The sequence below is a fragment of the Rhamphochromis sp. 'chilingali' genome (assembly GCF_963969265.1).
Source record: "Rhamphochromis sp. 'chilingali' genome assembly, chromosome: 18".
NCBI classification, from domain to species: Eukaryota; Metazoa; Chordata; class Actinopteri; order Cichliformes; family Cichlidae; genus Rhamphochromis; species Rhamphochromis sp. 'chilingali'.
The window spans coordinates 21,342,181-21,464,076 of NC_137945.1; the positions used below are offsets into that span (position 1 = coordinate 21,342,181).

General features: G+C 40.8%; 7 protein-coding genes across 12 annotated transcripts; 4 read left to right on the top strand and 3 right to left on the bottom strand.

Moving 5' to 3' along the window:
- Positions 1-22,459: 22,459 nt before the first annotated feature.
- LOC308385716 (beta-1,4-galactosyltransferase 1-like) lies at positions 22,460-27,097 on the top strand. The gene is made up of 2 exons (XM_080864831.1): positions 22,460-22,949; positions 23,713-27,097. The coding sequence occupies exons 1-2, from the start codon at positions 22,536-22,538 to the stop codon at positions 24,376-24,378; spliced, it is 1,080 nt and encodes a 359-aa protein (XP_080720957.1). The 5' UTR covers positions 22,460-22,535; the 3' UTR covers positions 24,379-27,097.
- A 2,974-nt stretch (positions 27,098-30,071) lies between these two features.
- Positions 30,072-35,000, bottom strand: amer2 (APC membrane recruitment protein 2). Its single transcript, XM_080864975.1, has one exon. The coding sequence runs from the start codon at positions 34,798-34,800 to the stop codon at positions 32,725-32,727; it is 2,076 nt and encodes a 691-aa protein (XP_080721101.1). The 5' UTR covers positions 34,801-35,000; the 3' UTR covers positions 30,072-32,724.
- Positions 35,001-42,814: 7,814 nt separating this feature from the next.
- mtmr6 (myotubularin related protein 6) lies at positions 42,815-55,352 on the bottom strand. The gene is made up of 15 exons (XM_080865410.1): positions 55,137-55,352; positions 52,849-52,980; positions 49,561-49,723; positions 49,264-49,421; positions 46,868-46,996; positions 45,798-45,932; positions 45,487-45,619; positions 45,254-45,363; positions 45,013-45,138; positions 44,877-44,926; positions 44,689-44,782; positions 44,496-44,602; positions 44,047-44,181; positions 43,827-43,953; positions 42,815-43,639 (listed from the first exon to the last, which is right to left on the bottom strand). The coding sequence occupies exons 1-15, from the start codon at positions 55,158-55,160 to the stop codon at positions 43,283-43,285; spliced, it is 1,980 nt and encodes a 659-aa protein (XP_080721536.1). The 5' UTR covers positions 55,161-55,352; the 3' UTR covers positions 42,815-43,282.
- A 2,272-nt stretch (positions 55,353-57,624) lies between these two features.
- Positions 57,625-70,002, top strand: nup58 (nucleoporin 58). 5 transcript variants are annotated; one of them, XM_080865892.1, is made up of 14 exons: positions 57,625-58,040; positions 58,593-58,753; positions 58,842-58,874; positions 58,989-59,267; positions 59,412-59,580; positions 59,712-59,777; positions 60,041-60,215; positions 60,584-60,663; positions 60,915-61,033; positions 61,258-61,340; positions 61,506-61,707; positions 67,057-67,140; positions 67,884-67,982; positions 68,415-70,002. In XM_080865892.1, exons 1-14 carry the CDS (start codon positions 57,961-57,963, stop codon positions 68,582-68,584), a joined length of 1,800 nt encoding a protein of 599 aa, XP_080722018.1. In that variant the 5' UTR covers positions 57,625-57,960; the 3' UTR covers positions 68,585-70,002. The 5 variants fall into 5 exon arrangements, with proteins under 5 accessions (XP_080722018.1, XP_080722020.1, XP_080722019.1 ...); XM_080865894.1 differs by lacking the exon at positions 67,884-67,982; XM_080865893.1 differs by lacking the exon at positions 67,057-67,140 and having other exon boundaries at positions 57,626-58,040.
- Positions 70,003-71,156: 1,154 nt separating this feature from the next.
- On the top strand, positions 71,157-79,467 carry ropn1l (rhophilin associated tail protein 1-like). 2 transcript variants are annotated; one of them, XM_080865309.1, is made up of 6 exons: positions 71,157-71,281; positions 71,660-71,792; positions 72,509-72,632; positions 73,440-73,601; positions 74,200-74,375; positions 77,832-79,467. In XM_080865309.1, the coding sequence occupies exons 2-6, from the start codon at positions 71,662-71,664 to the stop codon at positions 77,899-77,901; spliced, it is 663 nt and encodes a 220-aa protein (XP_080721435.1). In that variant the 5' UTR covers positions 71,157-71,281; positions 71,660-71,661; the 3' UTR covers positions 77,902-79,467. The 2 variants fall into 2 exon arrangements, with proteins under 2 accessions (XP_080721435.1, XP_080721436.1); XM_080865310.1 differs by lacking the exon at positions 77,832-79,467 and adding an exon at positions 74,809-77,825.
- Positions 79,468-88,169: 8,702 nt separating this feature from the next.
- On the top strand, positions 88,170-104,927 carry ankrd33ba (ankyrin repeat domain 33ba). The gene is made up of 6 exons (XM_080865469.1): positions 88,170-89,013; positions 98,574-98,703; positions 100,150-100,290; positions 100,746-100,887; positions 101,358-101,556; positions 102,168-104,927. The coding sequence occupies exons 1-6, from the start codon at positions 88,567-88,569 to the stop codon at positions 102,711-102,713; spliced, it is 1,605 nt and encodes a 534-aa protein (XP_080721595.1). The 5' UTR covers positions 88,170-88,566; the 3' UTR covers positions 102,714-104,927.
- A 4,771-nt stretch (positions 104,928-109,698) lies between these two features.
- dap (death-associated protein) lies at positions 109,699-121,689 on the bottom strand. The gene is made up of 4 exons (XM_080864767.1): positions 121,482-121,689; positions 120,500-120,596; positions 114,677-114,719; positions 109,699-111,593 (listed from the first exon to the last, which is right to left on the bottom strand). The coding sequence occupies exons 1-4, from the start codon at positions 121,534-121,536 to the stop codon at positions 111,474-111,476; spliced, it is 315 nt and encodes a 104-aa protein (XP_080720893.1). The 5' UTR covers positions 121,537-121,689; the 3' UTR covers positions 109,699-111,473.
- Positions 121,690-121,896: the final 207 nt, after the last annotated feature.

Below are 121,896 nucleotides of genomic sequence, written 5' to 3' on the forward strand. Positions count from 1 at the left end.
GGTGTGTGTTTGTGTGCGTGGTATTCAAGCCAATGATTTGCATTCGTGTGTGTGTGTGTGTGTGTGTGTGTATCTTAGCTGGACATCCTGCAAAAACAATCAAGAACTGAATGAAAAAAAATTTAAATGACACCCGGGCATCAGCGAAAGAACAACATCTGTGCGTTTATTTCTGCATGAACTGCCAAAGACAAGGAAGGAATATTTGTTCCAATCAAATGCAACATATGAGTCATGAGCAGGATGACACATCTCACATCAGCAGTTATCCGCACTACCATGTGGTCTTAGGACAGATCAAAATCCCTAGCAGCTATCTACAGTAAAAGTTAATAATGTATTAACTGGACATAATTTATTAATGATAAATAATTTAGCATAATATTAACTGTTAAAGGTGATGAAATACTAAACTTTAAATAAATGCTACTGGAAACTATCTATACATCAATACAAATGCAATCAACCCAAAGATAACACCAACGCTAACAGCAGCTACAGCTAACAAGCAACCATGTCCCGTTCCAGACAATTCTGGCGAATAAGCGGTATGAATGTTGTCACATGGTTTGTAATAATGCATTTTTGGTTTGCTTGGAGTTCACTTGGAGTCTTCTCTGTGTGAAAAGAAACCAAAGCATGAGTATAAGCTACAGGTTGATAAACTCATTAGCTGATTTGGAGCAGAGTAAACGAACTGTAGGTGTAAAACGCCCTTAGGGAAAATGACACCAGTTGTTCAGTTTTTGTGGTTCAGTTGAGCCTCTAATTGCGCATTAAAATAAACATAGCCTCATTAGTGTCCACAGCAAGCTGTTATATGTAGGCTATCACTGTGGAACGGCTTGTCACAACTGAAAATGAGAGGACAATTGAGGAGTCCAGGAACACTGAGTGTAATTCTACTACTTGGATTCCCAAGTTTAAGCCTATCACAAAGTTCATGCATGACTGTCCTAAGAATTATGTAAACTGTGCAACCAAACTTGTGGAAAAGACTGAAAATTCATAAAAACAGACATAAAAGAAAAAGATGGAACACAGAATTGCGAGTTGTTGATACCAAATTACTCGCCCTATTCATTCGTGTGTCTCGAATCTGACTGAAATGAAGCGGATGCAAGGACTATGATCTCTCCCTTTTCTCTGGTCATTTGCAAGCTTCACTTATCTTCCCCTGAGTGATTTCATTTGGCTTTGAGTGGCTTTGAGAGGAGAATAGCACCAGATGAGGCCGACTTAAAAACCAGGTTTCTCAAAATTTCCTTTCCCTCTTATGGATATTAAGTGCCGTGATCTCAAACAAGCGAGGCTCTCCCAAGTCACTGCAAATGGTGAAAAGCCGGAGCTTATATTTCTGTTTTACGCAAAGAAAGAAGAAAAGAAAGCGCTAGAGACAGGGAGAGCAGGAGATCCAGTATAAAAAACAATAAGCTCTTTCCTTTCAATCTGAGCTTTTCTGGTAATTAGGTTTGCCTAAAAGATGGGGAAACTGAATGGAAGATGATGGAGAGAGGAAAAGAACAGGCCTTTATTTTTAAGGGAGGGCGGTACAGCAGCTCAAGAATAACAGCCCGCCGTTTTCTCCTTAAGTGCTCTCTTGTTTGATTACCCCCTCCTCCACTTCTCTTCCTGGCTACAAGCAGGGTGTGCATTCCTGTAGCTTTTTGGTTTCGACAGAGGGTCTGAGCCACGGGGGGCAACGTGCATGCATCTGCGTACCTACAACCCAGAGTATATGCACACACTCATGCCTGTGCATGCTTACCCAAAAACGTGACCGTACGTCCATAAAGTTTTCTGTTTTCACCCATGCGGCCAAGTTACAGACTATATTCCATCTTCAAAACACACAGTGGCACCATCAAATGAGTCACCCCTTTCATCTGCTTCTACTGCTCTCAGTTACTACAGCTTCCGCCTTGCCTAATGGATTTTCAAATGCAGGTACACGATTTCTTTCAAGACTTGACAGGCATTTTCCTTTGTGTTTAGAGATGAGGATCAGGCCCTGAGTGGTTCGCTGTGACGGTGTTGTTGAAAGATTCCGCATACAGAGTAGAAGCATTTTCCCTGAACTTGTTTGAAAAGGCCAAATGTGAGACTTGTACATGTATTTTTCAACATGTGGCCAAACAAAATGAGCTAAAAGCAACTGAAATACTATCATTCTGCTGTGTTCGGGGCTTTGTATTTGTTCGTTCTGGGGTGCGTTCTCACATTGAGCGTATACTACTTTGTGAGTCAGAATGGGTTACTGCAATGGACTGTTTTAGATCTCAGGACAGAGCTGAGAGCCCATCCCAAAAATTCGGCATAAAAAAAAAAAAATGAAAACGCACAAAACATATTAAGAAACCCCAACAAAGGCCTCTCTATAAAAATTGAAAATCGGCTAGTGCAGCTTATTTTTCTGCTTTTAAACAGGACCGCTGCCATTTTTGAAAATAAATAGAGCTGCAGCTCATTAATTAGATCCAAAAAGTAACGACTGTTTAGAATTTTCCACTTAGCTTAACTACAGTGAAAACCAGTATGTCCAATTTGTACACGCATTAGACTTAAGAGTGCAGACATGCCGCCGCCATCATTGACTGTGAATGTATAGGATGAAGCCATTATGGTCAGCATCAGATAAGCTGTGACAAGCTGACTCGAGGTGCCAAACTAGTGTTCTAACCTGGATGTAATTAACTCTGATTTCCAACTGCCCTCTCTGAGCCAGAAAGGCAATGTCTTCTAATTAACTAGAGAACACTGACAGCCTGGTGCCACCTCCATTTGGTCCCCACTTGAAACAAGTGCCATGTCCTGAGGGTTCCTGTCAGACCTAGTGCTCTGTGAACGGTGTGACATGTCCCTTCATGTCTCCATTCATCCCGCTCGCTAGCTCTCTCTTCCTCTCTCTCTCTTTCCTGACAACTATTTTCTTCTAATCATGCTCAGGAAACCAGAATGTGTTTGGCTGAAGGGGGAAACAGTCTGCGCCTATTGTACATGCGTGTGTGTGTGTGTAATGAAGTGATGGAGACAGAGGAAGAGGTAGAGTGAGAGAGAGAGGAGGAATGACCAAGTGAGCAAATGAGCGTCAGAGAAAAGGAGGGAGAGATGTTCAGAAGTCATCTTTTCTGTGTCGCCATACACTGTGCTTCATTATCTGCCTGGCCTGGAGAGTGATGTCTTCCTAAACCGGCACCGGAGCCAGAGCCAGCGGCCTGCCTCCACCGCATCCACACTTACTGCAGCGTGCACCATGAAACCACACAGACGCACACATATAGGTGGAGGCAATTCGAATCCTTAGAGCTTCATAATGAACGCAAACCAAGAAAGTTGCCATACAATATACATTTGATGATACACGATGAAACAAGGACAAAAAGCAGGGGGCTGTCACCTTTGAACTGGAGCTTACAAAAAGAAAATGCCAAGCATGTAGATGTCCATGAAACATAAACACAAAACTAATGAAATAAACAATTTCAAAATTCCATTAATTATAAAAAGGGTAATATGAGTTAATCCAGGACAAAGCTCAAAGAAAGATTGTTCAAGGTTTTTATGAAGCTAGAAGGGGAAAGAGATTACAGTGAGACTGACAGTGGTGTTTTGGGGCTCGTTTAAAGGGAAGTCTGGTATTAAAACAGCATTTACATAAAGTTTAGCTGCTGAGTGAATGCCTGTAAAGCTTTCAGAGCCTTTTTAGATTCCTGATCTGCTCCAGTTTAATAAATTCAGCTTGGAGAGAACTGACTCTTACTGAAGTAAGAGTTTTTAGCTGCATGTGCTCCACTGCTACGCTTCTAAAACGTGCACATTTCATAGATTTTACAACTTATCAGCCATCACAAAACAATCAAAGTATTTCACTGACAAACTGTATATAAAGGATAGACTTCGCTATTGTTCTGTCACACTTATTTTGATGCCTAAAGCTGAGCATTTTGGCCATCGCCATCTTTGTTCTTTGAAACCTTGTGATAACTGAGGGATGGATCTGACTGAGAAACCGTGAGACTCTGCCAACTCATGCACTTGCAACCTGTGAAGTACAAGATCTAAAGCATACACTGATTTTTCTTTTTTTTGACTTGAAAGAGATCCATAATTTACAAAATAAAAAGCACGTGATATCAAATAATACATTAAATGGATATTGTATTATATTAAGGTTGTTTTCCTAAAGACTTCTATACAGTCAGATTTCTTTTTGCATCCAGAAGCATCACCTACCAGCTACCTGCAACCACTAAACAGCTTTTATTGCTAAATGATATCTCTAATCAGAAAATCTCACAATAGAAAGTCAAAGCATTTAGGTATGTAGACATGGTCAAGCTGATCTGTTGCCGGTTCGAGCCCCGGCTTGGACAGTCTCGGTCGTTGTGTCCTTGGGCAAGACACTTCACCCGTTGCCTACTGGTGGTGGTCAGAGGGCCCGGTGGCGCCAGTGTCCGGCAGCCTCGCCTCTGTCAGTGCGCCCCAGGGTGGCGGTGGCTACAATGTAGCTGCCATCACCAGTGTGTGAATGTGTGTGTGAATGGGTGGATGACTGGATATGTAAAGCGCTTTGGGGTCCTTAGGGACTAGTAAAGCGCTATATAAATACAGGCCATTTACCATTTACCATCTGCTGAAATTCACATTAAGCATTGGGAAATAAAGGCAAAAGCCAGCATAGCCCACAAAGCTGAGCAGGTCAGCCATAAGCCACAAAGCTGTCGTAGGGCCCTGGACAGCAACTGACAAGATTATCAGTGCCAGACTAGCCTGTGATCTACTGGTGTTTTCATGAACTCTCTAGGGTTTACACAAAGTAATCATTTGGCTGTCCAGACAAAAACGACTAGCTGATAGCAGAGGTAAACAAGACAGGGAACAACACTGTCCAGAGCAAACAACGGGGGTGGTGGGGGGGTGTCACCAAACTGAACAATGAAAGTTCTGATGAGTTTCAGTCTCTGCTGTAGCGTTCGGATGATAGAGTCAGAATTTGGACGCATGGATTCATTTGGTCTTGTATCAACAATTCAGGCTGCGGGTGGTGGGGTTATGTTGTGGAATTTCTTGGCACACTTCATACCCCTCTGGTAGGTTTGCATTTCCAGTAGGAATGCTGATGATGAGTTAATAGCTGAAAACAATTCATAACTGCAAGATCAGTAAAGCCCAAACTTTGCTGTTGGTTTGTTTTTTCTGTACTTTATTCCACTTTTAAGAAGTATTTTTGACCTGACGTTGGCCCATGTTTGCACAGGCTTTTTAAAAAGGATGCTTGCCATTGTTTGACCAATCAGCACTTAATATCAGGACCAATTGCCATTTCTTTGAAGGAGGAATTAAAAAACAATCTTAAAACTAAAGTCTAAGAACTTTTATACACATATAAGGGATGTACTTCCTCCAGTAGTTGTCAGAAGTTTGAATCCCCTTCAGCCTCAAAGCACCTGAGGTGCAAGTGGAACGTGAGCGAAGATCCAATATGGATACAAAGTATAAAATCTGACATTGAGCAGTAGTGCAGTCTGGTATCTCCTAGCTGCTTTTCAAATAAAACAAAAATCTTTAAGCCACTCAACCACAGTTTAGATGCTTTTGAATCCAACATGCTTTTTAAAAACCCTCCCATAAACCTTGGGCAGCCTGTAATTTTCTCCACTTTTGTAACGCAGAGCAAACTGACATTGCATTTTAAATTTAGCGGAAAGACTTTTGTCCTTCTCTGACAGCTGACTCCTGAAGTCCCCTCAATTACCCTTCACTAAACCTGGATTTACAGAAAGACATTTGTCACAAAACTGCAAAAACATCTTTCCAGAGCAAAAAGTATTTAGTGCGTTATGCTAAATCTCCGTGCCAGGCCACAGGATCCATCTAATAGTTTGAGGTGCATCATAACCAGCCTAATTGGACAGGTGTTTGCAAGCCATTATGATACTAAACCGTTGTGTCAGTAGAAGAGCCCAAAAACAGCACGATACCCCCAAAGACCTGCTGAAGGATTAATGCAGTGGTTTAGATGGGAGGGAAGGCTTTTACGTGTCAGAGTTGAGAGAAATTAAGATCGGGGAGAGAGAAACACAGAAAGAAAGAGATTAAAGAAGAGCAGCACTCACAGTGTGAGGTAAGCCACAGTCATCTCTTGTCAACCACCCCTGGTGGGAGTATGTACCCCACACAGAGAAACAGAGACAGACATTAGCACTCCACTCAACCTCAAATGCCTCTTATTTATGGAAAAAACACGCAATAAACAGCAGCAAACTAACACTTGCTCCTTTCTGTAATTGTACCCCATCAAATGTGTGATGCAAAATAACTCCTTTAAAGTAATTGCACATACACTAATATATTAACTCTAAAATTATATTAGAGTTGCAGTTGTGCAGGTTTCATTTGACAGCATAAAGTTTTTAATAACAATATAAAGCCTCAGTTGAGCAATAGACACATTGCCCTGTGTTTCATTAGAGCCTACAAGTCAGGCCTAAAATAATACCAGAGTCAACCTGAAAGGGTGAAAGGTCAACTAGAAGATCAATGTTCTTCCCAAGGGTTATAAGCTTATCAGAGTACACAAATACACACTGGCAAACACACACACACACAAAAGGCTTTCTTCACCTGTTATTGGATGAGGCGCACAAGCCTGGGGTGAGGCACTCAATGAATAGATCCTTATTGATTCCAGCTAAACGGTATGTACTGCAGGGCCAATTCAACCTCTCGACAACTCACTCATGCTACATCTACCCTACGAGCAACTAACCCCTACCGTGAACACACAAACACCAGAGCTGCGATCTTTAGTGCACCGCGCGCACGTACACACGGCGCAAACTCTCTCCCCACCACTCCAAGCTCTCTCCTAAATGACCTCGTGAAGTAGGGTGAGGCTCTTCACACATCTACCAACAGTGGTGGAAACTGAGCAAAATATCCCCTCATTGATCGCTTGACAGCACCCAAAGGTCAACAAGGCAGCGTTCGCAGCAGGCTGAATGGCCCCCATCAGATCCTGTTTGCAACCGATGAGATGGTGAGAAACTCTGTGTATTTGAATGAGATTAGCTAAAAGCTGGTGAGCAGTTTTCAAGCATTGGAGAGAGGTTTTTCCCTTTTGTTCCATTTTTTCCTGACTCGTGCCTGGTTTGTTTGTAAAAGTGTTTGTGTTTTTCGCCACAAACGAGTTCTAGTAACTGACAGATTTTCCTGTAACAGGATGATTTCGACTAAATTATAGCATAATATGTATTCACAACTAATTCGATTTATGTGCTAAGCCATGACCCTGTTTTTTTTATTATCATTCAAAATTTGTTTTATCTAGATGATATATTACCAGCTATGAAATAAACTATTTAACTAAATATATTATTGAATATTATTATTACTGTTTGAATTAAGGATATTAGAAAACCAGAGCAGCTTGATTTGCTAAAAATGAGAGCGCTAGGTCTTGGGTGCATGAACCCCAAGTTCCTGCTACTGTTTGGGTTCCTAAAACAACAGCAACACAGCATGCAAGAAAATTAATTTATTATAATTAATTTCATTCTTACCTAAATACATCTGCAATCTCGTGATGCTGCCATCACAATGACACTTGGACAACAAAGGGGAGGCAGAGCAACGCGACGTAATCTCACAGCACCCCGAATCTGCAGTCAGACAAAAAGTGTGTCACAAAATAATGCATTTCGAGATCAAAAAACGAAATGTTACTTCTATTAACACGAAGGTTGGAAGAAGGGGAAGACTAATGAGCTTCTATAATCCAAAATACAATAAATAAACATCAGAAGAGAGAAAAGAGAGCAGTGTTAGTAATGTTACACCTACTTCAAATCAACTGACTGAAAAGGAAGATTCAAAGTACTATTTTTCCAGTTTTGAGATGTCTGTTCTCAGCATAAGACAATGTTTTCCACCAGAACACCACTAACTCATTTTGTATTGCCTCGTCTGAATGAACCTTCCCCCTGATTGTTTCAATCTTCTCACTAGTGCACATTTGACTTTCCGCTTGGCTCGAAAACAATAAAACACATGCTGGTTAAAGCAAATTTCAAGGTCAGTAAATTACCAAAATGTCAGAGTGCAGTCTACGCTGCCACCAACAAAATAGACCCCTTAAATATTCTGACGTGTTGCTAAATTTCTTCCTTGTACTTCTTGATGCCTTCTGCCATGTCAAACCTGGTCTGTCTGCACGCATTTTGGAGGTGCGCTCATCCATCACTGATAACAAATGTTTAAAAAAATAATCATCTGAATCCCAGGGAGGGATTAAAGACTCTTCTATTCACACACTAACTTATTTTGTGTGTTTGCATGTAAATGAAGGCAAATATGAGCCATAACTGGTTTTTAGAGCATTATCTTATCATAAGTTTTTGCATTAATATCCTCTTAATTTCATAATAAGTAATGTTTATATCTGTACATGCCATGCACGTTGCTTTTATTCAGGTTTTGGCGTTTAAATATTTTACAACTGATTCACATTTTTTTAAGTATTTAGAATTCATGATGTTTTTAAATTCTTTGTGTGCGTGTCTATGTGTGGTTGTGTGTGCGACTATATGCTGGGATATCAGGGCATTCTGTGTTTTCATGTTATGTGTGCCACTAGGGTAATTAGGAATAGGAAGGAAAGAGTGATCAAAGTGAGCACTTTCCACCCTCCGTTTCAGTTCTGATAGGAGTGTGTGCCTGCATGCATGTGTGTCTACATATGTGTGCATGCTTGTGTGATGTACACTATGAGGCTTTGATGCTGTAAGCTCTGCCGGTTAATGTACTACGGATAAAAATACTACACCATGTAATCTGGCATTTATCCCTAGAGAGCAGAAGCCCAAAATATGACACATGTCAAGAGGAAGGAAAGGGGAGAAGAACGAGTGCAAGCAGGGGGAGAAGTGGAGGAATAAAGGAGGTAAGAGACCAAGAGCCTGTGTTTCGTCTTCTACCCTGAGATGATTTAAAGGCTGACATTTATAAGACATGCACAAACTCTTCTCAGTAATTATTTGAAATTAATTCAGGACTATGAGAGAATAGAGACAACAAAGATGTACAGATTCCTCAAATACAGATGTGCATACTTGGTGCACTATAGGACAGCACTAAGGGGTTTAAACATTTCTTTGTCTTTGGGCCAAACTAGGAACAAATTTGGGTATAATGCTTCATCCAAAACCTCAATTTACTTTAACACTTAGTTTTGGGGAACATAGCGCGCGTGCGCAATTGCACACAATAGTCTCTGCGCACAAAAAATCTGTGTTGCGCACAAAAATATATATATATACGAAATTTGTATATACTGAGCTAATCAACGTCGTTGACAGGCTATGACAAATTCAAATTTATGTGTTCAGGGCCCGAATAGCCTGGGGGAAGAAGTTCCTCCTCATTGCCTCTGTTTTGGCCTTAAGGGAGCGGAAGCACTTCCCAGACCTCAACAGTGAGAAGAGTCCATTGTTGGGATGGGAGAGGTCCATCATAATCTTCCTAGCTTTGGTCTTACACCGCTTGGTGTAGATGGACAGCAGGTCAGGGAGCTCTAATTGAATGATGCGTTCGGCTGAGCGCACCACTCTTTGCAGATCTCGTCTGTCCTGCTTGGTGCTGTTCCCAAACCAGGTGCAGATGTTTCCCGTCAGGACGCTCTCGATGGTGCAGGAGTAAAAGTTCTTGAGCACCCTCAGTGGCAGATGGAAGTCTAAGTCTTCTGAGAAAGAAGAGACGCTGACGGGCTTTCTTGACCAGGGTGTTGATGTGACAGTGATGTGGACACCCAGGTATCGGAAACTGTCCACTCTCTCCACTGGCGTGCCACTGATGATGAGGGGCTTGTAATTCCTTGTCTGCTTTAGTGAAGTCCACGATCAGCTCTTTGGTCTTGCTGATGTTTAGGAGGAGGTTATTCTCCTGGCAGTTCTCCAGCGTCCTTATGTGCCAACACCGGTGTTTTAGCTAGCAAAGCGGCGTGGCTGATGTGGAGTAAAGCCACGTTAATGACAACGTGAACAACCATTGGAGATGTGAGCAGGACAGACGGAACAATTGACGGAAAACGTGTGGACTTTATACCAGTTTTTAAATTGTGTTGATAGGCCGCGTAAAACCAGAGTTATGATAAAAATAATTTGTAATGTTTGGTTTTCTTCCTGGATACTATCGTTGTTTATATTTACTGCGGGAAGAAACGGTAAAAACTGCGTTTTATAAGAAAAACGATCGAAACACTCTCCGCTTTTGAGCAAAAACAAAACCAAAAAAAACCCACCCTTTCCTATTGGTCGAAAAATGTACCATGTCGACCAATCAAAACATGGCACTTAGTTGTTAAGAAACGGGAGGAAGTTTTAGGAGTGATGGCAGTGTTTTGAGATGTGAGAGATTTGAGACATTTAGCGCAAGTCTTGTGTAGTTAGTGTAGTCAATAGTTTTGTTGTGTGTGTCAGAACAATGAGGCGACTGCTGAATGTTACAGGTGTTACAGGAGTGATACATCTCCTGTTGTCAGGCCTGCAGGTATCAGGCTGTTGTTCTCCTTTATCTCATAGTGGACAGAAATAATTTTTTGGAGTGGCACAAATTATTTGTGTGGCATCAGATTTGATGCAGAACAGCTGATTGTTCTGTAAATAGTTTGAAATGTTTGTTTAAAAAAAAACGCCATGGCTGCATTTTTAGGTTAAACAGCTGCAAAAAAACTTTGTTGTTTGCAAAACTCAGTAACTTTTTTGGAGAACTATATAATTAATTGCCCAACATCGGTCATTATTTACTATATTTTGTAGACAGAGAGTTGCAGGACTCTCTCCCAGACCACAGACTCATAGTCATAATACAAGTCAGAGCTTTATAATAAATAAATAAATAAATAAATAAATAAATAAATAAAGTTGTGTTTTCAAAATTGGAGTTCAAGTTATTTTTACTTCCAATAGTGTTAACATACTACACAGGTCATGAATAAGATTTTTTTTTTAATTTTCATTGTAAGTGGGCTAAAGCAGTTAATTAAAAGTAGTCTAACATAAATGTAAATGCTGTAATTTGATTATTTTAATAAACCATGTGACTTGGATGGACTTGAGCAGTCCGCACTGACAGTGAAGAATCCACTAAACACCAGGAAACCTTTCACAGCGAGCCATGCTGCAGGATTTTCTCACACACAAAAAAGCGGCTATTAGCCCGTTCGTTTAAGGCACAGCCCAGCTATTCTGCTAGAAATATATTCAAGACTAAACCCTCTGGAAAATTCATCATTATATTTGTACTTAATAGCAAATACAAGACACGTAAGAGTAGCTTATATATAAGTCAAAAATAGCAAGGCAACAATCTAGCTAACCATGAGTCGCATGGAGTTTACATAGAGCACAGCAAAAAGCAGGCACAGGTCCTTACCTTACATGTAATTTACTTTGGTTTTTCATTGCAGCAGGATGTTCTTTTTAGCCAATCAAGTCTAAAGGTAAAAAGTAGCTAATGACACTACCTAACATAACATCACTGGAACCTTTTATTTTCCAAAACATGTCATTCATAATGAAAGCAGCTAGCAACGTGAAGCAATGACCTCTTGAAAGCCTTTAACCTTGCAGGAAGTAAAAGAAGGGGGGCATACAAAACGCAAAAAGTTTCAAAATTAATACAAAACTAATCACAGACACTCACTTTTCCGATATTAGAATATCCTGTGATCAATAAAGTAGTCTGATTCTGATTTTGATTAAATGTCCAGGTCAATCTCCAGAGTTAAGAAGAAAGAGTGGATTGACATATTTTGGGAAAATATTATTGGCAGTTTCAAGAATTAGAAGGAGAATAAAGTCGATATCATTTCTGATAACAAGCTAAAATACAAACCATTGGATTACTATATATCTCTAAGTTAACGTATGCCCTGTTTGTGCCTGTTTGAAACTCATCAGCATTTAGGGTGGTGTCTTCTTCTTCTTCTATCTGTTCACTTTAGGGATCACCCATCCTAGCATCCTCCTCTGTCACACCAATCATCCTTCACTACATCCACAAGCCTTCTCTGTGGTTTTCATCTTTTCCTCCTTCTTGTTTTTGTCCAGAGCATCTACTATCTCTTCTCTGCACATCTTCAAATCATATTGTCTCTCTTGTGCCCCAGAATTATTTTTGGTTGAAGGAGGTTGTATGAAAAGTTGCCTGGTTTTCATACAAATGTAACAGTAGTTCTCTTAACAAGAAAGAAAATTAGCACATTTAAATAAACCATTTTATTTATTTCATACAAAAATAGACTTATTTTTAAAAAGAATTTTAGCAATCTTATTTGTTACTGCTTTTTTCTTTTCCTTTTATAAAGGCTGCTGCAACCATTCAATTTCCATCACACTCATTGAGATTCTCATTGAGCAGGGCAGAATAGGCAGGACTATGTTTCCAAATGGTGGCAGGCAAATAAATGAGTTTGGAGGTCTATCTTACCTAAGATGGAGGGGACAAGCCTTAATGAAGAGGGAAATGAGCGAACAAGTGTGTCAGCGAGTGAGACAGCTGTTTGAGGCAGCAAGTGTGTGCCTGAGCAAACAAGGGAGGGAGCGAGAGAGCCTCCACAGCGCTACCAATCAGGGATGGGAGAAGCAGATAGTTACAGGTAGGTGTGAAAACCATACGTCAATGGGCCCTAATTGAGCGCTTCTCCTTCATTCTGCACTTGCTACTGACACATCGCCCCTGGGCCTATTGGGAGAACACCAGCTTTCTGTCACATAGAAAACGGGAGCGACGGATGATACGAGGAGTAGAGGATGGTGCTTGTCATTTTTCCTTCTCTAGATCCTCACACCCGGCCCCCGTGACTCACTGTAAGGCAGATGTTTCTCTAACTTTTAAAGAAAAGAAGTTCCCAACTCAGCTTTCTCTTAAACACTGCAAATGGCTGTAATATAAATGTTCGTGGTAGAGTGGCACACTTGTGACAAAGAGCGACTGGTCAGAAGTATGCCACCTGAAAACCCAAGTCCCAGAGCGCACTGGGCAGTACTGCATTAAAAGATCATTTTCAGATAGAGAGCATTTTTTGTACAAGCCACATGTTCATAATAGAGCCCTAAATATCGAACTCAGGGACATCCCTTACTAATCTGAATGAAAATGAACGTATTGTAGTAATAGCTGTCACCTTATTTATGCACTAATTCACCTTTGCCAAGCATTTGTCAAGGATTTCTTTGTCGTCACAGGTTAGACCACTAGTGGAGAAAAAATCCTCTTTGAACTGTAATTTGGTTACACAACCATAGCATAAGAGTTCACAGTTTTTGGGGTGATCACAGGTTTGCAGGGGCAATCTGTTCAATAAATTTATCAATATTTGGTGCAACTGTATTGATATTTAATTCGATAGTAAAGATTTCTGCATTTTACCCACCAAAAATTCATTGGTGCTGTGAGTCCTGTTGCATCTAGTTAGCAAAATAAAAATTAAAATGAAATGTGACTGTCTTCTTTGAATTCTTTAATCTAGTGGAAGCCTAGTCAGTAAAATTTTTGACAAAAATTGAAACATTTCCTAATCAGTCATGCCGGGATCTAGTTTCCTAAAATTCTTTCAAACCTAGGTTGCCTAAAACAAGCAGCTAGTAACAATATAAAAAGAAAATGAGTGAATAAAGCGTGATTTGTTCACATTGTGTTAAAAACTATTACATTACAATTTATTTACATAAAATAATATAATTTTGACAAAGGTACATAATTTCACAGTAAAAATAAAGGCTTGGTTTTCGAAATTTTTCTTGTTGATTGGTTATTGCTCTACTGGGGGACCATTTATATGCTTTATGGCCAATTACAGATTACTGTGATACAAATAAATAAATAAGCTTGACAGCTTGAGCCATTTCTTTTCTGCTTCCCATCACAACTTCAGAGGAAATGCCCTTTTTCCCTGCCTCTCCTGCAGGGGTCGCTGTTAACCCATGTTAAATGCAAATTAACTGATAGTTTGTTTTTTTTAAAGCAAAAAACATTAAAAGCATTAGCCATTAAAAAAAACAAGCAATCCAAACTAAATTATTGTTACTTTTAGTGGTTTTTTTTCTTTGTTTTTTTTCTTTTGCCTCTCAAAATGTAGAATTGACAACCTTCTCTGCCTCCATGGACCACCCCACATTGATGCTTATATAGTATTTTTAATTGAGATTTAAACTAGACGAATTATATATATTTAAGAACATGAAAATTCAAATTAAGGGGAAAAAGTACTGTGTGGTGTGTTCCCAATTTTCTGTAGTTGTAGATTGTAAGTAGAAATGAAGTGGAAGGAGGTTCAAACTTTGGTTTGGCTGGGAGGTAAGGTTGATTTAAACCACAGAATTCAGCAGATTATTATCAGGAAAATGTTAAGGGGAAATGGGGAAATTAAAATTGGTAGCTGGCAAGTCTAAACTGTGTTTTAGACACGATAATGAGCTTTGATAAGTACCTGGGATTATTTTTTTTTAAATTATAGCATATTAATGGATTGCTTTCATTTCAAATTCAAATAATTTCTATACGTTTCCATAAATTTTCAACTCTGGAGTAAAGGCTGTGGAATGCAAATGCTGAAAACATCCAAAAAACTGATTTTTATCAGGCCATTTTGGCAATCAGAAGCAGGTGGAGTGCAGAGTAAGGTTGAAGAGGTGTGTTCAGATACACACTCACGCACCCACACACCCACACACACACACACACACATAAAGCGCTTTGTTCCCTCGGGTAGACCATGGAGCCGTCAAAACCACTCTGATTTTGAATTAGCTCTGATTGGCTGTCATTGCAGTATGCCCCACACAGCTGAGACCACTCAAAACCACACACACACAAACACACACTTTTGTGGTTTGGGCATCATGTTTCACTAAACTGCTGAGTTCTCTAGGCTGTAACTAGGGCTGTTTTAAGAGCTGTGGTTGAGTATAAATGTGCGTGTGTGTGTGTGTGTGTGTGTGTGTGTGTGTGTGTGTGTGTGTGTGTGTGTGTGTGTGTGTGTGTGTGTGTGTGACTGCAGAGAATCTGTGTATGCAGTGTATTCAAATTTTCTGATAGTGGGGGTGTACGTGGACATGTTGTTATGCCTCTTGAGCTCTGGATATTCTGTGAGGTGCTACACTAGGACATTTCAGGCTGCAACATTTTAAAAAAAATGTTATATATGTATCTGTATATTTGCTAATATGCCACAACATACATATTTTTATTCTGTTCTCAGAAACATTTGGCTCAGTCCTGTCCATGTTGCAAGCATTTTAGCATCCAATTGGTTTGGTTTGACCTGTATGAAAATTTAGTGAGAAAGTCCCTGTAGTGTTGCAAATGAACAATGGATGAATGTGTTATTTTACTTATATGGTGCTAAAGAACAATTGTTTGGCACCACCTTAACATTCAAACCAAAAAATTCCAGAGTATTTCTCTTAAAAAATATAACCAAATATTTAATTAAGAGATTATGCAGGTTTGCATAAATGCCTCTCTGACACCACAAGTATGCATGCTAAGTAAAATTCGGGTCCAAAACAAGCAGGTCCTCCCACTTCCAAAGGGATGCCTCGGTGCCAGAAAAAAGACTTGTGTGGTTAAATTCACAGGGGTTCACTAGTTTGCTAGCTCAGTGTGAGTTGGCTGTAAATCCAACATGCCCACTTGTCTGAATATAAAATCAAAATGTGTCTCAGTAAGCATCGTTCTTATTCTGAAACTGGAGTCGGTGGGAGCAGCAAAAATGACCAGCCAGTGGGAAGTATTCGAAAAAAAAAGAAGATATTAAGACCAAAGCGGGGTTCCATCTATAAATGCCTCAGGATCAGGTTTCTCTGTGAACAACAGCCCATTTATCCAAAAGTGTGGTTAAAAACAGAGCTGCACAAGAAAAAGAAAAATGCAGTAGCATGCACACATTTCTGTTTGGTTGTATGTACTTGTATTTACTTTGTAGTTTCAATTCATTTATATTTTTCTATTAATGAAAAGAAACTGATATCATTGAAATTAGGTCTGAAGAATGGTTTAAGGCTGGAGTGTGTCAATTTATCACTATCTGAAATGAAACATGACTGGCACAGGATAATGTTCCTAATGGGCTTATTCCTTATTGGTGGTACATTAGTACCATCTAGTGGTAATATACATAACTGCACATACTTTTTGCACTATTGTTTTCATACACACAAAAAGAAAAAAAATGAATAGTTGAACTCTGAAGTCTGAGCCTGCTTCAATATTCATCTGTAGTGCAAGGAAACTGTCTGCACCAGTGATATCACAACTGCATAAAACTTAACACTTGCAGTTTTTCAAAGAGATAAGAAAGATTAAATCCACAGCTAGGTAAATATACACTTATAGGACACTGGGAATTTTTTTTTAAGTGAGTCCTTTGTTTAATTCCCTGCTGTTTAGGTGAGTCTCCTCATTCTCACTGTCTAACAAAAGGCATTTAAAGCAACTTTGACTGAATATGAGAGCTCAAGTTCAGCTGAAGCTTCAACAAAACGTTTTTTTTTTTATGACTGGAATCATTGTAAATATACAATATAGAGTATAAAGACACATCCACTAAGTCCTGGGAAAATTGAATAGTGAGGGAACATCAGTTACCAGTAAGCACCAATAAGAGTTGGTAGTTAAATATCTGCTATTCACATTTAAAGTACTTTTGAAAAAAACAAAACAAAACAAAACTATGTTACAAGCAGTTTAAGCCTGCAATAAAAAAGAAGCAAATAAATCAAAAAAGCATATAAATAAGTGAATCAGTTTTGTGGTGTGTGCAAAGGAGTATGAATTCCTTGCAGTGGGCAAGAGAGGGAGACTACCAAAATAAAAGAGTCCTCTTTTAAGAGTTAGCATTAGAATTGTTGTTGGTTGAATCCATAGACAATAACACTTAACACTAATAACAACAACAATAACACTACTAATTTGTACCGTAAAATTGGAAATTTTAGATGCGGTTCTATAGAGACTGACTCCCTTTTGGAGCTCCATCAACTGCTACCATAGAGGAACATCAGTGTTCTTTTTTTTTTTTTTTTTTTTTTTTTTTAAACAGTTCTTGAGGTTGCCGCTGGAGACACATGGAGAAGGGTGATCACACCAAGCAGTGCCTCATTTTGCATTAGAAAAAGACAGATATTTCCATGGGGCAACACTTGCATTTAAATGAACGTGGTTAAACCCTTGTTGCGCTGTGTGGCCCAGCACATCATGCTAAATATATGATTTCTAGCCAGAAATCATAAGCCAGCAGAGCATTAACAATTTAGATGAGCCTGAGGCATGCATTCAATTCACAACTAAGGACTTTATTAAAACAAAAAATAATATGTCAATGAAAACACAAGTAAAATATTAAAAACAACAATAATAGCCACATAGTTTATGGTTTGAAAGTCTTATAGAATGGCATCTGTACATGAGAGCCACTAGAGGTCACTGTTTACAACGTTTTTAATCGAGTTTAGTTGAACTTGGTTTAACTGAAATGAAAGCAGTCATTAAAGCAAATGCTTGCTCTTGCCCCGGAAAAAAAAATTATCAGGAACATTTATTGACAATAAATCATCCGAACCACTGTTGCTTCATTGATGGTTGTGTGTTGTGTTAGCTGCCACAAACATATTAAACTCTGATCTCTGTGCTGTTAACCTCTGAGCACTGCAGAGTGCAGCACAGTGTAGGGTGAAAAAATCGAAAAGAACAAAAAGGAAAGAAAAAATGTCATTGTGCTTTGTTTAGATTTTTTCAGTCTTACTCAATTTCATAGCTGCAAGTTAATGATAATAAGCTATCTACTATAGTCAAAAGGTCTTGGGAACACAGACCATTAGTGCTGTCGAGAATACACTTTTGGCAATTGGGTAATTAAATTCAGCACAATATGGTTAGCTATTCTGAGACATTTAAATTTTCCACCCTTATTTCTGAAGTTCCTGACAAGATTTTATTTCCCTGCCACGACAAAAGCTGAGTCAGAGGCATGTGATTACTGCCAGGATATTGAGTTGAAGTAAGATGACCAGTACTGGATATGATCTACACTCCTCTCTGTTGCTGTCTTTGTAATTACTGTATGTCATTACCTTTTCATCTTCTCTCCCTCTCAATTTTTGCTTTGTTTGTGGTTTTTCTATGCTCTTACTTTCTCCCTTTCATTCAGCATAACTGGTGGAGGCAGTTGGCTGGCCGCCCTTACTGTGGTTCTGCTGGAGGTTTCTTATTGTTCAAAGGGAGGTTCCCCCCCCACCCCCCTCTTCCCACAGAAGCAAAATGCTTGCTATATCATCAGGTTTCAATCTATGACATTTAAAGTTCTTTTACTTATGATGATAAAGTGCCCTGATATGTTGTTGTGAATTGGCACTATATAAATAAAATGTAACTGAACTGAACTGGGGGGGGGGGGGGGGGGGGGGGGGGGGAATGAAAATACGGTTTAGTTGGATGATCATTTATTGTAGCTATTTAATTTGTCCACAAAATAATCTGCATTGTCAATTAAAATTGGTGTTTGCCTTTAAAAAATAGGAAAATCCACAGTGGAACACTTCAGTTCTAAGTCAATGCAGAAAGTCAGCAAGGAAATGCATTTAGGCATTTGGAAATGGTTATGATCAAGATAAAGATAAAATCAAGAATCAAAGAAACAAATCAAAGGGGAAGAAAGTGACGTAAGTGACTTAGGTGACAGAGAATGTCCAGACTGCTTCACGCTGATAGTGCAACAGTAACTCAAATAGCAACCAAGATATGCAGAAGAGCGTCTCTGAATGCACAACACATCAAACCTTGAAATCAGATGGACAACAGCAGAAGAAGACCGCATCTGGTGCCACTCCTGTTGGGCAAAATTAGGAAGATGAGGCCACAATTCACAAAGGCTCACCAATTTTTACTTATTTATTTTTTGTGATTTCTTTGACTACTCGGTTAGGTTCAGGATAACTTTTCACACCTCATATAGTAGGAAATGAAATACATAAATTACGTGTACTGTTTACGTTTATTGCATAAAGGTTTGTCAAAAATCACAAACAACAAAACTGGGCGAAAATATTGGAGGTTTTTGCCCATATCTGTCCATATCTGAAAATGTTGTTTAGTTGTATTAAAACAATCAACTGATTAAAAAAGAACCCTGCAAATACATTGTTTGCAACTGACCAATTAAATCGACCAGTAGGCCTACATGTTGGTGTTAAAGTATTAATTTGTTCATGGTGTTGACAAACTGATATTTTCTTTTTCGTCTTTTGGATCATTTTTGTGGAGCCCTCTGGTCGCCTTGCAGCTCCTATTTGTTTTTGCCACTGGCCTTTTGGTATTTGAATGCCTTTGTGTATTTGAATGCCTTTGTCGTGCAAACATTCGCTTTTGTCAAACAAAATCAGCCCATCTACGTTGTCTTCTCACTATTCACGGTTAAAATTGAAACAAAATGCTATAGACAAGCGATCATCAAGAATCAGAGTTCAAAGCCATTTTTTCAAGAAGCACAAGATATGAAAAACAACGACTTTTAATTAAAGAAAATCTTTTTATATTGAAGCTGCAACAGGAACAAAAACGAAGTTTAAAAAGTCAAAATAAGGAGGTTAGCAGTCTATGCCCCGCCCTCCTGCAGCGTTCCTACAGTAAAGTAACGGTAATCTAATTACCGTTTTTGCGATAGTAATCCCTTACTTTACTCGATACTTTAAAAAAGTAATCAGATTACAGTAACGCGTTACTGCCCATCTCTGTTCACAGGATTGGAAAAAGTCACTTTAACAGGTTAAAGATGTGCCACCACATCTGCATTGATAGTTTTTATACTACTTTTGTCACGATCTGGTTGTAGGGACTCAAGCGCAGAGCGGTTAGATGTCTCCAAAATACAGTTTATTTACGGCTCCAGTGCACAATATATATACAGTGAAGGGAATCCAAAACTCCAGGGAATCACAGGGTAGCTCTCTCACACTCGCTCACGTCTTCTTGCCCACGCTCACACACGTTCACACGGCAGGGAGGTCGCAGGTCCGGGGGGGGAAGGTCTGAAGCAGAAGAGAAGGGAAGTCACAAACGAATCACAAATCACGAAGCACAAGTCCACAGGAGCTGTGAGAACACTAACATCAGTAATACAATCATCCAGCGACGAGAGGATCTGTGTTCCAGCCTCAAATAGTGCTCCTGGTGATGACAGGTGATTGTTGTCAGGTGTGTGGGCCAAGGGCGGGAGCCCACAGTGAGCTCCGCCCAGGGAGAGAGGGAGAGAACTGAAACAGCAAATGTAGCCTTGTGGGGCCGACCGGGCAGGCACGGAGACCATGACAACTTTACACTGTTTATCAGTTTTGTTTTTGTTTTTTTAAAGATGTGGCTGCTCAGCGTTTCCACTCATAGGCTAGATCTTCTAAGCCCTAAAAACTCACTCCAGATGAGGCGCAAGAGTCCACTTCCCTCTCAGACCACTTCAATAACAATATGCTGAAAGGTTATAACCGATTCTTTGATGATGCCAGCTCCAGCTTCAACTGCTGAACTAGAACTGATTGCTAATTGTGCTATTATTGTGAATCAAGTATCTGATTTCACTCTGTGAAGCAAAAATTTTTCCCAAAGGTCTGTGGGCTTGTTTAAGACGTGGCAGTTTCAAATCAGCTGACCAGAGAATGCCTACTGCAATGGAGGTCTGCTCACATTTCAAAACAGTGCCTGTCTTTCCACTCAGCTGATTTTGAACTGGATTGAAACGTATTCCTCCAGTCTTTCAATGTTACCCTTCAATATACTGCCAGTGAGTGGGGTCACGGGGAGAGCATTCAGTTCATTTAACAAGTCCGGGCTCTGTTTTTATTCCATAACCTAGGAGGTTAACTCTGTGAACAAGCTCTGTGAGACAAACAGAAACATGTAACATATGTCCTGTGTGTAACAGTAATGCATTAAACTTAAAATGTAGAAGGAATACTTCCAAAAGCTTACATTAAAGATGCGAAAGTTTGGCCATTTCTGTTCTGCATTTGGTAAAAGGAATGCAGAAAAAGAAAGCAACCAAATATCTTCAAAGATATTTGGGGGTTAGGGGGGTGGTGGGTTGGTTTGTTTTATTTATTTATTTATTTGTTTTTTTGGTGGTACAACTTGAGATTGAGCAACAATCACAGATCCTGATTCATTCTGATAGTAAGAAAGGGCAGTAAAACTCTCAGGCTTTTATCTTTAATAGTTTTTGACATGTTCATGTTCGATTATGGCGGTAGATTTCACTGTGCCAAAAAGCTGCCTGGAAGTGGGTGGATGGACCATTTCACACACACACAAAAACCATCTTTGAAATTATTTGATATATGAAAATGGTCGAGTAGAAGTCGAGTAGAATGCTTGTGGTGATTTGAGATGGAAGGACGGAGCTGTGTTCTTGAGACAATCATCGGATCAGTTCAACACCGTGGCATTTCATCCGTTTGTGTTTTAATATTAGTCAGTTGGAATATTTTTATGCTTTCAGATGAGCATGGCCTCTGTTCACTATTTAAGTTGGTCCCATGACTTAAACACTGACTTCTTCTTTTTTGGGCAAGCTTTATTTACTGATGTCAGTAAGTCTAAGTGTAATTATACAGTAGCTGGACTTTGTTCATGTTATCATTCAGAAAACAGGGAGCTGTGTGTACTAACAACGTCATTAAACGCTGGTTTATGCTTTGCTGATAAAATCACAATCCTAAACATACATAACCTGCCAACAGTTCCAATATTACTTTGCTAAAGAGGACCCATCATTCATCTGTAAAGAGTTCCTGCTGCAAACAATATGAGACAGTGTTCCATGACTATTGTCACCAATTACATGGAAACAGTTTCTTAATTTCTGATGATAGTCATCTAGAGCATTGGATACTTATCAGCGACAATCCAGAGGATTACAGAAATTACCACATGTAGACAGATCTCAAACTTAAACACTATTATTCAAACCAGGAGAGGGCACACTTTAACAACTTTTCAGAGATTTCTTTTCCCCCAATATCACTATATCCGTATTTTCAAACAGAACTTACTTTTTTAATTAAACCTTTCCCATAATAATCACTAATTCTTGTCACTACATTACTTTGTTGGCCATCTGAAATTGCTTGGAGGTAAGATATACATTAAAGAAAGTGATGTTAGGAAAATGTACTAGTGCTCTCTTACTGAATTACTCAGAAAGCCAGGAAGTAATCTACTTTCACATTACAAACAAATTAGGTATGAAACAGTCAACAGAGTCTTGTACACTGGAGAAATTAGTCAAAAGATGTCATGTTTAATTAATAACCACAGGTGCGAGGCCTATCCTGATAAGGTGACGTGAACAAGGAAGTCGTACAGCAAAAATAAAAACCGGTTGGGTTGCTCTTTGTTTGAAATACCTTTGACTTGCAAACATACAGATATGCTGGCAACTGAGCTGTAACAAGGGAAATTAGAGCCGCTGAGTATACTCAAGATAAAAGATGGCAGGAAACTTCAAAAGATTATTTAATTTTCTAGTACTTTTTTCTTTTGTTAGTGTCGCATGTTTTGTGCTGGTTTTATTCTACTCCAGAAGAAGCTTTGTGGTTATTGTTCCTGAAAAACATATTTTGACACTGGGAAACAAAACATTTTCAGGGATGGTAAAGGAGCAAGTCGCGAAGCTGTTGGAGAGGAGGATCAAAGCCTCAAACAAAAGCAGTGAGATGGCACCGACACCATCTGCTGTCAGCTTAACTTTGGGCCCCTGCCCTGAAAACCCCCCAGATCTCATAGGTCCACTCCTCGTTGAGTTTGATTTCGGAAGGACTTGGGAACATGTGAGAAAGGAAGTCAGTCCTTTGCTTCAAAAAGGAGGAAGGTTCAAGCCAAAAGACTGTGTTGCAAAGCAGAAGGTAGGTGAATGACTTGAGAAGAAGAGAGGAAAGAAAGAAACCAGCAACTGATAGCAACTTGCATTTAAGGGGACAAGTTTCCTTAAATTTACTATTTATGTAAGGATTTATTTATTTGTTTGTGTATTTATTTTTACATGTTTTTGGCACTCTTTTTTCATAGTTTATTTTCAATACTTAAACAGGTGTAAATGATCAAATAAAACCTGATTTTACCCAACCAAAAGAGAAATTAGAGGTAATATATAGAGATAAAATGGTATCATATATATCATATAATGATTAACTCACTCACATATTTCTTTATTTGGCTTCATTCGATTCAGTATCATTTGAAATAAACTCGGAAAAAACGTCATGCTTTTTTAAGCTTTTAAAGATAACACGTGACATACATGCTAATATTAAACATCGTCACATTTAAATAATGAGGTCTGTCATTGTATGAGCACAATTATCATGAGCTAAAAGCACAAGCTTCAGAAAGCTACAAACATTCCAATTCAGACAATTCTTTCTACAGTTGGATCCCAGTGACACTAATATGGTCATTTCAAGCAAACACACCTGTGGTTTGCTCCCAGCCAAAAGAAAGCAGTCTTGAAGGGAAGGCAAACAGAGCTAGAGAGAGGATGAACTGTCACCTGGTATGAGATAATACTGAATCATGCAAAGCTACCCTAGAATCAATCAAATAAAATTATTGGTGAATCACGGGCTAATTTTTCAAATGTTAAAGTAAAAGTTATTGTCATGTCTTTAGGTGGCAATCATCATCCCATTCCGGAATCGGCACGAGCATTTGAAGCACTGGCTTTATTACTTGCATCCTATACTGAAGCGACAGCTTGTGGACTACGGAGTCTATGTCATCAACCAAGATGGAGAGGGAGTCTTCAATCGGGCTAAACTGATGAATGCAGGATATGTCGAAGCGCTCAAGGAATATGATTATGACTGCTTCCTCTTCTCTGACGTAGATCTGGTTCCCCTAAATGACCGTAACCTCTACAGATGTTTTGACAATCCACGACACTTGGCTATAGGCATGGACAAATTTAATTTCGACTTACCCTATAAGACCTTCTTTGGTGGGGTCGCTTCATTGTACAAACATCAGTACTTGAAAATTAATGGGTTCCCAAACACCTACTGGGGTTGGGGTGGTGAGGACGATGATATCTACAAACGAATAGTCTTACGTGGAATGCAGGTTTCTCGACCTGACTTACTGACGGGCAGGTACAGGATGATCAAACATCAAAGAGACGCGCACAATGACCCAAATCCAAAGAATCCTGATAAACTGTTTCAAACACATTGGACCATGAATGCGGATGGCATCAATTCCCTCAAATACACAGTAAAGAACATTGAGAAGGATATCTTGTACACTTTTATCACTGTAGATATCGGCTCTCCTGAATGATCTGCCTGAATGCAATTTAACTCTCTTGCGTGGCCAGTGATTCATTGGTGTTTTGATCTCAGAACTGAACGAGTGACTTATGCTCTTAAAATCTCTGTGAATCCAATTTGCCCTAAAATAAATAAATAAATAAATAATTAATTTAGGTATCCACTCCAACAAAAGGAAAATGTTGAAATTCTGAATATTCAAGCAACTCATTTTTTTCATTTTTTTTTTTTGCTGCACTGGGACAAACAGGGAAATTCCAGTGCTTGTTTCTACTTTATTTTTTTTGAACTCTGCAAAGTATAAGCAATTATAAGTGATGATTTCATCTGTTTTGCAAACAGCAAATAACAAGAAGTATAATGTCTTCTGGCTGGGTTTGATCAGCTGTTAAGTAACCTACCAGTTTAGATTAGATTAGATGAAACTTTATTAATCCCTCGGGTGGGATCCTCTGGGAAATTTAGTTACCAGTAGCACAGCACCAACAGAAGTTGCATGTTACAGATACAATAAGGGGAATGAGAGTAAGGATATAAGCATAAATATACCATATATATACATATACATATATTTTAAAAAGTGTGTTATAACTGTGCGCTATATCTAAGAGGTAGAAAGTAAAGTAACTAAAGGAAGGTGAAAAAAAGGTTTAAATTTAATGCTTAAGAACCTACCAACGAGCATGATAAATGGGACACTATTGTATATTAGATATTCTTAGAGAAGATAAGAACATTAAAACTGCTGTCTCAGATGAATGAATGAATGGCTTCATTTTTAAGCCTCAGGAGTTGCCATTTGGCACCAACAGAGGCAGCCACGGCCACTGTGTCTGCTCAATGTTTGTGCTAATAGTGTCTATTTAGAGCATTTGGATTTAAATTACTTCACAAGTGAGACTGTATACTATGGAGTTTATTTTCATCATAAAATGAAATGACAGATGGTAAAGTCAGAATTTCAATTCATAAACAACATAAAAGCATGGATCCATTTGACCTTGTGTCAACTTTTCAGGCAGCTAGTGGTGGTGCAATGGTGTGGGATATTTTCTTAGCACACTTAGAGACAAGAAAAACTTCGGCAATATTTTTTACATATTTTTTCTCTAATATTTTTATCGGGGAAAACAATTATCATTTAATCACAATAGCCTACCTGAGTGTTATAGCTGAGCACGTTCCTCCCATTTCCCAGAAAGATAGCACACCATGTCACACAGTTCAGATTCTGTCTAACCAGTTTTTTGAGCATGATAATGCATTTTCTGTACTCACATTCCTCGACAAGCACTAATTCAACAGAGCACCTTTGGCATGTGGTTGAACAGAAGATCTCCATCATTACTGTACAGCTGACAAATTTACTGCAACAATGTGTTGGCAAAGGTCATTATGGATCAAAACCTCTGAATGTTGCCAGCTCTTTATTGAATTTATCCAACCAGTATTAAGGAACTTCTGAACGCAAAAGGGAAACCAACCTGGTTCTACAGCGAACAAATGGGCTGCTGCCAGTGCTTGCAGTGCAGCGGACCTTCAATTGACCCATCAGCCCAAAAGTGCACCAGCCTGGTATGTCAGATTACCAGTCCACTCCTGTTCACATGGACTTGAACTTCACATGTTCACATAAACTTGAGTGACATCCCATTCGTCTTACAGCTATAACAGCTTCAATTCTTCTGGGAAGGTTTTCCACAGGTTTAGACATGTGCTTATGGGAATTTTTGACCATTCTTCCAGAAGCACATTTGTGAGGTCAGACACTGATGTTGGATGAGAAGGTCAGGCTAAGGGTCACTGATTCATCCCAAAGGTGTTCTACGTGGCTGAAGTCAGGACTTTGTGCAGGCCAGTCAAGTTCTTCCACAAAAAACTCATCCATGTCTTTATGCACCTTGCTTTGTGCACTGGTGCAGTGATGCTGGAACAGGAAGGGGCCATCCCCAAACTGTTATTACAAATTTGGGAGCATGAAATTGTCCAAAATGTCTTGGTATACTGAAGCATCAAGTGTTCCTTTCACTGGAATAAAGGAACCGAAACCCACACTATTACCATCCCTCCACCAAACTTGACTCTTGGCCGACAAGTACCAGTGTCCTGGCAACTGCAACACCCAGACTCATCCTTAAGATTGCCAGGTGGAGAAGCATGATTCGTCACTCCAGAGAACACGTCTTCACTGCTCTAGAGTCCAGTGACGACATGCTTTACATCATTGCTAAGGCTCAGATGCGGCTGCTTTCTATGCACTGTTGTTGAGCTAATCTGAAGGCCACATGAAGTTTGGTCAGTAGTGACTGACTCTGCAGAAAGTTGGCGACCTCTGCACACTTTGTGCCTCAGCATCTGCTAACCCCACTATTTTACATGCCCTACTACTTCATGGCTGAGTTGCTGTCGTTCCCAATCACTTCAGTTTTGTTATATTATCACTAACTGTTGACTGTCGAATATTTATTAGTGAGGAAATTTCACGACTAGACTTGTTGTACAGTCTAGTCGTGAAGCCTATCACAGAACTACACTGGAATTCACTGAACTTTTGAGAGCGACCCATCCTCTTAGAGATGTTTGTAGAAGCAGTCTATGTGTCTAGGTGATTTTATACACCTGCTCTTCACAAAATACCAATAATGCTTAAGTACAGCTATACATGTCTAGGTGTCTGTGAAGGTTCTCAGTCATCCAGGTCATCGTAGTCAAAGGAGCTTGCAAAGAAAAGCGTCTGGACTTAACTTAAAGAAGTCCAGACGCTTTTCTTTGCAAGCTCCTTTAACTATACATGTCTAGATACATCTATGGATTCACTACGTTAGACTGATTATTTTAATGTGGTCATCATATTGTATATTATATTATATATTATATTAATGCTTTTAGGGAAATTTATTTTGAGAATTGAGTTAGTATAAGATGGTAATCTCAGGAAAGTTTTAGCACAAACTCAGTTTAGTATAATTTTTAATTCAATATTGAGTAAAAATTTCAAATCTTTGTACTTTGTATTGCTGTGTCTGACCTTACATTTTAATATTCTCAATATTTATCTTGTGATTGATAATTAAATTTTGAATCATTTTGCTTCATGCCTGACACGGTCATATTCAGTTTGCAAGTTAATCACATTTTCCGTTTTATCATTTCAAAGCAGAATTTATCACTCTAGACGAGCACATGCTGTTTTTAGAAAGAACTTACTGGTGTCATAGCCATGTGATGCTTAACATTGTTTGGTATCCAGGACTGTCTGGCGTCCTGAGGAATAAACTAGACTTACACATTCTGAAGGTTACAGCTGTACTAGCGTCATACTGTACTGGATCTTCTCGTCTTTACGGTGTACCAAACAGATGTGCCCATTTCAAGGGTCAAAATCTTTGCGCTTCATGAATTCTTAATAAAAGGAAGATTGCACAATTTTTCCCTGAGATGAACTGTAGTGTCACTCAAAAGGCAGACTGAAAAGTGAAGAGGGACAGAGGACAAAATGACACTAACACCTGTGAAGAGGCAAAAAATAGTAGTGAGAGGAGGCTTCACATGGGATGCAAAGTTGAAATCCAGTGATGCAAAGATGTGTTGTGTGCTGAAGGTCACACACATTCAAATGTATTGCATTTCCATTTTTCTAAAGGCTTCACTTGGTGTTTTATTGTCTTTGTATGCATTTTTTACTGCAGCACTTCAACTCCAATCACATCTTTCACACACTGTGTCAGCACCCACCCCCCAAACAGACTCCCATCCTCCTTCCTGCCCAACCCCCTCTTTTTATTGGTTGACCTAGTGGAGTTACTATGGGAACAACTGTGGAGAGGCTGCCATGCAGAATGTGGGGTACAGCTTTTGAATGGTGCTCTGTTGTACACACATGCACTCACACACATTTATCAAGGCCAGGAAAGCCTACCTACCATCAAGATGTTGTGTTTTTGTAAATACTAGTGGCCTTCATTTTTCTCTGTCTGTGCTAGAATTTCTTTTCTTTACCACCAGATAGGTAGTGTAGTCTTTCTTTTTCATTTTTTTTGTTATATTCAACTGGTAGTACTTTTACTTACAGTACTATGACAGCAGTAAATGCTTATTTGTTATTTACTACAGCCCGTGCTAGAATATTTTGCCTACAATCAAACTGTAGGTCTAAATCTATTAGAGCAAAACTACTGGTCATCCACTACCAGACCTTAAAGCAGATGGGCTACGAAAGACCAAAGCCACACCGGGTGCCACTCATATATGGAAAGAATTTTAGAGCTCATCAAAACTGGACAGTAGAAAATTAGGGGAAAAATTGCTGAATCATGATTTCTGCTGCAACATTTGGATGGTAGGGTCAGAATCTAGTGTAAACAAACTGAAAGCAGGGATCCATCCTACCTTGTATCAACAGTTCAGGGTGCTGGTGGTGTTGTCTGAGATATTTTTATTGCACATTTTTATTGCATATTGGCTCCTAAGAACCAGCTGATTGTCGTTTGAATGGCACAGCTTGTTGCTGACCATGTCTACTTTTTGTGATCACAGTGTACCCGTCATGTGATGGCTTCTTCCAGTTGGATAAGACACCATATCACGAAGCTCAAATCATCTCAAACTGGCTTCTTGAACAAGACAATGAGTTCATTGTACTCAAATGTCCGCCACAGTTACCAGAGCTCAATCCAATAGAGCACCTTTGGGATGTGGTGGAACAGGAGACTGGCATGGACTACTAGCAAGCTGTACCTAATGAAGTGGCCAGTGACAAGTGGATACTTGTGGCTGGTGATCATCAGAAGTTATACCAGCTAAATAAAAGCTTCATTTAAGAGCACTGAAGCTCTTCAAACCCATTCACATACTCACAATAAATCTTATTCTGCCACTTATTCTTTGCTTTTCACCATGAGTCCTTCCCTTGTTCTCTTCCTCACTGGTTTGAATAAGAACCCCATTGTTCATCAGAAACTCAGTGCTCTCTGTTGCACTCTTTAACCAGATTTATGGCCGAAAACAAATAAGCACAAACATGGCTCACACTGAGAACAACTGTCCATATCGAGCAGCCAAACAGCAGATTACTGATGAGATCAGCTGACACAGATATATACAAACACACACACACACACACACATGCAACATTACGCACCATTCTTACTGTCAGCATCCCTGGCTTTGATGTGGTGGGCTGGTACAAGTGAGTGTTATGGTCTTACGTAAGGTTTTTACATAAACCTCGGAGTGTAGAGAGCTGGATAAAGAGGGAGGGGGAATTGCTGCACCATTACAAAGGGGATTCGCACTGCACCAAATCCTCCTCCTACTTCACATGGATAAACCACAACATATAAGCTTTTTCTAGCAACATGAGCCATTCTTGAAAAAATGCGACTATACTTTTCATCTATTCAGGACACACACGGGTCTCATATCCACATGCATCAGTTGTCTCTCTTTGTCATCACCGTGCCTGTCTGTCTCCTTTCTTTCCCCAACAGAGACCAACAGTAGCTAGGGACGCATCTGTCGGGCTTTCATGTCAGCAATCAATAGGATTTATTGATAACCTGTAATCCCCGACCCAGAATGACCTCTCCCTAAGTGCCGGACCACAACAATATCCAAAAACTAAAGCTACATTCTACTCAATGCATCACCTTTTCTCACTCAGGCTGATCCTTAGGGATTTAAGACAGCAGGACATGAGGGGTGGGATGAGAGAAGTGGAATTCAACCTCCATTTTATTTTTTCTCCAAACACAAAAAGGACATAACTCCTATGATGGTGTAAACGTGCTTACAAAGAGTCAGGGGCTCATCTATCAGCGCAAATACAGTTTTCTTTATTAAAAATGTAATGAGGTTTTCACAATATAAACAGATAGAAACATAAAGGAGGGGGGGAAATCTGCTTTTCATCAGAGCAAATGATCACATAAAGGCCCAGAAAAAAAAGAGAAGTGTGTGCCTGCAAAAAATACATTGAGCTGAGTCTGGTGTTGGTGAGCCCATGATGGAAACATGGTGACCTCAGGAGTAAGAGTGTGTCCCAGTGGAACAGTTGTATCATGCCATGTCATACCTGGATGAAGCTAAGAAACAGTGACATGTTGGATAGAGTGATGTCCTGTATTTAAACAAAACCTGGTGGACATTGATTGCATAATGACCTGTCATCTTTCAGTTCTACAGAATCTGACTGTTAAAGGAATCCAAGTAAAATCTTGCCAACCAATAACATCAACCAAAAAAATACTTTACTTAAAAAACAAATCTTTTTCTCAATCAGCAATGAATAAAGGAAGCTAAAGGTCTAAAGCTAAAGAAAGGGAAAATGTGAACCGACATGATCACTTGCTGCTTCCCAGGTGACCTCTAGGGCGCCCTTTTATTTGGCTAGGAGAGTTCCTACTGCAGTCTCAGAATCAGGTTACTCCATGGTTGCCTACACTACACCATAGGGAGGCTGAAAAGATATCTGAACCCGGAGCAGTGTCATGGATCAATCATTAGACTCTAAATGAGATGAGATGGCTTAAAGAACGAGAATGACACTCAAGTGTCACTGATAGCTTCTGTGGGAATGATTACATTAAACTTGGCATATCCTATGAAAATTCTATGGAAATCCCTATAAGGGACCAACCTGCTCCCTTTTAACTGATTGCACTGAATCACTAACAAAGGCCTTCTAGGACTGCAACACACCTTCTTATTTCTAAAACAAGCGGCGTTTTGCAATGTAAGCCACAGGGGACTTAGAAAAGAGTCAAATCCAGTTTGTCTTGCCCCCACAAAAGAGGGACAAAGAGGATAGTAGAACACAGAAAACTATGTCCTCACAAATATCCATTACAATGTCAAGCTACATTCACATTCACTCGCAGCTGTGGTGGCTCGTGAAATTAGGCTATACATTGTTTTTTGTTTTGTTTTGTTTTGTTTTATTCATAGCCAGGAGAAGAAGGGGCGAGGTCGATCATTTAGCATTAGTTCCCAAATTTTGCTATGTATAATATCCTAGTTCTCTAAACTGGCACTTGTCATCCATCCACATTAGCCTATACAGTATGCTAACAGAGAGTAACAGAAAGAAGACAAGGCAGAGTGTTAGAAAGCTGGTGCTGTCACAGTTAAGGATCCGTGCAGTATGATTGCGGAAAGGGAAAGTCTATAAAAACAGTACGAAATCCAGTGAAGAACAAAGTACTAGCTAGAAAAAATGTGTTTGTGCATGTGTTCGTAGAGAAGAAAGTTATCCAGTGTAGCTACAAATACAGTGCCAAAGGTTGAGCAGTGCACATGTGTCAGATCCTTCAGCATTAGATGACGTTCCCTGACCTTTGTGCCTTGATATGTGGCACTACATGCAGAGAGCGAGAAGAAATGTGTATGTGTGTGTGTGTATGATTCTGCATGTGCGTGTGTTCGCAGACAACGAAGCCTTAGTGCAAGGGATCCCTCCAGGTTGATGTATTGCGATAGTTTTGCAGGTTTCCATTGGTATTTAAACATTTGTAAATCCCAGAGATTAAAATTCTGTGAATGTACTTCCAGTGAAGCAGCCGGGTGTGAGTGAGATCCAAGTACAAAGGCTGAAGCCAAAGTTAGTCCAAATGGATTTTAAAAAAAGAAATCCGCTAATCGATCTTAAAAAGTATGAGATGCAGTGTGACCTTCTGCAGGATAGCTTTGTAGCTGCAAAGTAGATAATAAAAGCAGTTCAGAGTTCATGTATAGTTTTAAAACCAGTGTGCGATCAGCAAAAGACCATGTTAAAAAAAAAAACCATTTACAGCAACCAAAGGAAAAATGGAGGAAAACTGTTGGGACTTTTCCAAACTATGACAAAATCAAAAAACTTTGGCTCTAAAATCAGAGAATTAGGAGGTACGTATTACAGATTAGATAATAATAATAATAACAATAATAATAATAATAATAATGTTGATTAGATTAGGTCCTTACTATCAGATTGAGTTAAACAAATTGTGGAAATCTAAAAGAAAAACATAAAAGAAAAAAAGGTGCTCTGCTTTTGTTTTCTGTCAAAGTGGTGGTTGTATAGTTAACAGATTGTCAACAGTCAACCCCCAAAGGTTTAAGGAGGGTTGCAAAATGTTAACCTAGCTTTTTCAAGTTTCCTAGTGACTTTCTCAGGTGAACAAAGCACTTACTCTAATGTAGCTGTTCGTGAGCCAACACGCCTAAGGAATGAGAGATTTAAAGATTTGAGAGGAATTCCTAGGCCATTGACTGTACAGCTCAACATTTTTCTTTGTCTGGGGAAACATTTGGCTCTACGTAAGCTGCAGTGTAGCAATGTGCACTCCAGTCCAGCGGAAAATCACCCATGTGACAGAAGCTACTTCTTGTGGGCAGTCCCTCTGGCTGTGCCGCCAGATTTGTTTCCAGAACGACGAACTGGCACCTTGGATACTGGGATTCTGGTGCGAGCCGGAGGAGGCGGTTGCGTCTTTGGTGGAGTTGATTCAGCCTCTAGGACGGACGACAGGGCTGACTGGCTTGCAGAGTGAGGGGGTGTGGTTGGTTTGGTGCTTACCGGGATCTTGGATTCTCGAGGAAGGCTGGCGCTGCCTTTCATTGATCGGAAGGAGCAAGAGGAGGAGGAGGAAGGCAGAGTTGCTTGGGAGATGGGGCTCGTTTTGTGTTCAGTGGACGGAGAGGGCGAGCTGTTTGGATCTTCATCTCCCTCCTGATCCTCTGCTTCTTCTTCAGGATCATTGTAGAGGTCATACAGGTGGTCTCCAGAGCAACTGTCACGTGATAGGGCCATATTCTGGTTATGCTGCAGCCCACTTTCGTCAGGTGTTGCTGTAGGTGTTGCTGACGGTGTGTCCCAGTAGCCCTCGTCACTAAGCGGCTCTTTTTCACCTGGCGATGTAGGGTGACGACCATGTGCGTGAGGGAGAGGGGGTTTAGCTGCCCGGCTTCCCGCTCCACCAACTACAGGAATCTTACTGAGTCCCAGCGCCTTCACCTGTGGTACCTTTCTATCTGAACTCCTGGAAGCTGAGGGAAGGTAGCTGCTAGCAGGGTTGGTGCGAGGGGGATAAGTAGAAGTAGGGGTAGAGGAGGAAGGTTGATGCGATCGGGGCAATGCAGGGGAGTTGTCTCCTGTGGAAGGCAACATGTGCCAGAGTCCCTGCATGTCTGCATCGTCCACTCCTTCTGGACTTGCCATTTCTTCCCCTCCACCCATGTAGGCCACCACACCACTCCCGGGTGGGTGCTGTTGTGGTTGAGGTCGTGCCCTGGTCCGGGCAGGGAGGGAGGCAGGTGCAGAGTTTGGGGAGACAGAGAACATGGGCTGGGGCATCTGAGAAGATAAAGGGGGTTTAGATGGGGAGATGCTACTGGTGATACCAACAACTCTCCCAATACCCACTCCCACGCTACCTCCTCCTCCCCCACTGCTACTGCTGCTGGTACCACTGCCCCCATTACCCACTGGGCCCTCTTCATCGGCATCAGCAATAATGTCACCACAGCCTGTGAGAGAATCAAAGCTCTTGAGGGACGTGACGTCAGTGAAGAGGAGGGAGCAGAGTCGGTCCACAGAGGGCTCTGATGGTGGGTCACCAGTGCTGCAGCGATCCAAAGGGGGTGTAGCAAGGGAGGGGGTGAGACTGGAAATTGAGGCTTTGGCTTTTTGGATGGGTGGTCGCAGTGGTGAGTCAGTGGGCGTGTAGGGAAAGGGAGAGTCTGGCTCACCAGATGGCCCTGGCATGGCAACACAGTGTGGAGGTGTCATGGTAACGCTCGTGGTGGGAGTCTCTAGTGCTTGGAGGTTAGGTCCTGCTTCTGCATCCTCACAGTCTGCTTGGTGGTTATGGGGAGGTGGTTCAAGGGTTAGAGTAATGTCCTTTACCTTTTCAGCATCAGCAGCATCTCCATCCTTGTCCTTCTTCGCCTCCGCCTCTTCTCCATCGCCCTCATTTGTTTTGTCTTTACGTCTCCATCGCATGCTGCTGAAAAACCCTTTCAGGCCCCTTCCTCTTCTGACAAGTCCTGCTCCTCCGTTTTCACTCGACCTAAAACTCCCGCGTCGGAGAAGAGAGAAGAAACTTAGCGATTTGCTCAGAGACCTCACCGGCCCCACCTCCAGGCCTGCAAGTCCCTCCCCTCTCTGTCCATCAGCGTCGTTATTAGAGCTTGTTAGTCCATCGTGGGTTTTGCTCCTCACAAGTTCCGCCGATGCCCCTGAGCTGTTTCCATTCAAAGAATTTCCATTGTCAGAATTCCCGTTGTTTCCGCTGTTTGTAGCCCCTTTGTTCCTGAAGGAAAAGAAGCTGGCCATTCCAGATCCAGTGCGCCGCTTCCCAAAGAGTTTGAAGGCAGCTTTGTTGATCTTCCCTGTAGGCTGAGGGTCACACTGAGGGGCCACAGGAGGCTCCACACACTCTGAGTGCACCTCCATTATCTAGTACTCTATTGCTCCCACTCTATCGTCTCCCTCGAGCTCTTTAGCTACCTTTTTATCCTCTCTCTTTCTGGCGCACATACATTCACCCTCTCTCTCTCTCTCTCTCCCTCCACCCTGCTGTCTGGTGCTCTTTCACTCCCACTCTGACTTGCTTTAACGCCTGCCTGCTGGTTTTCTCTGTCTGCCTCCCTCCCTCTTTCTCTTTCTCTCTCTCTCTAGCTCTCTCTCACACAGCCGCACACACAAACACACATGCTGCTCCTCACTGTATCCATGGCAACTGGGTGGGCTAAGCAGCTTTCGTCAACGTTGGCGGGGCGCCAGCGTCTCTCCTCCACTCCCTCCCCCAACCCCCTTTCCTCTTCTCTGCTTCCACCTTGCCTGTCACCGATGCACTGGTTGGTCTTTCCTTTTAACTATTGAGTATTTCCGAAGCCCAAAATTCACCCCATCCATCAGTGTGTGTGTGCACCGTGTGTGCGTGTGTCCACGTCTCTGTGTTTGTACAAACCCATTCCAGGGTAGCAATGAAGCAATACGCACCCACTGATCTGCTGATGCATTATAAAGGATTAGACATGAGTTCAATATGTTTATGAGGGTTTCCTTAATGGCAGCTCGGTTGAATAGCCAATTATTAGGACAGATCACAGGCTAATCTTTATACAGACTGTTTGTAGGACATGGACCACAGATGTGGGAAAACTGACAATGATGCTGCCCACTAAAAACAGAACTTTTGCATGTGTGGACATTAATTTCTGGGTATATCTTTCCTGTTAGGTAAGTCAGAGCTTTGGGTAAACAGTAGCTTTACATTGTAAATTGATCAGAATTAGCCTTCTCCCTTCACCCAGGCTTATTAGACTGGCTAAATTGGAGTGTGAGGGTGAAAAAGTTCAAAGTAAACGAAACTAAGCATATCACAAGTGCGATTTAGTGGACTCAAAAACAAGACCTGCTGATCAACAGTATGAGCGGGCTTAGACCAGGATATGGATTTAGAAATGTCAGTGCAGTCAGGCTTTTGTTATTTCAAGGGACACGGAGGTCTTAACCTCCCAGTCACAACCAATTTCTCATCCACAACTTAAATGACTTACAAGTGACTCTGCAAAAAGATTTAGGCCCCTCACAACTTACAAGTAGACAAACATACAAACACAAATAGCACAGCCTTCAATAGAGTTTGAGACACACACATATAAGCCATATGGCCTTGAGGCCTCTTCCATATGGACACACAGGGCCAGGTGTCTGAGCCCTGTGATGCCACATATAACTGTCATCACGTCATCCTCAGTTTCCTTGTGTTTGTGGTTTTGTGTCACCAATTATGCAGCCCACAGTACACTCTTTCTTTTCACATTAGTTATAGTTTTAGAGCATACCTTGGCAACCAGCAGAGTTTCTGCAGGCATGTAGAACAATTAACTGTTCACCAACTAGAAGGAAACCTTGTGGCAGCGGATCAACTTGCTGACTTTTGTTCATTGTTGTCGTGTCTTTACAAAGTGCACAAGTGTTCCAGTTTTATTATCAAAATGCATTTGTGCTAATAAGTAAAATTGTGAATGAATTAGGGTATTATACATTAAAATTAAAAAAAAATTATAATAATAAAGAGTGAAATCATTTTTATTCCACATCTCAGTTTGTTTGTTTGATTTTGGAGAATGGCAACCAGTTTGTATATCTGAACAAATTACATAATCACCATTTACCGTAGATCCACCCAGTTCTCCTTTTTTCTGAGTGCAATCCACTGGGGGTGCTCCCAACCCCCCATGAATCTCCCTGTTATCCCGACCCACTTACAAACCTTCCTTCCCTTCCCTCCCCTTCTCCTTTTCTCTCCTCCTCCTCCACAGTGACTGTGAGCACAGGCTCTCCTCTTCCATCCCACTGCTATCAAACAATGTCTGCATTCATGAGCCCAATACACACAACCACAAATCTAGAGACATGCTCCCACCCACACAAACACTTTTTGAGGGCTTCCCCAGAGTGAAGCGTCGAAGCATATCATCCCTATGCTCCCCCCCCACCAATAAGAAAGATAATATGTCCCCAAGAGTCAGTCAGCCAGCCTGTCTACTTGCCAGTCAGTCACCCACTATGCATGCTTTCAGGTACATCAGATGTTCAAGCAGAATGCCCTACAGCAGTGCTAGCAGGTCAGCTGGCTGCTGCGTGGACTTGAAGCTGAGTCTAAGCAGCAGATGGCAGGTGGATTGATGAGTGGAGACTGATGAGGGAGCTCAGTTATCGCATGATGAGACAAAGGATTTTGCTTAGCTCTTAGAGTGGCAGTGTACATTATTACAGTGCTTTAAACATCAGTAAATTATTGAAGCAAATGCACACATTACGACAATGCTACTATATTCCACAATGGAGACCATTAGACCATATCGGGCTTATCGAGCAGTTTGTATAACTGCATTTAAATGGAGGACATAGGAAAGCAATACACACCCTCACACTCACATATATATATATATGAGGCCATTTGTAAAAGCATGGGGCTTGTATGTAAGTGTAAAAGAACTTTTGTCCAGAGGCTTTTGTGGATATTGAACTGGTTTGGTTAGTTTGGTGCTTGGATAATGCAACATGTGCTCTCCTTGCAACCTAATTATTCTTTTCAGTCCACTTGTACTGGCTAAGGCAGATTCACACATGCAATACAAGAAGCCCACACCCTATTATCCCTCCTACTCCGTGCCCCCACCCTCTCTAAAAAGGGTTCCCATTTCAGCCCCCTGAGCGAAGCTCAGCATTAAGTGGGACAGTTGGAGGACATTTTCTCTCTCTCATGTCTCTCACTGTTTTGTCTGTTAATATGGTTCCTCTTTTACGTCAGTGTGCTTCCACTGCACAGTGCCCACAAGTAGCAGCTGAATGTCTTTTTTTTCATTCCTCTGTGAGGAAAGAGCCTCAGGACTCAAATACTTTTTTTTTAAAAGGCCTAATTTGTCTTGCTAAGAAAAGAAAAACAGACTGTGTGTTGTTATGTGAAACTTGCATTGTGTGTACACCCTTTACCAGGCAGAAGTTGTGAAAAAGATGTAAATCATTTCAAGGAAATGCATATCTGTCAACAAAGTAAAAGGGTGCTTTAAATTTTGTAAAGAGTTTCGGTGTCTTCACATCAGGGTATAAATAACCTAATTAATTAGAGCGTGTATCCTTATTATCCATCTTGAACTGTCTGATAGTGTCACAGTCATGTGTCACAGTCATGACATCATCTTCATTCAGTCCACGTCAGTCTTTTTAAATCGGTCACATATTAAGACTTTTAATCTTGGTATGTGACCAATATAAAAAGAATGCAAAAGGTCATTACATTAAAACACATTATGCTATTTTAGGCTCCTGCTTTAACACCTTTATTATTTTAGAAAGTCATCTATGGGATTCCTGCTTCAGTTTCACATATAGGAGAAAAAGAAACCAGAATATCCCCACAGAGTGTCTGAACTTTGCCTCACTTGAATAATAATAATAAGTCACGTATCTTATCAGTAATCTCACAAGAGTTTTATTATCTGCGGATCATAGAGGACACCAACAAAGAAGTAGCTCTGATGTGGTCATGACTGTAGGTTCACATAACAAACCACAATAGTTTTAGCTGTCAGTCAGACGTAGTACATATCAGTAACTACGGGAATCTTTTCAAATGTGAGAACAATACAATCAGCAATCTACCCATTTTCCTTTCAAGTACCACATCTGTGAAAACAGCACAACAGGATCCAAGCAAGAGGTTTAACAAAGACTAGTAACACACACAAGACACAGGTGTGGCTGATCATACATCAGTGGTTAGCTCCTGGCACAGGCACACATACACACCACATAGTCTTTATCATCATTATTAGGGGTTCTATCGGTTAGATTGTGTCAGCACAGGGGGTCTTCCAGCTCTGGATTAAACTAAGCTGTGTGTCTGTGTGTGTGCATACACACATGTTCCTGTTTATGTGTTAATGAAAATTAAACCCCCAAGGATTACTGCTTGTGCTCTTTTGTTACTTTGGTAATCAACAGGGAGCAGTACTAAATGTTATTAAGCTGCCTAAACCCAGAGTGCTCAGACACTTTTACACTCAAAACACTGCAAAACCAAAGTGTTTCTGAAAACTTGTCTTTATCACACAGAAAAAGCAACCCAAAGTATATAAAAGTTATACATGTTCCCTGCAATGCAGTAATTATCAATTTTTCTGAATATGTCAGGGTCAAAATGTTTGTACATTAATTACTTTTTTGAGGCAAGTTATTCGACTGTTTGGAGTAAAAAATGTTCCTTTTTTTCATTTAGACTCATATATTCTGGACTTCTAGTTGCCGTGGCTTGCTGAGATGACAGATCTGGAGGGGATTTTCATTACCGTTATAATTTATGCTCCTACTTTCAGAGGCTGAGGCTAAAGCCTGGTTATACCTCTGGCCACCACATACAACCAGTAGCAACTTTGCACAAACTCATAGAAATGGAGTTGCATCATATAAATGCTAAATGAATTGATTCTTATGCTCCTAGGACCTGGTGTCCACATCACATTTTGGGTTGTCTGGACCAAAATACTAATTTTTGCTCTACAAGGGCCTGATTACCACTTATGAGGACATTATACTGCCTGTTCTATCGAAATTTAAAATGAATGCCCTCTTATGAGGACCTCATTTTTCTCATAAACAAAAATCAGATAAAAGAAAAAAATCTGTTAATTCTTTGTTTTTACATTCATCAGGTCCCAATCAGCCCAATTAGCAAAGAGAAATTAAAAATGCATGCCATGAAGGAGTTTGGGTCTTAGGAGGTTAAATACTACATACCACTATCCAACTTTATCTTAACACTCAAATACCACATTCCCTTATTTCATTCAGTTTGACCCGAAATAAAACTTACCAGAAACGACTGTCTAGAGCAGGGATGTCAAACTCTTTTTACATCGCAGGCTACATACAGCTTATTTTGATCTTTTGTTGGCTGCACCAGTGAAACTGCCCTTCCTGCCAGTGTGCAAATGTAATCCCAGAGATATCTTACGTATAAAAAAATAACCTCTATTCCACCAGAAAGCAATCTATCAGTGCAAAAGAAAACTACAGAAATCTATAACTTAATTACTTCAGTGTAGCCATGTGGGAAATCTTTATCAATCAGAAAAGCTTTAAAAATTGTGAAAATACAATTAAAAGTCCAAAATTTCTGTTCCCTTTCACATTTTCCAAAGTCATCTAGGCCAGATTGAAGTCTTTGCTGGGCCGATTCTGTCCCCCGGGGCCTTATGTTTGACACCCCTGGTCTGGAGTGTACTTCTACACTCTACAAATTATGACAAAAACATGATAAACATGATAAAAATGATTAAAAATGAAATGTAAAAACTTTCTGGGAGACATCAGTATCTGTCCAACCCCCATGTAAATAACACTGTCCGGCTAAGAGCTGTGTGGCACCACCACAGCCCACTGTAAAACATGCCTATTTCAAATGCATTCATCAAAATAATTATACAGAAATGTACAGTGGCTATATTGGAAAACTGAAAAAGGCCATAGAAGCTGTGTCATATGACAGAGAATGGCTGTAACAAATTACACAAGGGCATAAATAGCCAAGTGCTGTAGTCAATTTAGAAATGCCGTTGATATATTCTGGGCTGCCACTGCCTTGTTCGAAACACTGCACTTGTGTGTCAGCCTGATACATAAAAATAGATTCATGTCCTAACAGTAATACAATCATCAGAGATTTTAGTCACATGTTATATACAGGGCAATGGCGCAAACCAATTTTCCACACAGACCAAAAAAAAAAAAAAATGCACATACAACATGCATACACGTGCGCTCATGTGTATAGCATATGCTCTGCCGATATGTAGACTATTTGGCCCTGATTGTAAGTACAGCATTTCCTCCTTGTCCAGTAAAGCGTTCTACCAGAATGGCGTGCAATAAGCTACTCATCTGAATGATTCAGAGCCCTGGGAGAGCCCTCGGCAGCTTGTCTCTGGAAGACACTTCTCAATGTTTAATTTAAGGTAATATGCACAAGTAGGCTACAGGAAGACCATTCTAACACGAGAGAGAGAAAACTTAGAGCTGATTGTGGATTAACATGATTTACTGTTTATCCACATTCAAAAAAGGGACTGAGTCATATAAAAGCTCTGACGCTCTAATGCAGTGGGGGTTTTTTGTTGTTGTTGCACTTTTTACTTGTTTAAACCATAAACAAGGTCCTTCTTTTACACATTCAAGTCATCAGTGGCGATTCATGGAAAACACCTTTAAGGTCTTTTTGAATAATCAGTTAGAAAATGTGAGCAAAAATTATGAACACAAGAAAAGAGAGAATTAAAGTAGAAGATTAAGTCCCCTTTGTTTTTAGCTATCTTCATATAGAGGCACTTTACACATCAGTTATTGTGCCCTTTCTTCTTTCAGTTCATATATTATGGAGCTTTAGAGTAAAGTGGCACAGTGGGTTTACACATCACATCACGTTGCACTGCCAGCCTCTCTCTATTCCAAGTTGTTACAGCTGAATAATGACTTTATTTGCTCATAGACACTGATTTGTCTAAGGGCCAGTGCTCACTTTGTCTAATTGGCTTCTGAAAGTAAACACAGAGCTCAATTTATTGCTACATTTAGTCCCATGGCATCGGAGGGCTGTGGACTGAGTGGCGTTTAAGAAGGAACAAGTTCACTGCAAAAGCTACTAGTCTGAATTCCATAAAGAATTTAGACTAGTAGCTTTTGCTGGATGTAACACAGCAGGATGAAAAGAGCTTGCAGGGCAGACAAATACACACATGAACTCTGTGTAACTTCATTTAAACCAAGTTTTACATCTTGCTCTTGTGCAGCAAACTGATTGGGTTGGGCATTTGCTTGTATGCTAAATCTAATCCAAGATCAAATCCTTTCTGAGCTCCAATAATGATTATTCAGGAACTAATATAGAATATGTTCTTGAAAAAAAAAAAAATTGTAATGACTCATGGCAAAACAAGCTGAGCCTAAAAAAAATTGTGCTGAATTGCCACAACTCCAGTGAATCTAACCCAAAACAAATCAAAGTCGAACAACATCCAGCCCCAAGGACATTTTTTCTGATGAATAAATAAATAATTCCACATCATTTTATTTAGATTCATCACAGAAACTAAACTTGCCAGATGCAGGAAGTTCTTTTTACTTATGAGAACTGCTATGTCATGGTTTTTGTTGAGCTTCAAAACCTCTCAAGCAGAAAGATCACAGTTAGGGGAATCAGTTTTATGGTTATTGTTGAATTTAACAGTATTTAGCTATCCAAACCCACAGAACTTAACCTTGCATGCACGCGGTGTTTTTTATGTGCCGGTGAACTTTAATCGAGGTCAGCTGTCATAAATAATAAGTCACTGACATGGCAGATACAACCAGTAGGATTTGGGTATCAGCATCAGTAAGCATTAGTAAGAAAGATCACCTGATCGAAGAGAAATAGGATTAAAGAGGCTTCATTGTCCTAGAGTTCTTCCTGTATTTATGTAAACATACTCCAATTCAAGTTTGGTATTTGCCCCACACATGATTCATCATCTGTTTCACAACCAAAGTGCAGAAGCACCAAGAAGAGCAACAAATTATAGCAGTCTAGTTAAGGCGGAAATGCACAGGTGACATATACGTCTGTGTTAAATTTACTCTGTAGGTAGGTCATAATGAAAAATCCCTCTGAAACCTTCTGGTGTTGCCAAAGACATAACCTGATGTGCGTTTTCTTGGAAATGACGTCAACAAACTGTCTATTCTGTCAGCAAACAGTTTCAAACAAATGTTTTTTTCTCTACACTGATTTTATTTATTTTTTAAATCACTCAGACCAGAGGAATGTCAGCTCACCAACATGATCAGATTAGGCTGGATTTCAGCCTTTGGATGAAATGAAACATTTCATGAGCCAAAACTGGGATTTTCTGCATTTTCGTGTGAAGAATATCAAGGCCATGTATTTCAAAAATGCACAACGTGACTGTACAAATTACAAGACATGACATTTTTTTCTTTGTTTTTTGATTCATTTATTTTTCTTACCCGATTCATTAATTTTTTATAGTGCTTTTTCAACATTCATTAATAAAAAAAAAGAAAACAAGCTTTTTTTTTTCCCACTGTAAGTGCAGTATATGACATAATAATGAGGCTTTCCATAGAGATTTTAGACTATACAGACACACAACTTCATCCATTCAGCCCATTCAGGACCAATGCGTAAATCGGCACATAATCCACACAGAGCAACAGCTTCCCACTCTCTCTCACACACCCACACAGACACACACACACACACACACACACACACACACACACACACACACACACACACAGTTTCAGTATGCTCTCTTACTTAGTTGCTCATGTCCCTCAGTCTCTCACAATCCCTGTTTTTTTGGTTTTAGCAGGTCATACGTGCTACACCAAACTCCAGGCTGACAACAGCTGGCTCTTCTTTGACCAGATCACTGTTATACGTCCCTTCCAGTTCTCCATAACTCTGCTTCCTGCTCTCGGTGCCACTGCTGCCCTCTACTGTCCGCTCTGTATCTGTGCTCTCAGTGGCCTCCTCACCCACCTCCTCCTGCTCATCCTCTTCCTCGTGACGCTGCACTTCTTTGTGGTTGATGGGCGCTCCCAGAATGAGGGAGTCGGGACGTGGCGGGAGGCTGTGGGAGTTGGAGAGCTGATCTCTTGTGGGAGGAGGTGCGGGGGGGTCGGATGTTGCAACCGGGACTACACCAAGCTGCTGCAGCCTCTGAATGATACGACAGTTAAGTATATAAAACAACATATTCCAAATATAAAGTGCATCTAAATACTCAAATACAAATACTATACTGTAAATACTATATATTAAAAATACTCATGCAGTCATTTAAATACTCAAAATTAAGATCAAGCTTAAAACTTAGGAATATGACAATATGCAATAATGTGCTCACAGATTCCAGTGCTTGCAGCGTGCTCTCTGCCTTACGACTGTTCTCCTTCAGAGTCAAAATGGTTTTCAGGATAGACTGACGAGGGTGCATGGATCGGTCAAACTGATGGTACATACTCCTCCAGAACCTGGTGATCACAATGTTACACATGTAGATAAGATCCTTTAGGGTTTACTTCTAGATATAAGCAGCAACCAAAAGGGGAGCAAGCTGTACTGACTTGAAATGATAAGGCAGGGTGGAGGGCTCGAGCACAGGATGTGCTTCGGAGTACGCAGGGCTGTAGAACGGATTCAGGTGGTTTCGTTTTTCGCTCATTAGAAATGCCCACAGGGAGTGAGTCCGCTCTCTTAGTCTGCAACCCAGAACAGCAGTTAGACACATGGGAGCATATCGACATAGTCCAATGGTTGGTTCACACACACGCATACAGAAGCTCACAATATAGTAATTAATCTATTTGTCTTCTACTAAAAAGAAGGATTACACATTATATGTCTTTTATCACTTCTGGTTATCTGCAAACTCAGTGACAACAAATCCAGGTGTGGCTTTCTTGACGCACAGATCTTTTAAAGAGATTGTCTTGACAGACTGATAGATTTCACAGTTGACATTAGAAAGTATTTCAACCGTCAACAGTTGCATAAATCTGTGTTTTTGACTTACTGCAACTCTTCTCTCTGCCTCTGATTGTTACCAAGGAAGTTTCCATATTGACAGGAGTGAACATGTTCGTGGATCTGCAGCAGGAACCACTCGCTGAACTCAAACGCCTAAACGGAGAGTTGTGGATAAATAAAAGCAAAAAAACCATAGGAAATAAATATAAATCTCACGTAGCTTGCACTCTCCCACTCACCTGTGGGAACTGCTCAGTCAGCTGCCAGACGCACTCGAGGAATTGAGTGAAAATAGGAGACACTTCTTTTGGATCCCCGTCCAGTTGGTCACACCTGAGAGCATACAATCCACGTATAGAATAATATGAACTTGCGACTGTGAACTGGAGCAAATGCAGTGCTTCACATTTTCCAGTTGAAACCTCACCTGTCTGCAAACTTGTGACCGAAAGAGATCCAGTCTTTCTCTATCAGTACCTAGAAGAAAAACAAAGAGTGAAGAGTAGAGAACATGGAGCATCTGAGTATCTGCATGTTCAACATCACGCGTCTGTGGCTGGTACCATAAAGCCTTTAATTGTACGATAGTAAGGGTCCATGAGCAGCGCCCCTAGGGCGCAGACCTGGGCGGTTCTGTCCCATCCATCTGAGCAGTGAACCAAAACACTGGCTCCTTCAACTGTCACCGCCTGGGATTAAGAGAACAGACAGATGGCACAGAAATATGGTTTTTAAAACAACAATGACTTTTTTATCAGCTTCCACCAGAATACAGTTAAAGAAGTATAACCAGAAAACATTTACCCTGGTGAGAAAGACAGCAGCATCTACTATCGCCTTGATATGCCGAAGCCAGCCACTACTCTCCAGTCCCACCAGGTAGTCACTCATGGAAAGTGACCGAGTCCCAGTCACTAAAGGATCAAAGGAATTTAAGATTAACTGTGCACTGACTGACATTCATTAAAAAAAAAAGCCTTTTTGTAAACATCTTTTCTTTCTTTTTTAAAATCCTCTGTCTGTAGCAGATGTTTAACCTTCTAGCAACTTCTGCAGGCTGCTCCGCATCACGTGGATGTTTTCAATGCCAACAAACTGGAAGCGGATGTTGGAGTAGTTGTCCTCATTCTCGTAGCCTTTACCTGCTGCTCTGTTAGCGAGCGCGTTCAGCTGCAGGACAGGAAAAAAAACAACAAAAAAAAACAACAACAACACATTTGAGCTCTGAACTCTGTTTTCAAAAGTACATTCATTTAGTGCTGAACCCATTTACACATACAAGAAATTTTTAAAAGTTAATGAACAACGCTTGCTATTCTGAGAAACTGCCTGGCCGTCACCACCTTACCTTCGGCCTGGTATCCATGACATAAAGAAATCGGCTGTTGTGATTGGCTTTGCTGATGGCCTGCAGCATGCTCTCATCCTCGAGGCATCGTGCACTGAACCCAGAGAGAGGCTGACTACAACGACACACTGCTGCCTGTCAGGGTAAAGAGAGTACATTGGTAAAAACGAGAAGTTATTAAAAAAAAAATCTAAATATAACCTTAAAACCAGGACACCTGAGCCTGTGTTACTTCCTTCTAATGGTTGCCTATAATGGAACAACTACATGAGTCTCATAAACTTTTTTGGTTAACCTAACACCATAAATGTAACTACTTAGATGTTAATGCCATTGAGTAGTTACATTGTTTCCCTAAAAGTCAGGTGTTTCTAGTTGACACAATAAGATTCCCCAGAATGTTAGGTCATTAACTGCTCATCCCACCTAAATGTTGTTTAACCTGAAAATCACAATTCAAAATATGCTGCACATTTCGGGTGTGGGAGTTCTTTCCCTCGCTTGCTTTGGAAGCAAGGTTTGTTCATCAGCGATGCTGACGTTTTGTTCGAGAAAATTAAAGAAAGAAAAAAAAAAGTGCAGCTATTCCATCAAATTTCACAGACCCTTGGTTACTAATCGTTTCTGTAATGTGGTGATGTTTCTTCTAATGCCAGCGAAAGGTCAAAATTTCCATCCATACACAAACACACCAAAAAAAAAAAAAAAATCGAATGAGCAGATGTCATGCAAATTTGTTAAGCGGAGTACAAATCCTTTCCGTGTTAGACATTTTATGAGCTTTGCTGTAAATCCACCTTTGGCCAAGCAACTCAACTTTGCACGTGTTAATATATAATCCCACTGGTTCATTCCCATGATATTTGCACTTCGATATAACCGAGAGAGTTGACCCTATTTTCAATTTAAGCAATCCCATTTCCATTTTGCTTGTACTGCCTTAGGAATATTAAGATTTGGACTTTGATCTTGCTCAGTAACTACTCAACAACTTGCCAAGGAGAGCTAAATAAAGAAACTGGACCAAAGACAAATATTGGCGTATGTAAATGGTCACAGTTTTAATGTACCTTCTTCTCTTGGTAGAAATAAGTGAGGACAGGAAAGCGTCCTTTGCTTCTGAACTTGGAGCTCCCCACAATGATAGGCTTACTGGCGGTGACAGGAACATAGAGGTCCCGTGGATATGTCTCACACACCTGAAAAAAGTCACAAACAAAATCCATTAACTAAAATAAGAATTAAAAATGTACTAATGTCCATGTTCAGACAGCAGTACCTTGTGAATGCCTCGTGCTACTATGTTACAATCTATAAAGGCACATGATATACAGTCTGCCTGTGAGCAGGGATCTGCTCTTCTTCTTTACAGACAAATTCTTACTTTTGACTCAAAGACTCTGTAGTCCATCACACTAAGGCTGGAGCTAACTAACAGTGAAGCTCCAGCACCCTCTTCTGGACCACAGCGCACAGTGTTTAAGATGTGGTAACGTCGAACTGGTTTCTGTGATATAATCAGGGGTGCACATAAGTGGTCCGCAGGTGCGCATTTGCTGTCAAAATAAAAGACGAGCACCAGATAAGAAGCTGCAACGAGAGTTCGCGTACATATAAAAGCACTGTTTTTGTCCGCTAGAGTGGGATTTTCACGGCATATTCTGCACCACATCTCTGTGCGTTCATCATTTGTTTGAATCCAGCTCACCTCCTGCAACCACTTTTCCGAGAACACGCGCTTCTTTTGCGGTTCGGACTCCTTCTGACATTTCTTTGGAGGTGGAGGAACACCAAAGTAATTGCTTAAAGGAGCTTGCTTTTTTGACAGCTTTTAGAGTTCTAAACCTATGTCTGTCCTCCTCCAGAAAATCTTATGTACGCAAACGCGCGTTGCAACTTCTTATCTGGTGCGCGTCTTTTATTTTGACAGCTAATGCGCACCTGCGGACCCCTTATGTGCACCCCTGGATATAATGTTAACAGGCTGTCATTAAACCCAAATAATGACAGCCTGTGTGATATCACTTGGATGCCAGCTGAATCTAGACTAGGGCTATGCGATATGACCAAAATCTCATATTCCGATATAAGAATTCTATCGTCCTGATAACGACATAAATCACAAAAATGTAACATTTTCTGTAAATTCTGTGAATCTCGGGCAGCTCGTCTTGCGGGAAGTGTTTCCAGCTGCGCATCATGTAGCTGGAGTCGAGTGTTTTAACCGATGCATGAAACTGTACATTTTTAGACATAAGTTGTATCAGCCGCCGTATTCTTTGTGAATATTTATTACACAGCGTGCTGGGGGGAAAAGCCTGTTCTAACGTTTAAGTCTAAGGTTTATTTTTTAGCACCTGGCGGCTCTTTTTTAATTCTCATCCGTAAATAATCTGCTCTTTCACGTGATTCAGTTTATTTTGAAAAGTCTCAACAGGATCTTGAGCTTTATTGTGAAAGGTTTATGAGGAACATAAACAAGCGGACACCGATGCTGTTACCGTCGTTGTTGCTAACGACAACGCATAAAAACAGGCGCTTGTCCGTCTGTAGTGTGGTTATATAAAATATAAGAGAAAGAGAACTTTAAGAAATTAATATAGCCACTACAGTGACCATCAAAACGATGAAAAAATATTGCCGTAAACAGTTTATTTTGCGACACCACGAAACAAACGATAGCGTAAAATGATACGATAGACGTTTTTATATCGTCATCCGATATATATGTTATATCAACAGCCCTAATCCAGACTGTACCACTGTGACGGTGCTGTCCACAACCACACAACTGAAATACTCTGGTAATATTCATCTGTTTAAATCAGATACAGAGTAAGCTTTCATACGCCCACCTCATTTTCACATTAACTTCGTTTGCAATTAAGTTATTTGACAATCAATTAGTTTAATTATTCGGATTAATTTGTTTTAATACATTATGACACTAAGCTAAAGACTAAACAATGTTGCACATTTTAGGTTTACATGATTTTGTCAGTGACTTGTACAAGCTGCAGTAATTCTTTTTTTCTGTTTTCATCTGCTGCTCCAGCCTATCCCTGTTTAAGCAACAGAGGAAGCTGAAGGTGGAGCTGGTTTAAGTGCAGAGGCCAGCCTAATGGACTTTGCCATCTGCTGTGACCACATGGCGGGAATGTTTTTTATCCATTTAAATAAATCCAGTTATTGTCACAGTCGTTTCCTCTTTTGTGTTTACTCAGTCGCTACAGAGGTCGTTTGGAGTTACATCCCTTTCTGAGTATGTTCTTCTGGCACTTTTAAAGCCATAATGCAGACATGCAATGACCAATACACAGAAATACTATAAGTCAACTTATAGTAAATAATATATCAATACTATCACAAATACTACTACTATCACAGTGATGGTACCAATGTTTAGAATCTGTAAATAAATACAGTTTATAGTGGGCAGAGGACTTTGTTGGATTTTACTACCTACCTTGTAGTCCCTGTTCACATCAGTGAGCTGCCATTGGTCACAGGGGACGCCCATCCTCTCAAACTCCGCCCCCAAGTCAATGAGCTGCCATCCTTCCTCTCGCTGCTGGTCATTTTGTTTGGGGTTGTAGGAGAAAGCATAAAGCTCTTCATAGCATACTGCGCAGAGAAGAAAAACAGAGAGAAACCCATTAAACACAGACAGATGAGAAAGCACTATTTAATATGTCAATGTATCTCTGTTTAGGCATTAAGTGGATAGGAGAAATGCCCAAAGCGAATAGAACGCGAAGCTGACCTGGCCGTAGAAGACGAAGCAGTGAGCTGTAGACGTCGTGGCAGTCTCTTTCTCTCTGTATAACAAAATGAACCACCCTGAAGTTGCGACACTGAATTACCAGTGGACAGCCAGAGGTGGTCAGGGACAGCTTCTCCACAGAGGCTATATGATGGTGCAAAATCTGCAGACAAGGAAAGAGGAGGCAAAAAGAAGACGTGAAAAGAGAGGCTGGTGATTTACAGTGGCTGGGTCGATATACACTAATTTAAACAAAGTACACTATCCAACAATGACATTAGCGTATTGTTAATAAAGCCTGGTGCTGTTTTTATATTTTACAAAACATACACACATACTAATATATTTTGTGTGTGTTATACAAATGTTTTTCTTCAACTCTAGGACTCATTGTATATGCACACTTTAAAAAACACGTATGTCAAAATTAAAGCCTTACTCTTTAGGAACCTCAGTTTAGAGAATAGTTTCATATTTAAAGAGGCTCAATGAACTACTAAAGACTTGCAAAGTTTAAATGAAGATCAGTTGGTATTAAAGGGACCAAAGTGCCAAGAAATATCCCTTACAATATTACACCACCAGCCTAAGTACTGATAAAAGGCAGGATGGATTCATGCTTTCATGTCATTTCCATCAAATTCTGACTCTACCCTCTGAATGCTGCAGACTCATCAGATCTGCCAACATTTTTCAGTCTTCTGTTGTACAATTTTGGTGGCCTTGTGTGAATTGTAGCTTCAGTTATTTGTTCTTAGATGACAGGAGTAGTACCCAGTGTGGTCTTCTGCTGCTGTGGCTTTAAAGTCGCATGTTGTGCATTCAGAGATGCACGGCTTGGTTGTAACAAGCGGTTATTTGAGCTACTGTTGCCTTCCTATCAGCTCAAAGCAGCCTGGCCATTCCTCTGGGATCTCTGGCATCAACAAAGCATTTTCTCCCAGAAAACTGCTACTCACTGGATATTTTCTCTTTTTCTGACCATTTTCTGTAAACCCTAGAGATGGCTTTGAGGAGAAATCCCAGTAGATCAGCAGTTTCTGAAATACTCAGACCGGTCCATCTGGCAACATCAACCACATTCATTGTCAGTTAAATCACTTTTCTTCCTCATTCTGAACTTCAGCAGCCCACCTTGACAATCCTACATGCCAAAATGCACTGAGCTGCTGCCTTGTGATTAGCTGGCTAGACATTTGCATCAATGAACACGAGTGGACAGTGAGAGTGTTATCTGCAATATGAATACAATGAAGAACAGATAAGATTTGGAATATTAAAGGGATCTAGTTGGGGGGGGGGGGATCGGGTTCAAGAGCATGCATTTAAACAGAAGAGTGCTATAAAAAGCTCAGCTCAGTCATGAATTATTTTAATATCACCCAGAAGTATAGAGGGCAAGAGAGTCAGATGCCACACATCACCATATTCATGAGTGCATTTTGAGTATCACAACCAAGAGAAATCATAAAGATGCACATGGATCAGCATTGATAATGACTAGTGGGACACACACGCATGTGCACATACACACACAGGCTAATTGCTGATCTCACCAGTTGTTGAGAAAGGCAGTAACTCACATGCTGTTTAATATTTTATGATACACACAAACACCACAAACGGTTACTTTGAAATTACTCTACAGCACACACAGCGCTGAGCCAGACACACATAGGGAAGTAATGCACATAAAACAGGAAGGATGGTGGGAAAGAGGTCACGGCCCAGGTTCTGCTGCACAAGGCATGTAGGCCAGTCACTAAATACTTAGTGCTTAAAAAAACAAAAAAAACAAACCAGGATTCATACAGCGCAACACTATTGTGCACACTCAGAAGTAATACCATTCCAGCAAGTATGTATATGCCAATTGTACAATGTAAAACCAACTAAACCGGGCTAGTTGATGCTATGAAGTCATTCTGACAAATCACAACTCAATATAGGAAATAAAATCTTGCAAGTCATGTGTTGAAATCCTGAGCTCTAAACGGTTGCAGCTAATTTCTCAATATTAAATAGCCTCTTGTCTTCAGTGCCTGCTCTAGGCTCATTGCAACACGCGCCCATAATTCTCGCATAACCCAACACCACCACTTTGCCGCTACTGCAGCACAAATAAGTCCATCAGCAAACCAGAATGCTGCTGCTAGATGTTACTAACCTAGTTCTTACAGTGCACTGACAGCGATCCTCTTTCAGGGGCAGGAAGAAAAACACACACAGACAAATACTACGTGTGCACATTTTGAAACTCTATCTCTTCCTCTTACCACACATTAACTTTCATAATCTTTCTCTCCTTCCCAAATCGCATGCAAACAAACTGTCTGGTTGCAGGCTTCCCTGTAGTGATCACATTAATGGTTCTTTATGTGGCAGAACTTCCAGTTTCTGTATGTTTTGCCCTTCATTTGCATATATTCCTCTGGTTTTGATTTGAGAGCTCAAAACATATGCCACCCAGGTCTTGGCATCTACAGGAATCGCTTTGCCACCAGCCAATGGCAATATTGCACTGCAACGGTTCCTTCAGTGATGGAGTTGTTATGGCCCCAGGCCTTCATGCGGGTTTGCTCTGCATATGTGTGGTTTTTGGGTTCCATGAGTTGCCTGGGTGGAGATTCAGGAGATGCTATTTAAGACCCTACCTCTCTAGGTCTTGCCGGTCTCCACTCCTGTTGGTGCTTTACTCCAGTCCTGTGATGGTGCCTGTGCTGTCTTCATGCCTCTGCATCCTCGTTTGGTTCTTTCGTTGGGTTATCTTAACTTGCTTTTTCCTTGCACACCAGGTCTCATACACTTGCCAGCTTATCCATGCACCACTTTACACTGCTGATACTGACTTCGACTCACCTAATTTATTATTATGTCACACACATACAGGTTATAACAATTGGGGCCTCGTTCAGGATTTGAACCCCAGCAAGAATCATACACCTAAACACAAAGCCTAGAAAAAGGGGGTTTTAAACCACACACACAGAACAAACCTGCATGAAGGCTAGGAGCTAAAACAGGAGTGTATTAAAAACATTTGCAGGGTAATAAATATTCATTATTAGACTAAAAACAGGCCCAAATTGTCTAAAGAGCACACTTGGTTTGTGTGAAACTGCATCATCAATTTATAGAAAACTGGCAACAGGAGGTAAAAGTTCTGTGAGCACTTGCTATCCTCCAGTTATGCCTCTGCACAACAGTGTATTCGCAGAGGTGACATCCATATGCAAGCACTCTGAAACCTGCATTAATGGGCAGCATAGTTGGCACAAAACTACTCACCCAGACCTCATGTCCAGCAGAGGCCGAGTTGTTAGAGTTGCTCTCCACAAAGATGAGATGCGTGGCTGTGAGGTACAGAGTGCCATGAACGGATTTGTTGCTGAAGCGATCCAACAGCCGCACCTGCTCCACCTGCAAAAACAGATGCACATAATGGTAATATCTAAATAATCAGGAGCACCCTTTGCTTCTCTTGCTGGATACACTGAGACTACAAGAGATGGCATCTTGCGAGCAGGGTTGACACCTGACAGAAAAATTACTGGCACCAGTTCTGGCTAGCACACCAATTAATCCTGGCCACCTGGTCCTCACTATCAGCTGCCAGTTTAATTTTAATAAGTGCAGTCACAAGTGACATTTGCTGCCACTGCCTTAATAAACAAACCACCTGCCTCTTAATTAAACAATCTTATCTAGCTTAAAGTCAAACACAGTTCATTTTGTTTTGACTTCCTTCTCAAAAATTTATATTCAGTAGCTGCAACAGTGAAAGTGTAGCAACTGATTGCACTAATACCACAAACGCCCAAACAGAATAGCAGATATAATGAGTAATATATTTACTCAAGTCACGAGTTTTCACACAGGCTTGGGTCTAATAGCTATAACAGGTTTTAAAAAAAACCTTTAATGTGCTTCTGGTTTACATCCTAGAAAAAATAAATAAATGAATAAAACCAGTTTTATACAGCACAATCTTTTTAAAGATCTTTATGAGACTGATGTTACAACAATATAAAACAAACAAATAATATCACCATTGGACTTTGCTCTGCACTGTTGCATCTACGGTATTTTATTGCCTTCTGCATCACAGATGCAAGACATATCAAAATAAAAGCTCCTGTCACCTTCACTCTATAGCCAAAGTGCATTTGGAAAGTCACTGATTTTTGGACTGTGCAGTGCTGTTAGCACTAGCTGTCCGAATCCATGATTCATCACATTAGCTGTTTCCGGTTGACTCAGACATCCTCCACTTTGTTTCCGTTTGCTGAGATATGATGATCAAATCTCTCTCGGTCGCTCAGCAACCTGCGGGTCGCGGCTCTGTCATAAGTCAGCTTCTTGGAACATACGGGAAGTCAGTTGTTTTTGTGTGTGTGCCCACATGCGTGTGCTTGAGAGCAGGTTAGAGAGAAAGGGAAGAGAGAAGGAGGACAGAGACCTCATACCATCTTATAGGGAAGTTAATGTTAGGATTTGTGTTTCATCCTGTTACATGCCTATGCAACTTAAACTACCCTGATTGCTACAACAAGCAGCTTGTTTTCTTTGTTTGTTTTAAACACTATAACAGCAAATAATAATCTCCTCCGACTTTTAAACCAGACAAACCACTGAGAGGTGTGAAGAAAAATGGGGAACACCCATTCTGCATGGGTGTTCCCCGTCTGTCTACATGCCAGATCTCAGCATTTTTTTTTTCCCACTGACAAATAGCACAATTGTCATTGAACCTCAAGAACCGTGTGATACTGCTTCCTAATATGATCAAAAACAGAGACGTTAGATAAAATTAAGCACACTGAGCCACCTTATGGCAGACTAAAAGGAATTATGAAGATTATGAAGTATGTACTAGGACTGTTGGTGGTTGTTGGTTGTTTTTGAGTGGCTGCAGATCAGATTTGAAAGGATCAATGATTTAAGGGTTAAAAGGATCAGCTCTTCCATATACTGCTGTGCACACACATAGCAGTATATTTTCTAGCAGTACAGGCCTGGCAGGGCTAAACTCGTACTGCAGCACTCCTCGAGTCTTGCCTTTTTCAGCTGGTTGCTTTCCTTTAAATCTGGTCTATTGGGAGTGATTTAGCCCAGGCAGTGAGCTCACTGTTTTGGCGTTTTATGCTTACGATAAAACTGCGATCGCCCAATTTGACGTACAGCCCAAGTCAGCCCTGCGAGTCTGTGCTGGATATGGCCCGGCTTTTCCTTGCTTCTTCAATCATACTGAATTCAATGACTGTACTGACGGTGGATATCTGTCGCAATAAATAGCAGAGCGTGCAAGTAGTAAAATTAGATAGAGGAAGCCGATCTTCCTGATGAACGGGAAAAACAAACGGCTCATTGATGCTCGCCACGTCTGCTGACATTTGGAGTCGTTGGCGACACCTGCTAGCCGTTACGCTATAACGTTGATTCACGCAAATTCACTCTGAACACTGATGGCCAGAAAACGGAGCCTGACTCGAGCCTTCCAACAAAATCGCAAACAGACAAGGCCCAGCTGCCGACTGTATCCCATCCATTTGCAATTAGCAAGAAACGTTAGCTACCTTTGGCGTTCGGATATGCTCCATTTTCCCCCCGGGTCGAAACAGCTGTCAGCGCCTACAAAGCTTCAAACGACACCTTCCGGATTGAAATGAATCATTGATGATGTGAAAGCTTCGACTCCTGCACAAGACTCCTTCACTTTTTCGGGGGCATACGATATGTGTTTATTGTCAATTATTTTCACTCCATCCGCGTAAAGCTTGCGCAAAGTACGTCGGCACTTGAGGTGGGGGTTTTCAAAATAAAAGCGGGATCAAATTCAACTTCTTTACTGGTTGGGGTTGTAGGACAGAGTTTGTAAGCAATTTGAAGTTATCAGAATTATCCATCCATCCATTCGCTTCCGCTTATCCTTTTCAGGGTCGCGGGGGGCACTGGAGCCTATCCAAGCTGTCATAGGGCGAGAGGCAGGGTACAGGTCGCCAGTCTGTCGCAGGGCCAACACTTCGCACTCACATTCATACCTAGTGACAATTTGGATTATCCAATTAACCTATCCCCACAAGCTGCATGTCTTTGGACGGTGGGAGGAAGCCGGAGGGAACCCACGCAGGGAGAACATGCAAACTCCACACAGAAAGACCCCGGCCTGATGTTGGAATTGAACTCAGGACCTTCTTGCTGTGCGGCAACAGTGCTAACCACCGTGCCACCGTGCTGCCTGTAATCAGAATTAAAACAACCTAAATACTTAAACTATATGTGAAAAACGCTTTAGTTAATTAAAAAAACAATAATAGATTTAGATTAGTGTATATTTTCTAAAAACAATAATACTTCAAAAGATTAAAACTAAACATTTTCCAAACAATAAAAACTGAACTGAAACCATCAAACCTACTTTGGGAACTAGCTGAAGCTAACTGAATGAAAAGCAAAGTTAAAATGAAATCAAGATAAAAGATAACAAAAAACTTACAACCTATAATAATTATTGGCATGATTACTTGTCAAAGTAAAGCAAATATAGTGTGCTCTTCTCTGGAGAGATTGGGTCGCCATTTGACTACCTAAATGCTTAGGGATCACCACAGCGGATCATCTCCCCTGCATGCCCCGCTCACTATATCTACAAACCCCCTCTGAAGTTTTTCTCTTTCCTTGTCCCTCTCAGCTCTATGGTAAATGGCCTGCATTTGTATAGCGCTTTACTCAGTCCCTAAGGACCCAAAGCGCTTTACACTACATTCAGTCATTCACGATGGCAAGCTACATTGTAGCCACAGCTGCCCTGGGGCGCACTGACAGAGGCGAGGCTGCCGGACACTGGCCCTCTGACCACCACCAGTAAGCAAACATGGGGTTAGTATCTTGCCCAAGGATATTTGGTAGCCTGGGATTGAACCACTAACCTTCTGATTAGTGGCTGACCTGCTCTGCCACCTGAGCTACAGCCACCTCTATAGTCAACATCGTTTCACCAGTAGATACAGCATCCCTCCTCTGCACATGTTCAGACTATCTCATCTCTAAATCTGTCCATTGTTTCGGATGGGTGACCTCAGGTAAACTCATCCAACTTCATTATCATTCCTCTGTTCCTTGCAGCTTTATGGTTCCAAATGTCTCCCTCTGACTCTCACAGTTTCTGTCTTGTTTCTTCTGATTTCCATTCCTCTTCTCTCCAGATCACATCTTCTCTCCATGTCGCTAGGTTCCATCTTGCCTACCACACACCTCACCACTGTCTTGCTGTCCTAACAAATGTACGGCACCAGCCTCACATACTTCCCTGCCACTGCTGACTTCCTCATGCAGTGCCACAGTTCCTCTTGGCACCCTCTAAAAAAGGATGAAATTCAGGACTGTACACAGGTTACATCTAGCAAATATCAAAGTGAGAGCAAAACAAACAAAAAAGAACCCAAACATAATGTCAAAAGATCTGAATAAATCTCTGCTGAAACATGTATTAATATTTTTATATGCTGTTTTATAATAAGAAATGTAGAATGTAGAATAGTTAATTTGTTAATTGATATTAATATTGATAAAATATACTTTTCAGAGTTTGCAAAAGATGGTCTGCAACATTTCTGGGTCAAAAAAGGTGGAACAATGCAATAAATGTTGGAAAAACTCAGATAACACATTTGCAACATATTTATTTTCATAATTTTTTAGGTTTATTAGGTTACCAAAAACTATTAATGATACAAACCTGTGAACCATTCATCCGCCCTGGGTTCAGAATAATGGAACTGTTGCTCGTTTATCAGGTAAGTAACAGATTATTTAAACTCACAGAGACAATGACAATTTTGAAACAGCATTGTGCAACCAGTTATACTCAGCTTTGCAAATACACTAATGTACTCTGAGCCGTTCTTCGTTGTTATTATAGTCTGTAGCTGCTTCTTTTATTTTGAAAGAAACACCGGATTCAACATACATCCGCTGCTCAGGACTGCCAGACTTAATCCCATGCGCATGCGTGACACATCACGAGACGCAAAATCTGCGGGGATGACGGTTAATGTAGTTGAAAGAAAGGAAATCCACTACCCAAAATGCACTAGCATTTAGGATATACCAGGCGGGGAATAAGAAAAGTGACACCATGCGTGAATGCACCCTGCGATAATTGTCAGGTTTAAGAAATAGAAGCAGAGGAACAGGTTGTGTAAACATAACAGGTGGCAACTGAATATTTTGGGATTTAGTGAGAGAGCTGATGAGTTCAAGTATGTTTTGGTGAAGACGGGACCGCGGATTCGGCCCTCACGCGGGCGTCTAAGCTAACTGTCGTATTAGCTGTGATGTTTTCAGAAGTGAGCTAAGCCCACAACCGATTGGTGTTGACACCGTGCCTTTTAAAAGAAAATGTCTAGCTTTAACTTTGGTTCGGGAACTCTTGGGTCCACCAACACAGGTGGAGGATTCGCATTTGGGGCCGCAACCAGGTAACGACAAATTTTAGATAGCCCACTTAGCTAACGCTAGCATAACCAGAGGTATCTTGGCGTTAGCAGATACGGCTTGCGAGTTTCAAAGTCAGTGCTGGGTACGTTGTTTTCCCGAGCTACTCAGCAATGTCGGGTTATAGATGAGCATTTTAATTAGATACATTTGTAAACTCTGTTATTTGAAACTTTGCACATGCACGCACTGCAGAGTGAACTCTTGCAAATTGCGGGCTGCCAAGAGAAGTCTTTGAAGTGACAATTAAGCTATAGTAATTGTAGTTACTTTTTATTTTTTAAGAGGGAAATTAGTTCATTACTGGTAATAATGTGATTGGGATTACCATCCATCTGTAAAGCACTTATCACCATTTAGGTTTTCTATATAGAAATTTAAGACCCTGTGTATTTTCTTCGACAAAATCCTAGTTGTTAATCTGTGTGTACTGTAACCATAACACAATGTCAATCTTTTATTAGTTTGAAACTTGGCAGATATTGTAGAAGAATGTATGGGCCTAAACATATTACTTTTTTTTTTTTCTTCGAAAGTGCTCCTGCGGCCAATACCGGTGGCTTTTCTTTTGGTACACCTTTGGGTACAGCAAGTGCAACCCCCAGTACCAGCACCAGCACCCCGTCTCTTGGCCTAGGAGGCAGTCTTTTTGCTCAGAAACCTGCTGGAGGATTCTCCTTCAATACACCTGCCTCAAGTAAGAATGCAAAATAATAAAGAAATAAAAGTATTTGTGATATTTCTGCCAGCTGCCCATCTTATGTTGGGACCTTGTGTTATTTCAGGTGCTGCTGCGCCCACTACAGGCCTCACATTAGGTATGTTTGGGGTTCTCTGGGGTATTTTTAAGTTGAAGAGCTTCTGAACAACAGGTAATGATTGTGAATTTTTATTTTTATTTTTTTATTTAATAAACAATTACTTTCTCTCAGGTGCCCCAGCCAATACAGCTGCCACCACTGGCTTTAGCTTGGCTTTCAACAAGCCCACAGCCTCAGCTACGCCGTTCTCCCTCACAGCTACTAGCACCTCTTCGACAGCCGCTGCTGGGACAGGCTTGACGTTTGGCTCTGTCCTGACCTCCACTGCTCCACAGCAGCCTACAGCCACTGGCTTTGCCCTCGGTCTCGGCGGAGCTACGACCACCACCACGGCAGCCTTAACAGGTCCATCACTAGGCAGCAGTCTCTTCTCCAGCACTGTGCCTACAGGTGAGAGGCAAACTGTCAGCTTTACAGAGCTGATGTGTTAAATACATGGCCAAGTGGGAGTACAGTGAATGCTTTGAATTACAGAGTGTTCGTTTTAATTAGTTGTCACAGTTCTATAAACTGTATGACTATTTCTTGCTGCAGGTCTGAGTCAGACTACTCTTGGTGCAGGAGGCGGGTTATCGTTCGGTTCTCTGCTGGCAACCTCGACAGCGTCATCAGCAGCTCCTGCTCAGAGTATCGGCCTGGGTGGAGTCGACTTCAGCACTTCCTCTGAGAATAAGAGCGACACATCATCTGGAGCCAATGCGCAGTACGTCCTGCTGACCAACACGGTCCTTTACTGTCTTATGGAATATGTCTAATGTCTCACTCTGCTGTTAATGTTTAGCACCGACTATCCTTTCTGTTCTAATGATGAAAAACACTTTTTCTCACCCTCAGGGACAGCAAAGCTCTAAAAGATGAGAACCTGCCCCCAGTTATTTGTCAGGATGTTGAAAATTTTCAGTAAGTATCATTGTGTGATTTATTTATTTTTTAATTTTTTTTTTTTAATCGGGTGTTTAATAGGTTGAATGCAGCAGTATGACCCAACCCAAATTTTATCTGGTGAGGTCTCTAGGAGTCCCCATTCTGTGTAAAATCCCAGATGCATACATATAGTTTGAGTAGTAGCACTTTGAAAGCATATTTTGATAGTTTGCCATATCTATCAGAGAGCTTTTATGTCATCTACAAGTGATTTCCTTCTTTTCTTAATTCTTTTGCAGAAAATTTGTGAAAGAGCAAAAACAAGTTCAGGAGGATATAAGCAGAATGTCATCAAAAGCCATTTCTAAAGTCCAAGATGACATCAAGAGCCTCAAACAGCTTCTGTCCGTCAGCGCCAGCGGTCTGCAGCGCCAAGCTTTGGCCATCGACAAACTGAAACTGGAGACGGCACAGGTAAAAACGGTGTACTTATGTTGACACAGGTGTCTATTTCTGATGCACATTATTTGTCATTAGAAAGTCAGTAAATCAGAAACTTGCATTCCAAACTTCTAGTGGATACACAATATATAGTGTATGCAGTGTTGCAAAATATATAAGTCAGGAAGTCCAGTATCAGTGTTCATTTCCCAAAACATCTGTAGCTGTACCTAAGATAAACAGAATTATTTTAAATTGGACTTCAGATGAACTTAATATGTGGGTTAACCTTTCCTGTTCCTTATACCTCACAAACTAAAAATATGAAAAAGTTTCCCTTGGAAATCTCACAGATTTTTTTTTTCTAGATGTTTGACTTTCCTCTTTCCTTTGTTGCTAAGGAGTTGAAAAATGCTGACATAGCACTTCGTACACAAAAGACCCCCCCTGGACTTCAGCACGAGAATACGGCTCCATCAGAGTAAGTAAGCTATTGGATGAAAGTCAGAAAGTAAATCCAAGGTCAATGTGTGCTATTGCAGTCCTTTAGTTCTCATAGACTCTGTTTCAAACGACTCTATTTCATTTTAATATCATAGGACAGCAATAAAAAAATACACTTGGCCAGTGGATGTTTTTGTCAAAAAGCTTCTCTTAATAGTTGATTCAAAAGGTTAATAATGAACATTGCTTAATGTACTGAGATTTAAAATGTGTCCCTTTTGTGTGTAGTTATTTCCATAGCCTGGTAGAGCAATTTGAGGTGCAGCTTCAGCAGTACCGGCAGCAGATAGAGGAGCTGGAGAACCACCTGACAACCCAAAGCAGCGGCTCTCACATCACTCCTCAGGGTGAGAACACATTTGTCTGGCTGTTAACGTAATTCTGTTCATGTTAAAGTTCGGTTTGATCACAGTGTTACATGTTTCATTAACAAACAGGCTACAGATGTGTTTGCATTCAAGATGAAGAGAAAAAAGACAGTTTCTGGTTCTTTTCTTTTCTGTAACCCACCCTGTTTTATTAAAATACATCAAATATTTATGCAGACATTTTTTTATGCTTTTGTTTACAGATCTGACCTTGGCCATGCAGAAGTTGTATCAAACATTTGTCGCACAGGCCGCCCAGCTCCAGTCTGTCCATGAGAATGTCAAGGTCAGTTTATTCCCTCCTGCTTTTACATATGTTAATAATAATAATAAAAAGATCCTCATTCGCATTGCTTGAAATGTAATGTGTAATAATGTATAGGACTGGGTGACGAGGCAGTTGTAGCGTTTTCATTTAACGTGTCTTTCTCTCTGGTGTCTTGTTGTATAGATTTTGAAGCATCAGTACCTCTCCTACCGCAGAGCCTTCCTGGAAGACTCCACGGATGTGTTTGAGTCCAAACGGGTGTCTAACAGGAAATGGCAGAGCACGCCGCGAGTCACTACTGGGCCTGCTCCGTTCTCCAGTGTGCCCAATGCTGCAGCTGTGGCCATGGCAGCCACATTGACCCAGCAACAGCAGCCAACTCCAGGTCTGACTGCCTACAAGTTCTAGCAAGTTTCTCCTTTGTTAGGAGACTGAAGGAGAGGAAGGAGAATCAATAATAAAAGCAAGTTGTGGAGAAGACAGGATCAGTGTGCTTTTAACATATTTTGGTAGCAAATAACTCAAAAGGTGAGAGAGGATGATTAAAAGTACAAAAGTAACAGCAGCCTTATCTGGTGTTAAGGTATCTGTGCTTTCTGTAGTGAATGAAAAGAGGCTAGAAAGGAAGAAATGAGAGAAATCTGTTGCTTAACTTTAACAGGAGACATTTGTGCTGCCTTACCGTCTTGTCTCTGACTCTCAGTACAAGGGTTGGGAACATTTATTTTATGCACCTTACAATTCAAGAGTGAGGACATTAAATAGATGGGCCCCAGTGCAAAATGAAGACCAAATCCCTTCTGTTAATTTCTCTCCTCCTCCGTGTGCCCTCTCTAATGGGATACCAGAGCAGCTTTATGGCTGACATCACTGGGGAAAATGCACAGTGGTGGAAAAAGTCGAGCAATCTCATTTTGAATCTGGAAACTTCTAAACCTCAGTTTTGGGTTTTGTTTTGTTTTAGCAATGCTAAAAGTGAGCCTAGTACTCAGTTGAGGTTGTTGTGTAATGAAGTTAGGATAATTAATGCACTTGCTGCGAATTTTGTGGTTTCTGAATGATTAGTCCAGGTAGTGGTGCATCTTTAGATTTTTGTCACGTCAGTCTGGGCGTTGAGTTGGTGTACGTCTATGGCAATGTAGCCCCAGCTATCTTAAATCCGAATGATATCTCAGACGTGTGGGAAACACCAGTTAATCTGACACCGAATCAACATGCTCCTCTCTGAATATACAGGGTAGTAAAATAAGAAGAGAATATATTAAAGTTGTCATCCCCACCGTTCCTTCAAGCACACAGCTTCTGTTGCCCAAGGTCTTACAAGTAAAAAGTCTAGTTTAGACACAGATATTCACTTTAGAGAAACCATTCTCTAAATAACCTTAACCTAATGACATTTACAGTTTGACTGTCATGCTGTTTGTCAAATTCTTTCTACTCTTTGACAGTAACAAAAAAAATACTATTAAGTACGTTGTATTAGGCATAAATACACGGATTAAACATTGTGTTTAATCGGAAATTGATTTGGCATTTTGTAGGAGCTTATATCCTAAAATATCTAAATGAGACTCTTATACTGAGCAGTCAAGGACTCAAATTCAGTTTTGTTAAACTACAGCCAACATAACCTTAAGAATATTTACTGCAACATCTGGTTTGAGTTGTAAGCCATTTTTACTGGCACATCAGGGTACCTGCATACAACTAACACACTAAGCTATATATTACGGTAGCATGCTTTTGCAGTCTCTTTATTGACGTAACTTCAAAGGTTGATGGGATGTAAAGGCAGGTTGGTTTAAAAATGTTAGTCTGATCTCTACTCATTTGACAAAGCTCATGAGATGTGCTTTGACTGTTATCAGATCTGCTGCCCACCAGATGTTTGCTAATTTTTCCATTTTTAATGAATATTTCACATACTTTTGAACACTTATTTGGGTATGCAGATGGAGTTGTACGTTAACACCTAAACTAATTAACTATGTGCCAAGTAGGTATGGGACTATTTAACTAATCCATTCCTTAGCCACTGTTTACTGAAAAAGAAAAAATAACAACAACTTAACACACAAGCCACAATAGTTATTATTGTGTGGTAGAAGTGCACACCACCTCGGTGCCTGCTTAAGATTTTTTTTAAATTTCATTAAAAATCAAATAATTTTTTTTGATCACTTGTTCATTTTATCCATTTGTGCTCTGGGTATGCTAGCTATCCAACAAGGCTGTAGTATATGAGGTTAACATGAGTCGGGTTTGTAAATTATTTTTGGCTAGGGTAATTGATTGCTTTATTTAGCAAATCTCCCACCTTTTCTGCTAAGCCTAATTGCAGGCTAGTATATTTATTTATATATTTATTTTTTCTGCTTAAAGGTGACCTGTTTAGATTCATTTAGTTGTTGCATATTAAACATGTTGAAAGTTTCAAAATGAGTTTAGTGTACAAGTAATCCCAGCAAACCAAACACTCAGCCTTCAGAACTCTAAATGCAAGTTTTCTAATATTTTTTTCTTAACTCATGACACTGTTTGGATTGCATTTATATAGCGCTTTTCTAGGCACCCAAAGCGCTTTACAATTCCTCTATTCATTCACTCTCACATTCACACACTGAATAACAAAGGATTATCATTAATATGGTTATAGTAGCCCCACCCACCTGCTTTTCACAGCTTTTTTTTTTTGCAAGGGGCAGCCAATCAGAAGAAAGTTGACTGAAGAGAGAGGAGCTAAAACAGGTTTGTTTCAGTCAGTGGATGAACTGAGGGGACGTGAGTCATGCAAATCTAAGTAGAGCTCGAAATATAATAGGTCAACCTTAAACTTGGGTCATTATTGAAATGTCATGTTGGAGGGTGATCAGTATCACAGCATTTAAAGATGCAGTGGGCTGGAGTGGTTTTTTTTTTTTTTTGGTTTTTTTTTGTTTGTTTTTTGGTAGATTCACATCCGACCTGTACACATGCCAGATGAGAATGGGCCTACACTGTTCAGATTTCTGTCTCCATGGACATTGGGTTAAGGTACCAAAAGACTCAGGACTGAAAATAACTCTGAAATGTACTTTTTTCTAGTGGAACTAAGGCTGAGAACGGTGAAAAGCCCCGGTCACTTACTGGCCTAAATGAAGCAGTGTTCTCAGTGTGTTTGTGTTGTGAACAAGGAGCTGAGGTTGGTCTTTTATGTGGACAGATCATTTGGATAATGAATTGTCAGCAGTGACAGTAAGTGTGTGCATTATCTCACTGTTCAATACCTTGATATATTTGGCTGGTTTGGTTTTAATAAAGGCCATACCACTGTAACTTGATGAAAGTGATTTCACTTAAGGGCTACTGTCAGTGCAACAGGGCTGGATCATTTCACATAGAGTTCATTTCAGAGAAAATGTGGAGCTAAAGAGCTGTTCACAAGTTGTGATTTCAGGTATTTTATCCAAGGCGATGGTATGTTGTACAGACATTTGCTTCTCAATTCTGTAAAAAGTCTACTTTTCTTGTTGGTTTAACTGTTTGGTAGTTCAGAAGAGAACAATTTGTTGCTGCTCACACTGGTCCATAAGTACCAGTGAGATACATTAGTGCCAAAAGAAACTGGTCTGTATGGCCACATTGTGTGTCTTGATTGTACAGGGGAGTTTATTTTCCCACCATTTTTCTCATCTGAGGATACAGCGTTGCTTGTTGTAGATAGCGCTGCGAGCTCAGCAGTATTGGCACTCAGAGGAATAAAGATTGGAAAACTGCCGTTGAACATGTCACGATACAAACAGGAATTCATTGAACCCACTTCCAGTAATCATCGGCATACTGCTGCTGATTACGGTGGTGTATGGGTAAAAAAACAACCTAAATGATTAATTGCTAATGAAAACACTGCTGCTTTTGGACAGTCAGTCCTCTTATCAAACGCTAGGTTTTTGTTTGTTTTTGTAGGATTTAATGGAAGTCCACACTCATCCAGAATTTGACATTCTGTGCAGTTTTGCTCACACTTTAAAATATCGTCTTCCACACCTCTACAGTCTCACTTGGCACAATAATGACTATTAAATAATGTAATAATTATTGGTCTGTCAAAGTTGTTTTGACTTTGAAGGTAATTGTGGATATTAAGCCACATTAATACTCTCTAGTTGGTATCTTCTCACTGTCAGTAACGTGTATGCAAATGCTGTATTTTCATGAGTGCTAATATAACAGCTGTTCCCATTTACCTCTTTTTTCCTTTTATAAAAGAAGTGAAGGAATTAATGTGACTTTTTATTTATTTATTTTTTAAAATGGTAGGTAGATTACCAGTGTCACAATTTGCCTACATGAACCTGAGATGCTCAGTAATGAATCTGAATTATACCTTTTGGTATCTTTGTTTTTCTGTGTGTTAAGCTTGAGCACAACAGTTCACAATAATGGGCCTGATTAGTTGACTGTTTGAATGTTGCTATTATCTCCAAAACATTTCCATATTCTTTGTCATTTATAGTGTTTAGTATTTTGTTTGTTTGTTTTTTCCCCTGCTAGTGGCGTTCAGGAGGCATGACTATTACAGGGTGTTTTGGAACCAGTAGAATTTACTGTTAGTTATCTGAAATTAGACTAAAAAAATCAATCTCTTGCAGGTTTTAGCTTGTCATCTCTCTCTAAAGTCAGACTCGATCCAACAAAGACGGATTTGTAGCTTATAGTAATTTACAATGGAGCTTTTGTTTTCATAATCGGTGTAAAATTATTTAAACGAACGTAACAAAGGTCCTTCAGTTTATGTTGGACGCATGACTCAAAACTTGACCACGCTGTCTTTCACAGGCAAACTGTACCAAATCACTGATTTTCTTTGTTTTGACCAGTTTACACTCAAAGGCAGCCATGAATGCCGTTTTCACATTTCTTATCTAATTCTCCAGTGCTTTTACCTGTAACCTTGTGTTTTAATCTTATATATCCAATGCCTGTTGATACAGTATATTTAATCTATAAATATGTTGTGCCTTTTAAAGCTATATTCAGTAATTGTGTGATGCATTTTTAAAAAGTTTTTTTTAAATTAAATTTTAGGTATGCTAGTTCATTCACTCTCAGAAATCTTGAATTTGGAAACTTGTCAAATGCAGTAGCACTTAGCAATTAACAGCCAATTGTTGTTCCAAACTGTTTGTTTGTGTTTTATGTAAGTGGAATTGCATATTTAATTGAAAATAAATTGGTTTTTAAACAAAGAAACGCTTGTCCTTGTTTCTTTTTCACTGAACTTGTTTTAAGAATGTAGACTAATTGAAAAGCTCCCAAATTTGATAAGATAAAAGAGAACGCTTAAAGAAAACAAGACAAGTTTCTGAGTGAAAGAACTAGCAGTGCTTCCTTTTTCCCTCCCAGCTTGCCAGCAGTGATAAATGCGCTGCTGATTAGCTGGAATATTATAGTTGAAAGCCTTTATAGCAGGATAGTACATATTCATATGTACTTTGTGAAAGCCTGATCCGTTGCCTAATTATTGTCATATTTCAGCTCATGTGAGGTTGCAGTTAATTAGATGCTGTAGTCTTTTGATGCCTCTGTCGGCGCAGTCATTAGATCAGATTATCATATTTTATTTGAATCAACTGCAGGACTTGTTTCTAAAGCTAAAATAAAGCTGTCAGCGTGACAGCAGTGCAGTTTACTTTGTGTTTTTTGTCTCACATAAAAGAAGAGTAAAAGCCTGTGCTCTCTCTTTGTGCCTTAGGGACCCAGGCGCCTCTGGGGGCAGGGTTTGGAAACCCCTTTGCCTCAGCATTGGGCACTAGCTTGGGCTCTTCTACCCTGGGAGGTATTACCTCTGCTTTTTTTTTTTTTTTTTTTTTTTTTTTTTTTTAAATGAATATTCCCTGTTTTCTCGTGTGTTTTATTTTTTGCTAGACCCCTGCATACTTTGCCATTTCCCCTAATGTTACCTGGTGGTTAAATCAAAGTGGGTTTTTAAAGAAAATGTATTTGAGTTTGGTTGTATGACAGACTAAGCAGCTGGTGTGTATGTGTCTGACAGAGTGGTGCAGTCAGAGCTTAGCTGTTTCTCTTTTCTGCTCTGCCTTTTGCGAGGAGTCAAGTGCGTTCACACCACACACAAAAACTGCAATCCTATCGTACAGTTGTTACCTGGTAAACAGTTTCACTCAGCTGTCACGGCGAAACGCTGTGGTGTTAAAATACGGGCATGTCAAATTGCAAATCCACTTGAGAGTGTGGAAGCAAGTGGTCTGAGCGCACTCAAAAGTATTGTCTGTTTTCTCGTAGTTTGGGTATTCGGTGAAATCTGCCGTTTTTCTTCCTTTGGCCTTTGCTTTGCGGTGTAGTGCACTGTGAGTCCTGTTTGATTCTGCATTATTCGGTCAGAAGTTAAGCCAAGTGTGGTGCTCTGTGGATTAGTTTATGACTTTTTTTTTTTTTCTTTTTTGCTTGCTTTTGTCTGCTAATGCCTGCCAGTGTGTAACTCCTGAGGCGCTTCTTGTTTTTGTATCTAGTCTAGGCTGTGTGCTTAGACCAGTCTGACTTCCATGTCACTCTCTCCCACAGGTTTTGGTGGTGGGCCAGGATTTGGTGGGGTGGGGACTGGGGGGTCTTCTTTTGCCTTCTCTTCCACCAATAAGCCCACAGGAGGCAGTCTGAGTGCAGGTACAATACATGCTGTATATAGCACCTTAACACCTGGGCCACCAAACATGATGGCAACAAAGAATAAAGGCTCAGCTCGCTAAGTGTATAAAGTTTGGAAAGGGTCTAAGCTGTAACTGTGTCTCATTAGTGTAATGTAAATGGAACTGCAACAAGTTTAGTATATCCATATTTTAAAGTTATAATGAACGTCCCAGCAGTGGGTAAATACAGTTATGTGTATATATGTTTGTTTGTGTGCGTTGGCACTTTAGAATCTTGGGGGTTTTAAGCTAGGATGGCAAAATCCTTATAAAAAACCTCTGAATTTCATTTGAACTTCCTTTTTCTGACACCAGATTTTCTAAATCCTCATGTTATTCATGTTTTATCTTTTTGTTTTTCTCGTATTTGACTGTTTTTTGTTTTTTGTTCCTTGTCTTGCTTTACTAGGTTTTGGTAGCACCAACAGCTCAGGCTTCAACTTCAGCAACCCTGGCATCAACCCCTCTGCCGGCCTGACATTTGGCGTGTCTAACCCACCTCCTGGAGGCTTTGCCACAGCAGCACCCTTACTCCAGTTGAAGAAGCCCCCAGCTGGTAACAAAAGGGGCAAGAGATAGAAACGGGAAATGATAGACGCATGTTACTGAGCAGCTGACCAGCTATGGGTTTGTAGCAAGTACAGCTTGATCTCCCAAAAGCATAGAAGACGATGCTAAAATGACCATTACCCAACCAAAACGGAGGAAATATGCTATTCTGAATTGTCCAGTCTTCTACATGCATTTCTTTTTAATTTACCCACATTCACGTTTTCCTGTTGGATCCAACTCTGCAGAGGGATTAGACTACAGAAATTAGAGCAGAAGTACACGAGTGACTCTGTTTTTAGCAGTGATTACTTTTGCCTTTGGTAAAGAAGGGAGGACCCAAATCAATACAGTAGGCAGCGGCATGTAAAGATAGGATAAAATAGCATTTATATCATTTTAAGCATGGATTTAGCTCATTTGCATTGCTTCAGAATGTTTTTCTTTCTGCACACTTTGGTCTGTGGTGCTACAATGCCTTTGGGATTGTTGGCTCACTTGCAAATTGCTCAGTTACTGGTGAGAAATTGCTTAAGCCAGAACATTTTATAAGACAACGTTTTTTCCGTTTGTTTTTTTTAATGCTTTGAAATGGTTCTGCTGTGCTCCACAAACTGTCAATCACAGAAATGCACTCGAGCGCTTCCCAAATGATCACGTGGCCCAAGGATCGTCCAGGAAACGATCAGATAAGATTTATGGAGCAATGTTTGTGGCAGAGTTTCCGTCTGAAGTATCAAAGGAGTGTAATATTACATCCTAGATAGTTTTATAGGCTCCGGAGCGTCCAGGGTTGTTGTTTTGTTTTTTTGAGAAGCACAGTTTTATTTTTATATCAAGTAGAGAAAGATATGAGATTTGAGAGGTAAAAGTGGACTAGAACCTTGAGCTGGCCCATTATCTAGCTCATGTAACCTGTGTTTTGTTTTTTTTCTTTTGCTACTCCATCCTCATTAATTACTTTTAGACACATTATGGTTTTTGGTGTTTTGCCCCTGTGTACTGTTGCAAGAACTTGAGATTCGAAACTTTGTGCTCTTCGTATTACATGAGTTCATTAGATGTTAAGTTGGTTGAATTTGAAAGGGATTTCATATGCATATTGTACCTGCTCAGTTTCTACATGTGCTAGAACAAATCTGCACTTTCCAGTGTATGTGACCTGACGGTGATTGTGTGAATGTGCATGTGTTTCTGTCACACAAGTATGAAATTGTCTCTCTGGTCTGATCATATTTCCTTTGAGTACTGGGGCTGGTCGGGGGTCAGATATTCTGCTTTTTTTTTTTTGTTTGTTTTTTAAATTGTCCATGTTGTTGTTATTATTTTCTAATCACAGTCTGTGGAATCCTGAATTTTCTAAAAGCTGTTTAATAATAAAATCTCCAATATGATGTTTTGCCTGTTTGTGGCATCACTTCAATAAATGTGTGTTGACACAGGAAAAACTCAACCATCAATATGTTGTATGTCACATGCTTTGCAGCAGCTCTTCCCGCATCTGATATATTTTCAAGTCATCACACGAAGCAAAGTTAACCCAGACTGTTTGTGACAACATAATTGTACTATGAAGCTTTCAAGGCTGTAAGCCATATAATGCCAAAGTTTGGGAAGTTGCCCTAAAATTAACGCTTTCACACTAACTTCTACTGTTCCTTTAAAAAAAAAAAAGGCACAGTCTAGGTTACAGATTCCTTATAATGTAGTCAGGACCTAAGAGGCCTTCTGAGGGTACATCAGTCTCTCTAAACTCGAAACTAATGTGTTTGTCCTTTTGCAGTGTTACTTTGGTCTTCCACTTTTCTATCTAAAGTTAAATTTTATCTTAATAAAAATATTAAAGCCAGTGACCAGTTTCAAAAGAAAGTTTATGTTTAAAGTTTTGAGACTGTAATAAAACCCATAAAGATTCCTCTAAACACATATCTGATTAAATGTATCATTTATTCAATTTGACCGACAGGTTTTAGCGTAACTAACATGAGGGAAAAGGTATTTTCCCAATGATCAGTTAGTCTTACTACAATAAACTTAGGTGAGAGAGCACAGTATGCTGTTTGAACACTGATCTCTGCTGAAAATGCCCTTTTGTATATCTGTGTAAATATTCCATTAATAGTTCTAAATTATGATGAATGATTCATTTGTTCCTTACAGCAGGGGGGTGTCTAGAAGGGGAGCAAAGGGGCCTGCATCCTGAAATATGATAGGCTGCCCCATCAAAGTCACTGTATTAGAAATATTACTACAGTACTGTCTTATAGTGCCCCAAACCATTATACAGCATAGAACGGGCCACTGGTGCTACTGATTCTAGCTCTTATTTAAGTAAAAAGTTTTGAAAGTGGTGTTTTGTGCACCAGTTTGTTTTCACTGGAGGAATATTTCTGACTGAGTATTGAGATTTATGTCAGTGTTCTCCATGGGTGTCATGTTATTTTCGTCAGACAGATAACGCTGCCTCCACATGAACAGAATCAACTTTCTGGGATTTCCTTAGCTGGATGATTGAGCATGTACCAGGAACAGTGTTTTCAGCAGAGGGGGCGGTAGTGCTCTTCCCGTGGGGTTTCTAATACCACAGGGAGAAGAAGAAGAAGACGCCGTTGCTATGCGACGACGCTACAACACTCCCATGAACTGCTAGGCATAAATAATCATTACTTAGGCTAGCAGCTCATATTTCAGGGGCGTCTTCCGGTGACTTTCTGTTCATCAGTCCAGGTAACAGGCTACAGTTTTTAAAGCAAGTACCATACAGTGGATTAATGTCGGTGAACATACTATAATTATGTTTGGTGGACTAGAAATTAGTATTAATTTATTAAGTTGAATCGGTAAAAAAAAAACGGTACCAGATGAGAGTGTATATGCAAATTTTAAACTTACTTCTTTGAAACACACTGTATTCATAATCATATGTCTATATTCCTGTCAAACTCCCATGGCTAGCACAGACAAATTTGAAGCACCAGAATGCAGTCTTTATATTAATTATGTTTTTTTTGTCAGTGCGGGTGATTTTTATTGTAGTTTTTAATTTTCTATTGGATTCTATTTCTTTTCAACTAATTGGACATTATTGCATTGTTTATATTACAGCCATGCCTCTTCCAGACACATTCTACTGTGCCCAGCAAATCAACATCCCTCCCGAGCTGCCAGACATCCTTAAAGACTTTACTAAGGCAGCCATCCGAACACAGCCCAAGGATTTGTTGCAGTGGTCTACAGCGTAAGTCTTAATGTCTGTCAATGAAGGTTCAGGTTAAGAGTAGAGATGTGTGTGATTGTGTTTTATTCCAGTTTAATTCTCACAAACAGGAGCATAAACCATGTCTCCAGGCTACATCACTGTAGGGAAAGGCAGGCCCCTTTCACCTGTGCGTGTCTTATCGTTGCATTGACTAGCTGTAATTAGATCCCAAGGGCTTTCATGTTAGTGCAGCAGTTAAACTATCTTACTGTCTCGAATAAAGAAAAACCATGCTAAAAGCACTCGATGATATGGAAATATTCAATTTATTTTCTTTTACCTTTTATTTCCTACCTCTAAGGACTCTCAGCATCCTCTTCTTTTTTATTGACCAATGTAGCTTGGCTTTGTTTATAGCAATAGACAATAAAGTGAGTCATACAGTGAAGCGAAAAAACAAATCGAGCGCCTCCTGGGTGATGAGATGTTTATGTTATTAAAGTAATACTTGGCTCTGTTCCCTTTCAGAGATCCTGAAAGTCAGTAAATGCATGGAAAGTTATATTTTTTCTTTTCTAATAATGAAGTGAAATATGCCACAGCATGCCTTTAAAACCTCTCACAAAGAAAAGCAAATGGTATATTTGAATGGTATACTTAGGAAGCTTGGGGGCAGATGAATTTCTGAGAATGGTGATGCTAAACACAGTGTTTAAGAATTCTTTGCTAATTATTATGACTGTGTCCTCTTCCAGATGCTTCAGTGCTCTGTCTAAAGGAGAGTGTCTGCCTGTTAAGGACAGGCTGGAATTAAATGTTGCCACCCAGAAGACGGACACTGGGCTGACTCCAGGTCTTCTGAAGATCCTCCACAAACAGGTAGTTTCTCAACAGCAGGCTCATAACCTGTAGAAGTTGTCGCACAAATAAAATTTTTATTCTCACTGTTGCTTTTGAAAGAAATAAATGCATTTACTTTATCACATATTTGCGTTTCGTCATTTACTGTTTTGCTTTTATGGGTATAATTATAACTTCCATTGAGTTTAATGTCCAACTTTGATTACTCTTCTATTCTTTTATGCGTGTTTTTATGTGTGTGTCTCCATATAGCAGTGATGTTTCCCGTGTGGGTCATTAAAGTTTCATATTGTCTTAAATCCATTTTATCTCACCTGGGCTGTTTACTGGCATCTCGGTGTGGCGGATTCATTAAAAGAAATGAATAATTAATATTTCCTTAAAAGCTAGCACTTAAGCGGCAGCATAAATCTTGTGAGAGTGCTGCTCTTTTGTTGTCTCGAGTTATTCATTTTGTAACATTTTAAACTGCATTGATAGTAGAAAGTCTGAAAGAAATCCAGAAAATCTGAATGCAAAACAAATGCAGATCTGTGCCATTATTTGAGAGATTATTATTAGTGTTTATATCCTGCTCAAATCTACTTTTTATTTGGATTACTGTGCATCAGTATTTGCGGTTATTTATGCCCTGGCTGTCCACATATAAAAGTCTAGAGAAAAAAGAGATTGTAAGTAAATAGAGCCACCAGATTCTCCATATCCAACCTTGTTGTTTATTTGTGGAAATAGGACTCATTTCAGATTTTATCTAGAAAGTGAATAACTAGATTTCCCCCCCTAAAGTCTCCTAACCCCCCATTTTTTTTTATCATCAAATCATAGCTGTCGCCCAAGACAACCTGTAGCAAAGAGGAACTGCAGGCGAAGTGGAAGGGCTTGTGTCTACCTGTGGCTCAGCTGGAGACCCTGCTGTCGCTGGGCAGCTTTGGCTCAGATATTGACTGGATGGAGTTTTTTGCCCTGGGCTGCAGCGCTCTTGGAGGGGTGAGGTGTTCACAATCCTGGCTATAAATGCAAATACAACTTTATATACTTCTTCCTTTGAGCCTTAAAAACCTGGTGCGAGGCCAAGCACAGCTGGAGATCCTCCAGCAGCACACTCTAGTCTCCAGGTGTTAATGTTAGATCCAGGAATTTGCAATGCAGTCTCCATCATCGGGGTCCCCTGGCTCCAAAAAAGAGTGACTGGATAAATCCTTCAGCAACTACTTGAATCTTTGCTTCGCTGTTAAGCCAATGATATTTTTTTTGGCTTCACAGATTCAGATAGAGCAGTAGTGACAGATCAAAGAGAATTTATTTAAGCATGAAGAACTTTACAGAAGATAAGTTGGTGTCTAGGAAAGCAAATGCAGCTAAGCATTAACAGCATTATGTGCTCAGTGTTAGTAATTTGGGTAGAATTCTACTCCTGTTTTCAAGGCTCTTGAACACTTTAACCACACGAGGGCACTCTTATGCTACTTAGATTTAGCTGTCTGAGTTACAGTGTGTGCATGCAAGTATATTTGCAGTGTGTCTTGCTTAAATGCGATGCAACAGCAAACTAATTCTTTGTTTTTGTGGCAACACAAATCCTCAGACTCTTATCAGTTCGCTTAAGTTTGCCTGCGAGATCCTAACAGAGGATGAGACGGGTGGTGCCGCAAAGATCCCGTTCGACACCTTTGTCAGGCTCTACACTTACCTGGCTCAGCTAGACGGGGACGTGCCACAGGAACGCATTGACAACTTCCTCGGCACTCTGCAGCCACAAGTGTAGGTGTCATTTTCTCCTCAGCTGTCAGTCACACCACAAGCAGAATGGGTGTAGTAGTGGAAAATTGAGCTATTTTGTATGCATAACTATTTTTTTTTCACACAGCGTAATTAGTTTCCCAGTTTGAATTATTTCTTCAGTCCGAGCTAAAAAAAAAAAAAAAAAAGGTTTTTGTTTGTTTAAAAAAAACATTTTCCTCTTTTGTAATTCAGTCATAACTCTGGATGTGCTAAGCAGTATTTTAACTCTGTTGGCCCAACATTTCTGCCAGTCAGTGTCAGTTGGCTCAGAAGCACAGACAGTTTAAGCGCTAAGCCATTTCCCACTATAGCCTCAGATAATGTTGTGAGATTGTGATGTTCAGTGTTGTGAAAATCCCTATGCTGCTGAGTGGAGCTGTTGCACTGATTCGCTGGTTTCTCTGCCCGACAGCAACAAGCAGAACGGCATGATTCAGGTTTCCAACTTCTACCCCAGCAGGAAGGGAGGGAAGCAGAGGCAGAAAGCAGTGGAAGAAAGAAGTTAGAAATAGGAATAAGGAAATGATGGCGCCCAATTAATAAATGGAGCAGCTAACGCTTCGTCAAGCACAGCTGTTTTTCCAAAAAGAAATTGGTCCCATTAATTGTTGGCATCAGCCACTGTGGCCGATTATTCATCAGTGTCCGGCTGAATCAAGCCGCTATTATGAGTCTGGTTGGATTTAATGAGCAGCAATAGAAGCACAAAGCTGCCGTGCTCAAACTGTCAGGTAGGGCGTGTGTGGATGCCTTTTATTTCCCATTCCCGTATGACTCGGCTAGTGAAGTTCATTTATCATGCACGCTGCCTCACCACATTTGGCCTCTCTGCTCGCGTCTGCATTTCACCCAGCAGACCAAAAAAAAAAAGGAAGTCAAATAGATAAGCGCCTACGCCACAAGAGTGTGAGTTTCAGCTTGCATTAGAGACTTGTGTTATATTCACTCCTCTGTGCAGTACTGTAAACAAACACAGGCACATTTCAACACCAGTGACAGTGACAGTGTGAAAGGTCCAGAGGTCCAGAGATACAGTATGACTGTTATTAACATATTTGCCTCTCATACAAACACACACAAAACTGCTACGCTGGAGGTATTTCAACAGACAGCACAACAAACGGGATCAGAGAAAATTCCGTCTTCAGACACTTTTGGCATTTGGTCGCAGGGGTGGAGGATACACGGACACACAGATACTGTAGCTTACCCCTTCCAGGATTGCAACTGTGGTCAAGTCAAAGAAGACTGGAAGACAGATAGAGCCCCCGCTAACTCGATAACTGCAGGCTCTCCGCCCATATGACACAGCAGAGAAAGAATTTTGTCAGGGCTTCCAGCAGTGATCTTTTTGTGCAACGCCCACGTTAGAACTGAGTAAATGAGCGCGCTGAAAATAACTCAATATTAACTGTAATCTGCTCATAATGCTTTTATATTTGGAAAGATTCCTATTTGTATTGATAGCTTTTATGTCTGGCTGAAGTCTGAAGCAGAGATAACTCTGGTATCAAAGATTTAGCGCACGATGCAGACAGCGCATAATTTGTCTTCATCAAATAACACAACATTCAGAAGCCATGCGTGAGGATGTGGATCGCCCAGCTGGAATTACAAGGTTAAACAGGACGAGATTTTTAGCTGTACTTATATTGTATTAAAAGAGGTATATAAATTGACAAGTAGAAAACATAAACACTGATTTGAACTTGGTTTCCTGTGGATCTTTTTTTTTTTCCAGGAACCGATGAACCTCTTTTGATAAGGAAATCAGGAAGTTTTTGATTCTGTGCAGGGTTTTCTCATATACAGGAATTTGCGGCAACCCCACACGTTTTATGCATAGCCAGAGGAAATATAACAGTTCCTTTTTTAACTACTTATTAGGGATTCATTCACCATTACATAGTGGGCATTACTGTGTATCAGTTGCACAGAAATAATAAAAAAACCCATTGATTTTTCAAAATACAGACTAGCCTTGACTGATCATTTTTTATAAGGATTATAAAAACGGCCCATTTTGAAACCGGAAAAACCCTGCGGGGTTATAGTTTTTTTCTTTTCTCAAAAAAGTACATGTTTGTGAGCTGGTACTTTCCAGTGATCTAGGAATTACCCTTAATGCTGTTACTGCTTACAATAAAACACTATGTTGAAAGCTCAGTTGTGTATTTATTCAGTCTGCAAGCACTATTGCTTGCATGAGTGTTAGGGGCTTCTATTTGAAAGCTTTTTGATCTAGTGAATTATTATGTCGTTGTTAATTGGATTTAGATACTCTGGTAATGTTGCTACAGTAAAACAGCAAAGTAGTAAAAACATGTCTTTCACCCTGTGCACATAATTCTTTGAGATTTACAAAATCCAAGCCTCATGACAGCAAATTACAAAGAGCAGCCTCCTGTTGACTTAAATCAAACTAAACCTGGCAAAGCTGGCAAACTGCACGTGTTTTGAGACACAACATGTTCTTGTTCTTTAGAAAAATGTCTGTCTTGTCAGTCACACCTGTCTTGGTTGACAGTTCTAGTAAAGTAAAAGTACAATCCACCAAGAATGCTGTGGCCTCAACACAGAGAAGCATTACTATCCTCCTCCTCCTTATCATCATTAGTTTATTTATTTAAAACATGTTGAGGGAGAGCCATAGAGGTGCCGAGGCACACAGTAAGGTGCAGAAGTAAATTTATGAAGCAGCAAAAGAAGAATAGATTGTAAATCACTGTATATGTAAATACCTACTGTTTGATTGCGACACATTATATGCTCCTCACAAAGCATTCCTTGGATATCCTCAAATTTCTCTCCAATAAATTTCTTTTTAGGGGCATCTTGCACTATAATAGTCAGGCTTACAGTTACAGATGCTGTGTGCCCCCTTTGTTTTAGGATGTTAGAACATGGAAAAACATGATGTAATTGCAAAGATGTCAGTGGTTTAGGAATCTCAGCTTTAGGGTGGACCTTGTTGCGCAGCCTTTACTGTTTCTCCAACTTTTGCTCACAACATCACATCTCCAGGGATGTGACAAATGTTGCAGGGCAGTGCGAAGGAAAAAAAAGGCAGTAGAAGAGAGAGCAGACACAAAGGCTTCATTCTACAGTGACTCTGTTGTGTAAGAGATTTCGGGGTAAGGATAAGGGAAAACATATTTCTAGCTGTTTTCTGAAGTTGCAGAATTTATCGTTCTGTGAGCTGTATTGTTGAACTGGGTTGAGCTAGACTCCACTTTGGGAGCATGAGAGCATTGTTGGTTTGAAAGATTTATGGGTAGGTTTTATCAGTCGGTTAGTTTCAGTTTACTTCAAAAAGAAAATCTAGATAAGTAATCTGTGATGACTGGAGATGTTTGTATGAATTGTTTTGCTGTATATATATGAATGAAATGAATTTAATTGACATGTAACATATTTAGTGCGTGTATATTACAGGGACCTGCAACATGGGATGATAAAGCCACTGGACTTTATCTACTGGGACGATGTGGCTTCAGCTCCATAACAAACGTTGCACACCGAAGCTGGAGGTTTAACAGTGGAGGTGGATTCGAATCCTAAAAGGATTGTGCATCATGTGCTGATATGTCAAAAATAACGAAATGATCTGGAAATACTGTCTACATTGTAAATGCTAAAAACAGAAATATGGCTGAACTGTCTGTGATATCACCCTCACTTCTCTCATACGTCTGGGGTATACGCTCACCGCCATCTTTAAGATGGGATTGACAGGCACCTGTCAATCAAGCAAAGACCCGCAAAGCATTTTCTCTTTGAGCCTCATTATCTTCCTAATGGAACAGCGATCTTAAAATCCCCACTGTGACACATATCAGCAGGTGTGAATTTAATTATTGAGACTTAAACTCGTTCAAAAAAATACTGTAATTACTTTTTGCATTTTGAGAGAGGACCTCGGGGTTCGGGGTGGGGGTGCTTCATTACATTCTGGGATTTATTGCAGCCATTATCATGCTGCCGTTGAAGGACCAGTATTTTATACAGCTTGATAAGTCCCTTGTACAGTAGCATTACCTACATGATTATGCACAACAGTCATTAGTTGCTCTGCAAGACGGCCAAAAAGAAAGTGTCCCCTCTTTCACTTTGAAGATTTTATATATCAGGACTTCTTAAAAATTATCTGGTCCTTACCAGGTTCTAAAATGATTTAATGAGACAAAGGATGAGCAACATCACGTGAAATATTACACAGTTTCATTATTTGATTAATGAAAATCAATGTGTGTGAAAAACTAAGTAAACTGTATGATTCTGTAGCTGCTTGAAGTGATAGTTTTTTGTGTGACTTTATCAGTCTCTCACATCACTGTGAAGGGATTTTGCTGTTGTACTCCTTCCATTAATTGTGGTTTTCTTGCATTTATTTATGCACAGCTCTATTAAGGTCCCACCACAGTGTTTCAGTCAGGTTGAGGTCTGTTAATTGTATGCAGTTCACGTATCTCGTCCTGTCTATGTAGACAGGAAAAGATAGAAATTTACATTTAACTATTACAACCTTCCTGGTCTTTGGGATATAACCTCGAGTTGTGTTCACTGACAAAGACGCATTCAGACTGATGGAAACATGCTGGCAATCTGTCTGCATTTATTAATTAGACAGCATAATCTCAGAGTGGTTGCAGTCTTTCAGGGTCAGACTGGGACTGTTTGCAGAAAGGTTGCCTCCTATCAGGTGAAATGAGTCCTCTGGGGTGAGTTGCCTGCTCTTGGAAAGATTACATCTATCTTGTTTTCCACTTGTGAATCATTTTCTTACTGCAGAATGATGGACCAGATTATTTGGAGATCACCCCACAACCAATCCCAGATGGCCATCAAGAATTGGTAATCTAAGGTCTTTGCTGATGTCTTTCCTCCTTAACACACACTTAAATGCTACAGACTAGTACTAACAGCTGCTGATGATCAGTTGATCAAGTGCATTGGATTAACAGCACCTTGCAGCTACTTACTGTCTTAATTCCAATATTATGTAAGGTTGCACTTGTTTGTAGTTTTTACACACACTGTTTTTGCCATACTGTTTATTAAATAAATAATAACCCAGTGTAATGCTTCATGTGTTGTTGCCTAGTGGAGGATGTATACTTGAATCCTTAAAACTGAAAGACGATTTTTAAAGATTTTTTTTAAATTAATCTATTTACAAGCCTGATTTTGTCTTTGGTCTGACATCATGCTACCAATACGTAACATTGATTGGTACAGCCTGTATTTGGGAGGGTTTTTTTTAAACACATGAATACACAGCACTTAATTAAGGGCCTCTAGTGATTGATTAAAATTAGCTAATTACCACTTGTAGACTATTGAATTTTTTTCCCCCTACTTAACATTCTACAAAAGCTTTTTCTCACCATGGATTTAAGTGTCGCCCTCAGCTTCTGAGTGCTGGTAGTGTTTTCTGCCCTGGCTTCATTAACTTATTAGGCAAGAATATCAAGGTTCTAATCAATAATCACCACGTTAGGGTCAGTGCTATAAAGAGAAAAAATTTTTTCCAACCTATTCTCAGACAGAAACAATCCTTTAAAAGCCTGTCATAAACACTTAATTTAAGTCACATTTTCAGTTCATTACACACATGCATGCACCTAACAGTTCAGTGCTTGTGCACATACAGGGCTCATAGTAGATCATTGTGAGGGACTCCTGCTATGTGCCAAAGAGGGGAGCATCGTGGGTGTTTTGGCTGCTTGAGGTTTTCAGGGGAAAAATGAATGACTGAAAGAGGAAAAGCATACAGGAGCCTGTCTAAACATACAAGCAACAGCAAGGTCATTTTATTTTCTTGCAGAAAAATTCAAGAAAACTCATCTTTCTTTCCTGGAAAGAAGAGTTTTCACATACAGTGGGATGCAAAGGTTTGGGCAACCTTGTTAATAGTCATTATTTTCCTGTATAAATCGTTGGTTGTTACAATAAAAAATGTCAGTTAAATATATCATATAGGAGACACACACACAGTGATATTTGAGAAGTGAAATGAAGTTTATTGGATTTACAGAAAGTGTGCAATAATGTTTAAACAAAATCAGGCAGGTGCATAAATTTGGGCACCACAAAAAAGAAATGAAATCAATATTTAGTAGATCCGCCTTTTGCAGAAATTGCAGCCTCTAAACACTTCCTGTAGGTTGTAGGAGATGGCCATTCCAGAACGTTGTACTCTGCATGAATGCCTTAGTGGATTTTGAGCAGTGTTTCAGGTCGTTGTCTTGTTGAAAGATCCAGCCCCGGCGCAGCTTCAGCTTTGTCCCTGATTCCTGGACATTGGTCTCCAGAATCTGCTGACTGAGTGGAATCCATGTGTCCCTCAACTTTGACAAGATTCCCAGTCCCTGCACTGGCCACACAGCCCCACAGCATGATGGAACCACCACCATATTTTACTGTAGGTAGCAGATGTTTTTCTTGGAATGCTGTGTTCTTTTTCCTCCATGCATAACGCCCCTTGTTATGCCCAAATAACTCAATCGTAGTTTCGTCAGTCCACAGCACCTTATTCCAGAATGAAGCTGGCTTGTCCAAATGTGCTTTAGCATACCTCAAGCGGCTCTGTTTGTGCTGTGGGCGGAGAAAGGGCTTCCTCTGCATCACTCTTGCATACAGCATCTCCTTGTGTAAAGCGCGCCGATTGGTTGAATAATGCACAGTGACTCCATCTGCTGCAAGTTGATGTTGTAGGTCTTTGGTGCTGGTCTGTGGGTTGACTCTGACTGTTCTCACCATTCGTCGCTTCTGTCTATCCGAGATTTTTCTTGGTCTGCCACTTCGAGCCTTAACTTGAACTGAGCCTGTGGTCTTCCATTTTTTTCAATATGTTCCTAAATGTGAAAACAGACAGCTTAAGTCTCTGAGACAGCTTTCTGTATCCTTCCCCTAAACCATGCTGGTGAACAATCGCTGTCTTCAGGTCATTTGAGAGTTGTTTTGAGACCCCCATGTTGCTACTCTTCAGAGAAAATTAAAAGAGGAGGGAAACTTACAATCGACCCCCTTAAATGCTCTTTCTCATTATTGGATTCACCTGTGTATGTAGGTCAGGGGTCAATTTGAGTTCCAATAATTAGTTCTAAAGGTTTTGGAATCAATAAAATGGCAACAGTGACCAAATTTATGCACCTGCCTGATTTTGTTTAAACAATTATTGCACACTTTCTGTAAATCCAACAAACTTTATTTCACTTCTCAAATATCACTGTGTGTGTGTAAATATGATATATTTAACTGACACTTTTTAATCTAACAACCAACAATTTATACAGGAAAATAAAGACTATTAACTATTAACAAGGTTGCATCCCACTGTACACGCGTCTTATCGGAAAATGCCTTTTTACATGAAGAATATTCCATGGTAATGTTTTTTTTAAAGTAATATTACTCTGCTTATAGGTTAAGACATATTTCAAACACATGCCGTGAGGACATTCTGGTTTTATTTTAGAGTTACAGCTATTTGTATACACAACTCCCCATTATCAGAGGCTCAAAAGTGACTGTTTGACTGCTTGAAGTCTAGAACCCACACATACAACCAAATGCTGTGTTTCCTTGCTTGAGATGCTCTGTCAGCAACTGCCTGCTTGTGGATCACACTGCCTTCAGTAAGTAAAAAGCCAGCTCTGCAAACCACAAGTATTTCCACTCATGAAAGCATCTTTTGACTGAAGACTTTGACAGTGATAGTCTTACCTCCTCAACAGTGTTCTCGACTAGATGTGAAAGAAACCAACAAAGTAATTCAGAGTTCGTCCACTTTAATAGTTTTCTGTCTTTCAGGCCACTAAAGAGTTTGCTATCTCTCTCTGATATGTTTATTTAAGTTTTGCAGCCTAATGATGGCCACCCTCACTTGCATCAGCATCTCACCATACCACAAAACTACTTGTCAGTGAACTGTTCAATTGCTTATGAGCCTCTGAAAATGATGACTGCATAAAAAACGGCTTCATGAATTTGAGCTGAAAGTCAGCACTTCAGTCACATCTTGATTTTTTGATTTAGAAATTGGTTGAGGAGGTGTAAGCAGACAAAACGACAAACATTGTGTCATGCCAAAAACGTATGGACCCAAATGTATTCAGTGGATCGAGGACTCAGTAAGACACTCACACTTTCATGAAATCCACACATTATCAGAAGTCCTTAGGTCAGCTGATCTGTTAGAGAAAATATGGTTTGTCTTCTGAGCCAAGGTTGAGCCAAAGCTGTGCATGTGAAGCATGTGATGTGCAATAAACACGATGTGATATAAATATGACTACAAGCAGTGATGAGCCATTGACCTGATTCATACTTAATACTGTGCTATTTTTAATAAAAGTCGCTTAAATTACACTTGCCACCTTACTGGTGGTGGTTCAACATACATATTTTCATGGTGATTTAATAAGTTCAATCACTTTGTCAACTTTCCATTCGTGCAATAATGAACAAAGTCTGATTTGCAACGAGGCTGTTCTCAGTTATCAGGCAGAATCCTGCACCGTGGGATGCTGTAGGACATATACAGTACAGAGTGTATGTCTGCAAATGTAAAGTGTCCTTATCTGAAACATAAATTTCCCAACAGCTGTGTTTCTGTCCTAGGCCTTGATGATAAAATGTCCCTTTGAAAGAGATAAAGAGTTCCTATCCTAAATTATCACCCTTGTTAATGTACCCTTCCATTTTGAATGAGAAGAATGAGAAGAGTGACACTGTGGGGATTTGCATGTTGTAGCAGGTTATTTGATTTTATAATACAGTTGTCTAACCATCATTTATATATCATGATAGAAAACAAACACAGGAAATAAAGCTGAATAATGACAACAACAACAATAATAATAATATAAGGCAAACTGTTTCGCATAAGAACTTGTAATATGATGCCATCTTTGAATCCCTGCACTTTAATGGGCTCTAGTTATTGAGTTTAATCCCCTGAAAGACCAGTTTAGTGCCAAGCAATACTAGCCAATTTCTTTTTTACTAAAGGAAAATTGTTGCTTTCACGGGAGCTTTATTCTGCTGAACATTGCACTGAATAGCACTACTACAGCTGAGGGATGGATCAAAATGTAAGACTGGAACAGAATCCAACTTGAAGTATTAACACTCAATTGCCTGTTGGTTTGCTCTGCTTAGCTAAAAGGATTGTGGTCCGACACCACAGGCCTGTGATAAAGCCTCCTTTGTGACAGTTATAACTGTTCAGCTGTGGTTATTTCAGCTGTGTCTGGACTTCCCTTTATAGTTAGTTTCTCTCTTTGCATTACACTGCAGCTGCATTACAATAAGAGGTAGTTCCAATATTTTGTTCACACCCTTTTTTATAAATAAGAGTAGACTAGATATTTGGGAATATTGCAGGAGAAGCAGGGGAAAAGAGAAGTAAAAGAGTCTGTTCCTACTATCTGCCCCCCCGTTTTACTTCACGTGCTTTATTCTGAATAGCTCAGTTTAAAATACTATATAGAGATAAAAATCTGCTAGATAGCTAGGACCATCCACTTTGTGTGCATTTGTGCGTGTGTAACAGGCTGACTGCATGTAGAAGTGATATGTGTTTCAGATTAACAAAGAAACAATTAATAACAATACAATAGAACTGCAGAATAGCAATGACAGCACAGTTGTATCAGTGTTGTCATGCGTTGCACTGGTTGTCTCTTGTCATGCATAAACAAATGTTGCTAATTTTATAGCAATCACACGTTTGTTTCCCAAGGAGATGTTGCACTTTAGTCTTGAAGTTTGAAGGAGGCTGTGGTGCAGATCCAGGACACACTGGAGAGATGACATCTCTTGGCTGGCTGCATAAGCTGGTAGAGGTACCTGGAGGGCAGAAGGTCTGGGCTTGCTTGCTTAGGCTGCTGCCTCCAAGACATGGATGGATGGAAGCTTACATTTGTTCTTTTTTTTCTTTTTTTAAAAATTCTTTATTTCTAAACTATTACTTCACGAAAGTGATTACAGGCATTAATCAACACAGTTTACAAGAGAAAAACAAAACAAAACGAAAAAAAAAAAAAAAAGGAACACTGAACAGTCGGGAGTGACCAGTTAGCTAGGTTGGTAATTTCAAGCTTTGAAAAGAAGATTCGGCTTATGGGTATTGGCATATAAGACCCACTTATCCCAACACGAATGGAACCAACACACCCTGTCATTGACATAAGCTGTTACCTCCTCCATCCTATAAATCTCTAGCGTAATTTCCCACCATATTGACAAAGTCAGTATATCTTGCAAGGACCATTTCTTAGTTATACCTTTCTTACTTGCAACAAGTAAAGCTCTTAACAGACATGTATCATTTTTAGACCAATTCTGCAAAATCTCCAGTGTTAAATTAACACTGGAGAGTGTCTATATGGGTCCACACCTCTGAGTGTTAAATACAACACTGTTGAGTGTTAAATTAACACTTTTGACAGTGTTATATGTTTAAAAGTAACCTAGTCAGTTTTGAAGATTAACAATGGCTAACACTGAGCAGTGCTGATTTTCTAACACTGGAAAATAACTCAAAATGTTAGAAATATTCCAGTGTTAGAAAATCAGCCTTGCTCAGTGTTAGCCATTGTTAATCTTCAAAACTGACTAGGTTACTTTTAAACATATAACACTGTCAAAAGTGTTAATTTAACACTCAACAGTGTTGTATTTAACACTCAGAGGTGTGGACCCATATAGACACTTTCTAGTGTTAATTTAACACTGGAGATTTTGCTGTGATACATCCAAAAAAGATTGTCTTCATGTCCAAAGGGAATGTACAGTCAAAAATGCCTTGTAGTGTACCATGAATGTCTTTCCAGTAGGTCCGTAGCAAAGAACAATCCCACATAATATGGGTGTGATGTGCTCGTTGGTGTCCACAGTTTCTCCGGCACACAGGAGGATTTGCATCATAATGAGCCTTTTGACACGGAGTAATAAAAAACCTTATCATAGACTTCCATCCAAATTCCCTCCAGCTGCTGGAGGAAGTACTCCTCCATTGCCGTTCCCACATCTGAGACCATTCCTCCCTTGAAACACACACCCCTCCCTCCTTTTCCCATAACATCTTCACATAGTCAGTTGAGTGGGGAAGCTTATTTATAAGAAAATTATACAAAAAGGAAATGAGTCTTGTATCGACATCCCCACTATACGCCTGTCTAAACAGAGTTACCAATTCCACATTAGTGTTTGACATCACACCGATTGTTGTCTTTATATAATGTCTTATTTGCAAGTATCGATAAAAATCCTGTTTTTCTAGATTGTATTTCTGTTTCAGTGTGTCAAAACTAATTAAGTTCCCATCCTTAATCAAACTATTGAATGTAGATAACCCTTTAGCAGACCAACTTTTAAAATGTGAGTCCAATTTATTCGGGACAAAGTCAGAGTCATATGCATACCATTTAAATAAAGCCAAATCCCGTTCCAATTTAAATTCTTTCACGACTTTTCTCCATACAGTAAGTGTACATGACACCCAGGGGTTGCAAACCTTGTCAATACATTCTCGAATGTTCGAATCCATCAAGACAGCTTGTATTGGAGAAGAAAACATGCTCTCCTCAATAATCTTCCATTGTGCTTGGTAGCTTGTATCACACTAATTGACCACAGTCTTCAGCTGAGCACCCGAAAAGAATTTTTTGGTGACGGCAACACCCATCCTCCCGCCTTCTTATGTAGTTGTAAAGTTTTAAAACAAACCCATATAAACCGCGATATTATTTTATCCCATTCGTTGAGCTTACATTTGTTCTAATGTCTTCATAGGTGCTGCTTTGTTGCACAGAGTGTGGCTCTTTCCTAACCTGTCATCTTTAGAGATCCAGTTTTGTCTTTGTTGGCCAGTCTCTATGAACTGATACTTATATAAACAAACTGGTACATATATATTGGATTTCTTCTCTATTTCAGCATTCAAAGTGTTTTCTTATGCCAAGCCTCATTCACACACGCACACAAGCATTTCTTTCTATGCTGAAGCACTTTTAACGTAAGTTGCACTCCAATGGACGCATCAGGGGAAGCGCAGGGTTCAGTATCTTGCCTTGAAGAGCCGGGGATTAAACCTCTGACCTTCTTACTGGTAGAATATCTGCTCTGTGTTTTATGTGTGTTTTGGTGTAGTCAGTCACTGTGCTCAGATAGTCAGATTCCCACCATGCACTGACTGTTTTGAGCCAAAAACCAGTGGGGTTTGTTTTTGTCCAGCAGGTAATGGAATTTTTCTTGTTCTTTTTACATAAGTTTCAGGGAAATTGTGTGAAATTGTTGTTTTTTCCCTTTCTCTCAATATAGCAAGTTTTTGTAATTATAATGTTGCAATGTCACTTTTAGGCCTCTCCCAATAAGTTTCCACAATTGTGAGCTGACTTGGTTTGAAATCTATGAAAATTAGTTGGTGAATCTGTGAAATGACATCAAATAAAAAGGGGAAATAAAAAAGGCTGCAGCTTCACCACAGATCTAAACTAACTCAAAGCTGGAGGTGAGGCATTCGAGTCTGTGATCTATTGCTCTGGTGTCTTTGAGTCCTCTGCTGCCTGAGCAGAAAGTGAAATTTCACAGATATATATCTCTGAAAGTGCTAACAGTGACTGATACCCACACAGCAGCAGAGTGATACGACAGAGATGGATGAGCCATGGGAGAGCAGAGCTCTCAGCTGGGCGTAGATGAAGGTATAATAATAATAGGGACACACTGGGACTGTTATGCACTTGATTCTTTTCCAAAGCAGATGATGTCAGCAAATTGATGTTATTGTTACTGAGAGAAAAAAGGATACTACACTACACTACATCTTAGAATTTGAGTTTAAGACAAAATTCCCAGAAATCCTGCCTTTCAGTGTAAAGTCGAATGAAACAGTCATCAGAATCAAGCAGAGGTCAGATGTAGAGAACTAGCGCAGACAGTGTGAGCTGATATTGCTTCTGCAACATCATCTATGTGAGGTTTTCAGAACTTCTAAATCTTTTTACCCAACCACAATGGTGACACCACATATGTAATGACAGATGGGATTAGTGTTACACTAAGTGATTTTTTTGGTAAGGTTTTGCTTATTTTTACACAAAAGGTTTCAGTGTTGAGCCCACACAGTCAGTCGTTTTGCTTTGCCCAGAGCTGAACGATATGTATTTTCCTTCCAAATTAGTGTGAAGTTTCCATGAGATGAAAGCGGTTACTCAAAAGCGTAGACACAAGCCCGTAGTTTAGTACCGAGTAATGAAGGCCAATATAAGTCTGTATTATCTGGACTGACTCATGGAAATAAGAAAGAGTGACATATATATATATAGAGAGAGAGAGGTGGCTGAGGATTAAAAAAAAGAAAAGAAAAGAAAGAAAGACATTATCTCTGACCTGTAGAAAATATGATCATTAAAATTGTAGCCCTTCTTTTAACATCAGGGGCTTCTTCAGTGTTTGCTGGATTAACTAGATGCATGTCAGATACAATCTCATATTTACTTCAATCTTTTTAGTATTGCACTTAAAAGTCCAGAATTGAATACTAACTATGCTAATTCCCAAACATAGTCAAAAATCCATATATTATCCATATTATTATACTATTCTCGGAATATTGTTTCCTATAGGGCTACAACCAGCAGTATAATCCAACACACACACACACACACAGAGTGAGAGAGAGAGAGGTCCCAGTCACCTCTAATCGGATTAGGCGACTGTAGGTTAACATACAGCTGCCTCTCTCCGCCCTAGGTGGGACGTCCCTGTGTGCCTGCACTTGTAGTCCGTTTTTCCCTTTTTTTCGCTGTAGCAACACTTTTTGAAAGTACCCAAATTGTATCTGTCTCCGGGTACCCTCGAGCCGGATAACTCATAACGAAAACACAACGTGGTTTCGTTTTGAGGACGCACTCCGTACTTGCTTACTTCGCAGGACTTTTTATGGCTCACAAATCTCCAAACTGAGAAGTGGGGTAATTTTTTTAATTAGAATGAGGAAACGAATCAAGTGTTTTATGTGATTTGGGCTCTCGAAGGCGATTTCACGGACTTTCCCCGCGCGTTAGTTTAGTTGTCGTGGAGAGACAGCCAGTCTGGATGCTCGCGCGCCCTTTGCCAAGCTGCGCTCCACCCTAGGTACCCTAGGCTCGGGGCTTAGATGGTGCTGATCACGGACGACAGGGATGGAGGAGGCGCCTCGTCGGTCCGAGTCAGACAGCTCCAGCAGCAGCAGCAGCAAAAAGTCGGGGGAGACATCCGCCAAGTTCACCCGACCATAACTGAGGAGCCTCTGTCCCACTATGTGGACGAGGACTCCCTGGGCTCGTGTGAGGAGGACACTGAGGATGGAAGCGAGGACGACCATGACGAGTTCGAAGAAGTTGACTTTGAGGACCTGGATGATTGTCGGAGCATCGCGTCGGACGACTCCTTCTATCCACCGGATGATGTGTTCGCGGACTCGGAGCGCTCCCCGTCTCCGGACAGCCCGGAGCCGCTGTCTTTTTTCCAGGCGTGCTGCACCAACAACGCGGCCATAGTCCGGATAATGATCCGGCATGGTGTGAAGGAGGAGGAGGTCAAGGAGACTGACAGGAATAACAGGGTATGAAGCACACAACAGAAACTCCGAGTAACTTCACACACGTGGCTTTAGATCACCTCCACAGTGACACCAAGAGTTGTTGTAAAACGTGCATCTCGAAACAGTTTCACAAGGTTTATGTTTGGAGTTCCCAGTTATATCTAACAGTATCTTAGGCCCATTCTTTGTGCAACAAATGCAGTCAAAGATTTTCAGACTGAAATAATTAAATCCGAGCTTTCTGGCTTACTCAGCTATTTTCAATTTTTGGGAAGGTTTGACCTCTACAACTTGTAATGCATGTCATATGGAAGTCAGTGTAGCTTACATTAGTGTCTCTGTAGTTCTGTGACTTAGGCCTACATGCAGTTTACTTCTGACAGCTGTTTTTGCACTTTTCCTCTGCTTTGTTTATTTTCATAATGAGCTCACACCTTTATCTGATAGGCCTTTCTGAAAGGCCTCTATGTGTGAGTTTCTGTGTGTGTGCCTGTGTGTGATGACAGATCTCAGTTTATGAGGAGCTAGAATGCTCAGGCGCTTTAAAAAACACTGAAGGCTCTTGTGATTTTTGAGGAAACACACCACTCCTTTCTGCGCGTGTGGTCATGCAGGCGTATTTATGTGTGAAACAGAAAGTGCTTCTAAGGTTTTATGTATCAGGCCTTCATAACAAAAGTCATCTGGTCTTTAGCAGGCATTAAGAAAATATAGCGTCAGAAGAACATGTTATAGATTGTCTATATTTATTTATTAAAAACCTGTGAAAAACTAAGTACAGCCCAAGAATATCTGGTAATATCAAATTTCCAGCTATGGCTTGAAGAAATTGTTTTTCTGTGTGACCTTATCAGTCTCTCAAATCACTGTAAAGGAGTTTTGCTCCACTCTTCTTTACAACATTGCTTTGGTTCATTGAGGTTTGCAGGCATTCATTTGTGTGCAGCTTTTATAAGTTACACTAGTGTCTCTAGGTCTGGACTGGGCCATTGCAACACCTTGATTCTTTTCTTTTCAGCTGTGCTGTTGCAGATTTGCTGCTGTGCTTGGGATCGTTGCCTTTTGCATGACCCAGTTTCCGCCAAGCTTTAGCTGTCGGACGCTCGGCCTCAGATTTGAATCTAGAGAACTTTGGTGTACAGAGTTAGCACTGACTGCTAGATGTCGAGGACCTGGGGCTGCAAAACAAACCCAAATTATCACACCTCCCCCTATGTGGTTGACAGTTGACATGTGGCGTTTGTGCTGACACACTATGTTTGGTCCTCAAATGTAGCACTCTTCATTATGGTCAAACATCTCCACTTTGGTCTTATCTGTCCGAAGTCTTAAATAAGTCCCAAACCTAAGCTGTGCTGCCATTTCTTTTTAGAGTAAAAAGGGTCTTTCTCCTGGCAACCTTTCCAAACAAGTTGTAATTGTTCAGTCTTTTCCTAATTGCATTGCTATTTAACATGCTAATTGTAGCTGTGCTTTTATAGAGGTGTTCACACGTGCTAATGATCAGTTAATCAAGTGGATTTGATAAGCAGGACCGAGTGTCGACCTATGCTCTGAATTCACATAACGATGCACTTAGTTTTTCATGAACTGTGTTTGTATTTTGGCTGACACAGTGTAATATGTCATATTTTGATGTACTATGGAGGTTATATTTACCTGATTTTACGACCTGCTAAGGACCAGATGATTTTTTTTTATTGTGTCCTGAAGGAGGGTGCACTTTCTTTTTCACATGACAGTGAACGACTATTACTTCAAATGCATTAACTTATATGTGGATTCATTTTGTATGAGTCTGTGAGTAAACGTATTATATATATCAATGAGATGAGAGTCTGAACCAGGATGCATTTTAAAACCATAAAGTTCAGAATAGGATTGGATCCATTTCCGTTACAGCTGGCTGCATTTCAAATATGTCTTATAGAATTAAGCGCTAGCATAAACCAAATTATATGTCAGTTAATTATGTGAACCAGATTGTCCTCTTCAGTGGTTTTGATCAATGATCCTAATAAACTAAAATGAATGTTAGTTTTCATCTATTTGCATGGGAATCAATCTGCATCGCTTCAGTCCTGCCAAACAGCTGCAGCCCAGGGCAAAGAGATAAATCCACAGTGATGGCATGCTATACTTGTATTTATTCATCAGGACATTTCAATAATTGTAATTGAGCTGGCCTTCAGTGTGGGGTAAGGCAGCACATGTCAGTCACCATTGTCTTTGTGGCTTTACTTAGTGAAAGTTGGAGAATCCCTTTAGCCCAGTGCCAAGCAGCACACATGCCTAGATCTTTACACAAGGAAAAAAGCCAAATATATAAGCATAGTTTTCGGCTGTTTGCAGCTAGTTTAAGCTGAGAGGATGAAGTTTCACAGCACTGTAGATTCAGATAAGGAGCGCTTTTGTGGTCTTATATCACAAATCTGCTTCTTTGACCTAGAGGCCGACCCCATCTGTCGCTTCTTACATTTCACCTCCCTTTTTTCTAAACATCTGTCTCTCATCATCTCCTACCCCTCCTTATTTCTCTGCATTTACATAGTGCATCCAGTCATGAGAACATGGAAAGGAGTCCTTGTGACCTGAACATATGTGTATGTTATAAAGTATATAACAGGGAAAAGGTCAAAGGTCCTCAAGGCACTTTGAAACGGAAGACACATGCTCGCATTTAGTGTGTGTTTGAGTGTAGCTGCAGTGAGAGATATCGGAAAAGAGACTTCCAGATGACTAGGATGTGTGGTTGTGCATGTACCATTAGCTTTGTCGTGCCCTGTGACCTTGGGGATATGCACATACTCAGAGACACAATACAGGTTAGGTAACACATCTACTGGAAACACATCCTGACACAGATGTCAGCGTCTTAATATAGCTTCATCAAGTGGCATGTAAAACAAAGGCGGTTGTTACATCCCTGGCCTAGTCTGAGTACAACATACACGCCACTTCCTCTGTCACTAATCATCAGTTTAAAAAGAAATTTATTATCGAAAGATTCTTAATCTAGACCATCAAAAGGACTGTGGTAAAGTTTTCGTCCAAATATGTTAAAAAGATGGTAGATTATAGTTATCTAGCGTCCAGAAGTAGTTTAAGTACAGAGAGCTTAGAGCAGGGGTGGGCAATCTCAGTCCACGAGGGCCGGTGTCCCTGCAGGTTTTAGATGTGTCCTCGAACCAACACAGCGGATTTAAATGGCTAAATTAGCTCCTCAACAAGTCCTGAAGTTCTCCAGAGGCCTGGTAACGAACTAATCATGTGATTCAGGTGTGTTGACCCAAGGTGAGATCTAAAACCTGCAGGGACACCGGCCCTCGTGGACTGAGATTGCCCACCCCTGGCTTAGAATCACTGAAGCACAGACACATCAGGCCAATATGAAAAGACCAGGTTTTAGTAATAACCTGAATACTGTTTTTTCAAAACTTGATAAGCTCCGTAGACGCACGTATGAGTGTATGTTGCCTAGTTTAGTCACTATTTCAGGTCATTTCCTCTGGTCCCCTCCAAAAGGAAAGCTAAGCTAGAGCAGCGGTCCCCAACCTCCGGACCGGTCCGTGTGTCGTTTGGTACTGGGCCTTGAGAGTTGAGGCTCGGGTGTGAAATTTATGGTTTTTGGGGGTTTTATCATTAACTCGGTTTCCTTGGGTCTTTTCCTGTGTTGTAGTTGTGTGTCTTATTTTGAAATAAATATTTGCTCGTTACAATAGCGACCAGAGAGTATGAAGGGGCAGAGAGGAGGATGTTACTCTCAATGTTGTTGCCGCATTTCAGGAGGACGCTTCTAAGTTACACAATTACACAATTAATTTGCGTTTATTATTGTCTTGGTCGTATCATTTTATTTTGTTGTATTTATCCACGACACCTTAAAGGGCGGTCTGTGAAAATAAGATTAAGATTAAGATAACCTTTACTAGTCCCACACGTGGGAAATTTGTTACGGGTAAAATATTGTCGGACATTAAACTGGTCCGTGGCGCAAAAAAAGTTGGGGACCACTGAGTACAAAGTCTGCTGCAGACTTGTAGCCCAGAAACTGTGAGAGATTCTGTGTTGTGCAAACAGGTACTTCTGCAGCATGGATGTTTTCCAGTAAAACGATTAAAAACCAGAGTGTAGTTAAAAGAAAAAGAGAACAAAAGTTTCATATGGCCCCTCAGGAATTCAAGGGGAATTTGACAACATTGATTCACTGAACACTTGAAGCCTCCACTTTTAGTCAAATGTTTTGTGGTGTTATGAGAATAACTTGTGAAGGTTATGAGAAGGCTTATCCTCTAAAGGATATTTTTCTTCAGAACCACTGCTGTCATAAAACAATTAACTTTTGATGCCCGTTTTTCATTTCCCAGCATGTTTAGGAGGCCTTCTTAGTTCTTGTGAAAACTCACATTTGGTGTCAACACAGGCTTTGAAAAGCAATAAAACTGCATTTTCTGCTGCCAAGTGCACATATTGAAACTTAATTAAATGTCTGCATTCTGAATTTAGGAATAAACATAATGACAAGTTTGTGTGTTTAATGTGTATCCAATTTTCCAGTGATATGATTGCAGCACACTTTATCAAAATCTCCATGCTCTCATTGCGACATTGTGGCTGACGTGATGGATTAAATGTCAACAAATTATCGTCATTCTCATGTTAAAAGTAAAAGAATAATATGGTCATGGTACAGATTAGTGGTAATTCTTCTAGCGTTCAGGTATCAGCTCTGTCCTCAAAGCCCATCTGACCCTGTTTACTACACTGTGTGTTCCCCTCGCAATCAATTGGGTAATTTGTCATGCTCATATGTGCACTCAGTAAACACGCACAGAATCCTATCAACCTGATTTATACACAGATCAAATATAATAATTCCAAATTTCCAAATAGATTGGGGCCAGTTGACAAACCAGGACAGATACGGTATGTTTCATCTGCTGAGAGAGCCAGCAAAGTCGCCCAACAGAAAGAACAGCTGACCAACACACGTATCGACCAACAAGCCGGCAGGCAGATAGACTAAATGAAGCATAGTCAGATAGAGACAGAAATGTGGCACTGCAGATGGTAGCGAGCTCGACGCTGCTAGCAAATACTGATGAGTGGAAAAATCAAAGCGACAGTCATACACATCTGATTTGATACAGTTGTGTGAACGCTCAGCTGCAGACAGAAAGACATTTAACAGGGGCGATATTGACAGAAACATGGCCTGGTATGTCTGTGTCCGTGGTGTGTCTGACGGATGTGAATGAGGGTGGTCTTTAGCATGTGGCTCATGTGTACTGAGGTTTCCTGTAAAGTTAAAAAGGAATTGAATGTTTTCATTTTGATTTATTCACATGTGGTTTGCACAGGCTGCAGACATGCAGGCTGTCTGCTACAGTTAGGCTTCCATAAGTGCAGAAAGTAGTCAGAATAGTTCGCTGAAGAAGGCGGCATGTGTTTGAACATACACCTTTAAGTCACTCCAGGGTAAAGAGCAATACAACCGGAAAGAGAGCTGTTTTTTAGCAAGTTTCTAATTGGAAACATGCTTTCCTATTTATATTGATATGTATTAAGTAAGGCTTTTATTTGAGTGCCAACTTTTCCACCACTGCAGAGTGATCGAAATCACAGGACACACCGGCCGTTCTTTGGATTATCAACACTTTTTCACTACGTACAAACTATGCAGCTCTAAAATTAATAACTGGCTGCTTAAAAAGATGCAGTTCCTCTTTTCTTTTAGGACCAGCATAAATCAAAAAACGTATCCACGGTGAAGATAACGTGGTACTACTGCAAACATGTTTATTGTGTATCAAGGAATTTTAAAGGTTACACTGGGTATTGCATCGTATTGTGTCATCTTCTTTGGAACCAGTCTTTGGAGTGTTGCCACATTAACTGCAGATACATGGTTATGTTTCTCCCTCCCCCCTGTCTCCGTGTCTTTCTGACTGATAAGGCTAAGCCTTTCTATTCCTAGCACTGGATATTCCTCAGATTACTTAGTGTGTTAGTGTGTGTGTGTGTGTGTGTGTGGTCATCTAAGTCCAGGCAGTCCAGTGTATGTGTGTATGCGTGCCCGCTCATCAGAATACACATTATAATCTTGATTGCAAGATGCAAGTTTTAAATCGAGTGATGCTAGAATTCTTCAGCCTAATCTTGTTAAGACCTGTGCACGCATTTGATCAACATGGTCTCTGCTGAAAATTCATTTATTTATGTTTTATTATATAAGAGCACCCTGTTTGACCTAATAATTTCAGCAGCTGATGATATTTTTGAAAGACCTTTTTAGCTAGCTTCCATTATTTTCCGAATGCAACATAAACCTGACACCATTCATGCTCCAACATGTTAATGCTATGAAGTGATGGATGACTTTTAAGTGCTTTCTACTAAACCTACTTTGGAACGTCTTTCAGTTTTGACTGTGCACAGAAGAACCTAACAGTAAATAGTAACATTTGGCATTAGTTAAGACATTTTCAATGTATTCAATGCAATTACTTTACTTGAAAAGAAAAGGTCAGTATGAGAATGAGTGATGTCACAGGGGACAGTGAGAACATGTGTTGATGTCCATCAGCAACCGGTCTGCAACTTCATTTGCCCTAAAGACAAAATACCCAATCCCCCTGAGAATTCTCGTTAATTCTCGTCCGTCACTGGAAGTGATTGATTGAATTATTGATTATAATGATGCAAACCTATGCTTTTGATCACATTCTTTTTTTTTCTCATGATGGAGATTTTCCCAGTTTCCTGTCATTATTTGCCCATTTATGACAATCGAGGAGGGGGAGGTTGGTCTGATGCTGGTATACAGCCTATATATCTGTACGTTGCTGCGCTCCATCATTGTCAGCAGCTACCATTAACGTGCATTAAATAACTGATTGCAGTAGTGTGTATGACAGGAACGTAACAAGTACGTCGGGCGGTTGGGATAAATAAAGAAGCTTGTATGTGTTTATACCTGTGTGTGACAAAGGTTCGCAAGGAAAACAAAAACAAAGTCAGACGATTTAGATTGCTCGAGACATGCTGCAGGGCGTGCTGCTAAAGTACATCACATCACAACCGGAGGGCTGCCAAGAATGTGTGTTTGCGTATGTGAGAAAGCGTGAGAGACACAGACAAGGTCTACGTGAGAGTGTCTAAGCAGAGGGAACTATTTGAAGCTGTGCCAGTGTAAGTGAACTTCTCTGAGACAGTCCAGTAGTTACTCTGCAGGACCTTTGTCAGCTGTTTTTCTCAGATGTGCCAAAATTAGTGCGACTGTGTCTCCAACTGACTTGTTTTAGTTCACAGTTCAGTGTTTAATACGGCTAAGGTCCATGTCCTGTAAAATCTGAGGGATAATTGAACCTCTCTTCAACCTCAACCAAAAGCTTGTCTCCTATATTTTAATAGGAATCTCAGTGTTCAGTGTGATGTGTCTGATTAACATAAATAAAGCCGATGCTTAAGCAATCCTACCCGCACTGTGACAAAAAGCTATAATTAAATGATTTATCAAAACATTATATTTATTGGGTGCAAAGACATACGGTTGAAGCCTATTAAATTAGAGATAATTGAAACACTCCGCGACTTAAAAAACGAAACACTGTGATTTTTCTTGAAGTTTTTCTGTTTTGACTATAATTACCAGCCTATGAATATGCATAAATTTGAGAGGTTTATATAAATCTTCGGGCCTTATCCGTACCGATCTTCATTTGTTTTTATATTTAAGATTTCATACTGAGATTACCGGTACTTTCGATTGCATTCATGCCAGAGCTGAAAAGATTAATTAGGGGAATAACACCGTGTGCTTGGAAACCAAGATTAAAAACGTATTGTGCCAAAAAGGTGCAAAGCATCAGGCTGGTCTGTCATAAAGAGAACACCACATTTTAAAAGAAATTGAGTGTGAAAGGTAATAGTATAGGGTTACCTTGATGATGTGTAGTATAAGTTGAGATATACGAGTCTTTGTGGTCAACTTGACCTCGTTTTATTTTAGCACAGTTGACATTTTGTGTTACTGCAAATGCAAGACAGAACAAAAAAGTACTACAGTATTACTCAGTGTATAAACCTGTAGCAGAATACATGTGCAACGTGCAGCTGAAACATGACAAGGAGTAGGTGTGACTTGTTCTTTTTAGCACTCCTGGCTTTAATACAGCATATTTAGATAGTTTATTTAGATTTAAAGTCCGGGTAGGGTCTGGTAGCTTGTTAAGTAATGAACATGTTGTTTGCCTGTCAGCTCCAAATTCAGAATTCAGAGAATGCCCCCTTTGTTTCTTCTCCTTGCTCATCTGGATTGCCTATAATCAGGCTACACGGATTTCTAGTTGCGCACAATTATTTTGTTTTTTTTCTTCTTCTTACTCAACAAACTTGTTGTTAGCTGACAGCTGTGGCACCCAGTGTGGTCTTGTGCTGCTATAGCCCAGCTCCTTCAAGGTTTCATCTGTTGTGCGTTCTGAGATGTGTTTATTTGTGTTACTGTTGCATTCTTATAATTATATTTGTAAGCTGGCTTATGAGAAGAAGTCTTGTCATTTTCCTCTGACCTCTGGCGTCAACAAGGCATTTTGGCCCTCAGAACTGGCTCTCGTGAGATATTTTCTTTTTTGGGATCATTCTTTGTAAGCGCTGAAGGTGGTTGTGCAGGAAAATCACAGTTTATCAGCAGTTTCTGAAACACTCAGACCAGCCCATCTGGCACCAACAACCATGCCATGTTCAAAGTCTCTTAAGTCACCTTTCTTCCCCATTCTGATGCTTGGTTTGAACTTCAGAATGTCGACTTCACCGTATTCGCTATTCCCTAAGTGTGCTGAGTTGCTGCTCAGTGATTGCCTGATTAGATATTTGTATTTATGAGAAGTTGAATAAATGTAACTAATGAAGTGTCATATATGTTGTATATAATATTATTAGATTTATTTATTATTTTATATTCAGCATCTATCTGTCTGTCTGTCTGGCTACATATAAAGTATTGCCTGTATATCTGTGAAGATACATCACCTGAGAACGCTGAGTTCCTGAATTCTGCTCGCTCAGTCAACTTGTTTGTCTTGGCCAAGGAAGTGTGCACCTTCCAGAAAGTACACAACTTTTGCTGGAGTTTTCCAGTGTCAAACACTCACCAGGCCTCATAGAGTTTCACCCACAGACTAACCTTTACACATTTGTCCACACACATATAAAAGAGCAACTATTCTGGCAGAAAAACACATCCACGAAAAAGTACACAACAACATCAGACAGGAAGATAGCTTTTTTGAGTTTAAGGTTTCTCAGCGAAAACACAACAGATGTCATGTTTAATCACAGATATTAGTTTTGGGAACTGCACACAGGTTCACTGGTCTTGTGGATTTTTACCGGCGCTGCCTTGATGGCATTTTTCTGCAGACTGTTTCGTATATGTCAGCACTTTATTGCAGTTTTGCTTCACCTTCTTTTTCGTTCACCTTAGCGATTTTGCTGATTCTAACCTTATATATATCTCTCCCTTCTCTTTTTTTTTCAACTGTTCTATCTCTTTTTCCTGCCCTGTCACTTTTTCGTCTCAGATAGGACTACTGGTTGCGTGCTACCAAGGTTACGTGGATGTCGTCATAGCGCTGTCTCAGTGTCCGTACCTAGATGTCAACTGGCAGGACAGCGAGGGAAACACGGCTCTGATCACTGCTGCGCAAGCAGGTAACACATAACCATATAATCACAGCTCGCAGTAGTCAAATACACACACTGACAGGCTGATTCACAGTCTTGCTAGACTCTTACATGTACAGAAACAAATACTGTACACACGCACAAACACACACACACACACACACACACACACACACACACACACACACACACACACACACACACACACACACACACACACACACACAATATGCTGATACAGATGAACGCACATATGAGCACCAGAAAAACACAAGTTTGAACTGGCTCTATGTTCAAACTTGTGTTTGAACATAGAGCCACTGACTATGTTGTTTGACCAGTCGTATGATATCAATGATTTCCTTCAAAAATATTGTTAGCAAGTGTGAATGCATGATGGGAAACTGATTTTCAAGGCATTTTCTTATAGTGTTGTAGCAGGGCTGCTCATTTTACTCATTTACTTTAAATATAGACTGTAAATAGAAGATGGATGTAGCCACCATGACACCCAGTGGTTTTTAAACTATGATTCTGAAGCCTCTAAAGTTTGGCATTTTTGTCAACGCCTATCCTAATTTTTTGGTGCCATGAGTAGCCATATTTGCATGAGAGGTTGTAGAGTTTTCAGCACATTAGTTTCAGTTAATGCTAGCCATCTAGGTAGGAAAGCGGCATCCCTGCACCAAGGCAAGAGGTCAGCAAACTGCGGCTCAGCTCGCAAGCCACGGGTTAGAATTAGGGTTAACCATAACCCTATTAATACATATACAGTATGTATTAATTTGTCCTCTTTCAGTTATATCTGTAATCTGCCCCCCTGTCCCCGTCACCTTCGTTTCCTGCTCTTTTCCTCCCATTGTTGGGTAGGTGGAGCTAAAATGGCTCTTTTGATATTGAAGGCTACCGACCTACTTAGACTGTACCAGATGCAGATACCTGCATCACTAGTAACATATATATTAATACTTGAATTTCACTTACAAAAACTTAAGAACATATATATTGGATGGTCTGTTACTATAATGAACTGCTCAGCAAGCTGTGTTATTTGTTAGGGAATTATATCAACAACCTCTAAATAAAAGTTGAGGACTAGTGACTCTGATCAGCTGAGCTGGCTGTCAAAACATGGCGGTCAATCAGAACTTTAGAAGCTACTTTCGACTTGCTACAAGGGGGTAACTCTGCATGTTTACACATTTAGCAGTTTTACATCAAATGCCCTTCATAATGCAAAAGGGAGCTGTGTCTCTGGCTGAATCGAACCAGTAAACTTTTACTTGCAGACTGAAATGCCTAGCTAGAGACCAGGTTGTAATTCTGTATCTGCTGTAAAGACATTTTAATGCAGAAGTCTTTAGGAATTGCCTCGGTTTTATAGCCAGCCTCGAGTGGCCATTGCAGGATCTGCAGTATTTAGCACCTCTGTCCGACCAACAGTAACTATTTTCCGTCTCTCTGTTACTCTAGGCCACATAACAATCACCAACTATCTGCTGAACTACTACTCTGGGTTGGATATAGAGAGAAGAAACTGTCACGGCTTCACCGCCCTAATGAAAGCCGCCATGCAGGGCAGGGTGGAGTGCGTGCGCTCGCTCATGTTGGCAGGTAAGGAAATGCGTTTAATTAAATTAAATGCACGAAACTCTGTAGCAGTGCAATACTTGGAATGGGTTAGATTATAACTGCAGAAAATGTTATTTTCAGAAATTTGGCGAACAGATGGACAATTTGAATACGTAGACAGTAATTTATTTATTTATTTTTTAGTCATAACTAGGATTTATGTTGAGGTTTGATGCCAAAGCATAACAGCAGGAGGTTTAAATGTCAGGATGGATTTAATTTCAACGTATTTTTTTTTTTCCAAATAATGGACTTCTTACGCATTTACACAAATCTGCTAACTGACCCTGTGAGAGTGCTGAGTACACAAGTTGCAGTGAGCATAGCGAGACAGCTTTTAGCCACAAACTCACTCTGTCCCCACCTTGTTATCTTTGAGCTTACATGCTTGTGTATCCACAAATTAAACTTTTTCCTGTCTTCTTTGTGTCCATCAGGAGCTGCCCTGAATGCAAAAGACTTTGGCCGCCAACTGACTGCCAGGGACTGGGCCTTGTTTACAGGCCGTTATGAAACTGCATGGGTGATGACGCGCTTAATAGAACGGCCTTGTCCACACCAGTACTGTGATACATACAGGTACAATTCACAGCTAGCTGTCTAAGATGTGCAAGTCCTTGTTTATGATGGCATTTTCTAAACTGATTTCCAAGAGAAGAAAAAATCGCTGACCCTTTGTTGAATTTACTGCCCTGCTCACTTGTTATCTTTACATGGAGTTATGAAAAGCTGTGTGCAATTATGAGGTACCTGCTGTCCTCCTTTTCTTTGCATCCTCTCCACAAAAGCAGCTTTCTGAGCTTTCTGTTTACATCATCTCGCCCTGATAGCAGGCTGTGTAGCAAATAAATAATTGTGACTCTGCTTCAGATTATGTAGCCATCATTAGTGTTTCTAGACAAGCCTTGCTTGAGAAAGGTCAGTGCAAGTTACCACTGACTCATTAAAAAGAACAGAACATACAATATTACACATTCAACACAAAAAACACAACACAAATGCCTTTTCGTCTGTCGGTACATGAACTGATGTCAGTATTGCTCTCCCAGTCTAGAGTGGCGCCCGCTGGCATCACTGGTGGCCAAATCCCAGGAGCCACGCGGCTGTTTGAAACGCTTGTCGGACACCATGCGCAACATCTTCAACATCGCAAATGTCACCAACCCGGAGGATGAAGGCGCCATCGACCACATGGTTTCTATTACGACTGGCATTAGGAGCCCTTTCGTCGCTGTGGCATGCCGCACAGTGAGTGACTAAGCTCTAGAATTTATTTATTCTATTTATTGATTTATTTATTAATCCTCTTCAGCCTTCCTCACAACAAGTATTTCTCAATCACAGCCTCAGCTGAGGTATTGAATGAGTATAAACACTCTGTGGTAAGGTTGCTCTCTGTGTTATTCAATGATGTGTGCTTATACTCGGCAAACTTTGAGATACCAAAACTGTTTTTCTTATCTTCAGATGAAGCCAAATGTTTTTGAACAGTATGAAAACAATCTTCCACAGACTTGGCTTTTGAAATCATAAAGTCAAATGGTAAAGTTATTTTGTCACCGTATAGTATAAAACTCGTGCTTATACGTTAATGATCATATTATGGTAATAACACTTAAAATGTGGCACTAATTTATCATTTATTATATCAACCAATTCTGTGATTTCCCTTAGGATTAGTTCATAATAATTAAAGGAAATGATTAACACCAGCCTTATCCGCTAAGAAGGTTATTCGTGTGAGATTAACTGTCTGCAATACTGAAAACAAAGGCATGATTGACATCCAGAGTCACCAGTATTGCTGCTGCAATGCTGCTGATATCAGTACCAATCAGACTCTGCTGGTTTTGTTTCAGGTGTGTCCTGACAGTCCTCCGGGTGTGGGCAAACGGCGCTATGCGGTCCCAGAGATCATTCGCCAGCAGCGCGCCAAGGAGCTTCGCTCCATCAACCCTGACAGGGTGGACAGCCATCTCAGACTCTTTGAGAACTCCCGCGTGACTCTGGTGACCAAGAACTCAGCAGCTCGCCGGGCCAGCCTTCAGGCTCAGAGCCTGGTGCCTCGGCACAGGAGCTCCAGCTTGGGTTTGGTGTCTTATAACCAAGCGATGGAGCTACGGAGAACCAGCTTGTTGCCCATGCACATGGTGCTGAGGAGGAGCAGTGTGAGGCCAGGCTTCACCATACCCAAGGTGAGAGTGTCCAAGGCCCCATCGTCCACTTATGAGCCGGCACAGGTTCGGAGGAAGAGCAGCTCCAAAGATGGAGGGGGGAACTTTCTGCAGGTTCCAAAGTGGCGATACAAGGAGCTAAAGGAAGAAAGGAAAAAAGCCGAGGAAGCGGAGAGAAAGAGGCTGGAGGCTGCAACGAGGAGACATATTGCTACTGGGAAAAGGAAATAATATCATTACCTCAGAGGATATCGTGTACACTAAACCCCCCACCCCCCTCCAAACAACAAAAAAACATACGGGCCAAGGTGTCCGACAGATCTGGCGTTTATGGTTTTCAGCTTTACACAGTTAGGTGCACAGGGTGAGCTCAGAATTACCAGCAATGTTTGGATGCTGACCGACCTCTTTAAAAACGGCTGTCTCTATAGCGACAGCATTAGAAGTGCACGACGCTGACGTCAAACAGCGAATACCCAGGGGATTTGATACTTGAAATGTTTTTAAGCTAATTTATTTTTCATATTTATTGCTTTTTAACGGATGGCCGGGCCTATATTTTCTTATGCCTTGGGTGCTCATTACGCCGGTGTTTTTGTAGTACGTTGCACTGTGTTGAAGCAGAAGACAGTAACACACACTCTGAAACTGAAACCTACCGCAGAAAAAAATGTGTTAATTAAAAGCAGTTTATTAAAAAATATATCTTTTAAGTCATTCGGCGAGGAGTAATAATGATCTCGTCATTACTGGCTGAGAAAGCAAAGCAAGATTTGTAATGAATCTCGTGACGTCTGCCTGACAATATTTTAGATGCTTTCTTCTTTTGCTTTACAGTGACAAACCCTGAATGTATTTAACGTATATATTTTATATGTAGAGAGAGAAATTTAAATGCTTTTGATGACATTTTTCAATTAAGGGTGAAGACTGAAATGTATAGCTTTTGAATCTGACAGGTTGGGAAGAAATTTTTAGATTACTTCCTGCGCATTTACCCTTCATAACCCAATTAACCCTTTAAAGCCAAGTGTATCATGTTTATTATATCATGTTTATCAGTGCGATATCCATTTATTCGCTTCCGCTTATCCTTTCCAGGGTTGCTGGAGCCTATCCCAGCTGTCATAGGGCGAGAGGCGGGGTACACCCTGGACAGGTCGCCAGTCTAACACACAGGGACAGACGACCATTCGCACTCACATTCACACCGATGGGCAATTTAGATTTTTTATTTAACCTATCCCCACAAAGTGCATGTCTTTGGACTGGGGGAGGAAGCCAGAATACCCGGGGAGAACCCACGCAAACTCCACACAGAAAGCCCCTGCTGGCCTGATGGTGGAATTGAACTCATGACCTTCTTGCTGTGAGGCAACAGTGCTAACCACTGTGCCACCGTGCTTCTCTCAGTGTGATATCCCCCCCCAAAAAAACGTACATAAATTGCACATTTTTAAAGTAATGCAAATTGCAAAAAAACAAAAAACCAATGCCTGATGTAGCAATTATGTGCAAATTAATGTATACATGTATTTTTTATTCAATCAGAAACTAAACAGTCAGTTAAAAAAAAGAATTTTCTGGTAATTATTTCATGGCCCAGGCTTTAAAGGGTTAACACAGATCATAGCTTAACTTCACGTAGTGACTGGGAATGAGTCGTGTGCACAAGGTGTGGATGTTGTGAATGAAATAAAGTTTCTACTAACAGTGACCGTGGACTCAATTAACCTAGCCTTATTGATGATTTATAAATGCCTCAGCCATGTAGTGCTAGAAAAGTAATCTCAGTCTTCTTTTTGATCTCCATAGCATTTTTAGGGGCTCCGCTCAGGGGGAGAAAAACAACAAAACACTACATGCAAGTTTTGACATACAAAGGAGAGCCTGAAGTGATGACGTGTAACACGTGGCCACTCTGATCATAAAAACAGCCAACCCATTATAGAGCAGAGAGGTCAGTTTCCTGCTATGACATTAAAACAGTGAAAAATAATGGGGTGAAAAATAACCGTGATTTAAACCCACAGAGCCACGGGGAGCGCAGTGATATAACATTGTCTGGAATTTCAAGAGCACAATTTCACGCTCCTAACTCCTCATGGCGATTGGGGCTTAAGTGCTATCCAAGAGCGTGTGTCTAATATACATGGTGATGAGTTGCTAAGGGGTTACAAGGGCACTGCACAGCCAAATCGTTTCTTCAAATAAACTTCATTGACTTCAGAGTGGCAATCTGCTTAGATACTGCCCAGAGGAAATAATTTGAACATGACAAAAGAGGAGCGAGCTGCACATTTACTTGAACTCTACACTTCAGAAACTCTAAGTGGCTCCAGGATTAGCATATTTAACATTAACATGTTTTATATGAAAATGGATTTTTGCTGGCAGAGCCGTTTGCAGTTTGTCACGAGTCAACCGAGGTTAACTTGCCATGAATAAAAGCCAAATTCATTTACATTAGACTTTTGTGTTTGTCTTTTGTCAGTCAGTCAACTTTTTTAAAGGTTTCTGTGGAATAACAGAATGCAGTTTTTAGAGTCATTACAGGCTTATGTCTCTGTGCCGTTACAGCTTGTTCACAAATCCCATTTTCACACAAACAGAAAGCTCCATGTGAGTGTGTGGTGCAGGGAACGGACAAAACCTATTAGCCCTGAATGAATCAGATCATATTTAGGTCATCGTTGTAGTTCAAACAGCTGTTGGCTAAGATTGTAACCTGGGATTATGAAGAGCCACAGGCTTGGTCAGCACCACCCCTACCCCACGACCCAAATCTCTCACAGAAATTTTAGAAGTGTCAAAATAAGTAGCGCACCGTCCACTGGTAGTGTGACAGTTATTATGTCATGCTGGGATGCTACAGGCTGGGATTGAGACAGGGTGACCTGATTCCGCGTTGGCACTGAATGAGAGCTTCTTCCAATCCTGTGAAATTGATGGGGAATCCTCAGCAGGGGCCCTCTGCTGGTTGGTTCTAGTATAACACGTGAGGCTTTTAAGTTGAAAAGACTAAAAAAAAGACCCTTTCTAAAAGGTATACAAACATTTGAGCTGGTTGGATTTATTTTTTGTCTTTATTAAATCTCAGGAAGTGGTCCTGCTGTGGGCATCCTCCTTAAAATTGATACCAGCGCTTTTATTTTGAATGTGTGCTTGTATGCTTTGCCCACTGCAAGCGATATGAGTGACTTCTGCCAAATAATACCACAAAAAATAAAGAAGAAAGAAAAACATGGTATGCAATAAAACATGTTAATGACATGGATTGTGAACAAGTTTGAAATTTTATTCAGATCTGAGGCCTTATTATAAACAAAAGTTCAAAAATATTATCATTATATTCACAATTCTTTCAAATTTAGCAAGAACCACATATAATCAGTGACACAACCGGTAGAGTTAGAGGAATATAGTCATTTCTTTGAAAAAAAACAAAGTATTCTGAAATGATAGCGTGATGCAGTCAGGGGTAAAGTAAGGTCTTCTCAAAGAACGGCATTCTGAAAAGCTGAAAACGATTAATAAATGATAAAGTCTCACAATCCAATCGGCATCAGAACTATTGACAATGTGAGATCCTAAAGCGGCCTCACTCTTAAAAGTAAGAAAAACTTTACAGGGAGCAACTTTCTTTCGTAAAAGACAGCCATTTTTCCCCAGGAGTTTTGATAAGACCAAACTTTTTTTTTTTTTTTAATGACATCAGAAACAGCAGTATGCGACATTACGTGATGGCAGAGCTTCAGTTCATCCTTTGTCATTTTTTTTTTTTTTTTTTTTTAATAAACAGGACAGGGGGAATGAATGAGAGAAAGAGGGGGAGAGAAAGAAAGAAAACCAAAGGGGAGAAGAGACGGTGAGAAGGGGGGGGAAGAGAGAGAGAGAAAAAAAAAAGAACTCCTGGGTCACCTGTATGGAGAAAAAAAAACAAACAAACAAAAAAAACAAACAGAGGAGACAGCAAACAACAAAGAGCAACATAATAATAGAGAAAACAAAGCACCATCACAATAAACTAGCTAGTCATAGATATCAATATTTACTAAATAATAAACGATATTGTGCAGCACGCAAGATAGACAGCGCACAGTGTGCTTTGAGGCAGCAGCCAAGAAAGCTTTAGTCCGCGTCTGTGAATACCCATGTGTGCATACCTGTGTGGATCAGCATGCTTGCATTCCAAAGGTTTCTCCATGTAATGATCTGCTAGGGCAGGGGTGCTCACACTTTTTCCGCATGTGAGCTACTTATAAAATGACCAAGTCAAAATGATCTACCCACTACAAAAATCCAAAACATATACTTATTTATAAATATATTGAGGATTCTTTATATCTACAATGTATATACATGCATAACCGCAATATCCAATATTTCACAACACAATTAACTATGTAAATTTTTTGTCATTACCTGAGTTTACTCTGATGACTTGCACTGAATTGAATCAGCCAGGGATGCATAGTCCGGACAGTAGCTGCTGACGGCCAGGTTTAAGAGAAAAAACCGAGAGCTAAAAATTGGAGTTAACTCGCTGACTAGCTTGTCAGTTTTACTACACTTCGCGCCGCTGTTTGCGCATGCGCAGCGACCTAAGCGTCAGAAAAAATCTGCTGTCATCTGACTGGCTTCCCTGTATCAATCAAGTGACGGGATGGATGATAGGCTGGCATCTATTTTTTTTTAATGCCATGCGATCTACCAATACTACCTTTGCGATCGACTGGTCGATCGCGATCGACGTATTGAGCACCCCTGTGCTAGGGAGTGTGGGGGGGCCACAGCCCCGTCCTCCAGGGTGTGAAGCGGGTATGGAGGAGATCAAAACTCCAGACATCCAGAGGCCCCCAGAACACAAGAGACCATGGAAGACCAACAGAGGGGCAGCCGCGCCACTGTTCCAGTAAGAGCTGAGGAGAGTCCCAGATGAGGGCTCGCCCAGCAGCCGCGGAGCAGAAGTCAGGGGGAGTTGCAGTGACGCGCCCGTGAGCTCCGCCGGCCCCCAGCTGTGCCTGAGTGACCGAGCCCCAGGCCGAGAGGCCGGGGGCACCCCACCTCCAAAGGGGCCCGAGCGAGCCCCAGGCCCCAGGCCCCGACAAGCGGCCGCCAAGGAGTGAGCCGGTGTGTACCCGGACGCCCACCCCCAGACACAAAGAACCACCAACACACCGACACCTGAGGGAGTCCGCCACCGGCAGGGGAAGTGGTGGTGGGTGGAGATAGGCCTCCAAACCTTGGAGGGCCTGAGGTGTCCCCAGAGAGGTGGCGTCTGATACCCAACCTGACATATAGACACAGACATACAGGCACACACAGACACAAACATCCATTCCCACCCTCATGCTCTCATATGCACTCACTCCACACTCAACCAACGTGGAGACAGACATAAAGAGACGCTGTACACACAATCACACTCCCCAAGCGTACTCTACAAACCGGGTCTAGGTACCCTTGCCCCTGGAGGGGGGAATTGCACCAAGACCAAACTTGACACAAAGCACTAAGCTACACTTTCTGTCAGACATTTCCAGCAGCAATACTTGGTTGGTTTAACAGAAAATCCCACTGATGTACAGCAGGATTCATGGTGTCCCACAAGGCTTAGAATGGAAAGGAAATGGGACAGAGGAGAGCTTGCAGTTTGTTTTTTTCTTAAAGTGGAGCCAAAATGTCACCGTAATTTGGCGATTTCAACCATTCTGCCTTATCATTACCAGTGACCGTGCACAAAGTCCAAAAAACGTTCTGACCTGGCTGATAAATATCTTTTGCTCTCTGTGCCACCTGTGGTCTGAGTAAACCATCGCACTAAAGCAAGGTTTTTAAGGCGGCTCCGTCGCAGTAATGACCGGCCTCATCCTGCTCAAGTCTCCTTTAATATTCCTGAGAGCCACATGGCCAGCAGTTGGTAGTGTATACTTTGGACTGATATAGTGATTCTAAATGAGAATGAGTTGGTGCTGAGGCCAAACAGCGACTTAACAACAACCTTGTAGCCTCCTGAAGGAGTCAGACAAGACAGGTGACCTATTTTACCTGCTGATACGCAACTACAAGAAGTCATTTTGGATATCTCTCCTAACAGGGAGGCCAGTGGCTTCTTACTGGGCAGCGACAGGAACCGACCTGAAGCAATTAACGAGTGAACTCTTTCTCCTTAAAAATGGCATTTGACCACCTCCATCGAACCATAGAGATGTGGTTCAATGACTACTAGAATAGTTTCCATGTTTTTCCAACAGCAGCTGCATAGGCAAAGACTAACCCGTCTATTCTCTGATGCAAACCCAGACATGTTGTTCTATAAGCATGCCTGAAATATACAGAAACTACTCTTCAGGGGACCTTTCAACAGGGTAAAGAGTTAAGAAAGTATGTCAGACTCTCCACTACATCAGAAAAGGTGATACAGGAAAACCAATTTTTCTTAAAATCGAGACTTTTCCCCTGTGCGTATTTACTGCAGTATATCTCTCACACCAATCTTTAGCTCTAACCGTTGACCTATTGTTCACTGGATAGACTAGCAATCAACATTTTTATCCTGGCAAAAACAAGTATTTAAGAATAAATTACCATCTCAGTTTTATCCTCCCACAGACAAAAAATGCAGAGCCTGGTACTATAATACATTTTGAGCAGTGTCTCACTTACGTTCTGTTCTCCCAGTCAGTCTAATAAGGCATGGCAGGGAATGAGAGGCCTGCCACACCGAGAGAACTATATACAACCAAGGAGAGTGGGGGAGACTGAGTCTGCTTTAATGGGGAGTTTCAGCCTGCTGACTGAGACTCGTACCAAGTAAGCCTGCACTGGCTGGTTTATTGGGCTAACATAAGCTGACAGAACACCTGATTGCAGATGCTTGTGTAAAGATGGATTACATGCACTAACACCTGGTGCACAGTGTGTGTGTGTGCTTGTGTGATGAAGGGAAAACAGCAGATAGCTCTTGGAGAGATGCTTCGGTCTCATTTCAAAACACCACCTGAGCCCTAATCCCTCAGTACATGGTGCTAATTCACCATGGGACGCCCAAATGCTCTAGGTGGGGTACAGCACGCAATCCACACAATCCATCAAGTGGGACTAGTCTGAACTTTTTCAGAGTGCAAAATATTAGATCATTTCCCACAAAGGTTTATTTTTCCCCCTGTCCCCATCATTCACAAATATGTTTAAATAAAGACAAACTGAAAAGTTGTTTTTCAAGATAGTCTATATCTTTATTTACTATGACAACCATACCTAATGCCTAAGTCCACTCAATTACTTTTTACAATTTGAACAATTCAAGAAAAAATACTGAGAAGAAAAAAAAAATTGAAATTGAATTAAATTAACAGAGGAAATCACTTCTTCTTCTTGGCAACATCATTTTCTTTGTTTCTTTCCTGGAAACCTGAACATTAGTGTTGCAACAAATAACACTAGAGCGCAAGTGGGTTTTAAGGAAAAGGGTGTTGTGTGTTTGTGTGTGTCTGTGTGTATTAAAGCATATCACTCTCGGGAAACCCAATCTGGAGTTTCGGGAGGTTGTACACATTTCTGACACGCGTTGAGCCATGTAACGACAAACGCGCTGCATCTTCGTCGTACGCCGATAAACAGTCGCGTGGTTGAAATGTCTTTGCTTCGACGCTTTTTGTATGGAATGTAGAAACTGCTCTTTTTTGTTACACCTGTGCTGTTCTCCTTTAATGTTCCCATTTTCACCTTCATCTGACAGTTTAATGCCTCGCACTTTGCTCGACTGCTTCTCTGTAATGCTTTGTTCTCCTTGTAATTAAGTCCCTTGTGATATCTGGGCTAATGTTAATGCAGTCACAGAGCATCCCGCAGCCGGTGCTACTCTTTAAGTTTCATTACATATTTCGCTGCACTTTCATTCTGCAACAAATAAACATGAGACCGATGAGCCTGCGCATCCTCAAAATCTCAGCGACGAGGCACCGATGGTAGAGTTTTACTGTGAACAGGTTACGTTTGTGGGAAACGATAAATACCGATACAGCTGAGGCTGATAACAACTGTGAGGGGCTCCTTTCTGTTAAATAAAGGTAAGAACGGTCACACTGGGAGGAAACGGTGATAAAAGCTCAACAGGTTCGACTGTGGCTCAGAAGCTTCGTCAGCATTTTGACTGATGACATCAAGCATAAGCAAAAAGCTTCTTGGGTAATGGCATCACTACAGCAAACATTTCTGTAATATTTAAATATATTCAAAAATTTCAAATGAAGGCCAATCAAACATTACATCGCTTATTCTTTTAGACATTTCTACCATTAATGTATAATATGTTGACAAGGTCAAATGGAATGCAATTAAGCACTAATGCGCTAACGATTGGTTATTGCTGTCATGTAATTTGCTAGTCGTACTTTCTCTTGTCAAAGCTGCTGAATTATACACTCAAAAGCTGCTTTCTGTGAGGTTTTTTTTTGGTTTGGAGGGTTGATAAACAGGGATCCACCTCCTGACTTGTTGATTGGTTCTTTTGTGAAGATCAAAGGATCCTATCATGGGCTTGGTTGGGTTAAATAGGCTGATTGATAGGTTGCTGTGATTAACTGGATGCTGTCAAAGTTCCCCAAACAGACTCAGATCTGAGATCGGTTTCTCTGTTTATACTTGATTTTTTTTTTTTTTTGAGAAGAGAACAATTCAAGAAGACTTCACCGGTTTACATCACCTTAAGACTTATTCAAGTGGAAAATAATCCTTCAAAAGGAGAGTGCAAAGCTACTAGAGCGGCACCAATGCAGCAGTGGTATTAAAAGTGGGACTTGCACTGAAGCGTTACTGACTTCAGGTGTCTCGTTACTGACTAATTTCTCAAAATGTATGATTACTCTTTTTATTTAGAGGAGATCTGTGCCTGGTGGGGAACCGTCTTCATCCTATCTGTTCCATTTGGAAGGCCGGCTGGTGGAGTTAGTAGCTTGGTGGCTTGGTTGTAGATTGGTGCCTGGCTCACTTGCGGGGTTGGTGGATGTGCTGGTTGATGTGCTGGGCAGGGGGAAGCTTGGGGACACCAGGCAGGGGCTTGTTGTGGGCCACCTGGGCAGCAGCTGGGGTGAAGTCCTTATCACCCTAAACATAAAACGGTAAATAATAAACAGCAAATGAGGACAAAGTTGAACTAAAAAGAAAAGCTAAGCCACAAGGCTAGTAGTGTAAGGATAAAACAACATATACAATCTAAAGAAGACTGAAAAAATGTATGTGTGTGTATAGAACTCTGTTCATAACCAGGTTTGTGTACTTTATCCCTGCGTGAAATAATACAGTATGTGGACCCTTAAATCCTTTCCCACTGATCCCCCTGAAGATGCATGACAGGTACAGTATGGAGCACTCATCTGCTCTCCAGGTTTAATCTATTATTCCAAGAAAAATGCACATAAATAGCCTTGGTTCCTCTAAATCGGATCAAGTCACAGAATTTTAATCAGCAACTTAGGGGAGAATCACAGTTGGATTTCGTCCTCCTTTTGTTGTTATCCTCACTCCTTACTTCTCTATCTCTGCCAGCGTTTCGTTTCTCGCTCAGTTTGTCCCGTTTCTTCTACCTGCTCCATCTGCTGTTGCCTTCTCTTTGTGCTTTGCTCTCTGAGCAATAAAACTGCACTTGCACACAGGCATGAGTGTGAATAGGAGATTTTATATACTGTACAGTTATATAGGTTGATGGTGGCTGGTGAGCTCAATTAAAGCTGTAAAACTAAGCGCTCAAAGTAAGAATGAAAAGCACATACAGTCCACTGCTGTGTGCGTGACTGACTGGATTACTGGCCATTTGAATTCTTCCATCTGAAATCTTTGCGTTCATTTAAGCTGGCAATTTGCTGATGCCTTCTCGTTCATCCAGATGTTACCATATGTGAGTGTTACGCCATCATATAAATAACAGACATGGTTCCTTGACAGCCTCATTTCTTAGGATGTCCACATGGACGGACTTATATAACCCTTTTAATCAACCTTCTGCAAACAAACACAGCCTGTCTTTCTGAGCTTCTTGCTGAACTTTACTCACCCACCCCATCCTCGCCTGACCCTAATCCGTTCTGCTTAATGTGTTGGGCTTTTTTTTTTTCACTGCACGTGTGGCTGTGCACTGGTTTTCCAGCAAGCTGGTGTTTGTGTGTAGGTGGGCGCACAAAGTGTGCATGTGTGTACTTCTTTTATTTAAAGAAAATTCCAGAGTTGACTCGAGGGGATGTGGATGATATTAACCTCCAATTACCCTTCACTCTCTTCTGAAGCTCAAAGCTTTTTCCACGAATACCTCTGTCCTACTGCAGAGGTATAGGAGGGAATATAACAAATTAACTGTCTTATTGCAACACGCTGTGAAAAGAAGTGAGGGCGACTGGCATCTCTTAAAATGACAATGCCAACAATCAACAAAAATGTAGCCTATTTTCAGATATTTAATCGAATTAAAGATTAAAATGTCTGTAATAAACATCATCAAGCCCAAAAGGCCTGTTCTCATGTTGGAGGAACAATGTCCTTTAGACTGAGAGATCAAAGTGGAGATTTTTGGCCATAATGCATGGCACCACATCTCATGATAACCAAACAAAGCATATCAGTGCGAACCCTTCATGCCAACTATCAAGCACAGTGATCATTTGGAGGGGTGATGATTTGGGCTTGTTTTGGAGCCATATGACGTGGTCACCTTGCAGTCACTGGGTCACCTATAAACATCTCTGTATACTGAAGTACACAGAGTACATTCTAGAGTCTGATGTGAGGCCATCTGTCCAAAAGCTGAAGGTCAAAACTGGGTCATGCACAGGTGCAAATCTACAACAGAATGACTGAAAAAGAAAAAATCAAGGTGATGCAATGACCCAAGGAGGTCCAGGCCTCATCATGATCTTAAGAGAGCTGTGCACAACTGAATGCCTGCAGATGTCAAAGACCAGAAGCAAAGTTCTTCAACAATGATTTCAGAGACTGATGGTCAGTCAGAAAACCATTATTTCAAGGTTTTCTTGCTAAAGTTGGTTCTGGAAGCTACTAAATTATTGGAATTATTGGTGTAAACCTTATGTTTCAGGACTTTTGACAGTTTTCGGGGGGGGGGGGATGTGTGTACAGAAAAAGACTTTGTGGTGTGATCTGATTACAGGTAAGAAGAAGAAACAAAGTCTGAAAAAAAACTTACTCTGGGCGTTTAATAATTGCTCGACCTGTAATGGTATTTCTTCCTTTTTTTCTACTTTCTTCTTCAGCTAGTCATTCTTTAGATGCTTTACTTCCTGGTAATAGTTCTATTATAAAAAAAAATGCATTTTAGAAACACATTCAGCTACTGAATGAAAAATTGAAGGTACATAGCCAGAAGGCATATTTTTTTGTAGGCTAAAAAAAAAGGGGGGGGGGGGGGGAACTCCCTGGAGACCACACACACACTGAAGTGTTTCACTTAACTCTTAAAAGGCTTTTCTGAGGCTTTGTGCACTGCTAGCCTCTGGGCTTGATGGCAGTGATAGGGGCAAATGGGAAGGCTACAGGAGGATCGGGGGATAAATGGGATGCCTGCCACCTTCTGATATCACTGCAATCTTCCGCAAACAATCTGCCTGGTCTGACACACACACACAAAGCGGGGAACGAAGCCATCCAGCCAGTCAAGGACACTTTTCACACAGACACACGCACACATACAGTCAAAAGAATTAAACACAAACAGCTATTCACAGCCTTCACCTGCTTTTCAAAGCAGCAGGTCAAGGCTGTAAAAGCCTAAACAGACTCTGGCACTGATGCAGTTAAAGCCATATGTGGTTAATACCCAGCATTTTGCAGTAAAGTGAACTACTAGTCAATGTGCAGCTTGCAATTTCCAGTTTTGATTGGGCGTGTGTCAGAGAAGCAGCTTCAACTCTGTGGTCTTTTTTGCAGAAGGTTTTGGTGCTGCACGGTGGCACCGCATTTTATTAAACCAGATTCATAAATTACAGATAAGCCACTTTTCCCTCATCTCATTTGGCACCAGTATTTTCTCGATTTTCTTTCCCTCCCCTGCTTTTTCTCCCATCTCTCTGTCTTGTTCTGCTGAGCCTCTATGGTCCCTGTAGAACCCCTGTCCCAGATATAAACCACATTATAATGCTTATTTCAACACCACTGGTGGTCTGTATTAATGTGTGTCTTACCTTTGTAACCACTCCAGACACAATCACAGGGGCCCTCGGTGGACTTTAAAGAAAAAAACACAAAGGAGACAGAAAAGAGAAATTAGAAAGGATTTTTTTTAAAAACAGGTCAATAGCACAGCTGTCTGCATATAGTTTATGCCAACATTTACATAAGTTTGCCTACATCAAATAAATAAGGAACATCCCAAAGGTGCCAAAAACCTACAACACCTACCCACCCACTTACCTACCTACACACACACACACACACACACACACACACACACACACACACACACACACACACACACACACCCCGGATGGACCTGCCAGCAGCTTAAATAGCTCCCATTCATTCTGGCCAAACACTGAGGCTCACAGCTTCTAATGGAAAGGAAGAGGGGAAGGGAGGAGGGAGTAAGAAAACTAAACCCCTGAAAGAGAAAGAGAGCTAAAGTGAAGCCTGGTGATGAAGATGAAGAAAAAAGATTTAGGGAGGAGGAGAAAAAGGAGAACAGAGAAAAGTGAGGACAGGGAGGAAAGAAAGGCGATGAGGGGTAAAGTACTGTAGAAGGAGGAGGAGAAAGAGGACAGAGAGACCCAGGGAGTGAAATACCTATATAATAACAAACTGTTAGAGGAGAGTAAAAGAGGATGAAGGAGAGAGGCAGGCGAGCGCTCACTCAGACATGGAGGGAAGGGATGGAGGCAGAGAAAAAGATGAGGAGGAGGAATGCGGAACCCGAGGTAAGTATCGACCTTGACATGACAAACGAGTGCCGTCTAATTTTACGGCATAGTCACCCCTCTGGCTAAAAGTGCAGTCAAGTTAGCCACCTTCAAAACTCCACTTAAGGACATTAACTATAGCAGCAAGCATGTCCAGCTTACAGCTTACCTCATTACCGGCCTAATTTAGATTGAAAAAAGATGAAAAGTTTTGGACACACACTTCAAACTGCAGCCTCAGCAGTCAAAATACAAACATTTTCAACCCATCTGCTCCTTTCTATTTAAAATTTTTTTTTTTTTTTTATGATTCGCGCACAACTTTTCCAATTAACAGTTGCAGATTTCCAACACATCTGTGAAACATCGGATTTACCGATCTACATCTAGGCACTCATCTTAATGAGAAAATTCACACCTCGGTATTACATTAACGCCTAGATACGTCGAATATCATTGATTACGCCATGCTAGCCACTTGTCAAAAAGCGAGGTTGAGAGGTTCTCTATTAGCAATTCAATTAAGTGAAAACGTAGCACATTAGCACCGCAAGTGTTCCTTATTCTAATCAACACCAAGTTAGTTAGGTTTTTTTTAAGGCTAGCTGGGGAGCAGGTAGAGGGTAAATCAGCAAGTGAAGATGAAAAAGTGCTTTTCAGAAGATCATCTCAAACAGTTTATCCTGGATGTTAACTCTATTTATAGACGTAGAAATAAAAACATGTAACATATGCACAGGAGTTGTTTTAGCCCTTCTGGCTCATCTGAAGCGACAGTCAGATGCAACACTTGGGTTGAAGTGAATAGCAATGCTCAGTTGGATATGTATTCATATAGTGACACAGTGTGGACTCATGCTGAGCTGTCTCTATTGTACTGAGTGTCCCTCTCCAATGTGCACTTTGAGGTGAAATCCTGAAATATTATACAACAGACAATAAAGTGAGAGCTATTTAAAAAATAGATTTAAGAGAAAGGTCAGTGCATAGAATTAAGGAGCAATTATTGTCTCTCGCAAACAGAGCCAAAGGGTGTCTCTTGCTCCTGGCATCAGGGCATCATAACAACAGAGAGCAGACAGATAAGACATGTCTAGACAAACTGGGAGTGGTGGTGGGGGGTTAAGCTGTAAAACAGTCAAGCATTTGGCTCCTTCAGGTCTTAAGAGTTTTGTTTTTGATCGGACTCAAAGAAAAATAAGCTTTTTGCTCAACTGGCTAAACACACAAAACTTTGTTTTTTTTCTCCTTGGGAGTACGCTCACGTCTGGAATGTGGCTTTTTTCCTAGATCCTTGGCCAATATGTTGCTACCAGAACAGTTTAAATCCACCTCGGCACTCGTTTTCTGGTGATGGGACATGTTTTACCAAACGATATTCTTTCATTTGATGACGGCGGAGGTCTTCTCCAGTCTGGTGACTGTTAAGGCAACACCATACAAGTCAGATTACTTCAGCTTTTTTGTTTTGTTTTTTGGACCAACTCAAAGAGGCTTTAGCCAAATTCTAAGATAATTCATTAAAATTGTTAATATTGGTTTGATTTTCTCATGCACAACGTATATTTTAATCAAATGGTCATAAATAACAGGCAATGCAGACTCATCGCCTTTCCTGTAAGTGCGCCAACTGTGCTTACATCCGAAGTCATGCAACCCACCCAAATGTCAATTCCGAGTCGGGAAAAACCACGATCAAACCACGCGCTGACCCTTGGTGCCCTGTGAAAGGGAGTGTTGCCATTCTGGAAGAGACTACTCCCTTCCAGATAGACATGTTGCATCAGAGCATAAAGGTGATCACAGGCAACAGCTCTGTATTGATTTTAAGCAACTCTCCCCTCTAATGGAACAAGCAGACCTAAACCGTGCCAACAAATGCCTCTCCCAGCCTCGGATCTCCTCACTGCAGGGCCAAGGGTTCCGATTTTCCCTGTAATTTGCAAGCTGTCTGCAGCCACTGCATAATCACCAGCTGCAGACAAACACTAATGACAGGTTTTAGTCACACTTGATAAACAGATAACAGTCATTCAGTTTAAGACTTATTAATCAGAGATTAGTAAAACCACACCATGGCAAGCCCTGATACCTTGATCTAGATCCCGCACAAAAGCATTATCCTTCAGATTAGACTACTGACACCTTTGTAATCTACTCTATCTGCACGGGGAAGAGGAACGACAGGAGGGCAGAGAGAAGGAGAAATCAAAAGTGACAAAGACCTCTTTTTTGGTTTTCTGTGCGCAGGAGGAATGTGGCCGCGTTCACAGGCAGGATGAGTCTGCAGGGGGCAGTAGAGAGCTGCGTGGGATCTTGGGGAGGCTTAGTGCCAGGAGAGGGGAAGAGTTAGAGGAAATAGAGAGAGGAACAGGGGAGGAAAAGAGTGACGGAGAGTCAGAAATCTCAACTGTTAAGTCAAATGTGCAATAATCCATCTGTGTGACGTTTTTCTTTAACCTTTTTATTTTTTAAGCATTAAAGCCACTGCTACTTCTACCCCACCCATTTCTCTCTCTGCTTCAGCAGAGCAGGAAGTTTGTTGCCGTGGGCGAGGTGCTGGTTGCCATAGAAACTAATGCCTGTTGCCCATCTTCCCTCCTCTTCCCCCTTATCTCCCTCTCTCTCCTCTCAACTTTTCACCATGAGCTGTCAACCTACTGCACGTCTCACCACAGCTCCTGCATACAGTGTATGTGTGCAGCGACTGAGTCGATCTTTTTCCGAGTCTCTGGAACATATCCCCCTCTCACCACAACCCGTAGTGCAGCCGACGCAAAGCCGACTTTCCTCCTTGTATGTAGTTTATAGACATTCAGCTGAGAGTCCCATCCAAAAGATGTGCAAGAAGTTCGTAACGCACCAAGTGGCACTTTTTCCACCCCTATTAAACTTCTCTGCTTCTCTTACTCTTGTAATGTACATCACACTGTACCTGAATGTTTTACATAGTGGTTCCTGATGGCTTACGAGAACAACTTTCACACGATTATGGAGCAGGAAGCTCCAGCTCGGAGGCCAGCTTTTGCTTCCCCTTTCTGGCCTTTTTCCACTCGTTCCACCCCTTCTCCATCTCTTACCTGTCCTTTTTCCTATCTTCATACTGCCACAGCACCCCTTACCATACAATAATAATCCCCTCCTATCCTAATCCTCTCCTCTCCATAATCCCAGCCACCTATTTCTTTCCTTGCTTCATCTGTCCATCTCAGCTAGATTGGGAGAGGCAGGTGTTCCCCCGACTAAAACGCTCCACTGGCTGCAACTAATACAAAATTTACCCAGTAGCCACCTGCTAGACGTCCATCAGCGTGACACAAAGAGGGACTGACAGAAGTGCGTGTGACCAAGAGCTGCACTGATTGTATTTAGTGAGTGCACTTACTCTGCCTCTCTTTTTGTAGATGTGCTGACAGGTAATCTTTAGATCACAACGAAGAACGTGCACCTGCACTTAAAAAAGACGAGAGCAGGCAGGGCAGGGTGAAGAAAATGCTCCATTTTCCTAATTAGTGCAAAAAGATGTGATCTTTCTACACTGTAAGCTCTGCAGGCAAATTCCAGATATTTGCCTGCAGATTCCAGATATTGTTGTTTGTGTATTTCTAACTGTGCAAGTCCTAAAGTCATGATGCGATGCAAGGAGATGATGCAAATAGGACTGGATAAAGAATCGTAAAGGATCCTTTGTACTGCACCGGTGACAAGCAGTTTGTTTTTATATACTCTCAAACAACATGACAAACTAAGGAAGTACATAGTTGTTAGGCTGGAATAGCGCCGATCACCATCTACAACATGTATAAAGTGCAGTCCGCGTGCTTTTTTGTACTTGCGATAAATACTTGGCCTCAATTTTTAAACTTTAATGCCCTCTCTATTATTACCACCCGTCATCTTGGCAGAAAAGAGAAGACGGCAACAGGAAATGACTTACTGGTGCTGACAGGCTTGATGCTAGTCCTGCTTTGAATTACAGGAAAAGACTCAACCAACCAGCTTTGCAGATGAAGACCATGCAATATGTCATTTAGTGTGCGTACGTGTGGAAAGTTGTGCACAGAAAATTTCCTGACAGTTGGCAATGTTCTTGAACCCTGCTCACTGCTGTGCACTGCCTGTCACTTCCCATTTACCACCTCTTATTAACACACACACGCACACACACAGATATGTGGTGAGAATATGCCACCTGTGCTGATACGCACACAGCTGACGTACCCTTGTGAATATTGAGGAGATGTAGGAGAGTGTACAAGCACAGATTCAAAGACAGACACACGCAGCTACCCGGAAAATAAGGAGCAACTTGCAACGACGCCGTTGCAGAGCGGAGAGACCTCAGCACAAGCAATGCAATTCAAGCAACAAAAGACGAACATGCTAATGCGGAGACGGAACAATTATTGTCTCTCGCAAACAGAGCCAGCGTGATGTAAAACATTAAAACCGTGCCTGTTTATGGCAAAACAATAGCGACTGCTGAATAGGCTGTTCGAGTTAATGCTGTAATTATGCAGTAATTATGTTGTTTACTGAATTAGCTGGCGACAACACATGAAAAGTCTGCCGCGGAACTGCCTACAGTACAGCCTTACGGAAAAGCGAAAGCCGCTAAATGCCTTGGTTGGCAATTTGCAGAGCGTGTTTGTGATTAGCAATTTACAAATCACCACAGTTAAAGGCTGCACACAGACTAACAGATATGTGTGTACTTAGGTTTTATTAAAAAACCCCCACAAAAAACACATGATATGACAAAGCCTTTCACCACTGAAACACTGCACATTAGTTTCATCTTGAATCCCCGTGCAGCCCTTTAGTGTCTTATCATGCACTTTCATCTTTCATTTTGCCTGCACAATGCTTAGTTTTTGCATATCTGTGCAGTCATTTCATCTCTGTATTTGTTTTGCCTGCCGCTTTGATAGTTATGCGTCACTGTGGCTACGTCGCACATATCTTCTGCCATTTCCGTCTCTTTGTAGGTCTTTTGTGGTGGTTTCGATGGTCCTTTGATTGACTTTCTGTGGTTTACAGTCACCTCAAGAGATCCCTCTACCCGAGCGATGGCTCGACTGCTCGGGTCTTTCTCTAAAGCGAGCGCGTTACCTGCTGCTGATGTACTCCTCGCTGTCATCTTTCTGCGGTGGTTCTGGAGCAGGAGTTGGCTGGTGCTTCTGCACTATCCTCATACCGCCTGCCTTTACTGGAGCACACCCACACACAGAGAGACAGAACACGTATGCAGTGATTTGCCAGATCAGCTGAAAGAATTTGTCCAAGGTCTCACTATCAAAACAGGAAATTTAAATAGATTAAAAAAGCCACTTTAGTTGTGTTTGGAGAGTTAGGTGACTTGGGCCTTTTGACTTTATAGCCAGGGTTTGAAGAAGCAAAAATAAATGAATTTTAAGAATTTTGTTACATGCTGACATAATCATGTCTGTGACTTGCACAGAGGTCGGTTGTAGCAGTTGCTGGACGACTGTTCTGTGGTTGTCCTTGATCTCGGACAGCCTCACACACTACAAGTTAATGAGTGTGTTGTGAGCTTCCCGCTGATAACAGGTTGGGTGCGAGGTGCACTGGTTATCTTACTGTGTTATCAGTCCTGCAGCTGCTGTGGCCCACTGCCCTGCCTGCTACTGCTTATGTCCACGTACACCTTTTCCCGTTTCTGTGCAGCCTACATGGCTGAAGCCTCGAGCCCATGGCCTCCACGTCACCGCCCGCCATTGAGCAGCTATTAGCGGCAACAATGAAACTAAAACCTTTCTAAAGGGCCGGCGATCCTCACCAATCGCTACAATGTCAGCAATGTGATGTTGCAAGAGCCCACGCAAATCAGGAAGTAGGGGAATGTGCGAAAGACAATTACGGCAAATTATTCTAAACGCAATCTGGACACCACAGACGATTTATAGTCTAAGGCATCTGCCAGTGTAAGGGTTGCATAAGTATTAATCATCACCATCATGTGATCTTTTCTCTCCTTTTTTTGATCTGAGACATTGCACAAACAAAAGGCCTTCAGATTCATAACAGGCTTAAAAAAAACCCACCCCCAGCACCACAGCACAGGGAGCTTTACCTGCAGGGAGATGACCGCCTTTGGTTTCGATTTTCTCCTTCGGCGGCGATGACATGCTGCCTGCTCAGATGTGGGGGTCTGCTGCGGAAACCGAGCTGAGCCTCAATTTTAAAGCCTTTCCCGCTTTATTCTGCCTGAAAATGTGGACTACACTCAAGTCTGGATCGTCAACGTGGCTTTTTCCTGAGCATTGTTTGGAAGAGATGCGTGGTGACGTCGTGCGGAGCCGTAAAAAGCGCGGTGACGTCAGTCGTAAAAATCTCAACTAAGGTATTCGGGTTGTTAAAAGATTTACCAGATTATTATTATTATTATTATTATTATTATTATTATTATTTCCGGTAATGTATGTCTGATTTATTTGAGCAAGAAATGCCAGTTACGAAAGCAAAGCTATCAGTAAAGCACCGCACAT

Bases quoted from the DNA above. Each gene is read 5' to 3' on its own strand.
- LOC308385716 (XM_080864831.1), top strand. From the start codon at position 22,536: ATGGCAGGAAACTTCAAAAGATTATTTAATTTTCTAGTACTTTTTTCT. The intron at 22,950-23,712 runs GTAGGTGAATGA...TCATGTCTTTAG, and splicing joins ACTGTGTTGCAAAGCAGAAG to GTGGCAATCATCATCCCATT.
- amer2 (XM_080864975.1), bottom strand. From the start codon at position 34,800: ATGGAGGTGCACTCAGAGTGTGTGGAGCCTCCTGTGGCCCCTCAGTGT.
- mtmr6 (XM_080865410.1), bottom strand. From the start codon at position 55,160: ATGGAGCATATCCGAACGCCAAAG. The intron at 49,422-49,560 runs GTCAGCTTCGCG...TTCTCTGCGCAG, and splicing joins GCTTCGTCTTCTACGGCCAG to TATGCTATGAAGAGCTTTAT. The intron at 45,364-45,486 runs GTTAAACATCTG...TTGATCCTTTAG, and splicing joins CCTGCAGAAGTTGCTAGAAG to TGACTGGGACTCGGTCACTT.
- nup58 (XM_080865892.1), top strand. From the start codon at position 57,961: ATGTCTAGCTTTAACTTTGGTTCGGGAACTCTTGGGTCCACCAACACA. The intron at 58,041-58,592 runs GTAACGACAAAT...TTTCTTCGAAAG, and splicing joins GCATTTGGGGCCGCAACCAG to TGCTCCTGCGGCCAATACCG. The intron at 67,141-67,883 runs GTATTACCTCTG...TCTCTCCCACAG, and splicing joins GGGCTCTTCTACCCTGGGAG to GTTTTGGTGGTGGGCCAGGA.
- ropn1l (XM_080865310.1), top strand. From the start codon at position 71,662: ATGCCTCTTCCAGACACATTCTACTGTGCCCAGCAAATCAACATCCCT. The intron at 73,602-74,199 runs GTGAGGTGTTCA...ACAAATCCTCAG, and splicing joins GCTGCAGCGCTCTTGGAGGG to ACTCTTATCAGTTCGCTTAA. The intron at 74,376-74,808 runs GTAGGTGTCATT...TCTGCCCGACAG, and splicing joins GGCACTCTGCAGCCACAAGT to CAACAAGCAGAACGGCATGA.
- ankrd33ba (XM_080865469.1), top strand. From the start codon at position 88,567: ATGGTGCTGATCACGGACGACAGGGATGGAGGAGGCGCCTCGTCGGTC. The intron at 98,704-100,149 runs GTAACACATAAC...CTGTTACTCTAG, and splicing joins GATCACTGCTGCGCAAGCAG to GCCACATAACAATCACCAAC. The intron at 101,557-102,167 runs GTGAGTGACTAA...GTTTTGTTTCAG, and splicing joins TCGCTGTGGCATGCCGCACA to GTGTGTCCTGACAGTCCTCC.
- dap (XM_080864767.1), bottom strand. From the start codon at position 121,536: ATGTCATCGCCGCCGAAGGAGAAAATCGAAACCAAAGGCGGTCATCTC. The intron at 114,720-120,499 runs GTAACGCGCTCG...TTTTCTTTAAAG, and splicing joins GAGGAGTACATCAGCAGCAG to TCCACCGAGGGCCCCTGTGA. The intron at 111,594-114,676 runs GTAAGACACACA...TTTTATGTTTAG, and splicing joins TGTCTGGAGTGGTTACAAAG to GGTGATAAGGACTTCACCCC.